Source organism: Oncorhynchus mykiss, chromosome 8 (assembly GCF_013265735.2).
Source record: "Oncorhynchus mykiss isolate Arlee chromosome 8, USDA_OmykA_1.1, whole genome shotgun sequence".
In the NCBI taxonomy this organism is placed as follows: domain Eukaryota; kingdom Metazoa; phylum Chordata; class Actinopteri; order Salmoniformes; family Salmonidae; genus Oncorhynchus; species Oncorhynchus mykiss.
The window spans coordinates 49,816,368-49,938,263 of record NC_048572.1 but is presented as its reverse complement, the minus strand read 5'-3'; the positions used below and the strand labels follow the sequence as shown (position 1 = coordinate 49,938,263).

At 41.3% G+C, this 121,896-nt stretch overlaps 3 protein-coding genes and 1 long non-coding RNA gene across 9 annotated transcripts in view; 2 read left to right on the top strand and 2 right to left on the bottom strand.

Annotated features, from left to right (window-relative positions):
- Window positions 1-1,262: 1,262 nt before the first annotated feature.
- Window positions 1,263-71,992, top strand: LOC110530011 (fibroblast growth factor 12). 4 transcript variants are annotated; one of them, XM_021612765.2, is made up of 6 exons: window positions 29,104-30,383; window positions 31,547-31,594; window positions 35,905-36,015; window positions 49,415-49,518; window positions 67,418-67,616; window positions 68,702-71,992. In XM_021612765.2, the coding sequence occupies exons 1-6, from the start codon at window positions 30,185-30,187 to the stop codon at window positions 68,812-68,814; spliced, it is 774 nt and encodes a 257-aa protein (XP_021468440.1). In that variant the 5' UTR covers window positions 29,104-30,184; the 3' UTR covers window positions 68,815-71,992. The 4 variants fall into 4 exon arrangements, with proteins under 4 accessions (XP_036841453.1, XP_021468442.2, XP_021468440.1 ...); XM_021612767.2 differs by lacking the exons at window positions 29,104-30,383; window positions 31,547-31,594 and adding an exon at window positions 16,764-17,516 and having other exon boundaries at window positions 68,702-71,991; XM_021612766.2 differs by lacking the exon at window positions 31,547-31,594.
- LOC118965522 lies at window positions 52,038-56,621 on the top strand. Of its 2 annotated transcripts, none has more exons than XR_005052890.1 (4): window positions 52,038-52,374; window positions 53,072-53,171; window positions 53,744-54,043; window positions 54,167-56,621. It is a non-coding gene; the product is annotated as an uncharacterized LOC118965522 (long non-coding RNA). The 2 variants fall into 2 exon arrangements; XR_005052889.1 differs by having other exon boundaries at window positions 53,720-54,043.
- Window positions 71,993-83,828: 11,836 nt separating the features above from the next.
- LOC118965615 (somatostatin-1-like) lies at window positions 83,829-85,237 on the bottom strand. The gene is made up of 2 exons (XM_036986846.1): window positions 84,677-85,237; window positions 83,829-84,242 (listed from the first exon to the last, which is right to left on the bottom strand). Exons 1-2 carry the CDS (start codon window positions 84,824-84,826, stop codon window positions 84,033-84,035), a joined length of 360 nt encoding a protein of 119 aa, XP_036842741.1. The 5' UTR covers window positions 84,827-85,237; the 3' UTR covers window positions 83,829-84,032.
- Window positions 85,238-91,835: 6,598 nt separating this feature from the next.
- LOC110530010 (collagen alpha-3(IV) chain) overlaps window positions 91,836-121,896 on the bottom strand; it is a 70,914-nt gene continuing 40,853 nt past the window's right edge. The window contains exons 27-53 of one of the 2 annotated variants that reach the window (XM_036985556.1): window positions 118,998-119,090; window positions 118,631-118,738; window positions 118,397-118,491; window positions 118,093-118,243; window positions 117,721-117,837; window positions 114,742-114,906; window positions 112,083-112,169; window positions 111,784-111,918; window positions 111,411-111,509; window positions 109,123-109,218; window positions 108,772-108,911; window positions 108,456-108,582; window positions 108,284-108,364; window positions 108,088-108,186; window positions 107,923-107,970; window positions 107,564-107,737; window positions 106,997-107,127; window positions 106,773-106,845; window positions 106,103-106,177; window positions 105,759-105,884; window positions 105,422-105,517; window positions 105,118-105,327; window positions 104,125-104,302; window positions 103,826-103,940; window positions 103,044-103,216; window positions 102,393-102,503; window positions 91,836-91,899 (exon numbers count right to left, since the gene is read on the bottom strand). In XM_036985556.1, coding sequence (XP_036841451.1) covers window positions 102,422-102,503; window positions 103,044-103,216; window positions 103,826-103,940; window positions 104,125-104,302; window positions 105,118-105,327; window positions 105,422-105,517; window positions 105,759-105,884; window positions 106,103-106,177; window positions 106,773-106,845; window positions 106,997-107,127; window positions 107,564-107,737; window positions 107,923-107,970; window positions 108,088-108,186; window positions 108,284-108,364; window positions 108,456-108,582; window positions 108,772-108,911; window positions 109,123-109,218; window positions 111,411-111,509; window positions 111,784-111,918; window positions 112,083-112,169; window positions 114,742-114,906; window positions 117,721-117,837; window positions 118,093-118,243; window positions 118,397-118,491; window positions 118,631-118,738; window positions 118,998-119,090 — 3,074 coding nt within the window. In that variant the 3' untranslated portion in view covers window positions 91,836-91,899; window positions 102,393-102,421. Of the gene's footprint in view, window positions 91,900-100,568; window positions 102,504-103,043; window positions 103,217-103,825; window positions 103,941-104,124; window positions 104,303-105,117; window positions 105,328-105,421; window positions 105,518-105,758; window positions 105,885-106,102; window positions 106,178-106,772; window positions 106,846-106,996; window positions 107,128-107,563; window positions 107,738-107,922; window positions 107,971-108,087; window positions 108,187-108,283; window positions 108,365-108,455; window positions 108,583-108,771; window positions 108,912-109,122; window positions 109,219-111,410; window positions 111,510-111,783; window positions 111,919-112,082; window positions 112,170-114,741; window positions 114,907-117,720; window positions 117,838-118,092; window positions 118,244-118,396; window positions 118,492-118,630; window positions 118,739-118,997; window positions 119,091-121,896 lie in introns of those variants that run through there. The other variant, XM_036985555.1, reaches the window with a different exon arrangement.

The following is a 121,896-nucleotide window of genomic DNA, read 5'->3' as shown; positions in this document are numbered from 1 at the left end:
TAAATAGCCCACCCAATCTACCTCATCCCCATATTGTATTTATTTATCTTGCTCCTTTGCACCCCAGTATCAGAACTTGCACATTCATCCTCTGCACATCCTACCATTCCAGTGTTTAATTGCTATATTGTAATTACTTTGCCACCATGGCCTATTTATTGCCTCTCTTATCCTACCTCATTTGCACATGCTGTATATATACTTTCCTACTGTATTATTGATTGTATGCTTGTTTATTCCATGTGTAACTCTGTGTTGTTGTATGTGTCAAACTGCTTTGCTTTACCTTGGCCAGGCCGCGGTTGCAAATGAGAACTTGTTCTCAACTGGCCTACCTGGTTAAATAAAGGTGAAATATGTTTTTATTTTAAATATGCCAACATTCCATTCAAACGATGAGGTCAATCCACAGCCGTACACTGGCTCAAATAAGTTGATGAAAGGACTTAGACAAGTTATACATTCAAAAAGTACTGATATTGAGTAATATAATGGTGTAACAGCATTCCAAGAAAACCAAATCTGAGACATTTATGTTCTCTTTACATTTATTTTAGAGGCTATTTCTGCAGGGAATAAGAATAAAACGTGTATAGACTGTATCTGTAATAATATGACAATATCTTAGGTTGACTATAATTCCATGACACCATTTCTGATTCATCACATGCCTTACTTTTATTTTCCTGCATAAGTGAAAGCAGGAAATGCATCACCTAGGTCTCTACTCCCGTTCATAGTTTAAGATCGCTCCCTGACCAAGGTGGTTGCCATTTTTTGCCCCATTATGGAACTTTTGAGGGTTTATGACATAGCTCCTCTCGTAATTTATTAGGATCTCTTTGGATTTGGAGTTCTCTCTTGGGGTACCATTTGAAAATATATTACCACAAGTGCAATGCCTTACAAAAATGTATTTGTTGCGGAGAACTTCCCCCAAGACATTGAATACATGTTGTTTAGTAAATTTAGTAAGTTCAGTTTAGTTTTCTGTGAGAAGCAAGTTCGTTTAAATTATGTGATTTTGTTTATGTAGATACATTTCAATGTTGTTAAAGTAACCAAAAACCTGATCTAATTTGCATGTTCATAGTGAGGTGGCAACAAAAATGCAGCAAACAGGAGAATGTTCGCCACACGTTTTCCAGAAATGTTTGCCAGAATTTGACGCAACAGTTTGCCACATCTCTCTCTCACACACACACACACACATCTGAACCCCCGCCCATTTCAGTCATAAAACTCAAGCACATCTCAGACAGACACGCCAAAATAGCTGTCGCGTCTCTGTCGGATCTCGTCTGTTTATCGATCTCACTTCAGCTCAGAACCCCATTCCGCTACTGCTGTCCCATATGAAGAGGGGGAAAGAAAGCACTCCCCGACCACGCACATTCACACCGAAGCCTTCTTCAACTTACTCGCTGACCAGCTTTTTCGCAGCGGAACATGAGCGATAAAGATAAAAACGCCGGTAAGAAACGTTTATGTCCTTTTTTTATTTGATTTGTTTCGGTCTATCTGCGAAGGTGCCGTGGGTGCAGGCTATTGCAGCGTGCGTCAGTCAGTGTGTGAGTGGGTTGTGGAAGCCTACAGAAATCCTCAACTCCCACTTTTCTGTATTTTTACGTCCATTGCCGTAGGGGCCAGGGAAGTTGCATTTCACGTTACTGTTGTGCAGAAGATACATGCGCTTCGTCATGTCAGGTGGTGAGGAAAAGTGCTTACTGATCACTTTTTTCCCCGCGAGATAAATGTTCTGTTACGCCTGTCTTGAGCTCCCTGATCACATCAGCATGCGCCAAAGTGGAGGGGTCGTTGTTGCAGGAACAAGTACCAAGTCTGCCAACATTTCCGACAGCGGTTAGGGCACCGAGCACCCGAGGTTGCTAGTTGTTAAAATCGAGTTGATTTATGACCCCATGACTTTAACTACCCCATTTTGTTTTAATATTAGCTCATCATGGGTTGCATATTGCCAAGATAGTGATTTATGAATAGTAATTCGTGAAATTCTGTATACAGTGGATTATTGTTTGCATCTATTGTGTGTAGGCTAGTGTACTAGTTGGCTCAATGTTTTCTAGTGCACGTGTTGTCTTTGTACTTCAGGTTTTATGTAATAGCCTACATTAGCTGCAAAAAGTCATATCAGAAGCATGTTCACTGAAAGGGGACTTTCAAAGTGCTGAGTGCAGGTACATGTACTCTAATAATAAATACATGTACAGTGCCTTCGGAAAGTATTCAGACGCCTTTACTTTTTCCACATTTTGTTATGATACAGCCTTATTCTAAAATTGATTAAATTGTTTTTTCCCCTCGTCTATCTACACACAATACACCATAATGACAAAGCAGAAACAGGTTTTTAGAAATTAAATATTACATTTACATAAGTATTCAGACCCTTTACTCTGTCCTTTGTTGAAACATATTTGGCAGCGATGACAGAATCTAGTCTTCTTGGGTATGATGCTACAAGCTTGGCACACCTGTATTTGTGGAGTTTCTCCCATTCTTCTCTGCAGATTCTCAAGCTCTGTCAGGTTGGATGGGGAGCGTTGCTACACAGCTATTTTCAGGTCTCTCCAGAGATGTTTGATCGGGTTCAAGTCCGGGCTCTGGCTGCTGGGCCACTCAAGGGCATTCAGAGACTTGTCCCGAAGCCACTCCTGCATGGTCTTGGCTGTGTACCTTCACCCCAGTCTAAGGATCTGAGTGCTCTGGAGCAGGTTTTCATCAAGGATCTCTCTGTACTTTTGTCTGTTAATCGTTGTCTCGATCCTGACTAGTCTCCCAGTCCCTGCCGCTGAAAAACATCCCCACAGCATGATGCTGCCACCACCATGCTTCACTATAGGGATAGTGCCAGGTTTCCTCCAGACGTGACACTTGGCATTCAGGCCAAAGAGTTCAATCTTGGTTTCATCAGACCAGAGAATCTTGTTTTTCAGGGTCTGAGAGTATTTTGGTGCCTTTTGGCAAACCCAGAGTGAGCTTTCATGTGCCTTTTACTGAGGAGTGGCTTCTGTTTGGCCACCCTACCATAAAGGCCTGATTGGTGGAGTGCTCCAGAGATGGTTGTCCTTCTGGAAGGTTCTCCCATCTCCACCATTGCTACTCTGACCAAGGCCCTTCTCCCCCGATTGCTCAGTTTGGCTGGGCGGCCATCTCTAGGAAGAGTCTTGGTGGTTCCAAACTCCTTTCATTTAAGAATGATGGAGGCCAATGTGTTTTTGGGGACCTTCAATGGTGAAGAAAATAATTGGTACTCTTCCCCAGATCTGTGCTCTGACATGTACTGTCAACTGTGGGACTTTATATAGACAGGTGTGTGCCTTTCCAAATCATGTCCAATCAATTGAATTTACCACAAGTTGTAGAAACATCTCAAGGATGATCAATGGAAACAGGATGCACCTGAGCTCAATTTCGAGTCTCATAGCAAAGGGTCTGAATACTTATGTAACTAAGGTATTTCTGTTTTTTATTTGTAATAAATTAGCAAAAATGTCTAAAAACCCGTTTTCGCTTTGTTGTTATGAGGTATTGAGTGTAGATTGCTGAGGAATTAAAAAAAATACATTTTAGAATAAGGCTGTAATGTAACAAAATTTGGAAAAAGTGAAGGGGTCTGAATACATTCCGAAGTACGCATGTTGAGAACATGTACACAATTATCATTCATACGGCCTCCCGAGTGGTGCAGTGGTCTAAGGCACTGCATCGCAGGGCTAGCTGTGCCACTGGAGATTCTGAGTTCGAGTTCAGGCTCTGTCGCAGCCGGCCGCGACCGTGAGACCCATGGGGCGTGCACAATTGACCCAGCGTTGTCCGGGTTAGGGGAAGGTTTGGCCTGCAGGTATGTCCTTGTCCCATCGCTCACTAGCGACTCCTGTGGAGGGCCGGACGTAGTGCACGCTGACACGGTCACCAGGTGTACGGTGTTTCCTCCGACACATTGGTGCAGCTGACTTCCAGGTTAAGTGGGCATTGTGTCAAGAAGCAGTGCGGCTTGGTTGGGTTGTGTTTCCGAGGACGCACGGATCTCGATCTTCGCCTCTCCCGAGTCCGTACGTGAGTTGCAGCGATGAGACAAGACTGTAACTACCAATTGTATACCACAAAATTGGGGAGAAAAAGGTGTAAAAAAAAAACCCCAAGGGCATTAAATATGACCATAAACAGTATACCCCATTCATTGCATTCCCAAATGCATAGAAACAAATATAGAACAATGGAATCGAGCCATGAATATGCTTATACCAGATATGTTGGTGTGTATCATGCACTTAAACAGACTTACTTGCATATTCCATATCATAATCCCTACCTATACTTACTAAAACATCAGGCACACACCATTCACTCTCATATCACAGCCGTACAATAACACACAAACTATTCCCAACAGTCTTACCCTTGTAACTAGAGGTCGACCGATTATGATTTGTCAACGCCGATACTGATACCAATTATTGGAGGACAGGGTTAGGGTTAGGGTTAGGGAGTTGATAGGCCTGAAGTCATAAACATAAACAGCGCAATGCTTGAAGCACTTTCCTGCTGGCAAATGCAGTAAAGTGCTGTTTGAATGAATGCTTACGAGCCTGCTGCTGCCTACCACCGCTCAGTCAGACTGCTCTATCAAATCATAGACTTAATTATAATATAATAACACACAGAAATACGAGCCTTAGGTCATTAGCATGGTAAAATCTGGAAACTACCATTTCGAAAACAAAACGTTTATTTTTCAGTGAAATACGGAGCCGTTCCGTATTTTATCTAACGGGTGGCATCCATAAGTCTAAATATTCCTGTTACATTGCACAACCTTCAATGTTATGTCATAATGATGTAAAATTATGGCAAATTAATTACGGTCTTTGTTAGGAAGAAATTGTCTTAACACAGTTCGCAACGAGCCAGGCAACCCAAACTGCTGCATGTACCCTGACTCTGCTTGCACAGAACACAAGAGAAATGACAGTTACCCTAGTTAAAAGAAATGTTAGCAGGCAATATTAACTAAATATGCAGGTTTAAAAATATATAATTGTGTATTGATTTTAATAAAGGCATTGATGTTTATGATGTTTATGGTTAGATACAGTGCTTTTTTCTCGAATGCGCTTGTTAAATCATCACCCGTTTGGTTTGATAAATTAACAGGCACTGCATCGATTATATGCAACGCAGGACAAGCTAGTTAAACTAGTAATATCATCAACCATGTGTAGTTAACTAGTGATAATGTTAAGAATGATTGTTTTTTATAAGATAAGTTTAATGCTAGCTAGCAACTTAACTTGGCTCCTTGCTGCACTCGCATAATAGGTAGTCAGCCTGCCACGCAGTCTCCTTGTGGAGTGCAATGTAATCGGCCATAATCAGTGTCCAAAAATGCCGATTACCGATTGTTAGGAAAACTTGAAATCGGCCCTAATTAATCGGCCATTCCGATTAATCGGTCGACCTCTACTTGTAACACCGCTAAGTGAATCCAATTACGCTCACATAAACAGTGCCAATAGAACCACTTCTAAACTCCCAAAACTCTCTCTTGTCTATTCATTGTTCAGTTTGTGGCCCAGGAGTAATGAAAAATTTACAGACGTGTCAGAATTACTTTTCTTGGCGCAGGGATACAGAGTTTGTTTTGTGGTTGGATGGATACAGAATGTCAGTAGCTTTATCCTTCTCAACCACAAGGACTCATACAGAAGCACAGGCAGGCATGTGTGAATAAAAACACTCACGCATAGATATTTGCTTTTCTGTTTACCCCTGGTTCTTCTTATTAAGGACTGGGAGATCCTTAACGACAGTCATGCTTACCTCTTCATATTTTTACATCCTGCCTCCCTACCTCGCTGTCCTCATCTTTCAAAATCCCATCTTTCTGTGTCATGACTACCACAGCTGTCATCACCTTTTAATTGCTTCTCCTCTCTCTCACACACTTGCAGAGTTTGACAATCGTATTACACTCTCGCTGACACACACACACACACACACACACACTTTCAAGCCCATCTCTCCATAATGCAATTCTTGAAGTATTTTTGAAGTGTTATCTTTTATATTGAGTTGGACTAGGAGTCCCAAATCAAAGTTTATTGGTCGCGTACACAGATTTACGGATGTTATCGCAGGTGCTGTGAAATGCTTGTGGGATGGGAGGAAAGCCCTTCTCATGGTCTTTTATGCTTGGGGGTGAAGTTTCCCCTAGGTACAGATCTAGGCTCCGCTTCCCCTCCCCCAATCCTAACCTTAACCATTAGTGGGGGAAATGAAAAACGGACCCAAGATCAGCGTCTTGGGGCAAATTCACCTTATTACCGTAACACTCCCCAAAGAGACTTAATTTTCAACTCATGGGACTACATACACAACATAATACATTATGCATGTGTCACAATGGATTGAGTAATAGTACAGTACATGTGTAGAAGTCATGATATGCAGATCCACTATACAGATTTAACAACAACACAGTAAAACAACTTTTATTTATGGGAATTTCATATGTGGTTGGCTCATTTTAGAAATGTGGTTTGCAACCATGGAAAACACTTTAAAATGCCAAATAGTTATATCTGTGAAATGTGATATCTGTCATATCTGTACAGTTCATTTCTGCAGAGACTGATCATTTTTTTTTGTAGTTGCTGCAGACTCGTGCACGTTCAATCTCAAACTTCATGATTGTACATCTGTTTTCCTCAGACAGACCATTGGTACTCTTGTGGCACCTTAAATAGATTTGCAGTCATGCTTTTGTGATTTGTAGCTCCAGATGCCTTGCCTAGCAGGTTGAAGAGACATTGCTCACTCGTTGACATTTCAGCCAACTGGGAGCTTCCTTTTCCCCGTCCTTTTTGTTTCAGTTTATAGATCTCTTGCTCTATTCCCCTTCCCCTAGCTCTGATCCAAGGTGTTACGCTCGGCTGGCTGATACTCGGCCAGCCGCACGCCCTGAACCAGAGCCCCATCTTCTCTCAGAGCAAAGACATCAGATCACCATACCATTTTGGTTGATATTTGATTGAGTGGTCAGCAAACTTAAATTCAATTCGAAATAAACCAACCATAGGAACTCTATTGGTGAATTGTGGTTGAAATCTGGGTTAAAATGAGACAAAGACTGTGTACGTTGTTCACTTTTAACAAATTCAACCAATCAGCTACGTTTGATGGACCATGATGACGTTGATAAATGAATGGGAAACTAGGTTGACTCAACCAATGTTAGCTCTGGCCTGGAGGGCATTGGGGGCTGCTGATGGATCTATCAGCAAAAGAGTGGCATGCTAACTCATTCAGGTTTATTAGGGCCCCTGATTATTAACTTAGTGGCACACTAACTCCTGATCATCATCATCATCATTGCATTCCCACAAACAAGTTCATTACAGGCAAACACTTCATGAAATCCCAGAGTTCCAGACTATGAGTATGGACGGATCGTATAGACCTACAAGGAGTTCCAGGGAAAGTCAGTAGGACAGATGTGGTTGGGGAGCCATATTCGGCATTGACCAAGTTGGCTGTACAGCACAAACCGACATGGGACCAGGCTAATGCTGGGCCTCCAAGTTGGGGATAGCGGTAGAGCGAGATGGTGGAAATGTAGTTTCAAAGCATTACTGGAGATGTCTAGTTAAATTATTTGCAGATTCAGTCCACATTTTTTTTACCAAAAAGTGAAGTAAAAATGGCTGAACAGTAGATAGTTTGAGGTAACTGGAACCCATTTAGAAAGCAACGAAGAAGAGTATGGGTTGTTTTACAGTCTAGCATAGTGTTTGTGTGGGAGTCTTTACCCTTCAGGTGTCTTGCTTCTTTCTTCCTGTGTAGGCCTCTTCTCTTCTCACCTGAGACAGCTGCTGGGCACTGTCATGTTGGACTCCGATTTCGCTGCTGCTGCTGGTATTGAAATATCTGACCGCTGCTATTTGCTTGTTAAGCACGATCATGACCCTTTACCCTTGTGACAAAGTCACCACAAACGTGTAGCAGTCTAATGCTTGTGGCTAGCTGATGAAGTGGAGCTGCTGCATGGGTTTAGCGGTTGCTGTTTCTGTAATCTGTGAGGTAAGTTCTACAACTGTACAAATCCCCAAATTACCACTACGAATGTCATTTGTATGCAAGAGGAGTAGAAAAGCAGTATGAGGGTTCTGCGCTCAGTCTTGAATGAATGGTGGCCGGGTGCGTGAGAGAAAGAATATTCATCAGGTACTCCCACTCTAACCATAAAAATGAAAAAAGAAATCAAGGAGGCTGAGATGCAAAAATATACTTCATTTTATTCCATGCTCAAAATGATCCAAAAAGTGCCAGTGTAAAGTGCTAAACAAAAAAGAGCATACCTTTTGTTGCAATGGCATGATTGTGCTGTATATTTTTGTATCTATTCCTCCTTGCCTTTTCCCCTTTTATGGTTTGAATGCGTGTGCCTGCTGAATTCTATGCAAGACGAGTGCCAAAGGTCTGTGGAGGGGAATACAGTTCTGCACACTTAAAGAAAGAATCATGCAAGTGAAAGTTGAATGTGAAAAACCCCCCCCCAAAAAAACAAAAATGATTTGGGCTTACACTGATAATAAGGTGTATTAGTTTCTTAACAACTAACTTTTTTGTTGTTTACAGAGGATAGATTTTAACATTCAAAAAAAGTTCCATTCATAAAAGCTACCATTCACAGACTTTTGCCACTAAATTCACTCCATTATGTGGAGTGCGTTTTTAGTGCCTAAATACATAAAACATGTATTTGAATAACAGGTTATCAAGTCATTTCACATGCTATGGAACATGTTAGAATTGCAAAAGGAATGTGTTCATTTTGTATCGAACTTCTGTAATTGAATGGTTTGGATCGTAAACAACTTGCCATTAAAAAAGATTATGCATGCAGCAGTGTGTAATCGAACAATAGCAGAGACGGACTGTCCATTTTTAGCCTAATGGGCCTGTATAAATTGGGGTTTTTAGTGGATCATTATTTGGCTAATTATTGGATCCTCAAATCAAAAAGTGAGCCGGTGTGGGGGGCGGTCCTCGAAGAAAAAAAATGTCCTGGTGTGTTAGAAAATTCCCACGACGATTTCTGTTCCCAGTCCCTCCCTGAACAATAGTGACCTTGCTGTTGTTAAGAAGCTGCAGCACTATGACATGGAATGTTCCAGAAATTGTTATCGTTTATTCTACATCCACGTAAACGCATATTGACACATTTGATAATTGTTATGAGGGATCTCAACGGATGTTTAGGATGACTGTATATTATTTACTGATAATTATTATGGCGTATAATAAGATTTCACTTTTAACTTTGATCGTTCAGCTTTACAGTTCCTGTTACTGTCTTGTTTTAAGCTCCTATCGCCTTACAAGGTGAACATTTTAACCTCGCTTCTGTTGACATAATTACGTGAAAGGAGAGAGGGGTCGGGCCAAGCTTCTGGCAACACCAGTATCGCAGCCAATAATGAGTTGACTCAAATAGAATATATACTGATACTTATCAATGCATAGGCCTATACATCAAAGGGTCAACATTGCGATATTTCCCTTTTAAATGTATTCTTAATTGCATAATTTGGTAGGAAATGGAAAGAGGCAAGCATTCGTATATTCCCACATTGAAAATAATCTATATGAATCATATAAGGATTCTTATATGGGTACTCCTGAAACATTTTAAGTAACATACAGTTGAAGCCGGAAGTTTACATACACTTAGGTTGGAGTTATTAAAACTTGTTTTTCAACCACTCTACTGTCACGTTCTGACCTTTATTTCCTTTGTTTTGTCTTTATTTAGTATGGTTGGGGTGGGCAGTCTATGTTTGTGTTTCTATGTTTTTTCTATTTCTGTGTTTGGCCTGATATGGTTCTCAATCAGAGGCAGCTGTTTATCGTTGGCCCTGATTGAGAACCATATTTAGGTAGCCTGGGTTTCACTGTTGGTTTGTGGGTGTTTGTTTCCGTGTGAGTTTTTGTCGCCACACGGTACTGTTTCGGTTTGATTATTTCACGTATTCGTTTGTTGTTTTTTGTATTTCATAGTGTTCAGTGCTTTTCTTATTAAAATCGTCTTGAACACTTACCACGCCGCATCTTACCACGCCAATCCTTACTCCTCTTCAGACGAAGAGGAGGAAATCTGCCGTTACATCTACAAATTTCTTGTTAATAACAAACTATAGTTTTGGCAAGACGGTTAGGACATCTACTTTGTGCATGACACAAGTAATTTTTCCAACAATTGTTTACAGACAGATTATTTCACTAATAATTCACTGTATTACAATTCCAGTGGGTCGTCAGAAGTTTATATACACTGACTGTGCCTTTAAACAGCTTGGAAGATTCCTGAAAATGATGACATGGCTTTAGAAGCTTCGTATAGGCTAATTAACATCACTTGAATCAAATGTAGGTGTACCTGTGGATGTATTTTAAGGCCTACCTTCAAACTCAGTGCTTCTTTGATTTTTTTGCTTGACATCATGGGAAAATCAAAAGAAATCAGCCAAGACCTCAGAAAAAAAATTGTAGGTCTGGTTCATCCTTGGGAGCAATTTCCAAACGCCTGAAGGTACCACGTTCATCTGTACAAACAATAGTACGCAAGTATAAACACCAGGGGCCACACAGCCGTCATTGCTAAAAGTGCAAATCAATCCCAGAACAACAGCAAAGAACCTTGTGAAGATGCTGGAGGAAACAGGTACAAAAGTATCTATATAAAAACGAGTCCTATAATGACATAACCTGAAAGGCCGCTCAGCAAGGAAGAAGCCACTGCTCCAAAACTGCCATTAAAAAAAAGCCAGACTACGTTTTGCAACTGCACATGGGGATAAAGATTGTACTTTTTGGAGAAATATCCTCTGGTCTGATGAAACAAAAATATAACTGTTTGGCCATAATGACCATTGTTATGTTTGGAGGAAAAAGGGCGACGCTTGCAAGCCGAAGAACACCATCCCAACCGTGAAGCACGGGGGTGGCAGCATGATGTTGTGGGGGTGCTTTGCTGCAGGAGAGACTGGTGCCCTTCACAGAATAGCATCATGATGAGGGAAAATTATGTGGATATATTGAAGCAACATCTCAAGACATCAGTCAGGAGGTTAAAGCTTGGTCGCAAATGGGTCTTCCAAATGTACAATGACCCCAAGCATACTTCCAAAGTTGTGGCAAAATGGCTTAAGGACAACAAACTCTAGGTATTAGAGTGGCCATCACAAAGCCCTGACCTCAATCCCATAGAAAATGTGTGGGCAGAACTGAAAAAGCGTGTCTGAGCAAGGATGCCTACAAACCTGACTCAGTTACACCAGCTCTGTCAGGAGGAATGGGCCAAAATTCACCCAACTTATTGTGGCAAGCTTGTGGAAGGCTACTCGAAACATTTGACCCAAGTTAAACAATTTAAAGGCAATGCTACCAAATACTAATTGAGTGTATGTAAACTTCTGATCCACTGGAAATGTGATGGAAGAAATAAAAGCCAAAATAAATAAAAATAAATAATAAAGTGGTGATCCTAACTGAACTAAGACAGGGAATTTTTACTATGATTAAATGTCAGGAATTGTGAAAAACTGAGATTAATTGTATTTGGCTAAGGTGTATGTAAACATCCGACTTCAAATGAATGTGGTATGTCTTATAAGACGTAGTCCACAGTCATACACAGCCATAGTACAATATATATATTTTTTTACTTATACGATGTATATACCTACTGTAAATGTGATAAACACAAGAATTGTATAAGAATTATACATGTTTTGTGTGTTTTCTTATATGAAGTAGGCCATAATAATCATATAAGATTGACAAATATGAAGACTGACATAAATAAAAATGTGTATGAATCCTTCCCATATGGATTAGCAGAGAATAGTCTTGTACAGTTTATACTGTAAAAACACAACATCGCTGGTGTACAGCCCTTCTATCTGCACACTGTTTAGGGTCTATGTTATCTTCTCATTGTTATCTTTTTGTCACCTGCCTTTGCCAGTTCCATCTAAGGGCAAAATCTGTGAGACTTCCTTATGTTCAATGTTCAGATAATGATATATTGATATTTGAAGAATTCTAACTTATTAATAATGAGCTTATTCATTAGTACAAGTGTTTTACTGTATCTCAACTCAACATCTAAGGTTGTATTGCTCCATTTCCGTATTATTATTATTATTATTTTTTAATTGAACCTTTATTTAAATAGGCAAGTCAGTTAAGAACAAATTCTTATTTACAATGACAGCCTACCCCGGACAAACCCGGACGACGCTGTTTCTCCACCGACTATTGGATAAAGGGAACCGTGAGGTGTTAACAACACTCGGTGGAGACTAAAGATTCTGACTGTCAATGTGTCCAGCCTGAGACATGCCCTTAACACTCGAACCGCTGGGCCTCGAGGGACACCCCTTCAGAAGCGCTGGGCCTCGGGGGACGCCCTTTTAAGTTAAAGAGCAGTCATTCTGATTGCTACATTCTTACAGTGTAATTAATAAATGTCATATATGCTATTGCAAAAATAATAATTTGGTTGTGTTTATGAAGGACTTGGGTAATATTAAAATAATGTTTATTTTATTTCAAATAACACAATAGCCTTTTCATTAGTTTATGTTACTGTAGGCTATATGTAAAAACAAAAAACACCAAAATTCAAGTGTCAATTTTTTTCATGAGTGCCTTTGTTACAACTATGAAACAGAAAGCATATGTGTTGGAACACGGTAACAGTTTATTTTTATAACGACAAAATGTCGACGTTTATGACAAAAACGTTATGTTGTGTAATGGTCTGAGTGTAGCTGGTGCAGAGGAGTCAGGCGCAGGACAGCAGAGATGAGTAACACAAGTAACTTTACTCAAATATTCCAATAACATGTCGTAATACAGAGCCCACAATAATGGACCGAACATACATAAAACAATCACGCACAAAAACCATGGGGAAAACAGAGGGTTAAATAATGAACATGTAATTGGGGAATTGTAAAACAAAGACAAAACAAATGGAAAATGAAAAGTGGATTGGCGATGGCTAGAATGCCGGTGACGTTGACCGCCGAACGCCGCCCGAACAAGGAAAGGGACCGACTTCGGCGGAAGTCGTGACATGTTGTTAATGTTGTAATATCTGTATGCCATGGCAGAGCCAGGGGGGTGTGTGTGTGTGTGTTTGGTCAGTAAAAAAATATTTTTTAAGACTTTTCAATGCAGACAAAAATGCTACACTTCCCCCAAAATAACTGTTGCTGTCTAGGTTCTTGAAACATATTACTTCTTAAAATGGGAAACTGACTTATAATTACCTTGTAATTACTCTTGTTTATTTCAGCTTCATTTAAATGAGCACCTCTGCACGTCATTTGGCATGTAATCAATTGTGTTTCATCATTCAAATGTGTCAAATCACTTGAAGTAAGTATGTAAAATGATCTATTGCTACAGTACCACACACTTTCATTATGAAGTGAATTCCAGAAATGGGACTGTAAAATAAACTGGATCGACCCCATCCCACATAATCAGTGTACATCATCTTGTCTCTTTCTCTCTTCCTCCCACCCTGCCCCTCTTTCCCTCCATCATTGTCTCCTGCTCTCTCTTTCCCTCTTCCTTTTGCCTTAACCCACTCCTCCCTTCGATGACACCTTCCCACTCTCCCTCCTTCTGCTCTCTTTTTCTCTCTATTGTCTCTCTATCCCCCAGCCAAGACCCCACTCATCCCCAAACCCTCTTATAAACGTCCTAAATCAATCAAAGCCCACGTTTGGTTTGTGTCTGCTTCAGGGCAATCCAAACAGCAAATTCACAGCAAACTCATAAGCATGACTACAGTTCTACCAGTCCCTGTTCTCAATGTGTCTCTGAGCTTGGATACCATTACTGTGTAGTACACATGTTCTTGATCCAGCTTGTTAATGTAACAGTTTTGCTCCCGTCCCTCTCCTTAGTCCAACCTGGGCTCGAACCAGGGACCCTCTGAACACATCGACCATAACCACTCACAAAATAATATTGACTTTCCGCACCGACCAATGAATGATGGCATATATCTTGGCAGGGAACCTTGATTGAATTTGGTGGATGTCTTGAACTGTGCTGCTTTCTCTACCTCTCCGTTTCCCCTCATCCTTGTCTACCTCCCCCCTCCCTGTTCAAATCTCATATTCTCTTCTCAGCTCACTCTCCATGGAAATGTAATCATACAGCGCCCTCTACTGTAAAATGGGATGTATTGTGATTATATCGTGTTAAGCAACGCTGAGCAATAATAGACACTACAGCGTCCTTATATTGCTTTATCATGACTTTTTAATGTGAGCACTGTGTAGAGAAATGTAAATAACAAAATGATGTGATGTAAGCACTGTTTTGTTTTGGCTGTGTGTGATAGGGTCATAATCCAATCACAACTGGTCTTGGGTCATTTTTAGTTCCCTCATTCTTTTGGCTGTTAGTTTCCAGGGTTAAGGGAAACAAAACTCTTCCCATGCTGTGAGAAAGTACTCTATGGTTTTACCAGAAACGAAAAGGCTCTGTGCTGAAACGGTGACAGTACAGTTTTTCTCAATCGCGTTCAAGCATTTTTCTGGAATAATGTTGTCGGTTTTGAAACCGAGTCCAAAAGACACAGAACTCTGGACTTTTTCAAAACAGTAGTTGCCTTCTCAAAACATAAATACATTAATCAAAGCTATATTATACTATGAAAATTGGAAATACATGAATCAAAAGAACATAACTGTAGGCAAAAAAAGATGAATGCAAGCAGGTAGTCTTTCTTTTAAAAATCCCAGTAGATCAATACATTTTCTTTGCAGTCACTAAATTATGAAAATCAAAACTGGAAGTACAACTATCTATTGCAGAATTATGGGAAATGACTCTCCTTTTATGCATATTCCACCATACAATTTCATACACTTCAAATCAAATATTATTAAAATAAGCACATTGTGTGAAGGATTCCTTCATCGGTATCATCACAATCCAATTCCATGTATTCAATACAAAGGTTGGTTTGCTCATAGTTTTGTTGACGTTCCATTGGCGCACAGAAACACAATACACAATAGCAATAAGGAAAGGTAAATGCAATGGAAGAACACAACTGATATGAATGTATAGGCATAAAAAAAATTAAAAATTAAAACCTCTATAATGGAAGGTCACAATGTTGGAGATGATGATTTAGGACTTAATATTCTGTGAACAAAACACTTAACAGTACATTTGTATTACTGATGACATTTGTATTTCAATTTTACCAAAAGATGGTCGAAGATCTGCAAGTCAGGTACTAAGGCAAGAAAATGATCAGAAGTTCTGTAAATGTAGTTGAGCATTTGATCATCGCTGTCCTGCTATAGATACAGTACATTTCAACACAGACATAAAAATGTACACAATTGATCAAAATGGTTAACGCTCTCAACTATATCCCCACTTCTCGTTTTTCAATGGTATGTAGCCTAAGGGGATGAGCATTGACTGTAATGCTGATCTTCTTTATTATTCATTACCGGAAACTCAGTCACAAGTTTTGGCATATCAGGTCCCCTGTGCAAAGCACCAAAAGCAATGGTGTAATTCAACATCATTATTGCCTAGTTAAATAAAGGTTTAAAAAAAAATGCCTCATCATGCCTCATCATAATAGATTTTTAAAAAAACACCATCATCCCAATAGTTAGAATTACAAGTTGACCGATTTAATCGGTATCGGCTTTTTTTTGGTCCTCCAATAATCGGTATCGGCGTTGAAAAATCATAGTCGGTCGACCTCTAGTTAGAATGGTCCATTGACAATGGGAAATGCCACTTGTTTCTGAGAGCGCTATGTACAACTGACCATAATGGCACAGATACAAAGATGAGGCCTCTTTATATCTCTATGGTGTCAATTGTTTAGATTGTGACAGTTTCGGATTGGACTAATTATACTTATTTTTTACTGTAATTAATCCCCATAGCTAACATATGGCTGGGTAGATTTCATTTGGACAAATGTATAGTACATACCAGCAAACATATATTTTAGTCCAAAAAGCATACTTTACATATTTCTTGAAATATTAGATGTTCGGTATTGACACTTCTTAAAAATACTTGAAGATTTACCAACTTGCTTATTCACTTTCTCAAATGTTTTCAGAGGGACTACTCACCATGTGGCCATGCTGGAGAGGGGTGGAATCTCTTTGCCTCATTATATTTGTAGGGGTGTGGCTTAAGGCACACACATTCTAGTCTTTTAATGTGTGTTTTTTTGAGAAAGATGTTTAAATATAAACTAAATGACTAATTATATCATTATCTTTCAATGTAATAATAGAACAACTCAAGATGCTCTATAGAAATAAGTGTTGTAGAAAATTACAATCATTCCTCTTTATTTTCAAAAACTTCAATTATGATATTTGATATTAATCAAATCATATTATATCACTTATCATTAAGATATTCACAAGTCACAGGAACTTTCATGTCTGTTTTATTTCACCTAAGATTGGGGAGCTCAACAGAATTGGTACTGGTACCTATTGGTACTGCAAGAAATGATTAAAAAAAATATGTCCTGGCCAAATATAGTCATACTACTCAGATGTCTAGGTTGCCTACGTCATCACCAGACAGTGACCACAGTGTCTATGCACAGTAGGCTAATAGTTGATGTGGAACTCAGTGAGTCAACCTCAGTAATAGACTTGACATCTGCATGGTAGGCTATTGGCCAAAAGTTTCTTTACGCTACTCTTTCATCATGACGGTGCATTTGCTCATCTTTTGTCTTTAAACTGTCGGCTGCATCTGACGTAGGCTATACGTTGTCCTCCGGTTTCCTGTGGATCGCGGAACATTGGCGTTTTAATCCCCAACAGCTGTGCAGCGTCTCTCGCATTGTCTCGGCTGGACAAACAGCACGGTACCGCATTACCTCATTCATGGCCGTCCCGCCACTTACCCCTGCAGTTTAACTTTTGCGTGCACACTGCTTGCACTAGGACTCTCTCTTTCTCTCTCTCTCTCCCCCTCCCTGATATTACGTCCGCCAGTGAAGACGCGGAGACGAGCTGTACAAATTAGGAGAACATTCTAACGTCCTTGCGTAGCCTAGCCCTGGAAGACAGAGTGTTCTGAATGACCGTCGGTGGACGAGAATAGAAGAGGGGGAAAAAACACTCATGATGCCTCGTTTTTGCGTAATTTGTCCCGGAGACTGTGCCCTTCCGGCGTTTTGAAGCTTGTGAACCGAGAGAGCGGCTACTCTAAGTCGAGGTGGCTATACGCTATGCTACCTCGCCCAGTGTTGTGATAGTGTGTCCGGATTGCTTGGATTGAGGAAGGCTCCCACCAACCCAAATCAATGAGGATTCTGAGGCCATTCCTTCAGAAAGGAGCGCATATGCTGCAGTGTTTCTGTGGAGAACGATCGAAGTCGACCACAATTACCGCCGGTGAGACATAGCCTCTACCCTTGCATGCTTTCTCTCTTGGGCGATGATGACAAAGAGGGGGGAAACGATTTCATTGGCCACCCGAGTGTGTGAGTAACATCTTCCGAGTCTGCGGTATAACAGGCTCCCCTTGCACTTGCCTCTGTCCCGAGTTTTGCCTCTCGCCCGCCGATGCGCGGCGCAGTGACGGCAGTGCGCGAGACTCGTCATCCCAACACTACTGTAGAAAGACCCAAGTATTTGTGTTCCAAGTCCTCATACAAACTGACACACCTCAGACATGTAGTCTTGTTCATCGGCTTTATGTCATTTATAGAGCTATTAGGAAATGCTATTTTAGGAATGAGTCATTTACAGCACTGCATATTAAGCAGGCCATCAGGACAGCCAATAGGCGAAAAAACTGGTTCATGTCTTAAACTTACACGGCCTGGAATGTAATTTCATAACCCCAGACTGCAACCCAGAGCTTTCAATAGTTTAGGTTTAAGCACCAGAGACGACGAGTCATATCTTTCTATGTATGCTTGCGTTTCAACACCATGGACAGCATACATAGTGGCAGTCTTGAACTCAGTTATGCTGGGAGTAGATTCCCCTGCTTTTACCATTTCACTCAATATTTATGTTTCAGCACCATGGACAGCATACATATTCATAGTCTTTGTTAGTGAAAGATGCCAGCATCAGTTTACCCAGTTAGGCTTGAAGACCCCTGGCAAGTCCTGCAGTCCCCTCGTCCCACAACACACTGCAACGCTGCTCTCTGCAACGATCCAACTCACTTCCTTCATCAATGACACTAAACACTATTAATATTCCTCATCCTGATCTGATCAAATTCAGTTTCTGTTAAATTGAAACAAAGGCAACACCATTCTATCACACTTCCATCTCATCTCATCACATAGGACCTCAAGTTGTTTCAGTTCTAGCGCTTCTCAGATTCAGGGCAGAGACAATTAGAAACTCCATTAAGCACAGTTGATTCCTGGGGGGGTAGTTGGACCAAAAGCAGCATCCACACTGGGATCTCCTGGATAGAGAAGCACAGTCACTGACTATCCTATACAGCAATTTTGAAGAAGTTCAAGTGAACTGATTAGACTTGTAATTATACTTATACAACAAGAGTCAAATCATGGCTAAAACAGCATATGATTATGTCTATTTTGTTATAGTATTCTAGTGTCAATTTAAGACATCACAGATGAGTGGTAAAAAGGACTTAACGGCTTAAATAGTGAAGATACCCTTTAAGAAGTGGAAGTGAAGGGAACTACAACAAACTCCTTCAAAACGAATTCAGCATTTCATTTTTATTGTAATATAATTGATTTGAGACAGATATGCCCCTATAGATATCAGTATAGGTACTAAAGTCATTCCTGTTATACTGAAGCTTATTGGTGAAACGGTGCCTTATACAGATGTCTTGAAGTTACACTTCCATATTCTTACTTTGTTTTAAGTTTCACAATGAGCATTTTCCATCCTTCCACATGACAGGAAATGGTATCTGCAGCAACTTGTAAATCTTACCGAAGCAACTTAGAAAAACGAATAAACTAAACTCAGCAAAAAAAGAAACGTCCTCTCACTGTCAACTGCGTTTATTTTCAGCAAACTTAACATGTGTAAATATTTGTATGAATATAACAAGATTCAACAACTGAGATATAAACTGAACAAGTTCCACAGACATGGGACTAACAGAAATTGAATAATGTGTCCCTGAACAAAGGGGGAGGAGGGGGTCAAAATCAAAGTAACAGGTGTGGCCACCAGCTGCATTAAGTACTGCAGTGCACCAGATTTGCCAGTTCTTGCTGCTAGATCTTACCCCACTCTTCCACCAAGGCACCTGCAAGTTCCCGGACATTTCTGGGGGGAATGGCCCTAGCCCTGACCCTCCGATCCAACAGGTCCCAGACGTGCTCAATGGGATTGAGACCCGAGCTCTTCGCTGGCCATGGCAGAACACTGACATTCCTGTCTTGCAGGAAATCATGCACAGAACGAGCAGTATGGCTGTTAGCATTGTCATGCTGGTGGGTCATGTCAGGATGAGCCTGCAGGAAGGGTACCACATGAGGGAGGAGGATGTCTTCCCTGTAACGCACAGCGTTGAAATTGACGGCAATGACAATAAGCTCAGTCGGATGATGCTGTGACACACCGCCCCAGACCATGACGGACCCTCCACCTCCAAATCGATCCCGCTCCTGAGTACAGGCCTCAGTGTAACGCTCATGCATGTTCACTAATTGTTTATGGTTCATTGAACAAACATGGGAAATAGTGTTTCAACCCTTTACAATGAAGATCTGTGAAGTTATTTGGATTTTTACGAATTATTTTTGAAAGACAGGGTCCTGAAAAAGGACATTTCTTTTTTTGCTGAGTTTAGCTAAGTCGATTTTTATTAAACAATGGTGGATGACTGAGATTTTGCAGACTAAACTAGATTTTCTAAAACAAGCCTACTATTGCAGGTTTCTGACTATGCAATGCAGATTGTTCTTGGGGTTAGCTTTGTTCCCACTTGTTTCACGACTTCTGTTTGAGAATGTTAGGCGGGGGTTCATTCCTAGCCTCGGCACAACTCCGTTTGTGCGGTCATGCCACTCCTTTCCACTCATTGTCATTTGGCAATGACAAGGAGTCGACATGATAGCACAGCCAGATCTGGGACCAGGCTAGTTCATTCAATAGACACAAGGTACAATCTGTATGATGCGTATAATGCAAATAACCATTTGTGTCCAATGAAATATCTATAGTAGCCCCAGGAAGTGTATTTTCAATTTACAATGAGGTAGAGGTACAATGAAGCCGTTAAAACCAAGTGCCTGTCTTGCTAAGTGGTTTCACCTGTGCAACGTTTGCACCTGTTTTTCTTTCCATGTTCGTTATCATGTGCAGCCAATTGGTGTAAAAGATGGAGACTCATGATCAATCAGAAAAACAACAGGTACTGAAGAGAAGAGTTTTTCAGTTTTGTTTATAAATATTTGGGTCTTTGGATGAATATATGACCTTTCTTATCGGCAGGTCAGCAGGTAGAGCTCTTGAGGGGGATAAAGAAGAAGAAAAAAGAAACCCTCAAAGATATCGGTTATGCCAAACTGTATCAGACATGCATGTGTCCTGTCGATAACAGAGCAGTGCGTTATTATTTTAGGTCCACAAGCTTGTGCCTATATTGGCAATAACTGGGGACATGGACTGGGAACCATGTGAGGTGAGATGGAAGGTGTGCATGGTGATAGACTGTTGGCTATGCCAATTGCCAGAATAGCCAGCAAAGTTTTTCAATGGGATCTATCCATAGGGGGAGCCTCAGCAATCAAAATGTCTGACCTTTTCCAACAGTCTGACTGTGAGCATTTGTATGAAAACCATATTTAGGGCCTCCCGGGTGGCGCAGTGGTTAAGGGCGCTGTACTGCAACCGGCCGCGACCGGGAGGTCCGTGGGGCGACGCACAATTGGCCTAGCGTCGTCCGGATTAGGGAGGGCTTGGTCGGTAGGGATGTCCTTGTCTCATCGCGCACCAGCGACTCCTGTGGCGGGCCGGGCGCAGTGCGCGCTAGCCAAGGTTGCCGGGTGCACGGTGTAGCCTCCGACACATTGGTGCGGCTGGCTTCCGGGTTGGATGCGCGCTGTGTTAAGAAGCAGTGCGGCTGGTTGGGTTGTGTATCGGAGGACGCATGACATTCAAACCTTCGTCTCTCCCGAGCCCGTAAGGGAGTTGTAGCGATGAGACAAGATAGTACAACAATTGGATACCACGAAATTGGAGAGAAAAAGGGCTAAAAATTCACAAAAAAAAAAAAAAGAGAACCATATTTAGGGACCCTTACAAAAAAAAAACCCCGTGTTTTTATTTTATTTTCACGAGTCAGATAAACGATTTCACCATGTAATAACACTATTACTCCCCGCCACAGTTTAAGTTAAAAGCTGGGGGCTGGAGAAATGCAACCACTCTCAAATCTATAGACTACGGCATCGATGCAAGGACATCCATGATGTCACAATGCTAGTTTTAGGGCTGGATTCAATCCGTACCACTGAAGTATTGCGGATCTTCAGCTCTACGGATTGAATAGAGCCCGTAACCATGTTTTTAGGCTAAGCAATGGTTGTTTACATTTACTTTGTTTACAAACATTGGAGTAAAACAAGCTGATATGTTTGGTTTTGATTGGGTACAACAGTTTAAAGCCCATGAGGCATTTAACGTTATATTCTTCAAGAATCAATGGGTACATACAGTATCATTAATTTATCAATCCAAAAATTGATGTAGCAACTAAGGATTACCCGTTTAACAGGAAGCGACCTTCATACAGCAGAACTATGTTACCATTTGAGATTTATCCATTAACCCCCCCCCCCCCCCCCCCAAAAAAAATACAAATATTCTGTTCTGTGAACGTCCCTCAAAATTGTTCCCATCCCACATTTGGCCTTTTTAGATGTAGTCACCCTAATTCCACCGGTGGAGACATTGCTTCTGTAATATGTTGACACCATCTTTTCACTGAGAATAACAGTATTTCAACCCCACAAAGTGAGATTTTTATAGTTGGAGGTTTCCAACTGCAAATTAGATTTAGAAACTGCAAATTAGATTTTCACATGATTGTTTTTCATATATGAACTTGCAATTCCACATGTGAAAGTGAGATTTTCACATGTTCATGTTTTTTTCACATGTAAAACAGCATATCCAATTTTCATGTGAAATTATATATATATTATACATTTTATATATTTATTTTTTCCTTTGGTACTTTTTACTTCTTTTTTGTGATATCCAATTGGTAGTTAGTCTTGTCCCATCACTGAAACTCCCATACGGACTCAGGAGAGAGCCATGTGTCCTCTGAAACACGACCCCGCCAAGCCGCACTGCTTCTTGACACACTGCTCGCTTAACCAGCTGCACCAATGCGCCCAGCCCGCCACAAGGAGTCGCTAGAGCACAATGGGACAACACCGGGGTCTGTAGTGACACCTCTACTTAGACTCCTGTGCCACTCAGGAGGCCCCTTACATGTGAACGTTTTTAACATGTGAAACAGCAAATTTCACATGTGAACCTGCAATTCACGTGAGGTGAACACATGTTATTCTCCTGCAATATAAAAATAAATGGGTGGAGGAGATTAATCATAAACCCAAATTGAGAACCTTTTTGTTTAATTAACTTTTTACTGCAGTAGGGTAAATCAGGGTCATCCAGAATGTTATTGGTAGTCTTAAACAAATCTACTTTGAAACAAAAGTATACACCTCACACACATGGTTATGGGCTTAAAAAAAATAAGACACCTGTACCATGTCAGATATAGAGTTAAAATGTATTCAATTTTGAGTTTGCATCCCAATATTACACTTCACAAAATACTGAAATATGAACAAAACCGTTTGACACAGAAACACTGGATTCTCTGCTGTTTTTTAAAATAATGTTTAATATTTATTAAAATATAACAAATATTATTAACATTCCACCCATGAGGCCACTAGGCCATTTGACTGCAGGAAAGAGCTTCGAGTGAATTTGTGCTTGCGAGATATATTTTGCACAACCTACCTAAAAGCAAGATATCGCTATATGCACAGGTAAGATCAGCGTATTGAAACAGGTCAGTATTGTGGTGAAATGGAGGAGGAAAGACTATGTAACCATTGTGACTTTGAAGCGATAGCGAATTAAATAAACGTTATCCTCCATTGAACTTTCTAATACGAAAGTTATTATTATTAATCCAGAAAGCCCACCAGATATACCCTGGTATTATGTGGCTTAGCGATGAGGAGAAACTGAAATGTTTTCTGAATTCTTAGTTAAAGCCTGGAATAAAAGAAAAGCGGTGACCTATAATTAAAGTATACAAATATTTATCTCCAGACATATAGCAAAGTGCACATACTGTATGTGTGTAGGCCAATATCTCTCACACTTGAATCTTCTTTTTGTGCCAGACCGGGTTTAAACGCCTTCCTTTTCATTTTAATTGTAATTTTTCAAAATCCGTGTTTATTTTATGTTTTTTTTTTTACTGCTCTAGGGTTTTTATTATTGCTTGGATAACCTTATTGATTTATTTTTCAATATTTATGTGGTGCACACTGCACAGAACACCAGAAGAATTATCACTGTGAATCATTGTAATGTTTGTTTATGTGTCATTTAAACCCGTAAGGGATGGGTTGCCAACTGGCAATTTGACACAAAAATTGTCATTCATTCATTCCGAGAGGGACTAAAATGCAAAGAGTGGCACTAAGTGTAAACCAATAATATTTTATTGTAAAGTGTAACTAAAGGTGCATTCTGTGATCTGTTCCCCTCTATAAATAACAGGTTGATACATGCACACAGATGCAAAGTTTTTGTAAATAGGGCCTCAGGTTCTTTGCTACATCATCTCTTACAGAATAATTTTTTGTGAACAGTATTGTACTGGTTTTAAAGGTGGATATGCCTGTTGATATCATACACACTTCAAAACCTAATAGCTAAATGACTTTATATTTATATTTGATGTCATTTTCATGTGAAAATGAAAGCAGAGTAGTAGCTGGGTTTCATTTAACTTCCCATCTTTAATTATTTGTGATCAAATGTATTTTATTTTATGTACATTATCAGGGAGTACAGAGAAAGGCAGTATAGAGCATTATTCACATTGATCCTCCCCCATTTCCCTCTCCTCATTGTCCTTTACCACAATTTCATGTCACAGCATATTATCAATCATATAACAGTTACAAATGGGCTGGAAGCACATTTTCATTGGTGGAAAAGTAAGACGGCAAATACTGGAGGACAAAATGTAGGCATCCTTTTGATAATCAAACTAAACAAGCCGGATGAGGGATTTGAAACCTTTCACTTTCCCGCCCAGCAACAATGTGTCTATTGACTGCCATTATTACCATCTCCATAAGCAATGGTAACACCAATTCCTCATTAGAATTTCAGCAGGGTATTCGTGAACAGAATCAATAGTAAAAGATGATAGCAACGATTATGTAGGTTGCCAGAGATTTGACCCCATCATGGCCTGCTTTATGTCAGAAGTTGACCTCATCCCATGCATACTTGGAATATCCAAAAGCTGTGTGTTTGTGTGTGCATGTTCTATTTCTACTTTAATTAACTTTTTAAAAAGAGGGATTGAGATGTGTCTTGAGATGTGTCTTTGTCATTGTATTTCCTTTACTTTATGAGAGCATGGACAACCTCTTGTCAAGTACACAAGTATAAATGTCTATAAGCAATATGTTGAGTATTTTTATAAAGGCAAGGCATCTATGGGTAACTGCTATAATTAAGAAAACACCAACATAAAGTAGCTTAATAGGGCATTGGGCCACCGTGAGCTGCCAGATCAGCTCCAATGCACCTTGGCATAGATTCTACAAGTGTCTGGAGCTCTATTGGAGGGATGCGACACCATTATCCTACAAGAAATTACATAATTTGGTGTTTTGTTGATGGTGGTAGAAAATGTTGTCTCAGGCTCTGCTCCAGAATCTGCCATAAGTGTTCAATTGGGTTGAGATCTGGTGACTGAGACGCCCGCACACACACACACACACACACACACACACACACACCCTTTAAACACCCTCCTTATGCTCCTTTGAGACCCTCTCTTTCAAAGTCACTGAGATCTCTTTTTCTAGCGATGTTAGACAAAATAATGGCCAACTGGGCATTTTTATACACGACCCTGAGTATGATGAGAAGTTAATTGCTTACTTTGTATCCCTCATTTACTCAAGTATGCCCTTTATTTCTTCAGTTACCTGTATCTACTCTGACCTTTCACATAATAGGTGGCAGGTAGCCTAGTGGTTAGAGCATTAGACTAGTAACCGAAAGGTTGCAAGATCGAATCAAAATAAAAAAAAATCTGTGGTTCTGCCCCAGAACAAGGCCCCAGAACAAGGCAGTTAGCCTGTTCCTAGGTCATCATTGAACATTTCAATTTCTCTTTAACTGACTTACCTAGTTAAATAAAGTAAAAAAATTGAGATCTGGCCATGAAATGTATACTTTATTTCCCAAGGGCACTAAAACTGACATTCCATCATGCTGCATTCTGTTTATGGAATGGGGGAGAGGATTGCAACTATGTATTCCAATAGTTTACAAGAGTGCCAATAGAGTACACAACATAACACAATCTAAGATGCACTTCTTATTATATCATGAAAAAGTTCAGTATCACACCTCCCTTTGTGTCACATGGTCACATTTCCAGTACAGTAAATAGTTTTATGTACAAGAAAAAACAAATGCAGTATGCTCTAATGACAAGACAACTGAAATTGAGCACTAAAATACTTGACGCATGACAAAGACGCAATGTCCACAAGATGGCGGTAGATATAAGGAAATCTGTAGTGCTCTTCTTGGAACGCCGTGGCCTGCTGTGGCACTGTACCGCGGGGTTGACAGGCTCACAGCTGGTGAACAAGATCACTTTGGCCACGTTGTTGTAAATGTTTCAATATTTTCAGAATTTGAAGGAATCTATTAAAATTCTAATTTTGTTAGTGATATTATGAGTTTCCTGTCTAGTGAAACGAGAATCACTCTACAACAGACTGAATGCTGATTAAAGGCCCAGTGCAGTCAAACGTGAAATCCTATGTTTTATATGTATATTTCCACACTAGGAGGTTGGAATAATACTGTGTAATTGTAAAAATTATGATAATGCCTTTTTAGTGTAAACGCTGTTTGAAAATATGGCCTGAAATCTCAAACTGTTTTGATGTGATGGAGTTTTGGCCTGCCTGGTGACATCACCAGGCGTTGCATTTGTTAATTAATAGACCAATAAGAAATAGGGTTCCAAACCTCTCTGCCAATAACAGTTAGTTTTCAGTTTTCCCCTCAGACCACTCCCAGACAGTCCTATCAAAATTCTTGCTTGAGAAATTGATCTTTGCTAAGAAGCTTTTTCTGTTTCTTTTTGACAATTTTTAAAGAAATATGTTCACAGTAAGGTACTTAATTGTTACCCAGAAATGATTTGATATTGAGGTAAAAACAACTGCATTGGACCTTTAAGCTTTGTTGAGACACAAATTACTTAATTTTGTTGAGTAACAAATAAAGGAGCATTTGTATCCCACTGGGCAAAAACTGGTTGAACGTTGTGTCCACATCATTTCAACACTAAAAACCTTTGTGATGTCGTTGAATAAATGTGAAAAACTAAATTGTCATCAACGTAAGAGCATTTCTTTTTTTTTTTCTCACCCAACTTTGAACCTAAATCCAATGACATGGTGATACATTTATTTGATTTCATGTTGAATTCATGTTAGTTGGACAACTCAACCAAATGATAAATCAAAACTAGACATTGGAACTGACGTCTGTGCCCAGTGGGATTTGAACAGTGACAACTACACAGAAAGTATTTACTAACGTTTACATACACATACACATGCTATGTTGATTATTGTCTACAATATGACAAGTGATGAAGTAGAAAAACATAAAACCTTTAAAAAAATGGTTTAAAAGGACTGAAAAAAAAATATCACTCACTTGACTCTGATGGGAGACATTTCAGAGTATTGATAGTAGAAAATAATGAAGGTCAATGCTACACCGTAAATATATTACCTATAGGGGTATATACTATAGAGAAAACAAGAATAGGTCATGTAATAGAGACTGTTTAATGTTGACATTTCAGCACAATAATATAGATTGAATAGAGTTATACAATGATAACATCCACAATATGAAAACAATGATGAGATGTTTTACTGTAACTACTTGTGTTACAGTAAATCGCACCACACACAAGAAGACATCGTGTGTGGACAGATGGAATGAAGCAGTAGGCATCTTGAGGAGAGAGAACTTACATGTAATGTACAATTAACTTTGCGTAAAGTAGTTGAGTTACCCATTAGGGAAAAGCTTATTTTTTTTTATATAAATTTTTTAAATCTTATTGTGACAATGACATATTTTGGGCCTGGTCTTTATTCGGCACCACAGTGGAGCCACCATAGAGAGCTATTCTATTTGTAATCTGTAAGAGATTATATATACTTTAATTATGTGGGAGTCATTTCCCCTTTCCAAGAATTCTCCATAATACCCACGAACCCCTTCTCCACGGAACGGTATATCAGAGAATTACGTGGGGCGACAGACAGTGAATACATCCTACAGTAAATGGCATCCTAATCCCTACATAGTGAACAACTTTTGACCAAAGCCCTATAGGCCCTGGTTCAAAGTAGTGCACTATTAGGGAAATAGGGTACCATTCAGGGCGACAAACAGTAAAAATGATAAATTATGTCATTTGGGATTTGCTATTGATTATATTTTCTGGTAGTAATTAAATATCAGTTTTGACATGTATGCGCTTGGACCCCCCCACCTAACAATATGCATGAACACTTTGGCACTAACTCACAAGGCGAACACACACACACACACACACTCAAACCCCTTTCACCGGGGGTAGAGTCGAGACAAGGAGCGAGACAGTAGCTTCCTCAATCATTGATTCCATTTTCAGAGAAGAGCTGTCAAACCCAGACAAAGTTTACCCCTGAATGTTTCATGCCAACTCTCTGTGGCAGGGAGGCAAGAGGTTTTCCATGTACTGTATGACTCACGTCATTCTCCCTCCCACCCTCTAAGCCGCTGTCGCGTGTGTGTTCCTACATGTGGACACACACGTGATATAGGACACAGCACCAGAAAAAAAAACCCCACACACACACACACCGCCATTCATCAGTTAATGCAACAGAGGTCAGGAGTTAGCACTTTCATTGAGAGGGCCTGCCACTGCCAGAACACTAACACTGGCAGACTTGATATAACACTTGTTATAACGTGTCATGACACCCTTGTAATGTAATGACACTGTAATAACGCATGGAACAGAATATTACTTTCACCAAATTAGAATTCACATAAAGTCACTGTATTTCATGTGATTCATGTGTGTGTGTGTTTGTCTGTAATTTAGTCCTGTTGTGTTGTCGCTGCCTTATCAATATGTGCTTTATTTCTACCAGTATATGTGCATTGTGCGCTGGGATTCGTATAGGGTGATGTTGCATAAACTCTTTCGCCATCACGTGTCCATAGACACTTCGAACTAATGTGAGACCCAATTAAATAGGGATGTACTTGAATGCTGCAGTGTATAAAACAATATAATATAAAACTGATGTTTGCGAAATGGACTCATAAACCAATGGAATTTGAACGGTATAGTCTGAATACCATTGGGCCAAGTTGTCCCTGTAGCACCAGATGATATAGCATTTTTCGCTGCTCCATTTCAAACTGAAGAAAGACTCTTGTCCCATGAAAAAAAATGTGGCACCGAAGTGCTTCTCAAATCCGTGGACAGTTTGGGGTTGACCGCGTGTAGAGACCACAGCACACCGTTATTTTGGAGATCCGCGCTCTCCGTCTCTCCCTTACGCATACACGTACACTCTCTCTCTCTCTAACATGCACGTGTACAGACACACACTCTCTCCCTTACTCCGCTGCCCCTCCTGCCTCTCGCTCTCTCCGTGCCCCTCTCATTTATTCTGTGCCCCGGAGAATTCCTCATCCAAACCTCAATCACGTATGATTGCGTAGAGTGAGAGAGATCGAAAGGTGAGCCCATTCACGCTTGACTGTTCGGCGATAGCACACGCCACACATCCATACGGAACGCATTGGAAATACTCCTTTAGGCTACACCATATGGTTTTGTGGGCAATAAGAAAAAAAACGCGTCTGGGGAAATCTTTATAGCCTACCTACGGACAATAATAACAACAAAACGCATATTTGTTTTCTCTCATCGTAAAAGCCCAAATCACCATGTTGCTGCTGCATTCTCGCAGACCATTGTCTTTCCCCGACAGTGCTCGCGGTGTCTGCTACTGGTAGAGGTGCTGGCGCGCTGGCACAAATGCCCGTAGTCCTCGAGAGCGAGTGGGGCAGCCAAACAGACAGTCGCCTAGCTCTCGTCGCCTCTCGATTCGGCGTTGTATTTGGCTTATGGCTTAATACGTTGAAAAGTTACGAGGCGTTGCATTAACGCAGCTGTTGATGAAATTGTTTACAGTGGAGTTTAAGGTGTCTCGAATGCATTACGGTGCTGGATATTTTGCCACTTACCGACTTTCCGTGCACATGAGGATTGCACAGAGTCGATCTTGTCAGACTTGGCGCCATTCAACTGGAATACCTGAGACTCAATTGTGTGCACGCACGCACGCTCCGACAACACACAAACTTATTTACCACTGTTGTGACATTTTTTTTGAATAGCCTACATTTTGTAGCCATGCTTTTATCCGTGCGTAAATTTGCGGCATATGTTTTATGAGTCATTGGTATTTGACGCTTTCCCTGCAAGGAATTTGTGACTGGTATCGTTCCCCAGGATGCAGTATGGATGCCCGATGATGCGCGGGACTTGGTGGATTTTCTAAAGGGGATCGGAATGACATTTGAGTAAACCCCCGTGGACCGTAAATTCGATTTTCTCCACCCGGTTCCTTTTGCACCAAACAGCCGCACACAACTCGACATCTGTCCAACGATTCTGGGCTCGGTTTCGGTTCGGCTCGCCCGCGAGGGAGATGGCCGCAATCGCCAGCTCCTTGATCCGACAGAAACGCCAGGCGAGGGAGTCAAACAGTGACCGGGTCTCCACTACTAAACGGCGCCCCAGCCCCAGCAAAGACCCACGTTCCATATGCGAGCGGCATTTCTTGGGGGTCTTCAGCAAAGTCCGTTTCTGCAGTGGCAAGAAAAGACCAGCCGCTCGAAGGCGACCAGGTCAGTGCTGTAGTTTTGTGTGCAACGGTTCCCTCTGCCCCTCGACCGAGCCGAGCTAAGGCATTACTGCAGTCGAAGGCTCTAGCTAGCCCATCTGAAAGGCTGCAGGTAGATTTATCCGCGGAGAATGCGATGCGAAAATTCCACCTGTTCCATAGCTCACATAGCTCTGTCGAGAACCACCGCAAGACACAACAGTTTACCCACATCCTGCCGTATCAGCCTCAATGTAAAACGATGTATATGTTGTGACGTTACCAATATGTATGTTATATTGCTGTTGTCAGAATGATCGTTTATCTTGGCACCATTATTGCCATCCTATCATATAGTCAAATGCTGTGCATTTCTATTAGAAGGCAAGGCAAATATTGGCTTACATATATTAACATTTTTAATCCAGATGTATTTTTTACATCCCCCTTGCCAAGTAGAATAATGCTACCTTAAAGAATTCAATAATGAATGCAAATTGAGACTTAGTGAAGATAAGTTGCACCGCAGTGCACCAAGGCTCTTTTGAGATGAAATGTTTAATGGTAAATGTTTATTGCAGTGGGGATGTTTATTGCAGTTTAGTGAGGTAGCTATAGTGATTAAGAGGCTACCCCGGGCGAATTGATGGACACAGGCTCCGTTCCTACTATGCTAAGGTATCATTCTTCCCATCCTCCTGGTGCACAGATAAAGAGGAACGGGCAAATCATTCCTCTCCTTATCGAACCAAAGGCTGTCATGTGATGAACAGCAGGTGCACCATCCCCACAGACAGACAGGGAGACAGACAGACAGGCCAAAACCACAGACAGACACATGCAGACAGACTAGAATCACAGACAAACCAAAACCACAGACAGACAGACCGGAACCATAGACAAACTGACAGACCAAAACCACAGACAGACCAGAACCACAGACAGACCGGAACCATAGACAAACTGACAGACCAGAACCACAGACAGAACAGGACCGTAGACAGACAGACAGACAGACAGAACAGGACCATAGACAGACAGAACAGGACCATAGACAGACAGACAGCACATGTCCTTTACCTCATATCCCTATACTGCTATAATGATTTTAGCATTTTGACAAAACAGCCAATGCTGGAGGAATTTGTCTGTTAAAAGAATCTTGTTTTTCCTTTTATCCCCTGTAAGATGCACCCTCCAAACCTCCACAGGTGTCCCGTAAGGGCGGCAGGCTAGGTTAGTAGCTCAGCCTCCATCCGTGTGTGCTGTGTTTTTTTCCGTCTCCACCCCCCGCCCCATCTCGCGCCCATGTCGATACCCCTGTTGTGAGGGAGGGGAGGTGGGTGGGTGATGGCTTATAGCACCTGTCTGGTGCCGGTGACCCCTCTGCTGATTTGTTTGACACTATGCTTTCAATTTTTATTTCTTTTATTTTTCTTTACTCCTTGTTAACGCTCTCTTCCAGTAGTCTCTTTGTCCTTGGCTACTCTCTCCCTCTCGTTTTTTGTCTCAGTCTTTCAGTTCGTATGTGTCAGATCAGTTTTTATTCTCTCTCTTCGTTTTCCTCCTCCAGTGTGTCTTTGTTTGTGTTTAACATGTATGTCACATGTGGAGTATTGCTGTGTGACTGGGTGGCGGTCTGTTTATTTGTGTGCATCGACCTGCTGTGTTTTCCCTGTCTAACTTGTTGACGGTAGCAGTTGAGGTGATCATTCACCATTTCATGGTCATAACGCCATTCGTCAACATACCCAAATGTCCCCGTGAATGTCTCTGCATCGGTACACGTAAAGTTGTGCCATTTTGAATGGCTCCAGTCAGCATTCATACACACAGGCACATTCTCCCATACTAGGCATATCCCAAGCGCAAAAACAGGTAATTTGCTCCTTCAATGTCCACCCGTCTCTCTCAAACTCATACTTAAACACTCCCTCGCCCTCTATTTCTTTCTCCTCTCACACATACCAGCATACTTCACTTGCACGTAAACGCACGTCCATTCTGTTTCCCGCCCCTCTGAATGGAGCTGACGTGCTCTGCTGTCAGTGATTACTTAGCCCTTTATTTACAGAAGTGCAGTTATCACATGTGATTTAGTGAGACCCCCCCCCCAGCTAGCCCCCACTCTCTCTGCCCTACCCATGATGGATGATGGCGGGCCTGTCCCAGAGATTGATGGCTCCACCCCCGAAGGGAAGTGAGTTGTGGGTTGATGGACAGAATAGTGTACAGCTGAGGCGACATGAAACTTCACTGCTGCGAGGTCAGCTTGCAGGCCAACCCTGGGCTCAACTACAGTATGGATCAAATGCCACTAATCTGCTCCAGGACCAGCTCTGGAGGCCTACAGATCCACTGTGGACACTAGCCCTGATTCTGATGCTACACCATCAGCCCTATCTGAACCCGTCCACATATTCACACTACACCTCGAAAGATCTGATCTTGATCAATGAATGGTTTGTTTCATTTAAAGACTAAGAAAATTCAATTGAATAATGAACTTGCATCCAAACACAATTTTGTTTGTTTTAGCTCAGGCAAAGGGAAGGATTCATTATTTCCAGATTGCGACTTTCCATTCACTCTCAGTTTGATGATGAACGCTATTTTACACTTTCACAGATTATACGATGGTTGATCCAGTTGGATCACAACTCCCTTAACTTCAACCGTGCTTCAAATTAACCTTTGCATGACTCCATAAGCAGCATCACTTCCATAATATACAGTGCCTTTGGAAAGTATTCAGCCCCCTTGACTTTTTCCACATTTAGTTAGGTCACAGCCTTATTCTAAAATGTATTAAATATTTTTTTCCCCTCATCAATCTACACACAATAGCCAATAATGACAAAGCAATAACAGGCTTTTAGAAATGTATGCTAATTTATAATAACATTTAAAAAAGGAAATAAAAATGAAATAGTACATTTACATAAGTATTCAGACTCAGTACTTTGTTGAATCACCTTTGGCAGCGATTACAACCTTGAGTCGTCTTGGGTATGACACTACAACCTTGGCACACCTGTATATAGAGAGTTTCTCCCATTCTTCTCTGCAGATCCTCTCAAGCCCTGTCAGGTTTGATGGACAGCTATTTTCAGGTCTCTCCAGAGATGTTCGATCGGGTTCAAGTCCGGGCTTTGGCTGGCCCACTCAAGGACTTGTCCCGAAACCACCCCTGCATTGTCTTGGCTTTGTGTTTTGGGTCGTTGTCCCGTTGGAAGATGAACCTTCACCCCAGTCTGAGGTCCTGAGTGCTCTGGAGCAGGTTTTCATCAAGGATCTCTGTATTTTGTTCCGTACATCTTTGCCTTGATCCTGACTAGTCTCCCAGTCCCTGCCACTGAAAAACATCCCCACAGCATGATGCTGCCACCACCATGCTTCACCGTAGGGATGGTTCCAGATTTCCTCCAGATGTAACGCTTAGCATTCAGGTCAAAGAGTTGAATCTTGATTTCATTAGACCAGAGAACATTGTTTCTCATGGTCTTAGAGTCTTTAGGTGCCTTTTGGTAAACTCCAAGCGGGCTGTCATGTGCCTTTTACTGAGGAGTGGCTTCCGTCTGGTCACTCTACCATAAAGGCCTAATTGGTGGAGTGCTGCAGAGATGGTTGTCCTTCTGGAAGGTTCCCCCATTTCCACAGAGGAACTCTAGAGCTCTGTCAGAGTGACCATTGGGTTCTCGGTCACCTCCCTGACCAAGGCCCTTCTCCCCCGATTTCTCAGTTTGGCCAGGGGGGCAGCTCTAGAAAGAGTTTGGTGGTTCCAAACTTCTTCCATTTAAGAACGATGGAGGCCACTGTGTTCTGGGGGACCTTCGATGCTGCAGACATTTTTTTGGTACCCTTCCCCAGGGACAATTCCTTCAGCCTCATGGCTTGGTTTTTGCACAGACATGCACTGTCAACTGTGAGACCTTATATAGACAGGTGTGTGCCTTTCCAAATCATGTCCAATTAATTTAATTTACCACAGGTGGACTCCAATCAAGTTGTAGAATCATTTCAAGGATGAACAATGGAAACAGGATGCACCTGAGCTCAATTTTGTGTCTCATAGCAATGGGTCTGAATACTTATGTAAATAAGTATATTTTTGATAAATGAACAAACATTTTTCAAAATCTGTTTTATCTTTGTCATTATGGGGTATTGTGTGTAGATTGCTGAAGATTTTGTATTTATTTAATACATTTTAGACTAAGGCCGTAACGTAACAAAATGTGGAAAAAGTCAACGGGTCTCAGTACTTACCGTGCTTTCATAAAGGCCAAATATTGAACGACCAAAAATCCCAAATGCAAGATCGTTTACTCCAAATCTATTTTCACTGCTAAGTGCTACTGGTGATGAGCTCCATCGAAGTGAAACTATCCACACAATCAAAATAACTGCATGTGAATCATTCCTGAGAGTTCGCAGATTATTGTTTCTCACAACGTGATCTTCTAGCACCCCCACCCTTTCCCAAACGATAAACAGTCTCATTCACACATACATTTTTTTCTTGCCTTGGGAGAGAAGGCTCCCATAGCCTTGGGCTAAAAACTCCGTATCCACCTGCTCCCTCACAAGTGTTGATTGCTGCAACCTGAGCCCAGCGCTAGCTCGGCTCTCCTCCAAATATCATTAGCACCACCAAGTTGGAAGGTAAACTCAGAGTTATTTATAGATGGTATAACATTTTGGGCTGACTCTCCTCAGGATATAACCATAGCCTTTGATTGGGGATCAGTTGTGGTGTTGAAAGCCCTAAACGGCACAATCAACATACAGTTGTGGATTTTTGTTACTCAAACCCACGTTATGAAGTCCCGGCTCACCAACGTTACCAGGCCCATCTAGGAGCAAACAGTTACTTAGGGCAGAATACCAGTTTGAGATGATTGTGCACAACTGTTGTTTTTGCACAAATATCCCAACGACATCCGTTCATTATTTACGCAAAAGTTCAAGTTAAGCACATAAAAGGTTAGGATTCATCCCTTGGTGAACAGTGACAATGTGAATATTCCCACAAGGCAATCATCTCATAAAAAATGTGAAGAACAGGTCAATCTCAACCCTCAAAACCCCAAAACTTAGGCCAGTTACTGTTGCACCATAATATACTGTTTTACACTTCAGATTACATCATTACCTTCAAGAACCACTCATTAACATCACCAGTCTACAAGACTGCAGTAGATATACATCATTTTTTACAGATGCATCCGGATTCGAGGGTCAGTTTGTAAATGTTAGGAGATACTTTAGCTAGCAAGTTGGCAGTACAACAAGGTAACAGTTCAGATGCATAGGTTACTGTCGTGAATACGAGCCCACCCATTGATTCTCTTGAATTGTCTTATTCTACGCCAAGTCAATTCTCACCCCTGACCCCAATCTGGTACCCAGGCTTTTTACATCCCCAACATCTGTTTTACTAGTTTGTCAATGTGAGCAGCAGTGGCGAGGTGTGAAGTGATAGGGGTGTGGTCTGACATGCCCCTGGGGGGTGGGGCGTGGTGGGGGTCTGTCCTTTGTTTCAGAGCCGCAGCTGAAAGGCATCGTGACACGATTGTTCAGCCAGCAGGGCTTCTACCTGCAGATGCAGCCGGATGGCTCTATCGATGGCAGCAAGGACGAGAACAGCGACTACAGTGAGTAATTGGGTTAGACACTACGACTCCCAGCATGCCGCATGGTTACCACTAGTCACTGGCCCAATTCCAGTTTCTTAAAAGTGTGTCCTTCCTTTCTTGACAGAATAGTGGTTAGACATGATTTGACAGGTGAACGCAAGGGCTCCGCCACATAGCTTTCACCTGTCTAGTCATTTCTAATCAGTGATTACTTTAAGGAAGGAAGGAAGGATGCACTTTTAAAGACTCTGAACTGGGATACTCACGTTACCCCATTTAGTATGACTTCCTTTATTGTATTGTATGATCAAAGCATGACAGACTTGCTAAGCTAACCAATTTGGCCTGCTATTTAGTATTTACTGTGAAACAAAATGTGTGCGCAAATGTGTGTGCAGTTTTGTTATAGCTAAGTGCCAACATCTACTGTCAAGATATATAACTATGTAAAATACACCAGCTGCGAACAATCAATTGGGCCGAACTTTTAAACAGTCTTGCAGATTAGCAATTTGCATATATCATTTTTTTTGCCTCGCGTGACAGTTTTAGACAATATTACACATCCGTGTAATATTGAGAAATAAACAGCCTAGGGTTTGTGTCAAATCCATTATAATTTTGATAGAAAAGAAAAACAATTTGGATTAAAATTTGCATGTTCAACTGAGAACACTAAAATATGTTTTTTTTATATCAAATGGAAGCACCTCCCGGCGCCTAGCAAAACATCCCTTGTGTGCCACTGTGTGGATGTAAGTGCCACATTAACCAGGTTTCCATTCAACCCTTTTATGCAAGTCAAGCACTTTGTATAAAGAATGTCAAAACGCCTGATGGAAACAATAAACGTTCCAATTGTCGACAAAACAAAATATGCTAGACAAGGTTGGGATCTTTTTGTCGGTAAAATGAATTATGTGAGAAATGTCGGTGGAAATACTTTTATGGACAAATATTTATATAATAACCATATATATCGAAGTAAACTTGAATTCACGCGGTGACATGTGGTCCTCCCACTACAACTTGTCCGGAAAGCATGCAGTTTATTAGGCTACAGATTAAATAAGTTATAATGAACTTCACAAGGTGGTGAAAGTGCAAGGTGATGAGCTTGATGCTCCTTTCCAATAAATATCGAGGGTCTTATTCTGGTGACATAATCATCGATGCTTAGCTGCCGTTTGACAAATTCAAAGAATTTAGCTCTTTTGTCCATAATTATCTCATAATGTAGGCTATACCCACGCTGTTGGCTAGAGCACAAGTGCCAATACCAGAGTGGGCACACGCTATATAACTCAACATTTATGGTGAGAAAACCCATCAGTAGAGTTGAAAATGCGATGAAAACCCATTTAACTTGTATTTTTTTTATTCAATGCATGGGAATTTAACCGCAAAAGGTATTTTTTATGTGCATTACATTATCACGCACAGCCTTTTATCCACAAGTCAAATTCATGGTAAACCCATCTGGTGGGAAATTGCGCATATTGTTTTAATGCACATTTTTGAATATTCGCATGAAAATCTGTCACCAATTGGATGGAAACCTAGTTAGTGTTTTGATTTATTCAGGTCTAAAGCCTGTGATTATCACAACTGCACTTTCGCTGTGGATGTTCATGGCGGGGAATAAATCAAATCGAAGGAACTTCATTCTCAGGAGAAATCTGGTCCAAAGGATCATTCCACGAATCATTTCCCTCCACTTTTACAGTGGTCGCTCTCTCCAAGTCGGTTTGCCATGCACCGAAGCAGTAATCTTTACAGTGTCTCCCTATGAACCTTGTCACAGTGAAGAAACAGCTTTCCCTAAAGGAGTCACCCTGGAGGAATGTGTCTCGGGGGGTAACAGTCTCTGCATTGTGAACAATCCCTCAGGAATAGGTTAAGCCCCAGGATCAGTATTTATGTCGGGCGGACAACAGTTTCCTAGGGGCCAGTGGCGCTACTCAAGGATTACTTTGCCCTCTAGGAACATTGAGAGAATGCCAAGAGTGTGCAAAGCTGTCATAAAGGCAAAGGGTGGCTACTTTGAAGAATCTAAAATATATTTGTTTAACAGTTTTTTGGTTACTACATGATTCCATATGTGTTATTTCATAGTTATCCTACAATGTAGAAAATAGTAAAAATAAAGAAAAACCCTTGAATTAGTAGGTGTGTCCAAACTTTTGACTGGTACTCTATATTATATTATTATATATAATATATAATATATATATATATATATATACTACCGTTCAAAAGTTTGGGGTCACTTAAAAATGTCCATGTTTTTGAAAGAAAAGCTAAATGTTTTTGTCCATTAAAATACATGAAAATTCATCAGATTTACAGTGTAGACATTGTTAATGTTGTAAATGACTATTGTAGCTGCAAACGGACGATTTTTAATGGAATATCTACATAGGCGTACAGAGGTCTATTATCAGCAACCATCACTCCTGTGTTCCAATGGCACGTTGTGTTAGCTAATCCAAGTTTATCATTTTAAAAGGCTAATTGATCATTAGAAAACCCTTTTGCAATTATGTTAGCACAGCTGAAAACTGTTGTTCTGATTAAAGAAGCAATAAAACTGGCCTTATTCAGACTAATTGTGTATCTGGAGCATCAGCATTTGTGGGTTCGATTACAGCTCAAAATGGCCAGAAATAAATAACTTTCTTCTGAAACTCGTCAGTCTATTCTTGTTCTGAGAAATGAAAGCTATTCCATGCAAGAAATTGCCAAGAAACTGAAGATCTCATACAACGCTGTGTACTACTCTATTCACAGAACAGCTCAAACTGGATCTAACCAGAATAGAAAGGAGTTAGAGGCCCCGGTAGACAACTGAGCAAGAGGACAAGTACATTAGAGTGTCTAGTTTGAGAAACAGACGCCTCACAAGTCCTCAACTGGCAGCTTCATTAAATAGTACCTGCAAAACACCAGTCCCAATGTCAAGTGAAGAACTCCGGGATGCTGGCATCAATTTGATGTTATTTTAATGGACAAAAAATGTGCTTATGTTTCGAAAACAAGGACATTTCTAAGTGACCCCAAACTTTAGAACGGTGGTGTATATGACAATTTTATCAGTTGTGTAATTGCGTGAGATGATAGCATTTTGCAAACCATCTCCCCCCATCGCCCCAAGATGAATGGTTCTGACCACAAAAGTTTTTCTTCACTACACGCTCCACTGCTTTGATTGGTGTAACGTTAGCTAGAAAAAAGTGTCTATCCAGATATTGAAAAGGCACATGCAAAAAAAAAATCAAGGAACTTATAGGACAAGAACTGTGACTTCCCTTCCTCTCTGGAGCAGGGCTCTGCTGAAAGGAGTGATAACTGGAGTGGTGTTGAGGAGGATCAACTGAAGTTCGCCGTGTCTGTGACACCCGCCGTTTGGTGCGACGCAGACCCAGTGGAGAGTGTGGTGAAACAGAGCAGACACTATCTGTACTACTGAGTTCAGATAAAGTTAAGTTAGGATGGGTCAGTTATCCCGGGAGAGCTTTTGTCTCGAATCCATTACGTTGTTTTAGGTGTCAAGCTTATAGTCATGTGGCAGCAGTGTGTATGAGGGAGTTTCCTAGATGTGAGAAAAGTTGTGTGTGTAAACTGTAGGGGTTCCCATGGTGCTGGAGATCAGAGGTGTCTGGTGAGAGAAAGGCAGGTTGAGGATTCCAGGATCAGAGTAGTACAGAAGGTGTCGTATGATGAGGCAGTGAGGAGAGTAGTAGAGAAAGATGGGTCCAGGGTGAGGGCTCTTAAGAGGCTACCTGTGAGTAGACCGGGGCCAATAGAGAGTGATAGGAATAACGTGCTTCAGTAAGGTTGTTTTTTTAGCATTCATGGCCACGGTTGTAAATTGTACCGCAGGACTGGAATGTAAATCACAGAGGATAGATGTTGTGGTGGAAGCTGCAGAGAAGTACTTGGGTGTACGCAGTGGCGATTTTAGCAGATAAATCTTGGTGGGGCAAAAAAATTATGTGGGATGCATGCCAGCATAGCCACTACACAACACAACACTAAACAAAACATTAATTGCACTATAACGGTGACAAACGGTTAGGGCCTACATAAAGCTGTCCCAACAGCAGAGTCCCAACAGCTGTCCCAACACCTTACCACTGCTACACCTAACGGAGCCTAGTCTGGCAGCGAAACAGTTCATTCATCCTCATTTACTGCCTTTTAAAAAAACATAGCTGATATGGCTGACTTGCTTAGACAAATGTGGGTTCTACTGACAATTGAGATGTACAAACTATGGCATAAGATGACAAGCAGATAAGAGGCAATCCGTAATTTCGATTAAAACATTAATTAGCGAGCGATGACGGAGGTAGTCAATATAACTATTTGTTCGGCACTTTTGAAATGTACAGGGACAGAATTCAGAACATGTGCCGTTCTTCCAGTGTACTCCCTGTACACCAAGTCAGAACCTTAGGATAAATAAAGGGGGCATATAAGCAGACAACGAAAGCTCATTTTCGATGATTACATTTCTCTAAAACAGGTTATAGGCTACATGTGCACCACCAAGTTAGAACAGTAGGCGAAATTAAGAGGTGAAAATAGACCAAATTATTAGGGTGAACGCCATTTGGGTCTTTGCATGTCAAAAAAGGTTTCACTTCAAATAACACAGATTCCTTCGAAACCACTCATTGTTGAATTTGCAAATTTCCAATTTGTTGTGTAATGTTTATGTCCGATGGCCGATGAGCAGCATACATTTTATCTATTATTTCTCGTCTTTATTTCTCTTCATATGATAAGGATTAAAAAGGATTTGCCAGTAGATTGTCGACTTGATTCATGATGATGACTGCTAGCTAAGATTTTGAAAGTAAGATGTTGACATGATCTGCTACTGTACATACAACGTGATTTGATTTCATTATGTCTGTGGCCAATGAACTTGAGCCTTCTTGGCTCTTGGCTCAAGGGCTCTTCTAATGTAACTCTATGGCAGGACCCAAAGGGTCTAAATGTTCGAATGTCTACCCTTACTAAGGACTTAGACTTGAGAGACAGTTTCTCATGAGAGACAGTTTCATCATAGTGCTTGATGGTTTTTGTGACTGCACTTGAAGAAACTTTCAAAGTTCTTGAAACTTTCCGTATTGACTGACCTTCATGTCTTAAAGTAATGATAATGACTCTTTGCTTATTTGAGCTGTTCTTGCCATAATATAGACTTGGTCTTTTACCAAATAGAGCTATCTTCTGTTTTCCACCACTACCATGTCACAACACAAATGATTGGCTCAAACGCATTAAGGAAAGAAATTCCACAAATGAACTTAACAAGGCACACCTGTTAATTGAAATACATTCCAGGTGACTACCTCATGAATCTGGTTGAGAGAATGCCAAGAGTGTGCAAAGCTGTCATCAAGGCAAAGGGTGGCTATTTGAAGAATCTCAAATATAAAATACGTTTTGATTTGTTTAACACTTTTTTGGTTACTACATGATTCCATATGTGTTATTTCTTCGTTTTGATGTCTTCACTATTATTCTACAATGTAGAAAGTAGTAAAAATAAAGAAAAACACTTGCATCTCGAGTGGCACTGTGGTCTAAGGCACTGCATCACAGTGCTATCTGTGCCACTAGAGATCCTGGTTCGAATCCAGGCTCTGTCGCAGCCGACCGTGACCGGTAGACCCATGGGGCAGTGCACAATTGGCCCAACGTCATCCGGGTTACAGGCTGACTACACCGTGCGCTCTCATTGCAAAATAAATTTAGAAATCTATATTATTCAATTATTACACCCACACTGCTCGCGCACGCCAACAAGCGTATGAGTTGCCAAGGGTTAAAATAGAAGTCAGTTCTATTTGTGACGCAGATCGTACTGCAAGTCCTGCCTCTCCCATCTCCTCATTGGTTTATAGAAGCAGGTACACGTGGGTGACTGAAAGACGAACAAGATCGGTGGCGGTAATGCACCTAATTTATGAAAGTTGCCAATCACAATATAAAGTCCAGAGATGAAAAGCCTGGAAGGAGGAGAGATGACTAGAAACGATTCGGTTGACCATTTTATGTGTGGATTAATTGTCGGAGTAGAGGACCTTGTGCATTTCAGGTAAAATAACAAGTCAATGTGTATATCCCAGGACAAATTAGATAGCAACAGCAAGCTAGCTAAATAGGACAAATTAGCTAGCAAGTGCAAGCTAGCTAAATTGCCATAAATGTTTAATGCTTTTCGACCTGTCTCCAAATTAATGTAATTGTTTCAGAGTTTGTTTTGATATTTTAACCTGCGTGTCGTGATCGCGTTTGGTGGGGTGGGGGACAAAATACATTTATGCACGATGGTGCACGATGGCACATGCGCGCAGCCGGTTTGGGTTCCGTGTTAGGGGAGGGTTTGGCCGGCAGGGATGTTCTTGTCCCATCGCGCACTAGCGACTCCTGTGGCTGGCCAGGAGCAATGCACGTTGACAAGGTCGCCAGGTGTCCGGTGTTTCCTCTGACACATTGGTGCGGCTGGCTTCCGGGTTAAGTGGGCATTGTGTCAAGAAGCAGAGCGGCTTGGCTGGGTTGTGTTTTGGAGGACGCACGGCTCTCGACCTTCGCCTCTCCCAAGTCTGTACGGGACTTGCAGCGATGGGACAAGACTGTAACTACCAATTGGATACCACGAAATTATGGAGAAAAAGGGGGTACATTTTTTAAATAATAATAGGAAGAAATAGAAAAACCCTTGAATGAGTAGGTGTTATAAAACTTTTGACTGGTAGTGTATATATTTTATTTTTTATTTTGTTTGCCCCACCAGCCCTGAATGATGGGTCGCCACAGGGTGTACAAAATTTTACTGCAGAAAATATGTTTTGAACGACAGTGTCCTGTCCTCCCAGGCTGCTGGCCTGGAGTAGGATCAGATAGGGCCAAAGTAGTGGAATAGTGGTGAGGTTTCAATGGGTGCAGGGTTATTTGGTAATTTTGCACAAAGTATAATGAATTCATACTTAAGCAATAAGGCCTGAGGATGTGTGGTATATTGCCAATATAGCACGGCTAAATGCTGTTCTTAGGCACGACGCAACGCGGAGGTGTACACAGCCCGTAGCCATGGTATATTGGCCATACAGTATATCACAACCCCCCGATGTGTCTTATTGCTATTATAAACTGGTTACCAACGTATTTAGAGTAGTAAATGTTTATATTATACCCGTTGTATACGGTCTGATATACCACAGCCAATCAACATTCAGTGCTCAAACCAACCAGTTTATTATACAGAATAGTAGGCTGATACACAGCCAATATAGTAGGTGGCAGCCTGCACCTATAACATTTGTTTGCGGATTGCCATAATACCAAAGAAGAAGAAGGAATTTACAGTTAGTTAAGTGTTATTTGTGGCGTGCATGATCATGAGAAAAGTCATTGTAGTCTATCAATTGTGAGAACCATGAGTCAAGAGCATGGGCTGACTTTGCTTTGCTGTACCGCGGTCCATTGCAATGTAGAGAAACACATATCAGCCAGCTTTCCATATTACCATTGCTTCATTTTATTATTTCTAACTATTTCTGTGTTGGATTCGTGGCCGTAATTTATGGAAGATGACAAAACTTTGGAGAAAACAATAGATGGCGAAGTCAAAGATAGGACAGTGGTTGCCATCTGTGGCAATATTTTCCCTAAATCAATGCTTATGACAAATCCAGCTCCAGAACCATCCATAGAGCCAGCTGGCTAATCTTTTGAATCTTTTGAATACGGTGTAGTACTTTTTTAAAATATCCAACAACAGATTAGCTAGCAAAATAGCTAGTTAGCTATCTAGATAAGGTTAGCATGCTAGCTAGCCCTATTAGTGCGGCAGGGTAGCCTAGTGGTTAGAGCATTGGACTAGTAACTGAAATGTTGCAAGTTCAAATCCCCGAGCTGACAAGGTACAAATCTGTTGTTCTGCCCCTGAACAGGCAGTTAACCCACTGTTCCTAGGCCATCATTGAAAATAAGAATTTGTTCTTAATTAACTGACTTGCCTAGTTAAATAAAGGAAAAATAAAATAAAAATTAGTTGATGTTCATCAACTCCACTGGGAAATTACCACATCCAATTCTTGAATGTGTATACGTAGCCTTGGTCATTCTTCGGAGGTGGAACCTAAACATGCATTTCATCGCTAGGACAGGAAATTATATTGAAATATTGGCGACAACTTCCTCTGGGGGGGTCCTTTAAATGAGTTATTGGGAACGGAACTGTTGCAGTGTTCTAGGAGTGATGCTGCACTGTAAAGGGTTTTCCGTGAATTTGACAGCATGTTATAGGCAGATCAGTGGCTTGTAAAATTCTGTGTTTCATATTACAGTACACCTACTGTAATATAAATACAGTATCAAAGCAAGTACTGTGTAATGACACACAGTACAATACCATAGAATTGTCTGTATTTTATGGTAAAAATAATCAGAATGAATGAATGAATTAATGAATGAAATTCATTGAGAGGAGGGGTTTGCATTTCACTGTAGTTTACTGTAATTACGGGATTGGTGCAAGCAGGTTAACTGCTACACTGTAAAACAGTAACTTGTTTTTACAGTAACTTACTGGCAGACAGTTACCTGCAAGTTACTGTAAAAAAAAAGTGTTACTGTGAATTCCAAATAAACTTTGGTTAAACAATACATTCTTTGGAATTCAGGGTAACATACTGTAATTTGTTTTGTATTAACCAACAGGCTGCCAGTAAGATTTTTTTTACAGTGTAGGTAAAATGTTTACACATTCCAGCATAGGGCGGCAGGTAGCCTTACGGTTAGAGAGGCGAGCCAGCAGCCGGAGGGTTGCCAGTTCAAATCCCTACAATCAGGATTGAGCACCCAGATAAGTAGATCAGCATCAAACTACTTCAGTTTGGAAAGTTTGCCCCAAAAATCTTTTGGGAAGTGAGTTGTATCAAATCCTAGATTCCGTTGCTTGCCGTTGTGTCCTTGAGCAAGGCACCTAACCCCCCACAACAACAGCTCCCTGTGTGGCCACACCTCTTTAAAACATATGTATGTCTATTTTTAAGCAAAGTTACATTTCAGTTGGACCTTGTGTGCAATTGACCAATAAAGTGATCTTAATTAATATTTTGTGTTTTATATCACTTACACTTCTAGAGGCCTTAACAGAAGCTTCCAGACTGGCAGCAACTACAGGGCAAAACAGACAAAAAGGCCATGACAAAATGCTCAACCATTTGAGACTTGCTGCCACTCCAATGTGTCCCCTATATATTTTACAATTTATGGGGCTCTATAACCACAGGAATCAATACCTCTTACAAGGCACGCCTCAAAATATGTTAATGAGCTAGAAACAACAGTACCATATACTCACTAGTGGTCAAAGGTTTGTTGGTAAGTTGCGGTACGGTACTGTATTATGAGAGGTGGATTACAGTAATGTGCTGTTAAACCAACGTTTATTTGGAATTTAGTTACAATATGTACCTTTTTTTTTGTTTCAGTAACTTACAGGTCACTTGCTTCCAGTATTTCTTTGTGTGTACCATTCGAAATACAGCAATTATTTCCCCACCCACAGCATTATCCCACAATGCACCATCATTTACAGTATGCTGCAGTAAAAACATTTTTGAGTATTTTACTGTTGATAATACCCCAAATGACCGTATAAATGACCGTTTTCCATTACAGTGTGGTTTGGGTCAGTGGTATCTGGGAAATCTTCTCAATACCCAGTAATGCTGGCCCAGGGATGGAGGAGTGCAGTAAACTGCAGTAAATAATTCAGTAAATAGAACTAAAAATACCTCCTTCTCCATTTGTACCAAATTAATAATTCCCTCTGCGAGAAGCTTCATGCTCAGAGACAGACTGAAGACGACACAGAGAGGAAAGGAGAGAAGAACCTGGCCTAGCTGGCTCATGATGTCTTAATGCTTTAATTTCTGTTTAAGAAATGATTGTATAACCAGATTGCAACCAACTGCACTGTTGTTCATCTGAAGTGCTTTTACTGATTGGAATGATTGAAAATTGGTTCATTCAACCTTCTATTATATTTTTTTCTGAAATCAAATTATGATTTTGTCAGATCAATGTGATTTTTTTAATTAATGAACACTTCTAAGTTGCTTTCAACACCTTGCGCATGTGCGTTGAATTGCGGTGGGGGCAATATAGCGGCAGCAGCCTATCAGAGGAGTTGGAGGCATGGTTAATTTGGGGTGTGGCTTTCAGGTTGTAATTTTAAGAGCCTGATTTTTTTTAAGAGCCTGATAAGGTTTCTGTGTTAAGGTAGCCTTTGCTTGGTTATGATATTGTGCTTGCTAAATGTGAAGGTCTTCTGTAAAGAATATTATATTTTATTATTACAATTTTTCAAGTTGTTGAATAAACTTAGTTTACAGGGAATTTATTTAATTCCAAAGTCAAAACAAGATGGTTTGTATTTACATGAAATGTTTGTCTGTAATTGTTATTTATTAGGTTTAACCAAAGGGGAAAAGTTAAACTTGAAATATAGGTTTGTTAATAATCAAATATAACAGTTGACATTGAATCATATAGTTGGTTTCAACAAATGTAGTTTCTTTCAATTGGGAAAAACAAACTCATTCACTAGTAACCAATTGAGGTATTTTTGGATGGGTCATTTTTTACATTGTGGTCTCTTTCAAAACCAGGTAAAGATGCATTTTTGCCATGATGAAATCAAATTATTCAAATTGTCTTGGTAAAGACGTCATATTTTGGTTGTTATCTGGTTAGATATCCAGATTACAACCAGATAGAAACTGGTTGCTAAAAACCTTTCTTTAGACAACCACCATACAACGTGACCATGATGTCTGTTTTTCCCATTGGGGAAAAGATAGAACACTTTGGAATACAGTAAGAGAGAGCTGGAGAACTGTTGAGCAATAGTTACTAATAGGCATGTAGGGAGGGAGGGTTGAGAGATCGAGAGGGAGAGAAATGCAAAGTGAAAGCTTGGCATTCAGGACCTATTGATCTGTGTGATGGATTATTAGAATAATAGATTACCTCCACCCTTGAACTGCTCGACCTCCTGACCTCTGCTACATTATGTGATGCCGAGATGGCAGGAATAATTTACTTTCAGGAGGCGGTTTGGTTGTACTTTTGGGATCAGAGGAAAAAACTTTAACTGCATACTAGGTGTGACCAGCTATGGTGAAACCAGACATTTCAGTTACATTTATTTGGCCTCTAATTTTCCTCCAATAAAGAATGGTCCATGCTTATTCTTTAGGAAGCAAGCTGAAGGAAAATCTGACAAGGATAAACTGTTGGTTTCAGAGAACAGGAGGATTTCATGCACAAATACAAAACATTCTGTTTAATTGTCCAAAATTAGGAATTTGGTTTCTAAATGTCATGATATTTGTTGGTGGGCTGATGAAGCTGGTTTAGGGTGCAGGCGGCTGCATTTACAGTACTGAGTGGGCGTCTTATTGGTAATATGATTGACTGGCAGGTTAGTACACAATTGCAAGAGAGTGCTGGAAACCACCATTAAATTCATTAACAACCGTGTTCAATTTTGAGTCAGCAACCCGACACTAATTTCATCGCATATTCGGTTGCTCGCTCCTCTATAAGTACCTGTACAAATTGAGGCTTATGAAGCCATCGCTGGTTGTGGAAGACCAACTCTATATACAGTGCTAGTTCTTCGCCTGCTCCATCATCTCCATGGCTAATGCTCTTGTTTAGCATTAGCTGTTAGTGCAGCTGAGAGAGCCTTCTCTATCTGTCACAGTAAGCCCCCCCCCCCCCACTTTCTCCCACCAAATTTCACCCAAAGGATGTCCCTCAGGATTATAGGAACTGCCCTTCCCATTTGCACGGCCCAGCACTTTCTAAACTGTCCCGGGGTTGTATTATCTACCGAGCCCATATTAGCGCATCAAACAGGCTTACCTTCCTTTTTGGATTCGCCTTGGCCGATTACAGCTCCTTCAGAGGGCTGACATTCCTAGGAGTTGGCGTTCTTGAGTCACTTTGACACGTTTGTCTGCCCTTTTGAAGAATGAATATTTCTGGAAATCTTTTTACACTCGCATATGGCAGGTTAGGCCAGCTTTAGCTGGTGTCTGTCAGATATTATAGACGCGTGAGTTACAGGCTCGTCGTTAACGCTTGCCTAGTTAAATAAAGGTTAAATAAATCAAATGAAATAAAAACTCAATGTTTGCCAATGTCTTTGCATGCTTAAAGGACATGATTGTTGAATCATTCGATAAAGTAAACAAAAGCAGGGTTTTCTCTTACGGATTCGAATGTAGGACAGCTCCTGTCTCATTAGTTAAGTCACAGTTGTTGAACAAGTCAAATGAGAGCTCTGGCAGCTATTAATCATTTCATGATTTCTACTCCACACGTCCTACCACTTCTCTGATCTCAGGCAATGGCAATGTAGGTCTGTCTGAGGGCACTGCATCTGATCTGATTGAACCCTACAATATGTCTGTGCGGTTGATGGCTGATGTAGCGGCAGCTCTCGTCCAGAACATTCTGTCTCACGCTCATGAAGTCATGCACGAATCCTCGGAGAGACAAGTTTTGGTCATCAAAGCAACAGAGGGAACCCGTCAGAAAGTGCAACCGAGCGACGGATGAATGAAAGAGAGAGCGAGAAAATGGAAAAGAAAGGAAAGTATGAAGTGGTGGACAACCCTGCCACATTGGGCCCAGAGTACAGTAGCTGAAAGATCCAACAAAGCCTTTTCAGTGTAAGTATATATCTCCTGCCTGGAGATCCTCAGAGGACAATTTATACTATAGCTAGGCGAAAGCGGCATGTCGATTTTTATTGAGTGAAATTGAATCTGCTGGGCGGACGTAGACGTGTGTTGGCACCTCTCCTCTAATCCCTGTGAGCTTTATCTGAGCTTTATCTGATTCCGTCACCACTTACAATCTTCTTAGTGCTTGTGCTGTATCCCTAACCACTCAACATGGAAATTCACCACTAGAGGAAGTCCACTTTAGGAAAGAGTCCACCTGAGAGAGGGATGTCCACGTTTTGTCAAATATTTGAAGACCACTTCAAAAGGAGTGTCCACTTCAGAGGGAATTCTGCCTCAGAAGGAAAATGCATGCTGTATAACTGCAATGTCAGCCACTGTTCAAAAACCCCACTTTAAGAGGTGCCATACAGGAACATCAGTCAGGTCACACTGGTGTCAGAAGTGGGATCCATCTCCCGGGTAATTCAGTTATAATTGCGCACAGCAGGCCTTTCACAGGTAAAAGTTAAATACTAGAAGTGCGAGGTCAAAAGGTCTCCGGTGAGTAATACCTGTCTTTTCTCTCTCTCTCTCTGTCTCTGTCTCTCTCTCGCTCTCTCTGTCTCTCTCTCTCAATCTCTCTCTCTCAGCACTGTTTAATCTAATTCCTGTGGGTCTGAGGGTGGTGGCCATCCAAGGGGTGAAGGCTGGCCTCTACATTGGAATGAACGGAGAAGGATTCCTCTACAGCTCAGTAAGAGCCACCGCCTCTCACAGGCGTGTGTGTATGTGTGTTTGTGCCTGTTTGTTTATGAGTCCATGCGTGTCTTTTTGTGTGTGTATGAATACATGCTAATGTTGTGCAGTGTGCATGCATATGTTTTTGTATTTGTTGTTCTTGTTTTGTTTCGTAAAATGTTTTCCTTCATTGTACATTACCACATTCATGCTACATTGATACATATCAATTTCTGTATTTTTGTGTGGAGCTGTGTAAAACACTTGTTTTATTGTGCAATAATTGCTACCTTGTTCATTATTTATTTCTAGTACCTTGCATGCACTTAATGCAAACTTTAGAGAAGAAGACTAACTGCCCCTAAAATCAAACTTCTCATTTGACAACTGCCTATGTGGCATCAATATGTGTCAGAAACATTTATTCTTGTGTGAAATGTATTTATTTTTTCATTTTTTATTATTATTCATATTTTTTTCTCCCCAATTTCGTGATATCAAATTGGTACAGTCTTGTCCCATCGCTGCAACTCCCGTACGGACTCGGGAGAGGCGAAGGTCGAGAGCCATGCGTCCTCTGAAACACGACCCTGCCAAGCTGCACTGCTTCTTGACACACTGCTCGCTTACCCCGGGAAGCCAGCCACACCAATGTGTCGGAGGAAACACCGTCCAACCTGCGACCGTGTCAGCGTGCATGCGCCCGGCCCGCCACAGGAGTCGCTAGAGTGCGATGGGACAAGGGAAACCTGGCCGGCCAAACCCTCCCCTAACCCAGACAGCGCTGGGCCAGATCTGTAGTGACGCCTCTAGTACTGCGATGCAGTGCCTTAGACCTCTGCGCTACTCGGGAAGCCCTCTTGTCTCAAAATTGACTACAAAGTGTAAATAGGATAGTTTTGGTCATGAAGTCAGTCTCGTCCAACACAGTTTGTAAGTGAGTTCGTCACGACTTACTGGAGGGTTGGGTATGGGCTACTTACAGTTGAAGTTGGAAGTTTACATACACCTTAGCCAAATACATTTAAACTCAGTTTTTCACAATTCCTGACATTTAATCTGAGTAAAAATGCCCTGTCTTAGGTTAGTTAGGATCACCACTTTATTTTAAGAATGTGAAATGTCAGAATAATAGTAGAGAATGATTTATTTCAGATTGTATTTCTTTCATCACATTCCGAGTGGGCCAGAAGTTTACATACACTCAATTAGTATTTGGTAGCTTTGCCTTTAAATTGTTTAACTTGGGTCAAATGTTTTGGGTAGCCTTCCACAAGCTTCCCACAATAAGTTGGGGGAATTTTGGCCCATTCCTCCTGACAGCTGGTGTAACCGAGTCAGGTTTGTAGGCATCCTTGCTCGCAAACGCTTTTTCAGTTCTTCCCACAGATTTTCTACGGGATTGAGGTCAGGACTTTGTGATGGCCACTCCAATACCTTGACTTTGTTGTCCTTAAGCCATTTTGCCACAACTTTGGAAGTATGCTTGGGGTCATTGTCCATTTGGAAGACCCATTTGCGACCAAGCTTTAACTTCCTGACTGATGTCTTGAGATTTTGCTTCAATATATCCACATAATTTATCCCCCTCATGATGCCATCTATTTTGTGAAGTGCACCAGTCCCTCCTGCAGCAAAGCACCCCCACAACATGATGCTGCCACCCTTGCTTCACGGTTGGGATGGTGTTTTTCGGCTTGCAAGCCTCCCCCTTTTTCCTCCAAACATAATGATGGTCATTATGGCCAAACAGTTCTATTTTTGTTTCATCAGACCAGAGGACATTTATCCAAAAAGTACAATCTTTGTCCCCATGTGCAGTTGCAAACTGTAGTCTGGCTTTTTTATGGTGGTTTTGGAGCAGTGGCTTCTTCCTTGCTGAGAGGCCTTTCAGGTTATGTCGATATAAGACTCGTTTTACTGTGGATATAGATAACTTTGTACCTGTTTCCTCCAGCATCTTCACAGGGTCCGTTGCTGTTGTTCTGGGATTGATTTGCACTTTTCGCACCAAAGTGCGTTCATCTCTAGGAGACAGAACGCGTCTCCTTCCTGAGCGGTATGACGGCTGCGTGGTCCCATGGTGTTTATACTTGCGTACTACTATGTTTGTACAGATGAACGTGGTACCTTCAGGCGTTTGGAAATTGCTCCCAATGATGAACCAGACTTGTGGAGGTCTACAATTTTTTGGCTGAGGTCTTGGCTGATTTCTTTTGCTTTTCCCATGATGTCAAGAAAAGAGGCACTGAGTTTGAAGGTAGGCCTTGAAATACATCCACAGGTACACCTCCAATTGACTCAAATGATGTCAATTAGCGTTTCAGAAGCGTCTAAAGCCATGACATAATTTTCTGGAATTTACCAAAATGTTTAAAGGCACGGTCAATTTAGTGTATGTAAACTTCTAACCCACTGGAATTGTGATACAGTGAATTATAAGTGAAATAATCTGTCTGTAAACAATTGCTGTAAAAATTACTTGTGTCATGCACAAAGTAGATGTCCTAACCGACTTGCCAGAACTATAGTTTCTATGGAGTGGTTGAAAAACGAGTTTTAATGACTCCAACCTAAGTGTATGTAAACTTCCGAATTCAACTGTACATGCCCACTTTTGCCGATGATGCCCAATTGCCCAGAGACAACACATTGTGGTCTTTCCCCAGCTGCCATGTGGACATTTGTTGTCAAGTTTGCCTATGGGTGCCACGCACGCACATTTCACTCGGCAAATTGGAGGGATAATTGGCTTCCATAAAGTTGATGCAAACCTCCAATGTATTTCAACAATATTGCCAAATGGCCAGGAATGGATTACCTCCGACACGGTCACTTCTGCCGCATGTCAACCGTGTAACCGCTGATGTTGGTGAGTACTTTAGCAAAGTAAATAGCTGGTACTAGCTAGTAGCGACGTTTGGTTATACAACATTTTTTGATAACGCTAGCGAGCCAGGCTAGCTATGATACCACAGATGAAAGAGGAATGCTACTGTACTGTAGCTAGCTAAATGTATGAAGCTAACGTGTAATGTGATGTAGCTTGTCAGAGGAAGATATGCAGCTCATGTTAGCTAGCTACCTTGCTAATAACAGCTGACTATAGCCCATTGGCATTTAGGGTCAATACAGGGCAGGCACTTGGGAACTAGCTTGCTAGCTAATCAGAGGATGTAGCAAGCTTGCTTTCAATAATGTTTCAACTCGAACTGGCTAGTTAACGTTAGCTGGCTGGCCAACTCATTTCAACTCAAAGATGTATAACTTACCCTGATTTGCAAGAGTTAGCTAGCATTTGGGGTCTCCGTCTGCTAACCCAAAACAACATGCCTGTTCTCATAAACGTTGATTGTGTATTTTCTAGGGCAAAAATAAATATAGCTATGGCTCTGTCAGCAAGCGTTCAGCAAAGTACACAGTTGGTTGCATATTAACTGTGTCAGCATCACCGGCCTTAATCTATTTTGTCGTGACAGCCCCTCTATTAGCATATAAATTACTTCCAAACTAAAGTAAGATATTTTTCTCGCTAAATGTTTATTGATGATATTTTATTTCATTCACAGGCTACGTACAAAACCTACCATATCAGGAGCCGTTACAGAAGGCTGAGGCAGTGGCCAGACACCAGTCCTGCTTCAGAGTAATGGAGGACACTTGAATAAGGTTGGTCACATTTGATTTGGTTAAAAGTCCTGGAATTCACCTAACCACCATTGATAATGTAACCAGTGCTGTATGATGGAGGAAGTCTCCAAAAAATCTGAGGAAGGCCTGAAACATTTTCAAAGACTCCAGCCACTCAAGTCATAGACTGTTCTCTCTGCGCACGGTAAGCTGTACCAGAGCGCCAAGTCTAGGACCAAAAGGCTCCTTAACAGCTTCTACGCCCAAGCCTTAAGACTGCTGAACAATGAATAAAATGGCCACCTGGACTATTTACATTGACAACCCCCCCCCCCCCCCCCCCCCCTTTTTACACTGCTGCTACTCGCTGTTTATTATCTATGCATAGTCACTTTATAAATTACCCTGACTAACCTGTACCCCCTGTATATAGCCTCGTTATTGTTTATTTTGTAAATATTTTCTTAACTCTACTTAATCAACTGCATTGTTGGATAAGGGCTTGTAAGTAAGCATGCCACGGTAAGGTCTACACATGTTTTATTCACTGCATGCGACAAATAAAATTGGATTTGATTTTTGTACAGTATGTGTGTCTTGTATGTTGTAAGGAGGTGCCCCCTTCCACTGTGCCAATGGACTACTCCTGGGCCTGAGTGAGTAATGTCAACCAGTCAGTGCCATGCTGGCACGTGTCCCTTGTGAATTAGCTGTGAATCATAATCTCTGATTGGCTATGTTCAACAGTGTATTTACTGTTGGCTTCAATGACTGTATGGTGACAGACTTTCTCTCTCCCTCCCTCTGTGATATACGAGCTGGGTCAGATATAGGAGCCTAAGTCAGGCTCCTTTATGACCAGTATCTGTGAGGAGGGACCTGGAGACGATCTACGCTGCCATAGACATCAGGTATTGGCAAACACCTCAGAAGGGACAGAAGTTGATAAGTAATAAGAAATTACTAAATACTTGTGATGTACTATCACTCTTTCAATACATGTCACTCATCAACTCATCCTTGTTTTACTACAGGTGGAAGACAGAAAGAGGTGCTTTTGAAATGGAGTCCTCAGGTTGATACTGATGTCTGAACCGGGACAGAGATCTTGCACTCAGCATTCAAATTATACAAGATATCTATTACTTGTTGTGGTCTTTTGTTATTATTGAATCGGACTGTACTATCCATGTGGGACACACACACACCATACAGAAATGTATAATATTTGCACATTGTTATATTAGCAGAACACTGCTTCTATAGTGTTATGTGAAGTAGGGTTTATTCTACATGGAACTGTTACACTTGAACGTTATCTACGTAAGTGGCTCTGGATAAGAGCGTCTGCTAAATGACTAAAATATCAAATGTAAATGTAAGTTCAGCAATTGCACTCCTCTACTATTACTGATTAGGCTACTAACCTTCTGGAGGAAGCTTTGAATTGGTCAGTAGCCTACAGAGTGGTATGAGAAGTGCGCCATTCTCCAGTAGTTATTGAACTCTGCCTACTGGACCCATGGGTTGAAGCAAACTCTGTCACATCCGGGATGGAGTGTCATGCACTCCACTTCTCCTGTCCCCTGACTGCACCTGTCCAAAACTTCTAAAACATTACATAGATGGAAGGGACTTCAAGTCTCCAGTGGGTGATGAAGACAGAACCTCACCCAGAGAGCTGTACATCTCAGATTTGGACAAATAGAATGCTGTTCTGGTTAGACAGCTGAAGTTGTACAATACATACAACATATTTTTTATTTGCTAGGCAAGTGTAGGCATACAGTCTTAATCAGCACATCAATATGATATTTACGGCATAAAATGTTTTGTCTTTGGAACAGAAACACACAATTTTGTTGTTGATAAATGTATCTACACTCAAGCTTGGCGATATTTGTGCGAAGTTGACATGTAGCCTACACCTGTTGGGATATTAGTAGATCTAACAGCAGGCATAAGGAGAGACAAGACGAGAAATATTGTGCCAGTTAAAGAACTAGTGTTGTAGGAGAGCTGAGCTGACTCAAGACCGGGCATTGAACTCACAGTTGACACCATTTCCACAGTAACATGTCTTTACATGAAGTGATGAAACATTGAAACCAAGTTGCAAGCTATTTTGGTAGCAAGGTGTTCTAGAACAAGTGTCTTGTGAAACGCATACCAGACACTGGCTGTTGCTATCTTGCCTTAAACTGATTTCACAGAGAAATATCAGCTCGATAGACTAGACAGCTACAGCTATCCCCAAGCTATACTAGCTAGCTGCTGTCAGCTTGGCTAAACAAGGTCAGCCCAGGCTTTAGCCTACACATAGAACTGAATTAGCTGACCACCTTGAGATAACAAGTCAGTCAGGGGGAGAAGTCCTTCACTTCAGCATTTCGTTCTCTCCATAACAAAACTAGCTTAGCTTACCTCACTACTGCCTTGTTTGTTGTGATTGAATGGATGGCAAAGAAACACCCACATCAAACCACTCCCCCAAGACAACTCTCGTTTGGATCCAGTCATGGCCGCTAACATTTTATTAGACCAAACTTCAAAACGAGGCCAAATCAGGAAGTTCAGTCGATCTTTAAGTTTAGGATGATACAATGTTTCTGTGGGGCTCAATTGTGGGTTGTGTGTGTGTGTGTGTGATAGCTATGGGGAGGGCGTCATAGCTGTTCCCATTGGTGACGAATGCATGCCTCCGCACTGACAGGAGAGGCTTGAGCACGTTTGTGGGAATGTGGTGCAGCAGAGAGGAGGATCTCAGATTGGTTACGTAACGGACAGCAGCACAACTTTCTAATCCCGTTAGTCTATGTACGGGGAGAAGAGGGGTATGTGGTCCCCCAGGAGTGTCTGACTGCTGAGGGACTTGTGGTGCGGCTGTAATGGCCATCTGATCACTGTTCAGCCGTGATGAGTCTGTCAGAGAGGGTAGCTCGGCTTTCGACGTCTCTGGTGGCAACAAGTTAAACAGAAATACACATACACAAACGTATGCCTGCACGTACACACACACATGTATATAAATCCATAAATAGAGATAAGAATGCTAAAATATTCATAATCACATGATGCTAGTACACTCACATACAGATACATAAATTCACCAATACTTTTGCAAATATACTCACACAATCACTGATACACAATATATATACAGAGACAAATAAATGACCACATACACACCAACCAGTACAAACACACTTAAACTTAAAAGATACAAATCACACATTATTGTGCACGTTACAATACAGTTGAATTAAACAGTAATTTAATAAACATTAACTCAATGCAACAGCTAATTTAAAGAGTTTGTGACAGTGGAACCGCATTTCTCCGACTTCCCCCCTATAGTCAGTCAGGTTAAAACATTCAATTACCATCATCTTGGAAGCCAGACTTAACCCCAGTGTCAAACAGCAGCTTTTTTAAGGCTCTGCTACACAATCCTTCATCATCACTCTTATGGGCCGGAGCACAAATCTTTCCCCTTACACAAAGAGGATAAGGAATCTGTCAGAAGCCATGAAGGCTTTTACAGTAGTGGCTGAAAGACCCATTTTAATTAAACAGAGAGCAGCCGTATACGGTGGCCCATCTCTCCAGACATGCATCATGGGAAATTAGCATGACCTGGCAGATCACAGAGGCCTTGGCAAACAGCCGAACCAGATAGTTAACCCGTGCTGCCCTCAAACCAAGACTGCTAATTATTTATAGGCTGTGTTTCAACATGTCAATTTCTAATTCCAAACGGTTTGAATTGAGGTGTGTTCCGCCTCCTCATGAATTCACGTAGAAGGCTTTGAGGCTTTACTAAGCCGGACAAAGTATTTTCGAGGAGAGCCCAAACACTTTCACAGTGTTTCCGCAGATCAAGTATGCAGACATTGGCGCAGTCTAGCACAAACTTTTTCCCCCTAGCGTGTTTTATGGCTGCCACTCACATTGCCTTCAAATGCTGTTTTCCTTATAAATAATAACTTTGGACATGTGTGCGTTCCTAAGTGCCTTATTTTCTGTTGTGTTGTCGTTTCTAGTGGAGCATACTGTATGTATGTATGTAGCATAATGTATTTACAGATTTATTCACGTTTTCAAGTATTGGGTGACATCATGCTTTCCGATTCTTGCATAGATTTTAATGGACACATACAATGTGTGTAAAATACTTTTTGGCAAGTTGTACTGATTATGATGAGCTAATGCTAAGCCACACTACATGACCAAAAGTATGTGGACACCTGCTCGTCGAACATCTCACTCCAAAATCATAGGCATTAATATGGAGTTTGTCCCCTCTTTGCTGCTTTAACAGCCTCCACTCTTCTGGGAAGGCTTTCTACCAGATGTTGGAACATTGCTGCAGGGACTTGCTTCCATTCAGCCACAAAAGCATTAGTGAGGTCGGGCACTGATGTTGGGCTATTAGGCCTGGCTCACAGTCAGCGTTCCAATTCATACCCAGGTGTTCGATGTTATTTCACACAAATCTCGACAAACCATTTCTGTATGGACCTTGCTTTGTGCATGGGGCATTGTCATGCTTGAAATAAGAAAGTGCCTTCCCCAAACTGTTGCCACAAAGTTGGAAGCACAGAATCGTCTATAATGTTATTGTATGCTGTAGCGTTAAGATTTCCCTTCACTGAAACTAAGGGCCCTAGCCCAAACCATGAAAAACAGCCCCAGACCATTATTCCTCCTCCATCAAACTTTAGAGTTGACACTATGCTTTGGGGCAGGTAGCGTTCTCCTGTCATCTGCCAAACCCAGATTCGTCCATCGGACTGCCAGATGGTGAAGCGTGATTCATCACTCCAGAGAGTGCGTTCCACTACTCCAGACTCCAATGTCGGCGAGCCTTACACCACTCTAGCCGAAGCTTGGCTTTGCACATGGTGATCTTTGGCTTGTGTGCAGCTGCTCGGCCATGGAAACCCATTTCATGAAACTCCCGACGAACAGTTCTTGTGCCGACGTGTCTTCCAGAGGCAGTTTGGAACTCTGTAGTGAGTGCTACAGGGCGATTATAATTTAGTTCAGTTACCTTCGCTTTCTTGAGTACAGGAACAATGGTGGACATCTTTAAGCAAGTGGGGACAGCAGACTGGGACAGGGAGAGATTGAATATGTCCGTAAACAATCCAGCCAACCAGTCGGCGCATGCTCTGGGGATGTGGCTAGGGATGTCGTCTGGGCCTGCAGACTTGCGAGGGTTAACACGCTTAAATGCCTTACTCATGTCGGCCATGGAGAACGAGAGCTCACTGTCCTCGGGGGATGTGCTTGCCCACATCGGCAGCACTGTGTTTTCATCGAAGCATAAGGAAAAGGTGTTTAGTTTGTCCGGTAGAAAGATATTGGTGTTCACGACGTGGTTTGATTTCCCTTTATAATCCGTGATTGTCTAGAGTCCCTACCACAATCTCATGTCTGAGCCTTTGAATTGTGACTCCACTGTGTCGCTGTACTGAAGTTTTGCCTGTTTGATTGCCTTACAAGGGTATAACTGGACTGTTCATACTCAACCATATTTTCCCAGTCACCTTTCCGTGATTAAATGCAGTGGTTTGCCCTTTCAGTTTTGTGTGAATGTTGGCATCAATCCATGTTTTTTTGGTTTGGATAGGTTTTAATCGTCACAGTGGGAAAAACATCCCCTATACACTTCCTGATGAACTCAGTTACCGTGTCAGTATATGCATTAGTGTTATTCTCGAAGGCAACCTGGAACATATCCCAGTCCGGAATTATCAAAACAATCTTGAAGCATGGATTCCGATTGGTGAGACCAGCGTTGAACAGTCCTTACCATGGGTACATCTTGTTTGAGTTTCTGCCTATAGGAAAGGAGGAGCAGAATGGAGGCGTGATCTGATTTGCCAAAGGGAGGGTGGGGGAGGGCCTTGTAGCCGTCCCAGAAGGGATAGTAGCAATGTTTTTCATGTGCGAATAGCACAGGCAACATGTTGGTAAAACTGCGGTAGCATTTTCCTCAAATTTGCTTTGTTAAACTCTCCAGCTACAATAAATACGGTCTCAGAATATGTGGTTTCCAGTTTGCATAAAGTTCAGTGAAGTTCTTTGAGGGCTGTCGTAGTATCCAAAAGTTATTTCCAGCTGTATGTAATAATGCCAAAACCTTCTGATGTAATAATATGAAAAGTAACACAAAACATATATATTTAATGCAAAGTTGTTTAGGAGCCAGGAACGAGGCGACCATGTCTATCGGCGCCATCTTGTTCAGGTGAATAAAAATTCCAAGTGTTGGATATCCCTAACTCCGGCTGGATTCCAATAGGAATTACACAAATACTTTGCAAGCCAGCATAATGTGACATGCAAGTAGGGTTTCAAAATTCCGGTTGGAAGATTCCTGGAAATCCTTCAACCATGACTTTTGCGAAAATCTGGGAATTTTAGGAAAGTCTATTCAGAGATTATTTTAAGAAGATGGGAAACGCCATTGGATTCGTTTTGAGGTTGCTAGGCCTCAAAATAAGGGCTTATGAGACACATAATTTATTTTCATAAAGAGTTTAATTATAATGAAAACGTTTTTTTCACAGTGACTATTATCATTTTGAGTAATGACTACAAAATCACTTTAGGTAACTGTACTCGGGTATATTAAGTGCAAAGTGGTTTCCTCAAGGTTTGTCTAACGACACCACATTGGGGTTTACAATGGAGTCAACTTGACCTCTGATTGGCATTAGGCATGCTGCTCATGCTACCACGAATGAGATACTTCACATGTGGTGGATGGGGAGACGTTATTCACCATAATGGAAGGAGTGGGAATGGTAAAACATTCTAACTTCTTTCACTCTTTTGTTTTTTTTATGGTCTCCTCAAGTGTTGCTGTCTGCGTGGCTTTTCTAATGCTCTTCTTTTCTAATGTATCAGACCAGAGCTGCAGTGTTGTGTTCCCCTTGGGAAGTAATTACAGAGGGGTATCCTCCTACCTGTGCTCCGGACCAGTGGGAAGAAGTTTCAGTGTTTCTTTGGTTCTTTGACCTGTGCACTTGGAGAAGGGCTGGGTGTGAGTGTGAGTTAAAGAATTGTGGATGAAAGTTGGAGTTGGTGATCTCACTGATCTGTGGGAAAGGGTGTTGAGTGATCGGTGTGATGTTGCTCGATGGTGTTAAGGTCAGTGTTGAAGAGGGTATCTTGGAAAGTTAAGTGTTTTCAGTTGAGTAATTATATTCTGAGGTTGGTTATCGTCCTGGAGATTTCTGGACCCCAAATGTATTGTTGAGTGTAACAACATAATTTTTGTGGGCTTACATGTTATGTTTTCAAAGCTTGGCTAAAAAGAAAGTGACATCTGTGGTTTTATACAAGCTTAAGTTGGTAATTGGTAACACCTCATGGAAGGCAATTAAGTTAACCCCCTGGCCAGAGGCTTGCATTTCTCAGAGCAAGTAAAATACACTGACTGTACAAAACATTATGAACACATGCTCTTTCCATGACATAGACTGATCAGGTGAATCCAGGTGAAGGCTATGATCCCTTATTAATGTCACTTGTTAAATCCACTTCAGTCAGTGTAGCTGAAGGGGAGGAGACAGGGTAAAGAATTATTTTTAAGTCTTGAAACATTCGAGATATAGATTGTGTATACGTACCATTCAGAGGGTGAATGGGCAAGACAAAATATTTAAGTGCCTTTGAACGGGGCATGGTAGGAAGTGCTGTTTTTTTTGTCAAGAATGGTTCACCACCCAAAGGACATCCAGCCAACTTGACAGAGCTGTGAAAAGCATTGGAGTCAACATGAGCCAGCATCCCTTTCAACACCTTGTAGAGTCCATGCCTCAACGAATTGAGGCTGTTCTTAGGGCAACAGGGGGGGCGGGGATGTAGCTCAATATTAGGAAGTTACTCTTAATGTTTTGTACACTCAGTGTATGGGGAATAGTGGTACTTACTGCAATGTTCAAGAAAACCAGTTCCACCTAAGAACATAAATGACATCATGTCAGCTGTTCAACAAAGATAAATGGTGGCAGAATTTTGGGTTCGATTCTTTGCATTCACCCCAGGTAATATCACCACGTTTCGGTTTCGTTTAGATTATTAAACAATAATCACCGTTATACATTTTTGTGTTTTTTATTGCGACTTTTTCATTGAATGCGTTACGTGTGTTGAATGCTGTAACAACACAGAATAAAACAATACAAGGACAAAGATACAATGAATGGTAGTGACTGCCTAGTACTGCTAGTTTTATTGGATGACTTAATGATTTAAGTCCAAGACATCTCTATAGAGATGCTGCCTATACTGTCTGACATTATACTGTCTGATCTAAGTAAATAAGGCATACTTGAACACTGAATATCAACTATCAATCACTTAGATCCTGTATTTTCAGGTAGAGATACCTCGCGAAGCAAATGCTTTCCATCCCTCTCGATCGCTCGTTCTCTCTGTTTGCTCTGTCTGCTACACACTGCTCTTAGAATTTTCTCTACTTTTGCATATTTTTGATACTGAATGTTATCAGATCTTCAACCAAAACCTAACATTAGATAAAGTGAACACAAGCGAACAAATAACACAAGCATTACATACTTATTTAATTCATTTCATAAACAATGCAACACCCAATACCCCTGTGTGAAAAAGTAATTGCCCCCTTACACTCAATAACTGGTTGTGCCACCTTTCAGCTGCAATGACTCCAACCAAACACTTCCTGTAGTTGTTGATCAGTCTCTCACGTCGCTGTGGAGTCATTTTGGCCCACTCTTCCATGCAGAACTGCTGTAACTCAGCGACATTTGTGAGTTTTCAAGCATGAACTGCTTGTTTCAAATCCTGCCGCAACATCTCAATTGAGATTAGGTCTGGACTTTGACTAGGCCATTCCAAAACTTCAAATTGGTTGCTTTTTAGCCATTTCCATGTAGACTTGATTGTGTGTTTTGGATCATTGGCTCGCTACATGACCCACCCAACTGTGCATCAGCTCACAGACGGGTGGCATGACATTCTCCCGTAGAATTATCTGATACAGAGCAGAATTCATGATTCCTTCTATTAAGCAAGTCATCCAGGTTGCTGAGGCAGCAAAGCATCCCCAAACTATCACACTACCACCACCATGCTTGACCGTTTGTATGAGGTTCTTACTGTGGAATGTAAGTGTTTGGTTTTCGCCAGACATAATGGGGCCCATGTCATCCAAAAAGTTATCCTTTTGAATCATCTGTCCATAGAGCATTCTTCCAAGAGTCTTGGTGATCATCCAGGTGCTTTTTTGAAAAACTTGAGTCAACTTTTTTGGACGTAATGGGTCCCATTATGCCCGGTGAAAACCAAACACTGCATTCCACAGTAAGAACGTCAATCCAACGGTCAAGTATGGTGGTATATTAGGTTTTGGTTGAAGATCTGATAACATTCAGTATAAAAAAAATATGCAAAAATAGGGAAATACTTTTCACGGCAATGTAGCTCAGTGCTCCACACAGACCGGACAAGTAGGCAGGTGCACAATGGATTATGGTCATTGTAGTTAAACTATGTTGAAAATTGGCCTCTTGGAAACTACAACTCAATACGACATCGCACAGTTCAGGCTTGATCTGATTTATCGCTATAGAAACGGCACATTGAGCTGACAGAAGAAGAAAAAACGGAGCGAAGTGGAATTAAAATAATTGAACTGAAGTCGGTCAATTAGTTGTTTAAAAAACGGTTTATCACTCAGCACTATAAAACGGCCACCATATTTCAACTTTTTCAACAGAAATCAACAAACTTAGGACTTTTTGTGTGTTATTTTGTATTGTATTGAGTATTGAGTGTATTGACTATCAGTAAGTGCAGTGTGGATGTGAGATTACAAAGTTCAGATGTTGAGTACTGTAGCTGTTGAGTACTGTAGCTGTTGAGTACTGTAGATATTGAGTATTGTAGCTAGCCTTGGTGTCCTACAGTCTATGGACTTGGAATCCAGAACGATGATCAACAATGCTGATGTTGGTTTGAAGGGAGATGTTGAGTGTTGAGAGCTGGGAGGTGTGGGGGTTCATCTCCAGTGAGGAGATCTCCATTATTTATAACACTCACTGTGACCTACTTTGCAGCACAGCAGTAACCACTCGCCCGCTGTATTTCAAAAAGCATCTATCTTTAACTAAGGGACAGGGGGCGCGTACACACTTACACTCTCAAGCAACATACATGCGCACATGAAAGTGAAGCCTTATAAACGCAAAGCCTCACATAAAGCATACCGTTTATGTGCAACCTACCACTCGAGCACTCATACATACCATTAGGCACGCACGAGCGTGCAGACGCACACACTCACACATTTACACACACACACACACACACGGACGGACTGCTGATAATCCCGCCCTGCATCTGCCCTCTCTCCTGTTGTACCTGGCCTTCTAAATGGTGTCTAAATTGTTCCCATTGTTTCTCTCAATCACCCACTGACTTTATTGCTTCTTATTTATGCCTGTGCCGCTGGAGAAAAAAAATGGTGCTGCAGTAAAACCGTAGAGGAGAGGAGGGGAAGGCAAGACTCCAGTTTTTCTTTTTAGGGATGGGGCCTCCACACCGCAAATGAGAAAATATCATTTTTTTGCGAGAGAGTGCTGTGCAGTGTCTCTTGTTCTCCAACCAAAGACTGATGTGAGTATGTGGAATGGAGAGGATTACTGTGAAGGTGCAAGCTCTGCAGTCTGATAAAGCGATAAGACTGTGTTGCGGCTACTAATGAGATGTAGCCTGGTGGCCTTCTGTTAGAGAGAGAACACTGGAACAGAACTATTCATTTCATTCTCTCTCAGAGGGAGCCCCATAAAAATAGTTATTGCTGTAAATTATGTGTGTGTGTCTGTCTGCGTGTGTGTGTGTGTCTGCGTGCGTATTTCTCTGTATGTACGAACATGTCCTTGTGCATGTGTAGGTTCTGTCTATGTGTGCGCTTGTGTCTGTTTTCGTCTGTGTGTGTGCATATGTGCGTTTTCTCTGTGTCCGTTTTCATGTGTGTCTGTGTCCGTTTGTGGGTGTGTGTGTTTGGTCATTAACTGTGTAATATATTTTCTCTTTGTGGGTTCTGTGTCGTTCCCACACTCCTAATGTCACTGAGGTAGCTGTCTAGACTAGAGTGGTACAGCTCCGAGCTGGAATAGTAATGATACCGAGTAGAGGGGATTCAGACCCGCAGAACAACACATCTCGATTCAGATTAAATTGAAGGGCCTTTATATTCTGATGTTGTTTCAATTGCTGTATGGTTTCAACATGAGAAGGGGAATTCTAAAGCCTGAGGAAAGGTATGGGCTAGGCAGGCAATATAGGATTTTATAATGGTGAGTCAACTGGATTCACTCTCTGTCAGTTTACACTGAACTGGATTCACTCTTAGGCTGGGAGTCAATCTGTTTGTGCGTTGATTGAGCCGAGATATACAGCGTTTCCTGTGAATGCGATCTCTGAGAACGCAGGAACATTGCTGTTAAAAGGCACATTGACAACAACGTGCTGTTGGATCGTATCCCGGCCTTAATCTATTTACACTGAACTGCATTCCATTTCAGTCTGTTTAACTGAACTCTATTCATTCTCAGTCTTTCCACAAACAACTTTACATTCTCTACCCTTACTGTGTGCTTGGTCTACCATGTTTACACCACATGCTGTGCATATATCTACACATCCGTCTGACTATTGTTGTACATACAGTATACGTTGAAGCTCCGCATGTACAGACCACTCGGTCTTGTTTGTATACTCGTGTCCATTCTGTGTCCGTCTACTCTATTTCTATCTTTCGTCTGTCTGTCCTGTCTATGTGCTCTACACTCTTAGAAGTAAAGGAGCCTGGAAGAACCATTTGGGTTCTAAACATTGCCACACTGGAGGAACCTTTCCAGTCCAAAACGGTTCTTCGAGGAGCCCCCATGTAAAGGTTCAAACCGGAACCTTTTTTATGATGGAAGGGTTCAATTTTGAACCTTTTAAATAATATATTGTAGAGGTGGCAGCCTATCAGAAGATTGGAGTCATGGCTTATTGGAGGCGTGGCTTTTCAGCTAGTTCTTTTTGGCCACCCGTTACAGTAAATGTAATTCCTGTTCCTCATGTTAAGTTTGTACACTGCAGCTTTCAATTTCCTTGAATATTTACACATATTACATGTTTGAACATAATGTTAACATTGCTGATTACATATGGTAATAAAGTGGTAACTATTTACATTTTGGGATTTGAAGCTACAAAATTGTCAGTCTTCAACTTTAACATGTGATGACAATACAACAGAACAGGAAGGGCATTTACTCCCACCGGTGGCCTAAAAAGATCTAGCTGAAAGCCACGCACCTACTAAGCCATGCCTCCAGTCCAGGGTTTCTTCTGGAATGGTTCCTTGAATAACTCCAGGGTTCCTTGAGGACCTCTAGGGTTCATCGAATCACAACTAATTCTTAGAGTGTATATCTGCTCCTCCTGCATTTACCAGTTGTTTTCTCTCCACTGTTTCTCCACTGGGCTCCGGGCTAGTTGTTTATCCTGCCCCAGTGCCCTGTAATGGAGGCGCGTGAGAGCCCCCGTCATGTGCCCAGTTTCACTGACAAGTTCTTTCCTTCTCCTTCAGAATTGGGGCTGAATATAAACGAGCGTCCTTTTAATCCATTTAAACTCTCCAAGCACAGCTTGTTATTCAGAAAAATGGTGGGGTGTTTTTTTTTTTACCTTCCTCGGTGAGCTAGTAACAGCTTCTGTCCATTATGCATTCCTGGCAGAGGAGCCAACTTTTAGCACGGCACAAGACCTGTGTACGTGTGTGTTAATGCAAATGTGGGTTCTTATCTCTTTGTTTATACCTGTTTTTTCCCCCCACAAACTTGTGCACAATGTACGCTCATGTCCTTACAATCTCACACCTCTATCACCATCCCATTCACTATCCATTCAACAACATACAAGATAACAAATACCATTACACACCTCTATCATTCCCCCATCGAAGCCTCCTACGCACCGTATAACCTTCCCTGCTATGCTACAGGAATACTAGACATTAATAGAGCGATGTCCTTGTGGCCAAGTTTGGAGGGGATTTCAGAATATGTCCGTGTGGTTGACAAAGGGAGGGGTGGTTCGGGGGTGTGGGAGCAAGGTGTGAGGGGACCTTGGCATAGATGGGGGGGAAAAAGGGAGATGGAGGTGGAGTAACCCTGGCTGAGTTGCCCACCGTGGGACAGGAAGGATGTGACCCCGCGACCTCGCACATAGAGAGGCGTCTGTTTTCTGACAGAGTGTCATCAGGTCCAGATAAAACCGACCACTCCAACTCCCCACTGCGGCCCATCCACAGTCGCACGCCTGCTGACCGGCTTACACGCCCGACACGTACCGAGAGTCCTTCAGACTGCCGCCGCGTGTCGAACACCGCCAGGTGTTATAAACGAGCACTCGCACAAACAGTGTGCGATAGTGCCATGCAGTCTCATGCACGCACCTATTCACATATTAAGTATTCATATTCAGGCTTGAATGCACAAACATGCATCTCTCTCTGACTCTAACACACACACACACTCTCACTCACACACAAGTTTGCCTGTGGAACATCTCCTGCAGTGAGCAGAATTGGGCTGTCAGTCAAAGGGACATCCTTAAAAGGGCACATAACCCTGAAGGAGACAGAGATGAATGAAATATCACCACACACACTGCTGAATCACTTAGCCCAGCAGTTCCAAACAAACTCATTCACCTGGACCATACACAGTCTGATACACCAATCCAAGAGAACCCAACCAAACCTTGTCAACACACACACAGTAGCTAGTTCCATCTCCATTTGGCAATGGAGTTTTGTTGGATTTGAATGACAGCAGTGCCTTCTACCCAATATCATCCTCAAAACAATATAATCCAAAGATGATTTCTCATAGGCTTGTCTATTCCGCCCATCTCTCCATCATCTGTTGACCTGTGTCCGTTTGTCTGTCGAATGCCTTGTGGATCACCAACGTCTCGTAACTCAAACCATCTCGTTACCGCAATAACAACCCTCACTTGCCTCGTCATGTTCAGTGGGGAGAAAACAGTTTGAAACGTGAGAGTGAAATCTGATTTTGTCTAATAAGAACACAGATTTCCAATTCAGGTTGGCAAAACATTTTGGGTGATGTTCCCCACTGAACATGATCCGACTTCCTGAACTTTGATCCGACATCATGAACATTACTCTAACAACAAACTCCCTTTGTTGTTTGGCACCAAAACAGGAAATGTTCACGCCGGAGTGCAAGTTTAAGGAGTCGGTGTTTGAGAATTACTACGTGATCTACTCGTCCACTGTGTACCGGCAGCAGGAGTCCGGTCGGGCCTGGTTTCTAGGCCTTACCAAGGAAGGCCAGGTCATGAAGGGGAACAGGGTCAAGAAAACCAAGCCCTCCTCACACTTTGTCCCCAGGCCCATTGAAGGTAAGGCATCTGAATGAATCTGCTGTCTCATCTGTGTATTGTCTTTTGCAGGTTTTGCTCGCCTGGAGTAAGTTGGTTGAAGCCCTATATGGTGAAATCAGGGCCCTCTTTCAAAAAATATTTGTAAAAAATTCACGCACAGATTTGATCGTACATTGTGCGTACGATGAAATCCACAGCAACATTGTGACTTATAGATCTTGAACTTGACTAACGGAAATAAGTGATTTACTTGGATTTGCATGACATTTCTTGATTTATAAACAAAACGCTTTTATGTGATATACACGACATTATTAGAGTGTATACCGGTACTCATTTTACAAATTGCATTTCTTCACACTGCCGCTACAGTTTTCCTCATTCTAATATTAAGTACAAAAGGTTTTATACACATGGTCCCTGGGGGATAATGTTTGACCTATGTGGTCAAATACTTTAGCTGTATTTATTTACTTTGCACAATGGAACCAATTAAATACTCACACAAGTGGGTAACACTTTATAATTATGTCCAGTGATAAATAATGTATATGTTTTTTAGAAATAGTCGGCCCACCATTTTAGTATTCATTATTCCTACACTTTTTTTTATGTCAGTAAGCTAGTTATTCATGCATTTTTAAACAATGTATTGCTGGTTTATAAGGTCATGTAAAAGATGTTTAATATAAATACTTATTTATATTAGACGTTTGCAGTAGGCTACCTGATCTAAAGAAAAGCACTATCTATACTTTATAAACAACCTGTTTATAAAGGACCTGAGTTATTACTCCCAAAAAGCTGGACATGCCATTAGTAGACATTCCAGCAGTACCTGAGGTCTCAAAATTACCTAAAACATATCCATGGTGAAAGAGTAACCACCCAACACAGGAAGTTACATTTTTAAGGACAGATATTTAATATTTTATTCCAAAACAGGTCCCAAGAGTAACTTCCTACACTCTGTGGGAGTCCCTGAGCTCGATCTGACTTTGTCTCTCTGTTTGCCCATCCATCTCCTCATTATTTGTCCTCCATGTTCTCCTCTATCCCCCACTGCTTCCTGCTTCGTACTCTACTACATACACTCTGTGCAGTGTGTATGTACAGGGAGCCGTCGCTGCATGAGATTGAGGAGAAACAGCGCTCCAGGAAGAGCTCAGGGACTCCCACCATGAACGGAGGGAAAGCTGTCAACCAGAACTCCTAGCAGCAGGGCCCCAAGGGTGGGGGGCCCGGGTCCCCCCTCTCTTAAATAGAGGGGAGAGAGGCTACAGACCCCCTCACCAACATGCCCTCTGAAGGGATGGGCCGCCATGAGGGGGAGGAGCTACACCCAAGATGACAAAAAACTGAACTCTCGCCTGTGAAAATCTTTTAGACGAATATCAAGATAAACCCAGAGGAAAACAACAACAAAAAACAACAAAAAACATTTTCAATCAGGAGTTGACCTACGTTTTATGCAAAAAAGAAAAAAAAGCTGTGACAAAGGAATGGTGGTCTCTTCACAATACAAATATCTATCGTTTCCAATTTAAGCTGTGAAAAATTAGCTTTAAAGACATGTTTAATTTCCCATGCATTGATTTTATGAATGCTATGGCACCCTCACATGCTTAATTGTGTTACTGTTGTCCAATAATAACAATATTACTTATGTGTTGATAACTCTTCATCCCAATTTAGTATCATGGGTATTCCGTTTTTCGTTTGAGACTGTAGACGTGAAAAATTGTTGGTATTTTTTTATTGCTTGACATTGACTGCACTTTCACACTGCATACACTGGTGTGAGGGTAAAGAATGAATATATATGAGAAGTCGCTGGTGGGCTCGGTAGGAACAGGAATGGGTGAGTGGGATGGCTTTTGCTCAGGTGATGTACTGTCGGAGTGGAATATCTCCTATCTCCACATACTCTTTGATATGACAGGACTAGACAACTAAAATCAATATGGCGGCTACTCCACCAAGCCTCATAGTAGTCCTCTAGCATATTATGGTGCGTTCGAGTGCGGATGGAAATTTGGAAATACAAGTTCCCGACCCAGAAATAAGGATTGAACGACCATCAAAGTCTGAGTTCCAAGTGGGAAACACGGTCCAGAATGAAGATACTGAAGTTTACGAGGTGTGACCTTTCACCTTTTTCGACCACTAGACGATAAAAGAAAGCCATTTACAACCTTAACCATCTGATTAATGTAGCTCGGTGGATCCATACAGTATATAGTTTGACATATTGTCAACATAAGCAACGTTAGCTAGATTAGCCATCTAGCAAGAATGTCATTGGTTGAAGAGTTATTCTGACTTCAAAAGCACTTGAAAGCACTCATGTTGTATATACAACTTCACCAACTGGGAAATATTTGATTCCGAGGACCGTTCGAACGCACCATTACTCTCAATGATCCAGTCCTGTGAACTTAATGGTCAAGAGGGAAAGGATAGCCTTGTAGTAGTATGAATAATCTGGCAAAGTGGGTATAGCCAGGAGGAAAAAAGACTGATAGAGCTTCTGGTTGTTTTTGTTTGGTGTGCCAGTACTAATAAGGGCATTTCTTTCTAATAAGGTCTGGGTTGGCCAATCCTGGGGGGAAATGCAATATTCTCTCCAGAAAAGGAAACTTGGCTAGCATCCGCCAATCAAGGATTCTTTCATGAACAGGTCTACTTCACCTCTTTATGAGCTTTGACAAGACTTTCTTCGAAGTGCGTCAGAGAATGCTTTTAGTCGGTACAAATAAATCATGAAAATATCCTTGGGAAGGCACGTTGTTGTGGCTTGTGTAAGGGCTCAGCAGACTCAGGCTGCTTGGGGCTAAGGTGATTGTGAAAGCTATCCAAGTCCCAATACTCTTAAGAAGCTTCCGCTCCTTGTGTCTTTATCTTTGTTATCAGTGCACTGAGCAGACTAGAAATGTCACAATAATCGGTTGATGGGGTGTAGCGCATTCATTTGATGTAATTAGTCTCTTTATATCTGTGGCCAATGAGGGAAAAGAAACTAAGTTTTAAGGTACTTTTCGACAAAGCCCCTGTGAGCTCCTCCTCTTCCATCAATACCCTTTCTCCTACGACACTGTAATCAATAATAACCTAGCACAATGCAACGGGAAGGAGCCCAGTCATCCAAAACCAACAAAAACAAAATGTGGATGCCGGAAGGTTCTTTTGCCCTGAGAGTCTGTAAATATTTCACTTTTTTTGTACTTACAGGCTGGCATCCCAATGGCTTCCATCTCAGTAGGTTTTGTGAGCCATGAAATGAGCCGATTGCTGTATTGTGGAAATGAGCCCCCGCCATTTCATAAATCAAATGTAGGAGAGTGGCTGTATATATGAAGAGTAAAAAGGCTGGTTAAACCAGCAGGGAAGGCAGGGAGGAATCTCCCCCATCACCAAGATGGAGAAGTCACCATGTCCACTGATCCTATTGTTCGCCTAACTCAGGAAGTCCCACTCCAGTCTTATGAACGGAGTCTGACAACAAGGCGGGCCACCCTTGCCCAGCACCTAATGCACAAAGCCTGGCCAAAGGTGTGGTCTTGGGGGGGTTGGGTCAGGGGTGTTGGTGGCAGAGTGGGGGGTCTGGAAGTCTTGGGATCTGGCCAGGGCATGAGATAGGGGATGTCAGGGTGTCATGTCAGACACTTCCTCATTTAACTGCGGCAGGTAATGGCAGAAGACCAGCACAAGTCTTCCACTGGGATCAGGAGAGAGCTGGGCTCAGTTCTGCAGTAGTTGCTCCAGTTTAAATAGCCCAAAGGCACAGATCTAGTAATCGGCTTACTCTTCCTCAGTTATAACCTTAACCATTAGGGGATAGGGACGCAAAACTGACCTTGGATCAGCATCAACTTCATACTACTCGGAAGGATGTACTTTACATAACCTGCTGGCAGAGAAAAGAAGGGAAGATAGAAATGAGAGGTTAAGAATAGGGAGTGAGAGTAAAATAGGGGATATGCGAGTGAACTAAGAGAGCACTTTTGGGGGACAAAATGAAAATGCCAGGGGCTCAATACTGTGTGAAGAGATATTATATTTATGTTTAAGTTTGCAAATTATTTCACCGTAAATGAAACACAGGCATATATGCATTATGAATTGTGAGATGAAAAAAAAAATGCATTGATATTTAAAAATCAGAATGAAGTTAGTGATTGTTTAAGAATAAAAAATACATTATCAAAAGCTTTCACTTATTTATTGTACCGCTGTGTTCTTGTTGATAGCCTTGTGCACTGTATTCTTCCCCAAAAAGATGACAACAACCCCAAAAAGACTCGATTTCATGTAGAGTATAACTTCTTCTACCCTCTCTCCCAGATTTCATGTAGAGTATAACTTCTTCTACCCTCTCTCCCAGATTTCATATACAGTATAACTTCTTCTACCCTCTCTCCCAGATTTCATGTAGAGTATAACTTCTTCTACACTCTCTCCCAGATTTCATATACAGTATAACTTCTTCTACACTCTCTCCCAGATTTCATATACAGTATAACTTCTTCTACACTCTCTCCCAGATTTCATGTAGAGTATAACTTCTTCTACCCTCTCTCCCAGATTTCATGTAGAGTATAACTTCTTCTACACTCTCTCCCAGATTTCATGTAGAGTATAACTTCTTCTACACTCTCTCCCAGATTTCATGTAGAGTATAACTTCTTCTACACTCTCTCCCAGATTTCATGTAGAGTATAACTTCTTCTACCCTCTCTCCCAGATTTCATGTAGAGTATAACTTCTTCTACACTCTCTCCCAGATTTCATATACAGTATAACTTCTTCTACCCTCTCTCCCAGATTTCATGTAGAGTATAACTTCTTCTACACTCTCTCCCAGATTTCATGTAGAGTATAACTTCTTCTACCCTCTCTCCCAGATTTCATGTAGAGTATAACTTCTTCTACCCTCTCTCCCAGATTTAATGTAGAGTATAACTTCTTCTACCCTCTCTCCCAGATTTCATGTAGAGTATAACTTCTTCTACCCTCTCTCCCAGATTTCATGTAGAGTATAACTTCTTCTACCCTCTCTCCCAGATTTCATGTAGAGTATAACTTCTTCTACCCTCTCTCCCAGATTTCATGTAGAGTATAACTTCTTCTACCCTCTCTCCCAGATTTCATGTAGAGTATAACTTCTTCTACCCTCTCTCCCAGATTTCATGTAGAGTATAACGTCTTCTACCCTCTCTCCCAGATTTTGTGTAGTATCCTTTATGTACGAGAGAGCGCCCAGTATCAAATCAGTGAAGGTGATTTATCATATCATTTAGGCTCGAGTCCAATGTGTCATTTTGGGATTGCGCTCCTGCGCCCCATAGTTCCACTGTTGTCATGGAAACAGACTTTCCCTACCGTCTGCAAGGAGAATGAGGAGGATGAAGGCCCCATATGACTTTCAGGGCTGTCTTCTCAGCCTGATGACTGCTGCACAGAGAACGGTTTCTTTTTTTTTGGGGGGGGGGGTTGTGTTTTCTCTTTTTATATTTGGATTTCCTCCCTTGTTTTAGGTTAGCACTTGAAAGAAATGTGGCACTTCAACAAGGGATGTGTACACCCACACACTCACAGAGAGAGAGGGGAAGATAGACCCAATTATCGCTCTAATCTCTCTTGCTCCCATATACACAGGCACACAATTCACTCACAAAACCCTCACACACGTGGACACCTCTCACAAAAGGCTTGCTCTCTTCTCTCTCTCTCCCTCAATTCAATTCAAGGGGCTTTATTGGCATGAGAAACGTATGTTTATAATGCCAAAGCAAGTGAACTGGATAAACAAAAGTGAAATAAACAATAAAAAGTGAACAGTAAATATTACACCTACACAAGTTCCAAAAGAATAAAGACACTTCAAATGGCATATGTATATATACAGTCTCTCTCTCTCTCTCTCGCTAATTTCTATGTTAGACTGGAGTAGTATTGCACTACGATGTTTTAGTCTATAGTGCTGGATAGATTTGTACTTTTGATTGAATGAATGTATTTTGATTGAATGAATGTCCAACTCTGACATGGGTACTGGAACAAATTCATCAGTTATTACTGTGTTTAAGTGATAGTTTTTTTTTTATTTTTATTATGAACCTTTATATGTCCAGTTTGTAGCTTTGTGCTCGACCCGTCCAAATACACATAGAAATGGGAGTTATACTGTAGATCTGTCATTCTTATTGAAAGCAAGTCTGATAAGCGGTGGATCCTTTCAAAGGGTGCTATTTCTATGCTTTCCTTCTTAAGTTTTGTTTTTGCGTCTTTTTACTTTTGGTTTTGTACACCAGTTTCCAACAGCTAAAAATACAATATTTGAGGTTATTGAAAATATATTTCACAGCAATTTCTGTCTACATTATATAACGCATGTTTTGTCACATGAAGGGAAAGTAGGTGAACATGCCATTTGTTCCATGCTATCTGTTGTTTAGATCCAGCTTTTGTTATTACTGTGTAATATGTGTCAATCACAAATGAATGGGAAATATCTAAAGCAGGGGTTCAACGAGCCCATTTTGATATCTGAACATACTCGCCACCTCAACCATGTGAAAAACATTATGTAATTAACAGACCATTTTTACTTTATTTGGGGCTATGGCAGTCAATTGAAAAACAGTATTTCTGATTGTCTTCTCAACTCAGACATCACACACTTTTAATGTGGGGCTATGACAGTCAATTGCAAATTAATCTGACATAATGTCTCTTTATCTCACCACCACTAATGAGATGTGTGTGCTTGATGCATGTCGCGTCTGAGTTTCTCAAAGTCAGGGGGCGTGTTCGACAGTGCACACCTCATCTTTGCTGTCTCATCCAACCTGGATCGATATTTAGGTTTTAATGCAGACGAGAGTACTGAATCCAGCTCCACACATGAGCTGGCGAAGGGTAGCCTACCATGAGTTTTGTGGTACTTTTAAGGGAACTGGGAACTCGGAGCTCTAGAAAGAGGCCTGAGTTCCCAAGTTGGAATTCCGAGTTGGATGACCTTTCAAAACTATTTTTCCCCAGTCTGAGCTTTTTTCTTTCCGAGTTCCCAGTTGTCTTGAACGCACTTAAGTCGGAAGTCTGAGATTTCTGAGTTCCCAGTTCCGTGTTCCCAGTTGTTTTGAACGTGGCCTTAATGCTCAGAGGGAGACGGCAGGATACTATTCCCTGGATATTATAGTCGGGAACCAAAACTCCTCCGTAGTAACCTGTGGATGCGTTGTTTGCAGCAGACAGGTCGATCACCTGTTGGATTTGACCTCCCGGCATGTCAACTGAGCCAGGATCACAGTCAAACGGATTGGAAAGTAGGTCCCAAAGTGCTCTTCCAAGCGTTGGAGGTGAGCATTTTATTTTTAGGGATAGATCAACTTTAGTATTGAAGATAGATTGTATCTTCCATCAATGTAATTGTCTGCACCATTTCCAATCCCCCATATATATATTTTAAAATATATTTTCCTTTATTATTTTCCCCATAACCCTCCATTCAATTTTTCAACTGGGCTGTGATGTTTCACAAAAGTTCTGAACCTTTCTATTCTCATAGTTTCTACAGATTGCAAATTAAAGAGAGAACATTTATTATATAATTTATTGATTGACTATGACTTTGTAAGTGCTATTTGCATAGTTAGCTCCAGGTAAATGTTGTAATTCTTCAGCCATTCCTGAATCTGCGACCAAAAACAAGCTCCATATGAAACTGTAACAAAACAAATGATCTGATGATTCTGTCTCTTTGTAGCAAAATCTGCAGAGCTGGGATGGTTGTATCCACCATATATATAATGTTGCAAGAATTTTGTATAATACTGTAAATGGGAAAACTCTTGAATCCAGCATCGGTTTGTGTATCAGTTCATAAACCATGTGCCATGGAATCGGTACATCAAAAGTCTTCCCAACTATTTTGCAATTTTTATGGCACAGCTGTCAATTTTTTGGTCCTCAAATGAAACTGGTATACTTTTTTATTTATCACAATGTTCTTTAACCAATTTTGTTCTTTAATGCAGGGCCAACAGACAAGTTCTTTACTTTTTCCCCCTTCCACTTGCCTCTTCCATTTTTGCGGTAATGATTCAATTAGTTGGTTGTAATTTTGAGGAGAGCCGACATTTCCATATATATTTGTTACTGTAGCTGCATGTGTGACATAACTCCATATTCATGATATAATTTACAGAGATTATACCGTTTTTAAACGTTTTAAACATTCTGACTTTTCTGGTGGTTAAACTGAAATTGCAACCAACTTTCTATGGCTTGTTTTAAAAATAGCGACAGTTTGGAGATGATTTCATTTTATTATTTCATTATTTCATATAAATAGGCCCGTTTAATTTTGTCTGGGTTGCCGTTCAAAATAAAATGGAATACATTTTGCTCATATAATGTTTAAAAACTGGTAGCTAGCTGTAGGCGAGGCCATACGGAAATAGGTAAACTGGGATATGACTAAAGAGTTAATCAGGGTGATTTTTCCACAAATAGATTTTCCTTTCCATGGTAGCAAGATCTTATCTATGTTTGCTAACTTTCCAAAAATATATTGTAGTGAGATCATTTCTTTCTTTCGGGATATGAATTGTTTCATGTCCACTTCACAGTCAGACCATTTTATTAGTAAACTACACAGTAATGTAAAAGTTGTGTTTTTTTAGTTATCCAATACGTAATATCATAATATCACTTATCATAATTTGGTTGTAATCCAGAGAGGTTAAACATTTTTTTTAGATCCGCTATGAGGCTGTGGAGGGATCCAAATTGTGGATTTAAAAGAATGAATTATCAGCGTACAATGTCACCTTTTATTAGTAAGCCCTGGATTTCTAGGCCCTTGATATTATTGCTGGATCTGATTTTAATAGCTAACATTTCAATGGCCATAATAAATAGATATGATGATAGTGGACAACCTTGTTTCACTCCTCTTGACAGTTTAATACTTTCTGAGAGGTAGCCATTATTTACTATTTTACAGCTAGGGTTAACAATACATAACTTTAACCCCATCGTATAAGAGATTCTCCAAAATTGAAATATTCCAGGCATTTATATATAAATTCCAGTCATACTTTATCAAAAACCTTTTCAAAGTCAGCTATGAATACCAGGCCTCGTTTCCCCATATTGGATGGCGACGCCTAGTTTGGGGACAGTTGATTTTAGAGGTCGACCGATTAATCGGAATGGCCGATTAATTAGGGCCGATTTCAAGTTTTCATAACAATCGGTAATCCGCATTTTTGGACACCGATTGTGAGCGATTACATTGCACTCCACGAGGAGACTGCGTTTCAATCAGTGACGTCACTCGCCCTGAGACCTTGAAGTAGTTGTTCCTCTTGCTCTGCAAGAGCCGCGGCTTTTGTGGAGCGATGGGTAACGATGCTTCGAGGGTGGCTGTTGTCGATGTGTCCCTGGCTCGAGCCCGGGTAGGGGCGAGGAGAGGGACGGAAGCTTTACTGTTACACTGGCAATGTAACATGTTAAAGTGTTCTTTGTTTCTATAAGAACATCCAATAGTCAAAGGTATATGAAATACAAATGGTATAGAGAGAAATAGTCCTATAATAACTACAACCTAAAACATCTTACCTGGGAACATATTGCACTTATTGCACTTTTACTTTCTTCTCCAACACTTTGTTTTTGCCTTATTTAAACCAAATTTAACAGGTTTCATTATTTATTCGAGCTAAATTGATTTTATTGATGTATTATATTAAGTTAAAATTAAAGTGTTCATTCAGTATTGTTGAAATTGTCATTATTACAAATAAATAAATACAAATATTAATCAGCTTTTTTGGTCCTCCAATAATCGGTATCGGTGTTGAAAAATCATAATCGGTCGACCTCTAAGCAGGGTAGCCTAGTCGTTAGAGTGTTGGACTAGCAGCCGAAAGGTTGACAAGGTACAAATCTGTCGTTCTGCCCCTGAACAAGGCAGTTAACCCAGTGTTCCTAGGCCGTCCTTGAAAATAAGAATTTGTTCTTAACTGACTTTCCTAGTTAAATAAAAATATAAAGGCTCAAGTTTATTTGGGATTGAGGCATAGAGCATAATTTTTTTTATTTCACCTTTATTTAACCAGGTAGGCAAGTTGAGAACAAGTTCTCATTTACAATTGCGACCTGGCCAAGATAAAGCAAAGCAGTTCGACACATACAACAACACATGGAGTAAAACAAACATACAGTCAATAATACAGTAGAAAAATAAGTCTATATACACAATGTGAGCAAGTGAGGTGAGATAAGGGAAGTAAAGGCAAAAAAAGGCCATGGTGGCGAAGTAAATACAATATAGCAAGTAAAACATTGGAATGGTTGATTTGCAGTGGAAGAATGTGCAAAGTAGAGAGAAATTATGGGGTGCAAAATAATATCGTTGTCACGCCCTGACCTTAGTTATCTTTGTTTTCTTTATTATTTTGGTTAGGTCAGGGTGTGACGAGGGTGGTATGTGTGTTTTGGTCTTGTCTAGGGTTTTTTGTACATCTATGGGGTTTTGGTATGTCTAGGTATATGTAGGTCTATGGTGGCCTGAATTGGTTCCCAATCAGAGACAGCTGTTTATCGTTGTCTCTGATTGGGGTTTCTATTTAGGTTGCCATTTTCCATTTTGGTTTTGTGGGTTACTGTCTATGTGTAGTTGCATGTCAGCACTAGTTGTTTATAGCGTCACGGTCATTTTGTTTGTTAAAGTGTTCTTTGTTTTAATAAAAGGAGAATGTATTCCAATCACGCTGCGCCTTGGTCTCCTCGTTACGACGAACGTGACAATCGTGGGACCCATCTCGACATTTGACCCCTCTTGAGAAAGCTGTCTAAAAGTAACTGACAAACATTGTTAAGTGAATTGTGCCTTTAATATTATGCTTCACAGAAATACAAGATCTCTATGGCCTTATAGGAATCTATGTTGCCCTTTTCAGCTTGCCTACTGATAAACTTTTTTAATAGGAAGAAAACTGCTCACAGAAAACCTTTCCTCTGTAAGTAGAAAACAGGGTCAGCTGTTTAGACTCCCTTGGCACCCGAGGTGAGTGAGGTCAAGGGCTGCACTCTGCCCAACTCTGCACCCTCCGACATGTAAACATGGAACAATGCAAGTTATCAGACTGCAGCTCTGCCTCGCACCTCGTCTCTACTGAGCGATCATGAGGAAACACTGGATCGACAGCAAGTTTCCGTCCTCCGTTGATTTTCTGAATACATTTAATGAATTACACCCAATTTGAGTTGATACCAGAGTGAGTCATCTTCAGAAAATCATCAAAGCCTTATAAATATCAAATTTCTACATGTCTCTCTTTGTTTGCCTCATTATCTTTCTTTTCTTTTTCTCTCTATTCCCTATATAGGGCACCCTATTCTCTATATAGGGCACTACTTTTGACCAGAGCCCTATGGGCACTATAAAGGATGCAATTTGAGACACATCCTCCTTGTTGTTTAGATATGGGTTGGAGCCTTGGGAACCTTCCTTGTTTTCTTCTCCTCCCCTCTCCAGACAGAAAGGGGAATTCCTAGCTCTGAAGTAGAACAAACATCCTCATTAAAAATAATTGGTCTCCATTCAATTAAGACTTCAGCGGTCTGCCTTTGATCTAAATGAGCTAGCAGGTGTTTCTCATGTCTTTTCATCCAAATCTACTGTTCAGAAGTTAAGAAAGTATTGGATAATAGGCTTTAATTCTTCTATTTCCTGGAGCAAGGGAGAAAAGCAAGTTGGCTGTAAATGAAGAGTTATACAAGTGGAAGAGACTGCACAGAAGTCTTGGACGTTTTGTGTAAGTCAGAAAAGACAGATGTTACCACAGAGAAAACAGAATTTCGTCCTTTATATGCTATGAAGCATTTTCTCCTTCGTGTGTTGTAGTATTCACCCAAAGACACACACACAGACTCATGAAGCACCCACACAAACACTGATATATTTCATCCAAAACACACACCTAAAAAACACACACTTTTATTTTATTTACCGTCATTTAACTAGGCAAGTCTGAACAAATTCTTATTTACAATGATGGCCTACCCTGGCCAAACCCGGATGACACTGGGCCAACTGTGCGTCGCCCTATGGGACTCCCAATCGCGGCCGGATGTGATACAGGCAAAGACACAAATATATTCTAATATACGTACACTTCAACAGAGACACGCATGTTCACAAACGGCGGTCCCACATTGTTGAGGATTACATCAGTCAGGCTTATGTTATCGAAGGTGTGTGTACATTCCAACACACATATGCATGTACACACATACACACACAACAAGCTCTGCAGTATGATCATGTAATTCTGCTGTTTCCTGTTACATTGCGACGCTGCTCTGCTCAATCCCAGTAGCCCAGGGACAGAACAGACACTAAGCCAAGCTCTGGCGTAAACTCTGCTACACTGCTGCTTTAATGATTCACACACTCTCTCCATCTTACTCCTTCTCTCTCTCGCTCTTTCGCTCCTCTATTCACTAAAATTGTTCTTTCTACATTTCTTGCCTCTCTCCCCCTCTCCTCTTTTCTCTCTCCATCTCTCCACCTCTCTCTCTTTCTCTTGCTGTGTCTCTTATCTCTCTAGTCTCACACTCTCTTGCGACTTTCTGGCTACTTTCTCTTTCAGCCCAATTTGATATTAATTAATGCATATTTATTTCTCTGGGGCTTAATTTTAAGCCCGTGCAGTATTAAATACATAATATACAGTGCATTCGGAAAGTGTTCAGACCCTTTGACTTTTTCCACATTTTCTTACGTGACAGCCTTTTTCTAAAATTGATAAAAAAATGTTTTTGCCTTCGTCAATCTACACACAACACCACATAATGACAAAGCAAAAACAGGTTTACATTTTTTTTTTAAATGCAAATGTATTTTAAAAAAAATACAGAAATATAACATTTACATAAGTATTCAGACGCTTTACTGTTGAAGCACCTTTGGCAGCGATTACATCCTTCAGTCTTCTTGGGTATGACACACACCTGTATTTGGGGAGTTTCTTTCATTCTTCTCTGCAGATCCTCTCAATCTCTGTCAGGTTGGATGGGGAACGTTGCTGCACAGGTATTTTCAGGTCTCTACAGAGATCAATTTCAAGTCCGGTCTCTGGCTGGGCCACTCATGGACATTCAGAGACTTGTCCCGAAGCCACTCCTGCATTGTCTTGGCTGTGTGCTTAGGGTTGTGGTCCTTTTGGAAATTGAACCTTCGTCCCAGTCTGAGGTCCTGGGTGTTCTGGAGCAGGTTTTCATCAAGGATCTCTCTGTACTTTTTTCCCTCAATCCTGACCAATCTCCCAGTCCTTGCCACTGAAAATCATCCCCACAGCATGATGCCGCCCCCATGCTTCATCGTAGGGATGGTGCCAGGTTTCCTCCAGAAGTGACGCTTGGCATTTAGGCCAAAGAGTTCAATCTTGGTTTCATCAGACTAGAGAATATTGTTTCTCATGAGTCTGAGAGTCTTTAGGTGCCTTTAGGTGCCTTTTAACTACAAGCGGGTTGTCATGTGCCTTTTAATGAGGAGTGTCTTCCGTCTGGCCACTCTACCATAACGGCCTGTGCTGCAGAGATGGTTGTCCTTCTGGATGATTCTCCCATCTCCACAGAGGAACTCTAGAGCTCTGTCAGAATGACCATCGGGTTCTTGGTAATCACCCTGATCAAGGCCCTTCTCCCCTGATTTCTCAGTTTGGCTGGGTGGCTAGCTCTAGGAAGAGTTGGTGGTTCCAAACTTCTTCCACTGAATGATGGAGTCAATGCTGCAGATTTGTTTGGTACACTTCCCCAGATCTGTGCCTCGACACAATCCTGTCTCAGAGCTCTACGGACAATTCCTTTGACCTCATGGCTTGGTTGTTGCTCTGACATGCACTGTCAACTGTGAGACCATACATAGACAAGTGTGTGCATTTCCAAATCATGCCCATTCAATTGAATTTACCACAGGTGGACTCTTGTCAAGTTGTAGAAAGATCTCAAGCATGATCAATGGACACAGGATGCACCTGAGCTCAATTTCGAATCTCATAGCAAAGGGTCTGAATGCTTATGTAAATAAGGTATTTCTGCATTTATTTGTAATAAATTTGCAGACATTTCTAAAACCCTGTTTTTCATTATGGGGTATTGTGTTTAGACTGATTAGGATTTGTTTTATGTAATCAATTTTAGAATAAGGCTGTAACTAAACAAAATGTGGGAAAAAATCAAGGGGTGTGAATTCTTGCATTCTTGAGATATACACATGTTTTACGTGCATAATGCATGCATACTGGAGTAAAGTACATAGCTCCCTACATACAGTACATACATGTATGCACGCTCACTCATGCATACACAGTGGCGTTTGCACACACACGCAATACACTCACAGGAGGTTGGTGGCACCTTAATTGGGGAGGACAGGCTCGTGGTAATGGCTGGAGCGGAATAGGCGGAACGATATAAAATACAGTACATTCCATTATTATGAGCCGTCCTCCCCTCAGCAGCCTCCACATACATGTATCAAGTATAGTCAGAAACACAGACTACCCAGCACAGGCAGCAAAGGAAGTTGTCAGAGCAGCTTACCCAGCCCATCTGTAAATAGCCCATCAAACCAACTACCTACCTCATCCCTATATTTGTTTTTGTTTTTCTGCTCTTTTGCACACCAGTATTTTTTGCACATCCTCATCTGCACATATATCACTCAAGTGTAAATTGCTACATTGTAATTACTTCGCCACTATTTATTGCCTTACCTCCTTACTTCATTTGCACACACTGTATACAGATTGTTCTAGTGTGTTATTGACTGTTGATTTTTGTCGCACTGCTTTGCTTTATCTTGGCCAGGTCGCAGTTGTAAATGAGAACTTGTTCTCAACTGGCCTACCTGGTTTAATAAAGGTGAAATTAAAATAATACAAAAATATAATCCAGTTAAGGTCATATAGTGCACGGGCAACTGAATATCCATATAGAACGATGGGTGTTTATATTTACTACTGTAGTGCATAGATCATTGAAGTAAATCTGGGGTACTGCAGACATTTGATGGATTTCAGGTAGATTCATTGAAGCACCAGGCAAAGAGCCCCCCCTGTTGATGATGAAGTGCTATAGCGCATGACACACCAGCTATCAAAAAATAAAACAAGGAATAAACCCTCCTTGATTTTAAATCAATGATAAACGGGCAATCTGCAGTTCGAACACTAAAAAAAAGTGGCCGCCCCACCTGTAGTGACTTCGTATCCAAATCAAATGTTCTATAGCCACGGCCGACCGGGGACAGGCGTAACCACGTGTATTCTAAAGAAAATAGTTCCTTATGTATTTCTATTCACCTTAGGCTAGGTCTACTCACTGTTTAGTGATGAGTGCGTCGGGTCCAACAGGTGGTTGACAGCGGGGGTATAGCTCATACAAACTAAAATCATATAAAGTTCTCATACATGATGCCTTATATTAAACATGAATCATTAAAGCCTGAAATGAAAAGCATGATTCGAAATCAAACAAAACTGTGTCTCTTCCCCCGGACTAACAATCCCGCCCACGAAGTAGGCTACCCCATCACTCTTCTTATAGAATGGGTAGGCTACCCCATCACTCTTCTTATAGAATGGGTAGGCTACCCCATCACTCTTCTTATAGAAAGGGTAGGCTACTTCACAGGGATATCAAAGCCTATTTGGCATTTCGGGTAAGTAGATATTTCCTACATATAACAAGATTTTCTTCAAACATAAAGGTAAATATTTTCCTATGGATATTATTTTTCGCTCAAAATTATAAACATCAGCTTTTCATTAATGGCTCCAACACCATCACTGTTTCGGTAAACAGCTGAGGGGTGGAGCTGGAGTAATGTAACCACTCTGAAATTTATAGACAGAGATGTGGATACAAGGCTTGACCATCCATGATATTACAATTATAGTTTGAACCATGATTTGAGGCTATACAGTGTTTGTTTACAATTACATTGTATACAAACTATGGAGTAACAGTTGAACTTAGCTCGTGAGGCGTTTATAAGTTATATTCTTCAAGAATCAATCGGTAGCCTATACATCATTAATATATACGTTTTAAAAAGTATATATAAATTTGCAGATTGGCCCTTTTAAAGTGCAGTCCAATCTGGATGATAACATTCTGTTCTGTTCTGAGAGAGAGAGAGAGATTCTGGATACAAACAATTAATAAATAACTCACATTTTATTACAACTTGACATTCGTAGCCTCACAACCACGTCAATAAGTTGATAAGTTACCATTCATAAAAATAATAAGTTACATTAATAATTGCAGACAAAACTTTGGTAAGCTGATTTGGAATGAAGGCTCTCGATTCGAAAACCATCTGCATTTTGGAGTAAAAAGTAGACAAGTTTGTCAGCATGCAGTCCATGACTTCCAAAAGAACATTCTGCATCCGGCTTTGCGAATGCGCTTGTCCTTCTGTGGCGTAGTCTCGCGCCTACTCTCCTGTATCCCGCCACTCTCTGGTCCAGGAGGGAGAAAGTTGGATTTGAACTGGTCGCTGTGTGACTTTAAAAGCTTGTATAGCAGCCAGGCGAGGTGGTATTTGTCGTCGGTGGTTACCTGTGAAAGGAAAAAGATATGTTCTTATAGCTTATTGTCATATCCTGTAAAGTAAGTTAAGTTTGCAAAAATGGACAGAGGACAGTGTTAGCAATATTTGATGTGTAGAATATAGGATAAATATAAGATGTTAAATGCATTCCTTGTTAGCAATATTTGATGTGTAGAATACAGGCTAAATATAAGATCTTAAATGCATTCCTTGTTAATTAAATTAGTATATAGTCTAGCATAGGTAGGCTAGCCTACTAAAAGAAAACATCTAAAGAGAAGCAGCTTATCATTTTGTGTGTTTACTACCAATAAGCAATTTCAGCACCATGGACAGATCCACTCATTTAATTCAATGCAAACATGTTCCACAAAGTAAACTTTATATCGCCTAACGTTCACAAACCCTAAAAAAAGGGGGAACAGAACACCATACTCCTTACCCTTTTCTCCTGTAATGTTTCGAGCCATGTTAGTTTATCTTGGTGGTTGAGATTGCGATCCGACAAACCTCCGACAGAGTCAATCTTCTCTGCCTGACACAGCGTGACACATACAAAGGCAAATGCACACAAGACTCCGGTGAGGGCCATCTGGTATTTCTCTTCAGCTAGTAGGTGAGATGTCCCAAGATTGAATAAGGAAGGATACTGTGACTAAATTCCAGCTACCTAGGTACCCGGTCTTTTTAAACCAATGTATTGCGTAAGATGAGGGTGAGGTAATGAAGATAGTTCTCAAATTGTATTTGTCCTTAGTGATGCACTAAAGCACGTGACAGATAATTTACAACAGTCATTAAAGGGTCAAAATATAACGGGTGAAGCTAAACACAACTCGTGTTGTTATATTATTTGCAATACTGACTATTCTACAAGAAGTTAACATGTTGGACCATAATTAAAAACGTTACAGCTAATTAAAGGCCTATAGCCTATTAACGTGTGTGTGTGTGTGGGGGTGAGAACCAGGGTTAGGGGTTTAGGGAAAATAGGATCTTGAATGGGACTGAATTGTGAGTCCCCACAAGGTTAGTTATACAAGACTGTGTGTGTGTGTGTGGGTGTGTATGTGTATGGGTGTGTGTGGCCTAAACATATAATATACTAGCCTAAACAAAAGTACATCACAATTCACAGAATACTACAAGTCGCAGAGGGACGTACAATATTTGGTGGGAGAATGACTGAGAAAGACAGTTCTGGTAACTTTTTTAAAAGAACATTCTACTCCAAAATGAATGAAAATAAAATCATGCTGAAATCTAAAATATAATTCACCCCTCCAGAAATGAGCCCAAATAACATATTGGTCCATATTATAAGGCAGGTGTGCTATTTAGCAATAAGCATTATCACCTGATGGAGCAACTGATGGAGCATAATGGTGATAAATGCATAGGCTGAGGGTTGCCCATATGCATTTACCCCATTGAGCAAATCATTGTAGCCTACCTGTTACCCCTAACCCATGCTACATTTAGCCCTGGTCTTCCCTATGAATTCAACACCATTGGCAAGCACTGACACACATAAACCATGCTAAAAACTCCACTTCTACAATGGTGCATTTGACCAATTTATTTGACAAATTAAGTGTAGCCTAGTAACACTAGAAAGCTCAAAGATCCTCCTCTTTTAACAATGACAATTGTTCTGTTCTGCTGTCACGGCCGGCTGTGACACAGCCTGGGATCGAACCCGGTTCTGTAGTGACGCCTCAACACTGCGATGCGGTGCCTTAGACCGCTGCACAACTCGGGATGCCCCCGCAACTCCATTATCAACAATTGAATAGGTAACTATTCTACTATGGAGATAACAATTTTTCATTTGATATAAATTCAAATAACCAAAAGGTACCATGTCTTAGCATCTGCCTGGCTCTAATTTGGATCATAGGTGCCAGGACTTGGACCCCGCAGGACCCTGCCATGTCCGTTCACATGAAATAAAGCATTGATGACACCAACACAGCACAACAGTGATCTCATTAACCAGCTTTCCACTCCATAAAGTTGAGGCAACGGATGTCCACTCGACTGGAGCACATTAGGGAATCCAGAGGTCATGGAAGTCAATAACCATCGCGGCATGTTCCCTTTGCCTAGCCCATTAATGAGATTTACGCTCTGTTTGACATTCGTCGTTGTCCCACCTCTCCCACCTCTCTAATTACAGTTGTAACCTACACAGATGGAGACATTCCATGGACGATCTCTGAGATCTATTATGGGTATCCGGTGGCAAGAAAAGGTCTCCAACTGGGAGGTAATGCAGCAAGCTAATAGCACTAGCATTGAGGCTAACATCAGCTTCGATGGACCGGCCACACCATCAAGATTCCCCAACACTGTCTCCCAAGATGGATCTTCTTCGGCGAGCTGCAGCAGAGGCACTGGAAGACAGGCTGACCCAAAAAGCGCTTCAAAGACAACCTTAAACACAGTCTCAAGTTCTGCTATATCCAGCCCAGCCAACTCACAGACATCGTCTCTACCCGATCCACCTGGCACTCCAAAACCCTCACAGGAGTAGACAATCTTAAGAGGGTCAGAAAAACTGTCTTACTGCAGCCAGAGCAAAGCTTCCTTCGCCCAAAACCGGACCAACAAGACCAGCGAAAGCACATGTCTGTCCCTCATGCCTCAGTCTATGCTTCAAAACTTGGACGCCTGAGCCACTCAAGAACCCACAATTAATCAAAGTGACATGCACGAGTCGTCATCGAAACTGACGGACTACCAGAGAGAAGACTGACGGACAACACTAAGAAGTAAAGGAGCCTCAAAGAAACCTTTGGGTTCATAATGGGGGAACCTTTTCAGTTCAAAGGTTCTTCGAGGAACCACTCTGAAAAGGTTACTTGAGAAACCCCTTTGTAAAGGTTCAAACAGAAACTGTTTTGTGATGGGAGGTTCAATTATTAACCTTTAATTCATATATTGTAGGTACAGCAGCCAGATTGGAGGTCAGAAGATTGGAGGTGTGGCTTATAGGAGGGTGTGGCATTCAGATATATATTATGGCCACCTGTGAGAGTAAACGTCATGCCTGTTAATCTGTTCTGCTGTATTAACATTATAGGTTGAACTTGTACATAGCTAGTTCTGAAGCATTGTTAAAGGCTTATATAAATGCATGTGATATACCAAAAGGTCAAATAGTCACCATAAGAATCTACCTTAAATCACCTCACCTTTATGAAAACACAGCAGAACAACAGGCATGCCATTAAGGGTTCAATTCAATCCGTAGCACTGAAAATGCTGCATGTGTTGGCTCAATCAGAAATTACCTTTAAATTCCAATCACGCTATAGCGCTGAACTTTAGCGATACGTATTGAATCAAGCCCTTACTCAAACGGTTGGCCAAAAGTAACTATCTGAAATCCTCGTCTCCAATAAACCACGCCTCCAATCTTCTGATAGGCTGCTGCCACTTCAATATTATTGCTGTTATCCATATTATTATTATTGTTATTTATAGTAAATATCATGTGTGTTAATCAACCCAAGAAAACACACCCACTGTGTGGCCTACCAATTTGATCAGGGAGTTTTTGCTCAATTACTTTTTCTGCTCATTTATCGCAAGCAAACCCTTTAGATACTGTGTACCTTTAATTTGAATTTGATTGGCAGAAGACTACAATGTAGACAATGGAGAATGCTTTCAGAATATGGAAAGGTAGCAATGCAAACATATACATATTTGTCTCCGTTTCAGAACCCATGGTACATTTAAAAACACAGATGACACATTATTTATGTTTAGGGAATCATCATGAATCCTACTTCATGGAAAAATAGGGTGGTTTGATTCATTCTGAAGGTTGTCACGTTCAGTGAATCAATGGCAATGTTGAAAGTAGTATACAATATTACTATAATATGGAGAATAGTATACAACAGTATAATATAATAAATATCGCCTAAAACCTTCTTAGGGCTAGGCGGGACACCTTGACAACTTCCGGTGAAATTGGAGGGCGCACAATTAAAATAAATAATCATAAAAATGATGGATATTAAATTTTTAGGTATATGCAAGTGTCTTATATCGGTTAAAAGCTTAAAGTCTTGTTCATGTAACTGCATTGTCCGATTTACAATAGGCTTTACAGCGAAAGCATGCCATGCGATTGTTTGAGGAACCCGCGCCCCACATCAAAATATTTTGCAACCAGCACAGGCTTCATAAAATCCCAAATCCCAAATAAAATCCCAAATAGCGATTAAATATTCCCTTACTTTCTGATTTGCAATCCATAAGTTCCCAGCTACAACATGCATGGTCGTTTTGTTAGATAAAATCCTACTTTATATCCCAAAAGGTCAGTTTAGGTGGTGTCATCGATTTGAGTAATCCACTCGTTCAACATGTAGGGAAAGGAATCAAAAAGCGCTAAACTTTGTTAAAACAAGTCAAAATACGTTTCTATTAAATCCTCAGGTACCCTAAAATGTAATTAAACTATCATTTTTGATACCGAAAGAAGTATGTTCAATAGGAAAGCAAAATTAGCAGGTGCACGTCCTCTTCGTCGTGTGCGCACAGATAATAATTACAACTCTGACTCCCTGCACTGATCATGGAACTGTTTGAGGACAAGTGCCAAGTTAAAATTCTCCATAGTCTACAATTGTTGCCTTCTGCCAGTCAAATTCAAATTAGAAGGTACAAGTCCTGATTTATTTCTACTACAATTTCTATTCTGCCTTCATTAAATAGTATCCACTATTACTTGACCGTGGGCAACAACCACAACAAATTGACAGCATTTACAGAGGAAACACATACAGCTAGGCTAAATCGAACGATGTAATGGAAGGATACAAATTTAGGGTAGGGCCTACCAACTGAAGGGAACGTACAGTAAATTGGCAGTTAAATAGAGTATACGTAGTTATTACTTACGGTTGCTACTGATAGTGGCTAAGAATATTTAACATGCTGTATAGCCTACAGATGGAAAGAAACAGGAAAAGTCAGGGCATATGATTCAAACGTTCTAGACAGCACAAAGGTTCAACTTGGCGCAACTCTTTGCATTGTCATCCCATTGGTTTGGGTCTCCAAATTTAAATGTTAGTTATAAGGCCATAAAATTCAAATTCTGCATAATGACACAGCATTTCATATTTCACTGTGGGAAAGGGGCATAAATACCTGTCATTTTGATATGCTCCCCAGTTTCCTGCCACATGACTGGTTTCACATTCATCTCCAACGATCATAAGACAAAATACTGTAGATCTAAAACAAATTTGGCCTATATTTACATTCCCCTTATCCAAACGGATTACTCGTTTACATAGCTCGTATCAATAGCTATGGTCAATTTATAAATTACAGTGCATGGTTAATGCTGTTATTTCTATCAGGAAAAAATGAAGAAAATGTTTTTCCACTTGGAACCGGTAGGTTCGCTGAACCTTATTCATGGTTTCCTCACGCGTAAAGGTGGTGGAATTTTGAGGGAATTACAGTAAATCAACTTCAGAATAATACGTATCTGTAGACACACCTCTGCCACACCTTAAATGTGTATTTTCTCCACCCATAATGTGTACCTGGCTGGCACTGGGATTTCCCCATGCTTAAATTCAAGGTCAGAATACGCATAGAGAGAAAAGTGCATAAAAAGTTAGCTAAATTCCATTTACCTGCGAGTAACTCCGGTCTGAATTGTCCCCACAGCCCATAACTGACCATAACTGACCAGTCACTTAGATTATGTTTCATGAAAACGCATTCAGAATTCCTATACCTAGAAAGTCATGCTTGGCAAACCCAAGACAAAATAATGTGGCTCCTTTTATTGAAGTTCACCTTGAAAGGGAAGGAGGCAGGCCGGTAAGGGGATAGCACACGACTTTGTATGATTAGATACTGTTGGAGCCCAGTGTAGCGACCCTGCCATTAGTAAGTACTACCTCTTCGACTGAGTGGATTAATCCTATTAGTGCAGAAGGTAGTAGTGCACTTCCCTAACAAGTTCATGGCACCGTGCATGGTGTCGACAAGGTCCAATGAAGACTACTATAAGGCGCAAATTACAAAATGTCTTTATACTGAAAGTATTTTAAGATTAGAAGAGGTAGTGCCGTAACCTCGCGAGCCACCTGATCGTGCGAGTTTACAGTACATTAATGGTTTGCTACTAGTGCCGTGCACACTCTTAGAAAAAAGGTTTCTAAGGTTTTTGCAGAGGGATAGGGTTCTACCAAGAACCGTTTTCTTCTGAAGAACCCATTTTGGAAGAGAAGGGTTTTTTGTTAAGCATAAATCATAGCCCACAGACACTGAGACGCGACAGTTCGGCTTCCTATTGCGACATAGCAATGTGGCTCTGAGACCACCATACATGGGGGACGGACAGCCCGCACGACCCCACAATTCCCAACCAACAAATCTCCAGTACGCGTCCTCTATTTGAATGTGTTAACAGTTAGAGAAATTGCTTGAGCTGCCCTAAGAATTCGAAAAGCATGAAAGCCAACGGTCCAATATTCTAGGACTCTGCTGTGCATACATGTGCACATTTGGTACTCTGATAGACCCTTTTGGATATCACATTGCAAACCACCATAATGTGACAAATTAAGAAATATTTTAAAAGGCTTTACACCTGTATAATTAAAAGAAAGTAAACAGAAAAATAAATGTACTCTGCTGGAGTTGATTGTTAATTCAAAACAACACTGAATATTTGTAAAATAGCAACTCTTTGAGAGTTGTATATTTACTATATTTTGTGTCATTTTAACTCCAAAAATATCAACACCATGACCAGAGTAGTTTTAACATAAAATGGGGGTGGGACCATATAAACCCCACAAATTGTTACATTTGACTCCATAGGTGTTGCAACTTTACTGTGTACACACCATTATGACTACACCATCGAAAGGTGAGACTCTCACGAATATCTCATTTTGCTCTAGGATGCCCACAAGCCTCACAAGACTCATCTGAAGGTAGCCCGGTACCAGTTTAAAAAAATGTATAAAAGTATATATGGAAGTACTTTAGTGGCAAAAAAGGGTTCAATATGGGTTAAAAAAATATATAATAATTTCCTGAGATTTCGTATATATCTCAGATATAAGACACACACTTTAAAACACTTCCTTTTGATTACATTTTTGACTCGTTTTGCCATGTATGAATATGTTATTCAATGCATTTGTATGGGCCAAATCTATTTCTAAGACCAAATAAGGGCACACCTACTCATTCAAGGGTTTTTCTTTATTTTTATTATTTTCTATATTGTAGAATAATAGTGAAGACATCAAAACTATGAAATGACACATATGGAATCGTGTAGTAACCAAAAAAGTGTTAAACAAATCAAAACATATTTTATATTTCAGAGTCTTCAAAGTAGCCACCCTTTGCCTTGATGACAGCTTTGCACACTCTTGCCATTCTCTCAACCAGCTTCATGAGGAAATTTCTAACAGTCTTGAAGGAGTTCCCACATATGCTGAGCACTTGTTCGCTGCTTTTCCTTCACTCTGTTCCAACTCATCCCAAACCATCTCAATTGGGTTGAGCTTGGGTGATTGTGGAGGCTAGGTCATCTGATGCAGCACTCCATCACTCTCCTTGGTCAAATAGCCCTTACACAGCCTGGAGGTGTGTTGGGTCATTGTCCTGTTGAAAAACAAATGATAGTCCTACTAAGCACAAACCAGATGGGATGGCGTATTGCTGCAGAATGCTGTGGGCTTGCAGGCCTGGCGTGGCCTGTAAACTAGAAGTTTCCTAACACCACTATGTTAGGGTATAACTAATTGTGTATATAAACCCTGGATTGCTGATGCTATTGATTGGCTAATGAGAGGCTTTGAAGCCACTGGTCAGCCATATTGGCACTCCCCAAAATAACCATAGGAATGAATGGAATTCTACAGTATTTCGATTCAATGTTTCAAGGCCAACATGAAATGTATTTAAGTATTGGGGACAGTGACATTAGAACTTTAAAAAATATATATACTTTAATAAAAATGTTTTTATGTTACATATTATTTCTCTCACATAATATATTTAAAAGTATGCATTAAGGTGTCTGTAATAGAATAAACGTGGCAAAAAAATGTGGACATTAATATTTTAATTTCTATAGCTTTCAAAAATAAATATAATGGGAGAGTACCAAGATGGAGGAGCGGTGGCTTCAAAACTACGCCCCCTGTCAGTCATCTAGTGAACATGTAAATCATTGGGTATAACTAGGCCCTCAAAGAAAGGTATATTTAATGTACTGTCATATATGTAATGTATTGTCATAAATAGCTAATATGAGGCTAATATGGCTGGTGGAACCGTTTATATAGGGTTCTAGGAGGAACACTTAAAATATAAAAGGCTTCTAGGTACAACTGTCTGCAAAGAAATCTACTCAGAGTCATATATAGAGAGTTCAGATAGGTTTTAAAACGGCTTTCATGTTAGCGCCTTTATTCTCCAAATTTTGGTGATGTAACAATACTAGAGCGCCTCTGACAATTTCCCACGAAATGACCCACTCGCTGGCAAAACAGAGCTCAATTTTACCGACTATTTATTGATTAGCATTCGGGATAATGTGTATCCAAATCTGTACTGTGTTGAGGTGTCAACAAATTGCATATCTGCTTTCACTGGAGATCTTAATAGGTTCAGAAAACTATAAAAAATAAACAACACAATCCGGAAGTGTTATTACTTAGCAACGGCTAGTTAGGAGAAATTGGCACTCTCAGAACATTCACACAGAAACCGCATTGGCCCAGCTCTCTATTCATGGGTTGCACCTCCGTCACTTGGTCGCGTCATTGACATTTTTATTAACGTTCTACAGATGCCGCAGCATATTGATGTCCGACTGATGGTTAAACAGTCTTTCTGAACGGGGGCTAATGACTGTTTCATCAACATTACACTATAGTGGCTTGGAAATATAATGACATTGCTAAAGTAGACAAATAATTAGTAGAAAACAAATTTGCCATCATTATGATTTCGTTAGCTTTAGCGAGATGGCAATGTTGCCAATATACTCAAAAGTGAATCAGCAATAGCTAGCAATGCTAAAGTTAGCTACCTCAAATTCCGGTGCCCTCCCCTCAATCTTAGCTAGCTAGCTAAAGTTCTACTGCATCTAAAGTCAATCTTAGCTAGCTAGCTGATTATTAGCCTTCTTTTGTCACCAGGTTTCCAAGCCAAAGTAAAGCACTTTAGACTAAATCTTAATCAATACCTATTGAGACCGAATTTAGTAGAACGCTCAGCTGGACATCAGTCCTAAAACGAATGTTAAAAACAATCTTATAATGAATATGGCTCTGTTTCTACCTAGCACTAAAAAGGGTACAAACCGAAAAAGCCTATTTAGGTGTACTTAGCACCTTTTTTTTCTAAGAGTGTATGGCTTCTTATGGTGCCTTCGGTCAAAGCAGTGTTAGGGTGCAAATGACAAAGTGTCTTTCTAGGCTTTGGTAGTATAGTACCTTCATTGAGCTTCCTATGCTCTGCAACAGGGCCTCATTAGAATATGTAAAAAAAAATGTTACATTTAACCATTGAAGTTGTATGTCACTTATGTCTGTAATTTCCTTACGTTAAAAGTACTACATGTAACAATTCAACCCCGAACCATCTCTTGCTGTAAAGTTGACAGGGGCCAGCAAATCACTTGTTGTCAAATTGACTGTGGACAGCAAATCTGTTGCTGTAACATTTACTGGTCGGTTGTTGACTTGACAACAAGATATTTGCTCCCGAGTGACGCAGCGGTCTAAGGCACTGCATCGCAGCGCTAGAGGTATCACTACAGACCCTGGTTCAATCTCGGACTGTATCACAGCTGTGATTGGGATTCACATAGGGTGGAGCACAATTGGCCCAGCGTTGTCCGTGTTAGGGGAAGGTTTGGCAGGGGTTAGGCCGGCATTGTAAATAAGAATCTGTTCTTATCTGACTTGCCTAGTTAAATAAAGGTTCAAATTAATATTTCATTTGCTGACCACAGACTATTTGACAACAAGACCCCGGTCCTTCTTTTGTTGATCAATAAGAAGGCTACAACATTAGAATGCAATTTTGTGTGGGCCCAATTCACGAGTTTAAGGACCAGACAGTAAAATGGGTTTCCAATATTTATTGAGGAAATGGAATGGATGTGAGAATGAGGATTCAGGAGGGGAATGAGAATGGACCGGATGAAGCAGAGGGCTGCAGATGAATGGATTTGGGGGTGTGGACTCTGTCTCAGGCAGATATCATCATCAGGCCGTGGTAGTTAGGCTGCTGTGGTGATGGCAATCCCCCAAGGACATCCTTGGAAGAACGTAAGATATACAAGATAGAAGGTGGGATGCAAAACTTGATATGGCTAGTAACACACATTGTCATGCAACACGGCAGAACAAGAGGAGGAATGGTCAGGTTTGTACAACCTCGCCAGTTGTACAACTGAATGCATTCAACTAATATGTTGTCTGCCACATTTAACCCAACCGCTCTGAATCAGAGAGGTGCGGGGGCTGCCTTAATCGACATCCATGTCTTCAGCACCTGGGGAACAGTGGGTTAACTGCCTTGCTCAGGGGCAGAATGACAGATTTTTTACCTTATCAGCTCGGGGATTCGATCCAGCAACCTTTCGGTTACTGGCCCAACACTCAAACCACTAGGCTACCTGCCGTAGGATGGCAGTGGTGATTAAGGCTATTAAGGATACGTGGGGAGGCTGATTATTATTTCTATATTTTTCTCTGCATTGTTGGGAAGGGCATGTAAGTAAGAGTTTCACTGTTAGTCTACCTGTTATTTACTAAGCGTGTGACACATTTAAATAAAAAAAGATTAGCAATGAGTTATAGCTGATGCTTGTTGAGGAGCTGTGTTCAAGGCAACTAATAGTTAGTGTTGCGTTTAAGTCTGGTCCCCTCTCCTGAATTTTTGTTCATTCTTAACACCATTAACATTTTGTGGTGAAAATATTGTCAAACACTATCATTCCACCATTACTGTAGATGTATTAAGGACAATTTCTGAAATTACAATGCAAAAGTATTGCAAATAGCTTCTTTAAAGCAGTGTGTGTTAAATATGCTGGGGCTTTGTTATCCACTGTGATATAGGGATTTTCAAGCTATTGACCACAGCCATTGCAATGGTTGAGTGAGTTGAAGTGTTCTACCATAGGGGGCCAATACTGCTCTTCTGATGATAGTGTGACCTAATGACTTCTTTTCTACAGAATAAAGGAGAAAAGAGACGATGGAATCATCACAGACAGTTCAACACACTAGAAGTTGATAGAATGAAAAGTGGCACATAATACAACATTATATTTTCTCCTACCATGCACCATTGGTTCAGGTAGCCTGTGGAATTAGCTGTTTAAAATGTGCAGCTACCCGGCTGGCATTCACACCCACAAATACAGACACACAGACATACTGCACTCACACACTGGCGCATGCCTACACCTTTCTATTGGCCTTCAGCTCTTTGGACAGCTACAGTATGTTGCTTGTCTTGTTAATGAGGAAATGAAGGGATACTTGTTCTAAGGATTCTGGCTGTGGAATTTAACAAACCAATAATGTCACAACAGGACATTTCAGGGACAGGATGCCGGCAGTTTGGTCTACAATAAGTGGTCATTTTAGTATGTTACGCACCATAAAACCGTGGAGTATAATTCAAGTGTGTAAAAACAAAACAATATAGGAGTTCATGTAGACAGACGTACAGTAGCATGTGTATTTTCCTAGTACCTGCTACAGTCTGCATTCAACAGTGCACAAATTCACAACATAATTTGTTATTTACAAATTGCTCCTATTTCCTGTCAAGACCTGAGGGGTATTCTACGAAGCAAGCTAGATCTACTCTGGGTTTTTAAAAGCTATCCAGCTTGACTGTCTACACCCGGTTACTCAGCCCTGGTTAGAGGCTGCTGCCCTATGTACAGTACACAGACATGAAATCACTGGTCACTTTAATAGTAGAACACTGATGTTTACATACTGTTCTAGTCAATGCCACTCTGACATTGCTTGTCCTAATATTTATATATTTCATAATTCCATTATTTTACTTTGAGATTTGTGCGCATTGTTATGAATTGTTAGATACTACTGCACTGTTGGAGCTAGGAACACAAGCATTTCGCTTCAGCCGCAATATCATCTGCTAAATATGTGTATGTGACCAATACAACTAGATTTGATTTTATTCAGTTAGATTCACATTCCAGCTCAGGCTTCATCTGTTCTACAATGGTGGATATTGCCGCTAACTCTAGCAGGCTTGTAACTGCTCGTGCATGTCGCACATGGCTAGTGGAACGCCAAACTCTTCTTTGAGACAATGCTGAAACATCAATCTCATGGGCGAGTCAGTGCCACATTTCTATTTGTGCCTAAATCAAAATGAAAAAAGTTATTTAGCGAATTCAGCAGGCTATGGTGTGAAATAGTGTTTTAAAAGCACAGTCTTTATTTTAATTTATTTTGAATGCCGACTTTGTTGTGCTTATCAATGTACAACCACAAGCACCTTTTCCCCCACTCCTATCGATAAAATAATAAAGTCATACAAAAGTGTTACTTTAGTGCGCATGAAGTTTAACATGCATTCTGTCATTACTAAATGTGTAATGTAATATATTTTCAATGACTATTTTTTACACAAAAAATAATGATTCATAAAATATTTTATCACTTGTCTTGCTCAAATAAAGGGGATGATGACACAATCTTTGCAAGATGGAGGGAATCCGATTTCCTTGGTCCTCAACTCATGGCTCAGTCATTTCATTCAGGGTGAGTGGAGTAAGCCGTGAGAGCTTTCCCTGGAGCAGGTTAGTTCTGAAGGATTCCTTTCCATAAAAATTTACCTGGCTAAAAGGTGAGCCACTCTCGTATGACCAGTTGACCCAAGTTGAACTCAGAGTTGACCAAAGTTACCTCGCTAACTCCTCAAACCTGCTTCGTAGGATACCCTTCTGTTCTCATAGTAAGCTATAAAGGTGGTTTCTGTCACGAATATCACCGAAGGTGGCTCCCCTTCCCGTTCGTCGTGCCGGTCTACTAGCTGCCACCGGTCCCTTTTTTCCCCTTTTCGTTTGGTTTTGTCTAATTGGTTTCACCTGTTCCTTGTTGGCGTTTTTGGGTTGGGGTTATTTAAGTTCGGTTAGCCTGCCTGTGTTGGTGCGGGCTTGTTATTGTTATGTAAAGAGGTGTTCCTGATTATTGTGGGTTTTTTCGCTGTCTGTTGAGATACCAGTTTGTACTTGGGTAGAGTGTATTGCGCCTGTGTTCGGCGTTACCCGTTGTACGTTTTTCTGTTGGACATTAAAGCGTGTTTTTCCGAATCCTCTGCTCTCTGCGCCTGACTCCACACCCATCACTCTTTGAGCATTACAGTTTCCCTGCAACCAAAGTGATGTGTAACCTTCTCAAGGGTAATAAAAAAATCTAAGCAAACATTTTTTAATTTTTTAACTTGCCTTTCGTAAACTAAAACTCACACTTGTCTCCCCCTTCCTACTTGTTCTGACTTTGCGGATAGCTACTTTGAGCACAAAGGCCTAAAAAGGTAGAGACAACAATACATCATGCGAAGCAGCCAAAAGTGTCAGTAAGAGTGTCCATGATTGAGTCTTTGAATGTAGATATGGAGATAAAACTGTCCACTTTGAGTGTTTGTTGCAGCTCGTTCCAGTCGCTAGCTGCAGCGATCTGAAAAGAGGAACAACCCAGGGATGTGTATGCTTTGGGGACCTTTAACAGAATGTGACTGGCAGAACAGGTGTTGTATGTGGAGAATGAGGGTTGCAGTAGATATCGCAGATAGGTGGGAGTGAGGCCAAACAGGGTTTTATAAATAAGCACCAGTGGGTCTTGCATACAGAGATGGCCAGTTTACAGAGAAGTATAGAGTGCAGTGATATGTCATATAAGGAGCATTTGGGCCAAATCTGATGGCTGAATGGTAAAGAACATCTAGTTGCTCAAGAGCACCCTTACCTGCCGATCTATAAATCATCTGAATCAGCATTAGTTTGGCAACTGGGGAGAAAGAGGAGTGATTACGATAGAGGAAACCAAGTCTATATTTAACCTTAGCTTGCAGCTTGGATATGTGCTGAGAGAAGGACAGTGTACCGTCTAGCCATACTCCCAAGTACTTGTATGAGGTGACTATCTCAATCTCTAAACCCTCAAAAGTAGTAATCTTCTTACCGAACCACATGACCTTTGTTTTGGATGTGTTCAGAACAAGGTTAAGGGCAGAGAAAGCATTTTGGATACTAAGAAAGCTTTGCTGTAGAGCATTTACCAGAAAATCCGGGGAGGGGGCAGCTGAGTATGACTGTATCATCTGCATATACAGTGCCTTGTGAAAGTATTCGGCCCCCTTGAACTTTGCAACCTTTTGCCACATTTCAGGCTTCAAACATAAAGATATAAAACTGTATTTTTTTGTGAAGAATCAACAACAAGTGGGACACAATCATGACGTGGAACGACATTTATTGGATATTTCAAACTTTTTTAACAAATCAAAAACTGAAAAATTGGGCGTGCAAAATTATTCAGCCCCTTTACTTTCAGTGCAGCAAACTCTCTCCAGAAGTTCAGTGAGGATCTCTGAATGATCCAATGTTGACCTAAATGACTAATGATGATAAATACAATCCACCTGTGTGTAATCAAGTCTCCGTATAAATGCACCTGCACTGTGATAGTCTCAGAGGTCCGTTAAAAGCGCAGAGAGCATCATGAAGAACAAGGAACACACCAGGCAGGTCCGAGATACTGTTGTGAAGAAGTTTAAAGCCGGATTTGGATACAAAAAGATTTCCCAAGCTTTAAACATCCCAAGGAGCACTGTGCAAGCGATAATATTGAAATGGAAGGAGTATCAGACCACTGCAAATCTACCAAGACCTGGCCGTCCCTCTAAACTTTCAGCTCATACAAGGAGAAGACTGATCAGAGATGCAGCCAAGAGGCCCATGATCACTCTGGATGAACTGCAGAGATCTACAGCTGAGGTGGGAGACTCTGTCCATAGGACAACAATCAGTCGTATATTGCACAAATCTGGCCTTTATGGAAGAGTGGCAAGAAGAAAGCCATTTCTTAAAGATATCCATAAAAAGTGTCGGTTAAAGTTTGCCACAAGCCACCTGGGAGACACACCAAACATGTGGAAGAAGGTGCTCTGGTCAGATGAAACCAAAATTGAACTTTTTGGCAACAATGCAAAACGTTATGTTTGGCGTAAAAGCAACACAGCTGAACACACCATCCCCACTGTCAAACATGGTGGTGGCAGCATCATGGTTTGGGCCTGCCTTTCTTCAGCAGGGACAGGGAAGATGGTTAAAATTGATGGGAAGATGGATGGAGCCAAATACAGGACCATTCTGGAAGAAAACCTGATGGAGTCTGCAAAAGACCTGAGACTGGGACGGAGATTTGTCTTCCAACAAGACAATGATCCAAAACATAAAGCAAAATCTACAATGGAATGGTTCAAAAATAAACATATCCAGGTGTTAGAATGGCCAAGTCAAAGTCCAGACCTGAATCCAATCGAGAATCTGTGGAAAGAACTGAAAACTGCTGTTCACAAATGCTCTCCATCCAACCTCACTGAGCTCGAGCTGTTTTGCAAGGAGGAATGGGAAAAAATGTCAGTCTCTCGATGTGCAAAACTGATAGAGACATACCCCAAGCGATTTACAGCTGTAATCGCAGCAAAAGGTGGCGCTACAAAGTATTAACTTAAGGGGGCTGAATAATTTTGCACGCCCATTTTTTCAGTTTTTGATTTGTTAAAAAAGTTTGAAATATCCAATAAATGTCGTTCCACTTCATGATTGTGTCCCACTTGTTGTTGATTCTTCACAAAAAAATACAGTTTTATATCTTTATGTTTGAAGCCTGAAATGTGGCAAAAGGTCGCAAAGTTCAAGGGGGCCAAATACTTTCGCAAGGCACTGTAGGTGTCCCGGTAGTCATGCAGGTAGCGCAGGTTAGCCGTTAGCTCGTCCACTTTCCCCTTCAAGGATTGGGCATTGATTGGCAGAGTAGTCGGCAAGGGAAGTTTATTCCTCATTGCTTTCAATCACCACTGCATCCCACCGCATTTCCCTTGTTTGCATTGTCAAAGCTGAGTCTATGTGTGCTTGCGAATATACTTAAAAGTTCCACAACTTAATTGCTATGATTGAACACTGACGATCGAGTGCAGTTGATAAAACATCACAATCACATGAAAACAATAAAAAGACGCCAAACCCCAACACAAGCTGCGGGTTAGTTACCACTTTATTACTATACTAAATCAGCAATGTTATTATTATTAGAATATGTAATATGCATAAATATTCAAGGACTTTTTTGTTGCAGTGTACAAACTTAACATCAACAGGAATTACATTTATTCTAACCGGTGGTCTGAAAGAACTACCTGAAAGCCACACTTCAAATAAGCCACGGCTTCAATGTTCTGATGGGCTACCACCTCTACAGTATGTTATTAAAAAGGGGAAAAAAATAGAACCCCTCCATCACAAAAAGGTTCCGGTTTGAAAAGGTACACGGGGGTTCCTTAAGGAACCTTTTTGAACTGGAAAGGTTCCAACAGTGTGGAAATGTGTATAGCGTCAAAATATGGCTCAAAGTATAATTTTGATATCAATGATGCATCCATAGCTCTGTCTATTAATTTGAGAGTGGTTACATTTATCCAGGCCCATTCCTCAGCTTTTTACCAAAACAGAACTGGGGCAACCGCTTTGTTATGGTTTCAATTAAGGATTCTAGCTTTAACGACATACTGTAACTATGTCAGTCTGAATTACATATTTTATGTCAGTCTGAATGACAGTGTTATGAAGGGAAGTATATTTCCTGTGTCATTAACCACACCAACCAAGCTATTGTCTGAATACCCCCGTCTGGAGGTCATGAGTAGTCTCTCTGGTCAGCCATGTATGTTGGACTTGGTACCAGACATGGGTTAAAATAGTATTAGACAGCTTCAAAACACTCAATTGAGCTTGTCTGGTAAAATCGAACTAATGGAATAGTCCCAAAAGTGCAATCCCTGCCACCTGGCAGTCCAGGCAGGCTCTACCACTCTCAGCTCAGCTAAAGTATTTTCAAAGAAAACCAATGCCATTTGAACCAAAGTTTGTTGGACACCATGTGGTGACCTGTGGTGGTAGTGTATTACCCTGCATACAGCCTCAGTCAGTGTAAAATGAACCGTTACTTTGATGGGACTTTAACAATGATGGGATAATAATCATATTGCAATGTCTTTATAATGGGGTGTTCTTTCGGACATACTCTAACCACACAGTTCCTTAGAAACATGGCTGATGGCTGAGGACAAGGTGATCACACACAAAGACAATTAAAACCGTTCCACATCCGTACCCTTCAAGACCCGGAGTGAGGGTAGCACTTTATTTTACAGTACAGAAAATAACAAGGTATTGTTATGGTGATTTCACATTAATAACATATGCACGGTTTTAAACGCCCTGACCATAGAGAGCCCGTGTTTCTATATGGTGTAGTAGGTCAGGGCATGACTAGGGGCTGTTCTAGTTTACTATTTCTATGTTGCGTTCTAGTTCTACTAATTTTTCTATGTTGGTGTCTTGTATGATTCCCAATTAGAGGCAGCTGGTAATCGTTGTCTCTAATTGGGGATCATATTTAAGTAGCTATTTTTCCCACCTGTGTTTGTGGGATATTGTTTTGTGTTTGTGCATGTGCACCACGTAGTCACATTTCGTTGTTTGTTTATTGATTTATTGTTTTTACTTTAAGTTTCACTTTGAAATAAATATGTGGAACTCAACATCCGCTGCGCCTTGGTCCCGTTCTTACGACAACCGTGACAATGACTTATTTGGGATTCAGCAAAACAACCATTCAATACCAGGTAGTTACAAAGTGTGGTGAATTCTTGAAGAAAATACCAGAAAGTAGCTGTTGTTAGCAAATGAACTCCTATTAAATAATAGTGGAAACAGTACCATAAAATAAAGTGCTACTGACCACTGATCTACACTACCTGTCAGTCAATTTCCTTAGCCCCTCCTCCCGATGGTAATTTACCCAACTCTTGTTCCGGCCCCTGGCAATGTTCAATAGGGTTTCCTGCAGACGCGGCAACGACTGATGACATTCTCTAGAAGACGTCCCTTCACAGTCTGGGGCACAGGCTTACTGCAGGTGAGGAGATCAAAGAAGAGGAGTTTAGTGTGGTGTATAGGTAAGGCCAGACGGAATCTGTAGAGGCAGAATTACCTAAACTACCCTAAAAGTATTAGAATGATACTAAACACTGTCACAAAACATAAATAACTAGTTGATAAAAAGACAATGCTGTACAGGCATTGAAAAGAAAACATCCCTGTATGTGGCCATAAATTTTGATAATTCAAATCAAGCTTTATTTATACAGCATATCTCAGACATGGAATGCAACACAATCTGCTTCACAGGAAAAAACGAATGAAAACAATGAAAATAGAAACAGAAATATTTACTACACAACCAACATAAGAGGATAAAAAAAACAAAAGAATAACAAAAACGGAACGACTAAAAAGCACTCTACTGAAAAACAAATTGGTGGCTAAACGCTAATCACCGTTCGCGGTGAATAAAGTAACGCTCGCTACATCTTCTACGCATTTTTTTTTTACTACACCGCTGATCGTATTGTATAGACACTGAATCAATCTCTGAGGTGATGATTCTAACCTGAACATGCGATTCGGGTCGAGCGAGGCCAGCCAGTAGCTGTAGGAGTCTGGGAAGTAGTTGCAGGTTCCCCGGCCGTGGCACTCGATGAAGGGGACCTGGCGGAAGTGTTCCAGGCACGAGCCTGGGGAGACTAGCGGCTGCCCCGACCCCTCAGCACCCGCACCCGTTTGCTGGGAGGAAGAGAGATGAGGAGCAATGGGGTATGGAAAGGAGGAGAGGAGTATAGAAAACAAGCAGAGATGAGGAGAAAGGGACAGAGGAAAGAGATGACACGGTGAAGGGCAGGATGGGGCAGAAGAAGTGAGGAGGAGAGAAGTATAGAGAAGGTAGTGTGAGCTACATTGAGTTTTGAATTGTCACAATGGAGTGCGCAACATTATGCTCCTACTATGATGCTTAATTTGCAGCATTATCATTCGTATCATTATTATTCAACCACAAATCCAAATGTGCAAAGCTGATACAGACATACCCAAGGCGACTCAAAGGTGCTTCTACAAAGTATTGACTGAGGGGTGTGAATATTTCTGCAAATGTATATTGATGTATTTCCTTTTCAATAAATGTGCAAACATTTCTAAAAAATATGATTTCCCTTTGTCATTATGGGTGAGTGTGTAGATGGGAGAGAGAAAAATAATGATTGAATCTGTTTTGAATTCAGGCTGTAGCATAACAAAAATGTTGGAACCTGTCAAGTGGTGTGGATACTTTCTGAAGGCACTGCAGGTACAGACATTAAACAGTATATCGATATAATATACGGAGCAGGTCGTTACCATGACAAAGGAGTATCCAGGCCAGAGGGATTCCCAGTCACGAGGACAGTCTGGGATCTGGGTGGTCTGGCTGTGGATGGCGATGGCATTGGAGCTGCCCTCACACACTGAACACCTAAATCACACACCACGAACAAGTGTAGCGTAGTGTCACTTCTGTGCAACACGTTAAAATGTGTTCCAAAATAAAGAGGGCAAACTGTAGAGACCCTGTATTTTATTAGCCTGCAAGTATGTGTGTGTGTGTGTGTAAGCGTGCATGTGTGTGTGTGTCTGTCCCTCCTCCCAGGGCTGTGTACCTGCTGATGTAGCTCCCTATCTCATCTCCTCTGATTAGGTCCATGCTGCGCGGCATGGGCTTCTCCGTCGACAGCCAATAGGAGTAGTCGTTGCGGGCGGCGTAGCGACAGGTGTTGTCCGTGTCACAGAACAAGAAGGGCATGGTGGAGAAACGTGGTAGGCAGCTGCCCATGGAGCCTGGGGGGGGGGGGGGGGGGGGGGGGGGAGGGGGGGGGGGGGGCAGTGGTGAGGTCATCAAAGAGAGACAATGTCAAATTAACAGGAAAAGTTAACAATTTTAGAAACTAATTTGCTCAATCCCAAATCGAACTGTACCCTCTAGATCTGAGATGACTGGATGCGTTAGGTATAAACCAATATGGTATTAACCCCACACTGCCTTTTGATATGCTTTGTAAGAATTTCACCATATTGCTAACTTACACCTATTCACGGGTTGCATGTTTCATCACAATATTGTTTTGAACTTTCATTTTGGACTGATGCCCGACTGAGCATTCTACTCAATGCATCGTCTATGAGCGCTAATGAAGATCTAATCAAAATCTTTGCTTGGAAATACAATGACATTCAAAAGGAGGCAAAAAAATTAGTAGGAAAACCTTTTGTCATCCCTTTTTTTTTTTTTTTACAAACTTTGCTAGCTAATGACAACATTGTCATCTGTCTAAAGTAAATTTAATAACATGGTAATGCTGCTTCCTACTAAATATTTGACTACTTTAGCAATGCCATATTTTTTAAAGGCACTATAGTGTAATTTAGACACTCCGCCCAGAACGACTGGGCTTATCATGACTTTAGAGCACCACTGTTGTGCCGCTGGTAGAGGCCAGCTTGAGAACGTTCAGACCAATGGCATGACGCGCCCGAGTGACGGAGGTGCAACCTATGAATACAACCGCTCTGCGTTTGGTGAGTTTTTTGTTGTTTTGTTGAGCAGTGTGTGTGTGTGCCTCATTAGTATTAATGTGTGTCTCCATGCTGTTTACCTAGGTCTTGTCCGTGGGCTCTCTCATTGCCATTGATGAAGAGCAGAGAGTATCCAGAGTAGATGAGGGTGGTACCTCTGGGGCAGTCAGGCACTCTGATCGTCTGGCTGTGTCGGGCAAGCAGGAAACTGTCAGCCAGGCCTGCCGTGCTGGAGCCCCACGGGCCACGAGAACCCTTCTGTCCCGGAGACCCCTGGTAGCCCACCGGCCCTGCCAGAGCAAAAACACTTAGATAAAATACATGTTTTCCAACTGTTTGCCTCATGTTCAACAGGATCACTGCCACACACATGTATATAAATACCTGTCCGTCCCGGTGATCCCTTGTCCCCCTTGCGTCCAGGGAACCCAGGCAGGCCTGGAGGGCTGTGTCCATGCTGACCCTTCGGGCCCGTGGGGCCTGGCAGTGAGAGGGAAAACTTGATTTTGGCAAGCAATTTAGTTAGCCAAAGCTAAAGTAGGAGCTATTGTGCTAATGTTAGCATGCCGGTCACCACAGGCTAAGACATGGCATAGGTTGAATTCACTCCTTCCCCATAGACTATTTCATTCGTAAGAAAGAATGTGACATTTGGTTGAAGTGAACCACGGTTGGCCTGACCATGTGGCTTGTAGTTGCAGATGATAAAAGGATAGTGAACCTGCAAATCCTGGCCGTCCTGGCAGCCCACTTGGACCTGGAAGTCCTTGGTTCCCGGGGTGACCAAGTGGGCCTGGATCCCCTTGATAGAATCTCACTTGTCCAGACACGTCAAGCCCTGGACGACCTGTAGATGTGCATGAAAAAAAAACTTTGATTTGTTTTGACTAACCACTTGAGAATAAATTCTGCTCAAGATTCCGTTTAGAGTTAGGATGCATTGACGAATTGAATATTGACCCAATGGTTTTCAGTGTTAAATGTACAGATTTCAGTGTTAAATGTACAGGTTTCAGTGTTAAATGTTGAGTTGTTAGTGTTTAATGTTGAGTGTTAAATATTGACCTGGTGGTCCTGGCCAGCCTTTGGCCCCGTTTGGTCCTTTCGTGCCGGGGTTATAACTATGATCACCCGTATCACCTAAAACAACACAGTTCATCAAGATACACTGAATCACCAACTGCACCACACACACAGTTGGGTAAGGTTACTTTCGAAATGTAATACTTTACAGTTACAAGCACATGTCCAAAATTGTAATCAGTAACTTATCGTTTGGATTACCCAAACACAGTAACTTAATCAAATTCCTTTTTGGATTACTTTCCCCTTAAGAGGCATTAGAAGAAGGCCAAAACGATCCATCAAACACATTTGGTGTCATCATAGTGGTATCAGACTTGTGGTCAAAATATCTCAATTGAAACAAACCAAACACATTTCCTACACACACACACACATCACACACTATCTAGCATGTCATAACTAAAAAACCTAGGGATGACATGTTGATGGCTACAACACATGTCACACATTAACAGGAGGCACAGGAGTATTTCCAGAGCATGTGACCTTACTAGGGAAAACTCTTTGCCCTAGAACTAGAACCCAGAGTTCTTCATGGTCAGGATAAACACCTGGCCACACTCAATACTATGGTGTAATGACTGATTTGTTTTTTTTGTAAATAAAAAAATGACAATGCAGAGGATTGTTGTCGATGCAATAAGATTACCGGGGAATCCTGGGGGTCCAGGGTGACCTGGGTCACCTATTGGTCCTGGAGGTCCAGGGATGGCTCTTGGTCCCTAGGGGGTAGAAAGCAATTCAAGCAATAATTCAATACTTCAAATTATACATATAATTACTTATAACACCTATATTTTCCAGCGTTCAAGGGATATCCCAAAACGTAAACAACATTTAGTTGGTCTTGTACTCTTCAATGGAGTGACTCACCCATGGCCCTGGAAGCCCTGGGTCCCCTCTGGGCCCGTCGAAGCCTCGGCCCCCTGGAGAGCCCGTGTCTCCCCTGTCCCCTTTATATCCATACCCTCCAGACCCTGGCTGTCCCCGTGGACCCCGTCGCCCTGCAGACAGAAAGACCCTAAATGTGTCATAATTTCAGTCAGAGGCATGTTTTGGTAGAGCAGCATTCAGGGCCGGTGGGAATAAGGGAGAGGTTGAGTTAGAGTCAGAGATAGAGTTTGACTTACCAAGTCATAACTATTTTGTTTTGGTTAGTCAGGAGGAATATGAGTTTGAAGAGGTTGAATGAGTGAGTTAAAACTAACCAATGGTGTGAGTGAATCAGGGACAGTTGTTCATAATGAGTTTGAACCTAGTAATTGACTAAGAAGCACTTCATTCTCTGTACTGGCCTACAGAGTCAAGGATAGAGATTGAATTTGATTCAAGGGTAGAGTTTGTGTCAGCACAACTGACACAGTTTCAATTAGATTCAGGTATAGAGCTAATCAGTGACAGAGTTGGTGTTCAAAGCCACAAAGAACAGTGTGTCCTCACCAGGGCTTCCAGGTCTGCCATGAGGACCAGTGTCTCCTTTCAGCCCCTTGAGACAAACGGCTCGGTGCCCAGGCTCACCACGAGGACCTTGGGGTCCTTCAATGCCTTGGTCTCCAGTAAACCCTGGGGGCCCCAAAACAGTGGGGCCAGGAAAACCCACATCTCCCTTTGGACCTATAGGGAAACAGAAAACAAACCATTTTAGCCAATTACATCAATTTTAGCCATGAACGGAGCCAAGTTTATTACAAGTTTATTACAGAACCAATTCTAATTAATAACACCAATAACAAATCCAATGTTGAGCCAGTGGTACATGTCTGAAGGTATAGGAATGATGTCATCAGTCTGAGACTCACCTGGCTGTCCATTCTCTCCACGTAGGCCAGGAGTCGACCCCACAATCACTAGAGAGAGCACAGGAGATATATTATATCCACAAAATGTCAAATTATTACATATGCATGGGGCAAGAAGTGTAGATATAAACACAACGCAAGTAGAAGTCAAGGAGTCTGTCTTACATGTCTCTCCCTTCTGACCAGCAGGTCCAGGAATGCCATCGCGACCCTGGTTACCTTTAGGACCACAGAGACCAGGAGGGCCAGGTAACCCTGGTTGTCCTATGAAAGAGGATATGGTCAGACACCTCAAAAACATATACACACAAGTCATAGAGACACAAAAACATACACATATAAACCTTAGTGACGTTCTGACCTGGAGCTCCATATGACGGAGTGGGTCCTGGGGGGCCTGGAGGACCATCGGTACCTGGTGGCCCTGCAGGACCTAGGGGTCCTGGATCACAGAAAGAAAGATGGAAAGAAAGAACATTATCCTCATAATCATCTATCATAACTATCATTACTAGTATTTCAGTGGTAGTAACCATGATGTCCATGATGTCCTGGGTCTCCTTTGGCTCCAGTGGGCCCTTGGGAGCCTGGACGACCTGCGCAACCAGGAGAGCCTCTCTCTCCCTTGGAACCATGGCTGTCACACAAGGCTGGCTCGCCCTAAAGAGAAGGCGGAGGGAAGGGAGAGAGAAAGAGAAAAAGAGACACAGAGAGAGAAGTGTGTTATCAGAGCCAGGTAACAGTCACCCTGGTGTTTAAATGGTATCTGTAGTTTTACAGTGTTGTGTTGCACAGTGGCAGTGATTTGAATTGCTGGTAATAGACTGTGGTTCTGTTTGTTGAACACACCTTTTGTCCAGGTGGTCCTATGCGGCCTGGTTGAGCATAACTAGGCTCTCCTTTAGTTCCTTTAGGCCCGTATGGACCGGGTCTACCGTCTTGTCCCAGGCCTCCATGGTAACCCAGAACTCCCTTTATTCCATGGGGACCTAAAAGATTACATCGACACAACTCAATAAGAACATAATCAATTGGCTTTTAATTCATTTGAACCATTTTCAGTATGATATCATAAGCTGGTATGCGATGCAGTATGCCAAGCATACAATAATACTTTTTGTGATTGTGTGTGTGAGGGAGTGTGTGTGTGCGTGCACATCTGTGAGTGTGTGTGTCATTGTGTGCGTGTGTGTTAGTTACCTGGTAAACCCATGCTCCCAATATCTCCCCTGGGTCCAGATGGGCCTGGTCCTCCTACTGAATATAGGTCATCGGCTCCATGATCACCTGGGGGACCTAACATACACACGTCATTAGTGTCCTTGTTATGATTTATTTATTTTTACTCTAGAAATCTGACATACTCTTGCTATAAAGCATACTAAAACAGTTACTACTATTACTACTCCTGCTGAAGTCACTACCAATTGAATGACTACTGCAGTCATTACCACTTCCACTGCACATGTTGTTTAACCCCACTGACATGTATTTCACAAGTAAAAAAATATTCCAAGACAAGCAAGCACACACATTTTATTTAGAGAATGTCCTTTTTTCGGAGAAAGGTAAATAACGGGGTTAAGTGCACATTGCACAGTCATCCTTCTATTTGTTTTGCATGTCCATGATCCTTAGGATGAGCTGCATTTGGTTACAATGATGACACAGGTGTGTGGTGTCACTGGGTTTGTTCAGCCCATCCTCCACCTCCACAGGGTTGGAAAGTTGCCCTGTATCAGTGGTTCCTAATAGCCCATGGGTGGTAGGGCTTCTGCAGGGCTCCTAACATTGAGGAATGCTTTGCTAGAAAGCATAAAAAGTGCACCATCTGCATAATCGCCTTATCAGATTGGAATATGATTTATTATGAATTTGCTATCATCAATATGTTTTACCACCGGTATCGGCAGTGTGATTTATTTGTCTTAAGTCATTCTTAAGATTATTAAGCTAATTTTTAATTATTATTTAAAAGAAAAAAAATGTAACCCTGAAATGTATCCGGTTAAACTTGGTTCATGTACTTTAGGGTTCCGGTGTGTTCATTAGCATTAGTTCAGCTATTATAGTATAGCTGAACTCTGTGTGAACTCTTGTTGATGGTTCGGTCTTCTGAAAATCAGGTTCCGGACAATTACCACTCCCACTTTATCCTTGATCGATAGTGACTACCTTGATTGATAGCGTGCCGCTTCTTGTGCTGAGTCTACATACAGGAGGTTGAGTGTGTGTCTGTAATGCTGAACTTTGCTTTACCTCTGGGCACCGCTGTACTATTGATTATGTTATAAATATTTTTAATTTAGTGCTTTTTTTATCACATTTGTGTGAACAGCGTGTGCAATGTCAATCTTGCCCACCTGCCATCTTGTTTGCCAAAGAGGATCACAATGGAAATAAGCCTTCAGACTTTTTTTAGCTAACATTGTGCTAACATTGTGTTAGCTAATCCAAGTTTATCATTTTAAAAGGCTAATTGGTCATTAGAAAACACTTTGCAATTATGTTAGCACAGCTGAAAACTGTTGTCTGATTAAAGAAGCAATACAACTGGCCTTCTTTAGACTAGTTGAGTATCTGGAGCATCAGCATTTGTGGGTTCGATTACAGGCTCAAAATGTCCAGAAATAAATAACTTCTGAAAGTCGTCAGTTTGTGCTGTTCTGTGAAGGGAGTAGTACACAGTGTTGCACGAGATCCTCAGTTTCTTTAGCAATTTCTCGCATGGAATAGCCTTCATTTCGCAGAACAAGAATAGACTGACAAGTTTTTTTTATTTTTACCTTTATTTAACTAGGCAAATCTGTTAAGAACAAATTCTTATTTTCAATGACGGCCTAGGAACAGTGGGTTAACTGCCTTGTTCAGGGGCAGAACGACAGATTATTACCTTGTCAGCTCGGGGATTCGATCTTGCAACCTTTCTGTTACTAGTCCAACGCTCTAACCACTAAGCTACCTGCCAAAAACTTTCAGAAGGAAGTTTTTTGTTTCTGGCCATTTGGAGCCTGTAATCGAACCCACAAATGCTGATGCTCCAGATACTCAACTAGTCTAAAGAAGGCCAGTTTTTATTGCTTCTTTAAATCAGCACAACAGTTTTCAGCTGTGCTAACATGATTGCAAATGGGTTTTCTAATGATCAATTATTATTTTAAAATTATAAACTTGGATTAGCTAACACAACGTGCCATTGGAACACAGGAGTGATGGTTGCTGATAATGGGTCTCTGTACGCCTATGTAGATATTCCATATTAACAATGTCTACACTGTATATTTGATGTTATTTAATGGACAAAAAATATTGCTTTTCTTTCAAAAACAAGGACATTTCTAAGTGACCCAAACTTTTGAATGGTAGTGTAGGTATAGGTATGGTTTTTAGGCAAAATAACCCAACCAAAACAGTCACCACCACAAAGCAGGAAATGTCCTTTTCGCACGTGCGCACACACACACACACACACACACACACACACACACCTATAGGCCCATGTTTTCCTGGGTCACCATCCCTCCCATCAATGCCTTTTGGTCCAGGATATCCAGGGTCTCCTCTTGCACCAGGAAAACCAAGCAGACCTATTGTACAACAGATAATCCACATTAAATGACCATATTACTCACAACTATTTGATTACATTTTTTGGTCCGTGATTCAAATGGAACCTGTCATAGTATTTTGCACAGTGTCCTTGTGTATTTGCACTCTGACAACTGGAAACATCTGCCCACTGTACCGGTGAGCTGAGTATACCTCATAGTAGTAGTAGTAGTAGTAGTTTTTTACACAAACTGCGTAAATACTGATTTGTGGGTTTGATTGAATTCATCGCAGAGTCTCTATGGTGCTCACCAAGCTTTCCAGGGTCCCCTGGGAGCCCATATAAGTCTGTGATAGGTGCTGGTCCAGAAGGGCCTGTGGTTCCTTTGTCCCCCACAGGGCCTGGTACACCTCTATGGCCTTTATCCCCATCACGGCCATCCGACCCTGCCCAGAAACACACAGCATAATAATCCTTATACTGTATATCAGTACCATCATCATCACCTTTATCATCATTGTGTTTTACAGTATATATGGTACTTGTGAGTGTGTGTGTCTGTGTGAGCGCACGCCCATGTGTGTAAGGCTTGTCTGTACATATGTGTGACCTCTGGGGCCGGGTTGTCCTCCAGATCCAGGGAATCCGTCAGGGCCCGATCCAGATCTTCCATCCAGCCCAGGATCACCTCGAGGACCTGTAGTAGGTAACATACACTGCATCAGCTACTTTAGTAGTAAAAAATCAATTACCTAGGTCCCTGTAAGGCATTAGACTAACTAAATGTAATGACACTGGAACACTCAATGTCTTTGCAGATTACATTTAATCATTATTTGTGACTGGTAACAGAATTTTATGCGTTTGACACTAGATAATACTTCACAGGGCTGTTTGATTATTTAAAAAAAAAATGCTTTTTGGGGATTGATATTTATGCCTCTAACTTTGTCCCTCATCATTATTCACAATGAATTCATGATTATCCTTAATCATGGTGGCATCCATATTAATGTAGAAGCACTCAGAAACATATTCTATTCTTATTTACAATAAAAGTGATATACAATAAATGATTTACCATTCATTTCTATTCGCCAACACAACATAATCTGAAACAACCAAAACAAACTACAAATGAATCCAACAAGTTTGAAGAGTCACAAGCTTGATGTAATCATTGCGTGCTAGGAATACGGGACCAAATACTAAACTTTTGACTGCTTTAATACACTATAAGTGAATTTCACACCTTCAAATAAGGGTACTAGATACATAAAATGCTTTCATTTCTAAAAGGTACAACAGATATATATGAAAATACCCTTAAATGAAAAGGTGACATTCTGTACTGTCGCCTCATACACTGAGCAAAAATCTAAATGCAACACTGTTCGTCCCATGTTTCATGAGCCGAAATAAAAGATCCCAGAAATGTTCCATATGCACAAAAATATTATTTCTCTCCAATTTTCTTTACATCCCTGTTAGTGACCACTTCTCCTTTGCCAAGATAATCCACCTGAAAGGTGTGGATTTTTCTAAATTGAACCTTTAACTAGGCAAGAACAAATACTCATTTCCAATGACGGCCAACACCAGCCAACCCAGACTACCCAATTGTGTGCCCCCCTATGGGACTCCCAATCACGGCCGGATGTGATACAGCCTGAATTCGAACCAGGGTGTCTGTAGTTACGCCTCTAGCACTGAGATGCAGTGCCTTAGACCACTAAGCCACTCAGGAGCCCTTGTGCTTGGGGACAATAAAGGGCCACTCTAAAACTAGCAGTTTTGCCACACAACACAATGCCACAGATTTCTCAAGTTTTGAGGGAGCACGCAATTGGCATGCTGACTGCAGGAATGTCCGCCAGAGCTTTTACCAGAAAATGTCATGTTCATTTCACTGCCATAAACCGCTTCCAATGTAGTTTTAAAGAATTTGGCAGTACGTCAAACCAGCCTCACATCCGCAGAACACGTGTAACCACGCTAGCTCAGGACCACCTCAGGACTTTCAGTGGGCAAATGCTCACCTTCGACAGGCCGCTGGCACACTGGAGAAGTGTGCTCTTCACGGATGAATCCCGGTTTCAACTGTACCGGGCAGATGGCAGACAGCGTGTATGGCATCGTGTGGGCGAGCGGTTGGCTGATGCCAACCTTGTGAACAGATTGCCCCATGGTGGTGGGGTTATGCATGGGCAGGCATAAGCTACGGACAATGAACACAATTGCATTTTATTGATGTCAATTAGAATGCACAGAGATACTGTGATGAGATCCTGAGGCTCATTGTCGTGCCGTTCATCTGCCGCCATCACCTCATGTTTCAGTATGATAATGCACAGCCCCATTTCGCAAGGATCTGTTCACATTTCTTGGAAGCTGAACATTTCCCAGTTCTTCCCTGGTCTGCAGCCTCACCAGACATGTCACCCATTGAGCATGTTTAGGATGCTGTACGACAGCGTGTTCCAGTTCCCACCAACATCCAGCAATTTTACACAGCCATTGAAGAGGATTGGGACAACATTCCTCAGGCCACAAATCAGCAGCCTGATAAACCCTATGCAAAGGAGATGTGCTGAGCTGTATGAGGCAAATGGTGATCACACCAGATACTGACTGGTTTTCTGATCCACGCCCCTACCTTAAAAAAAAAAAAATATTTGTGAGCCAACAGATGCATATCTGTATTCCCAGTCATGTGAAATCCATAGACTAGGGCCTAAGGAATATATTTCAATTGACTGATTTCCTTATATGAACTGTAACTCTGTAAAATCTTTGAAATTATTTCATGTTGCGTTTATATTTTTGTTCAGTTTATAAAACATTTGATCTCAAAAGTTGGTAAACCCGTTTTTACATTTTCAAAGCAGCATTACTTTCCCATTACTTTCTCAAATTGCAGTGTATGATATACTATTTTGAAGCTCCAACTGTACTTTTATAAAATGTAAAGAACAGTTTTTGTCAAAAAATTACAACAAGCCTAGGATCCTGTAACCAGACACATTTGTCCCCTAGGTGCATTTCCTATTAGGGCTATGGGGATGCATCAGACACAAGCAACAAACAGGGACAGACATTACATAGACAAGAACATTCTTTGATTTGAGACCACTATAACTTTGCTCATCCATATAATAACACAGTATAATATAAATGCTCATACATGCTTATAACATATCTTAGCACATTATATCTGTTAGCTTTGAAGTGTTACCAATGTGTTGAATGTGTCTGTTCTGTTAATGTACCTGGTGTGCCTGTTAACCCATCTCTCCCTCTGCCTCCCTTCTGTCCATCTAGTCCCTGCACTCCGGGTCCGGAGACCCCAGGGGGCCCAGGGTCACCAGTCGGGCCTGAACGTCCAAAACCTGGAGCGCCAGGGGCCCCAAGCGCACCCGTCGGTCCATTTAAACCTGGGTGAGGGGAGGGACAGTGGTCGATTAGTGGATGAGAGCCAAACAATGTAATTTGACAACGTATTGTGATGTGGAATCTACATGGAATAGACAGTGGATTTTAAAAAGTAATCAACATAAACTTTTGTTTTGAGGGTGAAATTTCAACCACAGGATTGTCATCATGCTAACCAAATTTAAACATAGAAAAACCTTGAATAAAATATGTTGAATTTGTACTTTTAAAACAATGTCAGATCTTCAACGTTATATCCATTATCAAAAAAAAACCCAAAAAAACTATAGTCTGGGCACCCTTTGGTCTCCTATCCAGGTTCTTAATCCAATCCCTGCTAAATGATTTATATTTGTCAATGACTATTACCAACGTTCTATTGTGAGAATGATTGTTGCGAGATCGCTACTTAAAAACTAAACAGATTTACTGTTGCTATTGAAGTCATTCCAAAGGGTAGCTTTAACAGAGCAAATTAAATGTAACCATTCTTGATCACTCTTTTCATCAATGATGCTATTAAAATATATAGCATTTGATGCTATATAGCATTTGCAGTCATCAACAGCTATTGTTTCAATTCAACTACAAATAGACAATACAATAGGACTAGGATGTCAAGCTCTGGTTGATTTTAAATGTAGTGATGTTGAATTTGTCACGCCCTGATCTGTTTCACCTGTCTCGTTATTGTCTCCACCCCCTCCTGGTGTCGCTTGTTTCCCCCAGTGTATTCATCCCTGTGTTTCCTGTCTCTCTGGGCCAGTTCGTCTTGTATGTTTTCAAGTCTACCAGCGTTTTTCCCTTGCTCCTGCTTTCTATTTCTCTTTGCTAGTCCTCCTGGTTTTGACCCTTGCATGTTTTCTAGTCTCTGTGTCCGCCTGCCTGACCACTCTGCCTGCCCCCGACCCTGAACCTGCCCGCCGACCTGTACCTCTGCCTTCCTCTGGATTACCGACCTCTGCCTGCCCCCGACCCTGAACCTGCCCGCCGACCTGTACCTCTGCCTGCCCCCGACCCTGAACCTGCCCGCCGACCTGTACCTCTGCCTTCCTCTGGATTACCGACCTCTGCCTGCCTTGACCTGTCTTCTGCTTGTCCCTGTTGGAACATTAAATATTGTTACTTCGACAGTCTGCATCTGGGTCTTACTTTGATTCCTGATAGAATTACGTTTGGTTGTAAATACAACCAGATATCAACATTTGACGGAGATGTTTCTTCTGCTTGGATAGTTTCATCTGTGCCACTGATGTAGTCTGGCTTTAATTCCATTTTGTCTACAATGAATAAATTATGTTGGATACATGTCTCCCTCTCGACCAAAAATCTAAGTTAAAGTATAGGACTAAATACAATGAACCTTTTTAAAGTGCATTTAAAATGCGATTTGATCCTATTTTTTAACAGAGTTTTGGTTGAGATGGAAACGTGAATCCAACATATCAATTATTAATTTGTAGAGACACTGGAATTAATTAGTCAGTGGCACAGGTGGAACTATCCAAGCAGTAGATACATCTCCGTTAAATAATTATATTTAGTTGCGTTTGTCAACCAAACACAATTCAATATTACTTTTATAGTATAGTGACCAGCCTAAAGTTAAGGCTATCTTACAAACGCACTAATGTAACATTAAACCTTAAAATGTGACCATGGATGTGTTACTCATTTTAAGGTCACTAGCTATACATTTCTTCTGATGTAATCATATAAAGTGTGAATGTTCAAAATAGCATGCATAGGTCATCGCAGGTCTGTGGAGATTGTTTTGGAAATTCAACACCATGTCGTGGAAATTACGCCCAGGGACACTCGAAGTCAATCTTAAATGAATCCTCCTTTATTATCAGCGCGCTGGAGAGGTTCCAACCAACTCAATGCACCATAGTACACGTCAATCAGGAGCTCTGCTGGGGAAGTCCCAGCAGTTGTCTTATATACAGCTATACACAGACAGGTTATATTCACATGATTTAGCATAATTAATTCATCATTACTATTTTGTTTCATAACATGTGACAGACCAATACCTCCCGAGTCTTCTTCTCTCTAAGCTGAGACCTTGACACTGAGATATCTTTTGTTCTAAAAACAAAGGTCTGGGCGTACTGCCAGCTACTGATAGTGAGGATTTGTACAGTCAGTCACTTGCATGATCACAGAAAACAGTTAATAGAAAAGCACATGAATAGGACACAGAAATTAGTTATTAGAAAAGCACAGACATAAAAAAATTCCAGCACACGATCTTCACACTTGCTGTAATAATCTGATCACTTGCACCATGTACTTTTAATGTAACCTCAACTGTAATCGAAGTCATTTGGTTATGCTATTAGATTAAGCACAGCGACAACACAATCTGTCATATAAATAATGAAAGTATCTGACAATGTATTCCCATTTGAACTTTGCTGGGCTTTTAAAATGGTTGAAATCGCAGTGATAGACATTTGGGTGACAATTTTACCAAAAATCTGACATTGTTTCCCCATTGGAATTTGGTGGTGCTTTTAGATGTTTGAAAGCACAGTGATAACACAGTGGAAATGCAACTATCTTGTGGCTGTCTTTTTGAATGGGTGAATATAGATTGTAATCTGATTGATCAATGTCTCAACCAAATATTACCCAATTATCCATGTTGAAATCACATGGTGCACACAGTGGTGAAAGAGAAGGAAGAGAGAAGACAACGGGAAGAAGCCACATAAGAATAATCAAGAATGAAAGAAACTGAGTGAAATGCCTTGGAGAAAGATGTATTTTCTGACATGGTGTGGGGACATTAGCAGGCTCCACGGGCTCACCTGGAGGTCCGGGTCTGCCTGCTGGTCCTGGCGGACCAGGTGGTCCGGTTGTGGCTCCTGTACAGTCAGTATGTGCGTAACCAGGTGGTCCTTGGGAACCTACCCCACCTTTACTTCCTACAAACAGACAAGGCCATAACTGCTTTGGGAGTATATGCACCAGTATGTAAATGCATCTCTGTGTATGCTGTTGAGTGTGGATGAAATTGTTCAGAGAGCTTAAGTGAAGTGTGTGATAGAAGCCGCCAGAGTTTGCAAAATGTGGGTGTGTCCCACGTCTGTATCTGTGTGTGTGTGTCCCATGCCCATCCCGTGTCTGAGTATTGTCTGCCCTGTCCTATCTCTGTGTCCATCTGTGTGTACAGTAAGTACCTTTGGGGCCTGGTGACCCATTGAGGCCTATTGGTCCTGGATTCCCTGGTCGTCCCAGTAGCCCTGGGTCTCCTGGAGGTCCCCGGGCCCCAACACCACCTTGGAAACCTTTAGGGCCGACTGGAGCTGGGGCCCCAAACCCAACATCACCCTGAAAGTAGATGGAAGGATGCATAATGGTTAGTGGGATGGATGGAACAACTGAGGGAATTTTGAAGACTAGATGGAATGGTGGGTGGATGGATGGGTAATGACAGACATAGATCGACAGACAAACATGGCAGGTTTGGTGTTCAGTACTGACCTTTGACCCTGGAACCCCAGGGATTCCCAGTGTGCCGGGTCGTCCAGGGTAGCCGCTTCCAGAGGTACCTGGGGGTCCCGGGTGCCCTTTGTCACCTAGGAGACAGACAGCAACACAAGTCCTACTAACAAATGCACACACACATACATTCACCAGTAACTGGATGTAACATTTTGGAAAAAACTTGAATACAATGTAAAATGCATATTTAAAAGAGATGTAGGCATGACTCACCTTTCGTTCCAGTGGGTCCTCGTCCTCCCAGGGTGGAGAATCCACCACTGTCTCCTTTCTCCCCCTGGTAACCATGTACTCCATGTAAACCAACACTACCACGAGGACCTGTGTGGACAAACTCAACTCAATGTTTATTTCCTATCATGTTTTGACCACAAAGGTCTTTGTCAGGTGCTAATGGCAGTAAAGCTACTGAAAGCAAAACTTCAATTTGGGTCGGAGTGGCCTGGAACCAAAGATGATTTGCTCCGTTTAACCGTTGTAACAAAGCATATCGGTTTGGAAATGCCACCAAGCTCAGCGTAGTATAGACCTCCAGCCACCCCTCTCATGCTGTGGTTAGGGCCCCATTTTGGTTGCTCACCTGGGGGGCCCTGTAACCCAGGCAGACCCATCTGTCCTGGTGGGCCTGGGACTCCCTGGTAAGCCACTCTTTTGCTGGGCTCACCTTTCTGACCTGGTGGGGATAGAGGGGGGGGGGGCATTGGGTCAGACCATCAGCATAAATAGGGGCAATTATCAGGAAGACAGTCATCATAGACACGCACACAATTAAAGAGTATAATATACGAAAAGGAGGCTCAAATGTGGTACAAGTGTATGTGTGAGCCGTGGACTGTATATGAATGGTCAAAACCATAGATCACGTGACACCATTCATTCCTATGCAAAGACTCAATAGCGCATTTGAAGCCAAGTAAGTCAATTTTAGTGACTAAGATGGCGTCTCATGGGGGAGATTTTCAAGACATAACATGCGTTTGAGCTACTCCAGGAAGCGACGTTGCGGGCTAGCACTATGTTGCCCCCTCATTGAATATCTCAAGTTGGTCGACCTGGGTACTGCAAGCTGCTGCTATTAGCCACTAAATTATCCTACATTAAAAAAATATATAATTGAAGGACATACAGTTGAAATTGGAAGTTTACATACATCTTAGCCAAATATATTTAAACTCAGTTTTTCCACAATTTCTGACATTTAATCTTTGTAAAAGTCTTAGGCCTGTTAGGATCACCACTTTATTTTTAAGAATGTGAAATGTCAGAATAATAGTAGAGAGAATGATTTATTTCAGCTTGTATTTATTTCATCACATTCCCAGTAAGTTAGATGTTTACATACACTCAATTAGTATATGGTAGCATTGCCTTTAAACGATTTGTTTCAGGTAGACTTCCACAAGCTTCCCACATGAAGTTGGGTGAATTTTGGCCCATTCCTACTGACAGATCTGGTATAACTGAGTCAGGTTTGTAGGCCTCCTTGCTCGCACACGCTTTTTCAGTTCTGCCCACATATTTTCTATGGGATTGGGGTCAGGGCTTTGTGATGGCCACTCCAATACCTTGACTTTGTTGTCCTTAACTTCTTTAAGACTGGGGGCAGTATTGGGTAGCTTGGATAAAAAGGTGCCCAGAATAAACTGCCGGCTACTCAGCCATAAAAACTAGAATATGCATATAATTAGTAAATTTGGATAGAAAATACTCTGAAGTCTCTAAAACTGTTTGAATGATGTCTGTGAGTACAACATAACTAATTTGGCAGGCAAAAACCTGAGAAAAAATCCAACCAGGAAGTGGGAAATCTGAGGTTTGTAGTTTTTCAAGTCATTGCCTATCGAATATACAGTGTCTATGGGGTCATATTGCACTTCCTACGGCTTCCACTATATGTCAACAGTCTTTAGAACCTTGTTTGGGGCTTCTACTGTGAAGGAGGGGGGAATGGGAGCTGAATGAGTCAGAGGTCTGGTAGAGTGCCATGAGCTGACCACGCGCGTTCACGTGAGAGTTAGCTTGCGTTCCATTGCAGTTCTACAGACAAAGGAATTCTCCGGTTGGAACATTATTGAAGATTTATAATAAAAACTTCCTAAAGATTGATTCTATACTTCGTTTGACATGTTTCTACGAACTGTAATATAACTTTTTGTCTGAACTTTCGCTTGGACTTGCCTGCGCGTCGTGAGTTTGGATTGTGTACTAAACGCGCAAACAAAAAGGAGGTCTTTGGACATAAATGATGGACTTTATCGAACAAATCAAACATTTATCGTGGAACTGGGATTCCTGGGAGTGCATTCTGATGAAGATCATCAAAGGTAAGTGAATATTTATAATGCTATTTCTGACTTCTGTTGACTGCACAACATGGCGGATTTCTGTTTGGATGTTTTGTTGTCTGAGCACTGTACTATTTCATGGTGTGCTTTTTCGGTAAAGCTTTTTTGAAATCTGACACAGCGGTTGCATTAAGGAGAAGTTTATCTAAAGTTCCATGTATAACAATTGTATTTTCATCAGCATTTATGATGAGTATTTCTGTAAATCGATGTGGCTCTCAAAATGACCAGATGTTTTGGAACTACTGAACATAACATGCCGATATAAACTCAGATTTTTGGATATAAATATGAACTTTATCGAACAAAACATAGATGTATTGTGTAACATGAAGTCCTATGAGTGTCACCTGATGAAGTTCATCAAATCATTCGCCGTAAAGCCTTTTTGAAATCAGACACTGTGGCTGGATTAACGAGAAGTTTATCTTTAAAATTGTGTAAAATAGTTGTATGCTTGAGGAATTTTAATTATGAGATTTCTGTTGTCTTGAATTTGGTGCCCTGCACTTTCACTGGCTGTTGTTGAGGTGGGACGCTACCGCGTCCCAAATATCCCAGAGGTTAAGACATTTTGCCACAACTTTGAAAGTATGCTTGGGGTCATTGTCCATTTGGAAGACCCATTTGCGACCAAGCTTTAAAGCTTTAACTTTAACTGATGTCTTGAGATGTTGCTTCAATATATATACATAATTTCCCCTCCTCATGATGCCATCTATTTAGTGAAGTTCACCAGTCCCTCCTGCAGCAAAGCACCCCCACAACATGATGCTGCCACCCCGTGCTTCAAGGTTGGGATGGTGTTTTTCGGCTTGCAAGGCTCCCCCTTTTTCCTCCAGACATAACGATTGTCATGATGGCCACACAGTTCTATTTTTGTTTCATCAGACTAGAGGACATTTCTCCAAAAGTATGATCTTTGTCCCCATGTGCAGTTGCAAATCGTAATCTGGATTTTTTATGGCGGTTTTGGAGCGTGGCTTCTTCCTTGCTGAGCGGCCTTTCAGGTTATGTCGATATAGGACTTGTTTTACTGTGGATATAGTTTCCTCCAGCATCTTCACAAGGTCCTTTGCTGTTGATTTGGGATTGATTTGTACTTTTGCCCCAAAGTATGTTCATCTCTAGAAG

Bases quoted from the DNA above. Each gene is read 5' to 3' on its own strand.
- LOC110530011 (XM_021612765.2), top strand. From the start codon at position 30,185: ATGGCCGCAATCGCCAGCTCCTTGATCCGACAGAAACGCCAGGCGAGG. The intron at 30,384-31,546 runs GTCAGTGCTGTA...ATCCCCTGTAAG, and splicing joins AGCCGCTCGAAGGCGACCAG to ATGCACCCTCCAAACCTCCA. The intron at 31,595-35,904 runs GTTAGTAGCTCA...CCTTTGTTTCAG, and splicing joins CCGTAAGGGCGGCAGGCTAG to AGCCGCAGCTGAAAGGCATC.
- LOC118965615 (XM_036986846.1), bottom strand. From the start codon at position 84,826: ATGGCCCTCACCGGAGTCTTGTGTGCATTTGCCTTTGTATGTGTCACG. The intron at 84,243-84,676 runs GTAAGGAGTATG...TTCCTTTCACAG, and splicing joins AAACATTACAGGAGAAAAGG to GTAACCACCGACGACAAATA.